Source organism: Ylistrum balloti, unplaced genomic scaffold, assembly GCF_031769215.1.
Source record: "Ylistrum balloti isolate Yb309-2 unplaced genomic scaffold, AGI_CSIRO_Ybal_v1 Utg369830, whole genome shotgun sequence".
Lineage (NCBI taxonomy): Eukaryota > Metazoa > Mollusca > Bivalvia > Pectinida > Pectinidae > Ylistrum > Ylistrum balloti.
This window is the reverse complement of record NW_026781993.1, coordinates 285,234-411,638: the sequence shown is the minus strand read 5'-3', so window position 1 is coordinate 411,638 and position 126,405 is coordinate 285,234. Positions and strand designations below refer to the sequence as shown.

The 126,405-nt window shown below is 37.5% G+C and overlaps 4 protein-coding genes across 4 annotated transcripts; all 4 read right to left on the bottom strand.

Annotated features, from left to right (window-relative positions):
- Positions 1 to 4,766: 4,766 nt before the first annotated feature.
- Positions 4,767 to 5,240, bottom strand: LOC132545185 (nodulation protein O-like). The gene has a single exon (XM_060208862.1). It carries the CDS (start codon positions 5,238 to 5,240, stop codon positions 4,767 to 4,769), a length of 474 nt encoding a protein of 157 aa, XP_060064845.1.
- A 1,024-nt stretch (positions 5,241 to 6,264) lies between these two features.
- LOC132545184 (leucine-rich repeat-containing protein 74A-like) lies at positions 6,265 to 17,728 on the bottom strand. The gene is made up of 12 exons (XM_060208861.1): positions 17,395 to 17,728; positions 15,748 to 15,923; positions 15,485 to 15,592; positions 14,007 to 14,100; positions 11,863 to 11,912; positions 11,277 to 11,358; positions 9,949 to 10,034; positions 9,631 to 9,825; positions 8,857 to 8,952; positions 7,456 to 7,716; positions 6,759 to 6,844; positions 6,265 to 6,475 (listed from the first exon to the last, which is right to left on the bottom strand). The coding sequence occupies exons 1-12, from the start codon at positions 17,726 to 17,728 to the stop codon at positions 6,265 to 6,267; spliced, it is 1,779 nt and encodes a 592-aa protein (XP_060064844.1).
- A 12,253-nt stretch (positions 17,729 to 29,981) lies between these two features.
- Positions 29,982 to 30,665, bottom strand: LOC132545183 (uncharacterized). Its single transcript, XM_060208860.1, has one exon. It carries the CDS (start codon positions 30,663 to 30,665, stop codon positions 29,982 to 29,984), a length of 684 nt encoding a protein of 227 aa, XP_060064843.1.
- A 4,526-nt stretch (positions 30,666 to 35,191) lies between these two features.
- Positions 35,192 to 104,157, bottom strand: LOC132545182 (uncharacterized). Its single transcript, XM_060208859.1, has 4 exons — positions 103,909 to 104,157; positions 41,766 to 41,940; positions 38,697 to 38,756; positions 35,192 to 35,625 (listed from the first exon to the last, which is right to left on the bottom strand). Exons 1-4 carry the CDS (start codon positions 104,155 to 104,157, stop codon positions 35,192 to 35,194), a joined length of 918 nt encoding a protein of 305 aa, XP_060064842.1.
- Between the last annotated feature and the right edge of the window lie 22,248 nt (positions 104,158 to 126,405).

Genomic DNA, 126,405 nt, shown 5'->3' with positions numbered 1-126,405 from the left:
ATGACGACAGGTGTTACCTTGTTCACATTGATTGATATTTATCATCCAAGCAAAAGTTAAGCTAATTTGAGTTTCATGCATTCAATATTCATGAATTACTCAGCTAATTTAAATATTTCGATTGATTTAGGAAGTGTTGGAAGACTCAATGCCGTGTCAGAGAGGGGACATAACTCCCGAAAACTCTCAGAAATGAGAAATGTGGAGCCGAAGTATTTACAGGTTAACATATATAATAACACAAAGGAACATCAGTTAGAGGTGTACGAATACCCAAGTTTTCAGTTAGCTTTAATAAACAATTTAAAACATTATATCATATTCCATTCCTCTATCGATGTTCCGGACGTGATTTATATATCCGGATGTTCTGTACATTTTAGGAACCTTCCTAATGGATTTTCAAAGTATTGTCAACATCAAACTGTCTTTGCTTTCATCAGTTCTAATAAACGAAAATTATTATATCACATTAATTACGTTATAACAGATGGACGACATCCAATCAATCAGCGGTGACACTGTAATTAAAACGGAGAGAGACTAAATTGATTTATCTAGAACTTATATAATTATAATTACAACAACTACACGTTGAAATGCATTAAAATGTTCTTGTAGCCACTATAAGGAATAATCTCGTGTTACCGTATTTTTCCAGTTCATTTTCACACGTGTTGTGATTTGATCTAGTTCTATCTCGTGAGGATCTCGTGAAAAGTCAACGTTTACGGATAACTAACGCTTGGAAAACAAAACCTCATTTTCAAGGGGAGAATATTGATGGTCAGCGAAATACTGGTGGTTTTTTCCCGTTTTTTTTTGTTTTGTTTTTTGTTTGTTTTTGTCTGAATTATCTCCCTTGATAAAGATGGTTATCAAAATTTTAAGTTTACTTGGGATAAAACATGATAACCAAGGATAAGAATGTTATTTGAATGTAGGAAATCAAATAACTTTGCAAAATGAGCAATAAGTAATATTTATAAAATAATAATAAAATATATAAATTCATTTGCATCGTGTTTATAAAAAAAAGCAATATGGACATTTCAAATAAAAGAATGTAAAACAGATTTAACACAGTTTTTTTTGTAATTTTTTATCTGTTCGTTTCTGCTGAATTATGTCTCTTTCCAATATCAATAAAGTCATGAAATTAACAAAGGGCAATAACCCTTCCAATGATTAACGAAACAAAATACTTAGAAAGAAAACATAGTAACGCTATGATAGAAACTGATGAAGGAAACTTACATGAACAAAGCGCTACCATGGAATAAACTTAGAATGGTCAAAGTCTGTGGTGCTACATAACGTTTTGAAAAAAAATCAAATGAAAATTCATAGATTGAAAGAACCACTGTATACAAAATACAATCATCGTTACACAAGGGATAAAACAGCACAACATCATCGAAATTCCAATTTAGAGTGATGGAACAATAGCTACAATAACATATCAGTGAATGAGAAGTAGCATCGCTACCTGTTTTTGTAAGATAGTTGTGATGATATTATGATACTCCTGTCATGAGACAAGCTATACAAAACTGTTGAAATATGAACAAATTATAGAAATATGGAAATTAAACAATGGAAATTCCTAGTACATGAAGAAAAGTTTGATGATTGTAACAAATAATACCTTTAAACAAAGATTTAGATGTTACGTTCAGTAAGGATGAAACATGGTTTATTTACAAACAGTCCATCAATATAAAAGAAACAAATCATACAGTGCACCTTACACAAAGTAGGCCATTTTAAGACTGACATTTCACAAAGTAGGTCATTTTAAGGCTGACATTTCACATAGTGGACCATTTTAAGACTGACATTTCACAAAGTAGGTCATTTTAAGGATGACATCTCACACAGTAGGCCATTTTAAGACTGACATTTCACACAGTGGGCCATTTTAAGACTGACATTTCACAAAGTAGGTCATTTTAAGGCTGACATCTCACACAGTAGGACATTTTAAGGCTGCCATCTCACACAGTAGGTCATTTTAAGGCTGACATTTCACACAGTAGGTCATTTTAAGGCTGACATTTCACAAAGTAGGTCATTTTAAGACTGACATTTCACAAAGTAGGTCATTTTAAGGCTGACATCTCACACAGTGGGACATTTTAAGGCTGACATCTCACACAGTAGGTCATTTCAAGGCTGACATTTCACACAGTAGGTCATTTTAAGGCTGACATTTCATAAAGTAGGTCATTTTAAGGCTGACATCTCACACAGTGGGCCATTTTAAGGCTGACATTTCACAAAGTATGTCATTTTAAGGCTGACATCTCACACAGTAGGCCATTTTAAGGCTGACATTTCACACAGTGGGACATTTTAAGGCTGACATCTCACACAGTAGGACATTTTAAGGCTGATATCTCACACAGTAGGACATTTTAAAGCTGACATCTCACACAGTAGGCCATTTTAAGGCTGACATTTCACAAAGTAGGTTATTTTAAGGCTGACATTTCACAAAGTAGGACATTTTAAGGCTGACATCTCACACAGTAGGACATTTTAAGGCTGACATCTCACACAGTAGGCCATTTTAAGGCTGACATTTCACAAAGTAGGTTATTTTAAGGCTGACATCTCACACAGTAGGCCATTTTAAGGCTGACATTTCACAAAGTATGTCATTTTAAGGATGACATCTCACACAGTAGGCCATTTTAAGACTGACATTTCACACAGTGGGCCATTTTAAGACTGACATTTCACAAAGTAGGTTATTTTAAGGCTGACATCTCACACAGTAGGCCATTTTAAGGCTGACATTTCACAAAGTAGGACATTTTAAGGCTGACATCTCACACAGTAGGACATTTTAAGGCTGACATCTCACACAGTAGGCCATTTTAAGGCTGACATTTCACAAAGTAGGTTATTTTAAGGCTGACATCTCACACAGTAGGCCATTTTAAGGCTGACATTTCACAAAGTATGTCATTTTAAGGATGACATCTCACACAGTAGGCCATTTTAAGACTGACATTTCACACAGTGGGCCATTTTAAGACTGACATTTCACAAAGTAGGTTATTTTAAGGCTGACATCTCACACAGTAGGCCATTTTAAGGCTGACATTTCACAAAGTAGGACATTTTAAGGCTGACATCTCACACAGTAGGACATTTTAAGGCTGACATCTCACACAGTAGGCCATTTTAAGGCTGACATTTCACAAAGTAGGTTATTTTAAGGATGACATCTCACACAGTAGGCCATTTTAAGACTGACATTTCACACAGTGGGCCATTTTAAGACTGACATTTCACAAAGTAGGTCATTTTAAGGCTGACATTTCACACAGTGGGCCATTTTAAGACTGACATTTCACAAAGTAAGTCATTTTAAGGATGACATCTCACACAGTAGGCCATTTTAAGGCTGACATTTCACACAGTATTTTAAGGTCTCACACAGTGGGCCATTTAAGGCTGACATCAAACAGTGGGCCATTTTAAGGCTGACATCTCACACAGTGGGCCATTTTAAGGCTGACGTCTCACGCAGTAGGCCTTTTTAAGGCTGCCATCTCACACAGTGGGCCATTTTAAGGCTGCCATCTCACACAGTGGGTCATTTTAAGGCTGACATCTCACACAGTGGGCCATTGTAAGGCTGCCATCTCACACAGTGGGCCATTTTAAGGCTGACAACTCACACAGTGGGCCATTTTAAGGCTGACATCTCACACAGCAGGCCATTTTCAAGGCTGACATCTCACACAGTAGGCCATTTTAAGGCTGACATCTCACACAGTAGGCCATTTTAAGGCTGACATTTCACAAAGTAGGTCATTTTAAGACTGACATCTCACACAGTGGGCCATTTTAAGCTGACATCTCAAACAGTGGGTCAATTTAAGGCTGCCATCTCACACAGTAGGTCATTTTAAGGCTGACATTCTCACAAAGTAGGCCATTTTAAGGCTGACATCTCACACAGTGGGCCATTTTAAGGCTGACATTTCACGAAGTAGGTCATTTTAAGGCTGACATCTCACACAGTAGGCCATTTTAAGGCTGACATTTCACAAAGTAGGTCATTTTAAGGCTGACATCTCACACAGTGGGCCATTTTAAGGCTGACGTCTCACACAGTGGGCCATTTTAAGGCTGACGTCTCACACAGTGGGCCATTTTAAGGCTGACATCTCACACAGTAGGCCACTATGTCCATACCTAAAATGGATTTACAATGGAATTGATATATCATACAATGTAGGAGGAAATAAATTGTTACATAGTGACTTAGCAATTTACGGTTTTGAAAGATCAAATTATTATTCATCATGAAAGATTGAGATATAGGTCTATTTATATTTCAGTGCTTAATATGGTATAACTTTCCTGGCTTAAATGTCTCGTTTTCTGCTGATGCGAACAATTTTTCTGTTCCATGGTGGTCCTCGAACCCGATAGATGTAGGCTTCAATGCAAAAATAAAGGACAACATTTGATTTTAAAAAGATAAGTAAGTAAACAGTGGAAAATACTATAATAAGACTGCTGTAAAAAGTCTAACCTAAGGCATTCAATACTGTAAATTCTTATTAAAAAAGGGTTAATATTGTTGTAAAAATGTTGTTGATTTATTTTAAACTGTCTGTTCCATCTCTTATTCCACCTCCCGATAAAGACGTGTCTATTCCACCTCCCGATAGAGACGTGTCTATTCCACCTCCCGATAGAGACGAGTCTATTCCATTTCCCGATAGAGACGTGTCTATTCCACCTCAAGATAGAGACGTGTCTATTTCACCTCCCGAGAGAGACGTGTCTTTTCCATCTTCCGATTGTGACATGTCTTTTCCATCTTCCGATTGTGACGTGTCTTTTCCATCTCCCGATAAAGACGTGTCTATTCCATCTCCAGACAGAGTCGTGTCTATTCCATCTCCCGATAGTGACGTGTCTATTCCATCTTCCGATTGTGACGTGTCTTTTCCATCTCCCGATAGTGACATGTCTATTCCGTCTGCCGATAGCGACGTGTCTATTCCATCTTCCGATAGTGACATGTCTATTCCGTCTCCCTTTATAGTCGTGTCTATTTCATCTCCAGATAGAGTCGTGTCTATTCCATCTCCCGATAGTGACGTGTCTATTCCATCTTCCGATTGTGACGTGTCTTTTCCATCTCCCGATAGTGACATGTCTATTCCGTCTGCCGATAGCGACGTGTCTATTCCATCTTCCGATAGTGACATGTCTATATAGTGATGTCATCTCCAGATGTCTATTCCATCTCCCGATAGTGACATGATAGTGACATGTCTATTCCGTCTCCCTTTATAGTCGTGTCTATTTCATCTCCAGATAGAGTCGTGTCTATTCCATCTCCCGATAGTGACGTGTCTATTCCATCTTCCGATCCAGTCGTGTCTATTTCTATTTCATCTCCAGATGTGACGTGTCTTTTCCATCTCCCGTGTCTATTCGTGTCTTTTCCTCCCTTTATCTCCCGATAAAGACGTGTCTATTCCATCTCCCGATAGTGACGTGTCTATTCCATCTTCCGATAGTGACATGTCTATTCCGTCTCCCTTTATAGTCGTGTCTATTCCATCTCCCGATAGTGACATGTCTATTCCGTCTGCCGATAGCGACGTGTCTATTCCATCTTCCGATAGTGACATGTCTATTCCGTCTTCCGATTGTGACGTGTCTATTCCATCTTCCGATAGTGACATGTCTATTCCGTCTTCCGATAGTGACATGTCTATTCCGTCTCCCTTTATAGTCGTGTCTATTCCATCTCCCGATAGTGACATGTCTATTCCGTCTCCCTTTATAGTCGTGTCTATTTCATCTCCAGATAGAGTCGTGTCTATTCCATCTCCCGATATACATACATGAATTGTCAATAAAATGTCTGAATGCTCCGAAGTCAAGCCTGCCGCTGGCTCTAGTTCGCAGCCTACTCAAAGAAATAAGGCAGACTGTTTCAGCAGTCAACCTACAGAGACAACTCCAAGACGCATCATGCCCACATGCTCCAATGGTAAACCCAGGCAACCAAGAAGTCTTGAGAAGCCGCAATATTGAAGGAAAACCATTGATGTCCTGAATCTATTTGAGTAATAGATACCACCGCCATCATTTGAATTTTCTTCGATTTACAATTTGTTGTACATCATATAGAAGTACAAATGTGTTAATTCAGTATATCAGTTAGAGACATAACTAAGACACTTCGCCAAAGAAATCTGTTTTATTATCATAATGGTTTTATCACACTTTCCGCTTTGCTGGAAATTTCTGTTGGACCGGAAGTGCTTGTTCGAGCCTAGGGGATGGTTCTTTATTTGCAGAAGTACTCTTGCCTTTAGCGAGCATGGATCGAATATCGGTTACCATTTCATTGTATCGTTCTTCCGCTATAATATTATTTGTTGTCTTTAGTTGTCGTCGTGTTGCTTCCCGCCTGCTTGCGATTAATTCACTAAAATAATAAGAAATTGAATGGTTACTGATGAAACCATGTATGTAATTTGTTATTATCACAAATAGTAGGAAGGAAAAACTGTAGGTTTCAAATCACTGCTTATGTTTCTTTTGAAAAAAACAAAGCACAAAAGAAAAGGAGAAGAAGGGAAAAAACATGGGAAAAACATGGCAAAATGGGAAAATATTAACATAATTAATATTATATAAAACTCATAAAATCGGAATTGTTTGGGGGGAAGAAATTTGTTCATTTAAAAAAAAATTCGTTTTGAACTTACTGAAGATCAACATTGGTGTTTTTGTCTTTGTCCATTTTCTTAAACAGATGGTCTAGACCATCTTCGGATAGAGTGATGTTCATCATCTACACGAAAAATATGATAGTTTGTTAATGCCATATCTGGTAAGAGTAACAAATTTTTTTTAATGTAACGCCCAGAAAGTATTTGATTCACTTTTCGTTTAGGGTTAAACAACGTCACTGTTGTCGATATACAAACTTAACTTCCCTGATTCTTGTCATAGGAAATTAAAAGACACCGAACTGATGATATGAGGTGATTTGTCTCAAGGCTAAACAGTAGATTTTTGCACCTGTGATTTCTTTGATGGCAAAAAAGGAATCTCCTGTTAGCAATAAAGTCAAAATAATCGGCTCTGTTTGGAACAAGCGTCATTGCAAATTTTCAAAAGATTGGCATCAACTTGGTTGGTTTGCTGGCAACGAATCTTCAGGTCTGAGGTGTTTTATTTCAAAGATGTCCTAAGCCGTGCTATTCATGACGATCATAAATCAAGAAAGTTATCGAGTGATATGACATCGTTATGACCGGTGCACATTTGTTTGTAATATAATATGTATCTACAATTATTGATATTTCAGTGCACAAGTTTGATTAACATGATTTACGGTTTCCGTTAATGTAAATTCTAAAATAGGAAAAAAGATCTCGTGCTATAGAAGTGTGCACTTACAAGAAAACCCTCCCGGAACTCCTCTCGGGAGATTGCATTATTCTGATCTCGGTCAAAGTTCCTGAAAAGGTCAATCAGTCGCAAGTTTTCACGCTTCATATACTCAAACAATACAATGACAGGGTCGTAGTCCTGGTGTTCTATCCGCACCGTAATGGGTGAGAATCTGTGACCCACTGGCTCACGGTGGATGACAATGATATCATGGACAGCCTGTAGATCGCGTTTAGCCTTGCATAGGTTTTCGTCGACAGGTGTGTCCTAAAAAAAAGTATTCCACACAAGTTAGGATGTCATTTTATGGTTTTGAAGAAAACTGTTCATCTCCTTTAAGTTTTTGTATTTTTTTTAAATTTTTGTAATTCATTTATTTTTGACAAGTTTTTACAAATTACATAATACACAATATACAAGAGAAACCACACAAAAACATACACCCACACTCTCACACTTGTGTGCTATGACTTGAATATGTCTTACACATATACATGCATCATCATCATCATCATCATCATCATCTTAATCATCATGCACATGTATCTACTTCTTCCTGCACACAAACTCACTCATCAACATTCACACCCACTTACACTCACATAGCAAACTTACGTATACTTAACAAAATACTCACACACACAAATACAATATCATATCACTTACACTTATCAAAGACATTTTCTCACGTTATACTCATTAGTAAATTAAAACAGCACTAATTTTGTGGAAATTAAATAAACTTAAAATCAGTTTGGTAAAGTCAAGGCCATGTTTCTGAATCAGAAGAATGTCAAGAAGAGATTCAAATCTCTCCAATAGAGTCTGTACCTCTATACTTAGAATTGTAGAAATCTACTTTAATGTGTCCTTATAGAAATCATACACCACAGTTTATCATTTAAACAAATGTATATATAATTTTCAGAAATTCTATCCTTTCACAAACGTTCGCGCGGTCCTGGTTGCGTCACAACAGGTTTGCATTGTAATAAGCAGAACTGAATGAAATATTTGTGTAAATTATAGAATCAACAGAAAATAAACCTAACGAAGTAATAAAATTGTAATTCCAACAGAGAGTTCAGTGAACAGAATGAACAATTGTGTATTGACACAATACATATAACCAATATTCGGCGCTATATATAGACAGTTTGGCTGAGAGTATTCCCACAAACTTCGTCTCCCCAAACTAACCACAGGAGAGATATTTTGATGTTGTTGATAGAGTTATAAGTCATAAAAATGAGTTCTTAAAAGGCACAAAACATCCACAAATCTGCAACTTGGGTGCAATATCCCTTAAAGTACAAATTTTACATTATTAATGTATTAAAATGTTATTACTATATAATGTGTGTGGAAATATCCACTAGTTATTTTCATCAACATAATAAGCCTTACATGAATGTCAATCTTGGTCAAGGATGTAGTTTGGCAGTGTTGCAAGGCTATACATAAAGCCTCGGCACCTTCTGTTGTAATGGGGTTGCCATGCATCTGGAACAAAGGGACAAACTATGAGACATCCAACATGAAACCGAAATTTACAAAACAACCTGAGTCATTGTCCTAACATAAAGAACGAATTCCAGCATACAAGAAATACGCCGGACAACAAATTCGACATTGAGAAAAAAGTCCCAGGTATGTTGTACAGTTTTATGCATATAACAGAGTCTAGGACTGACTTTATTTGGCAATACGCGATTATTTTCCGCATATTGCAAAGCATGTGCACGATCCATCAACTTAGCAAATGATCACGTGACACTTTACATACCTTAAGAGTTGTGCAACACATGTCCTATTGTAAGAGTTATGGGACATATGACCTACCTTAAAAGTTATGAGACACGTGACATACCTTAAGAGTATGAAACACGTGGACACGTGACCCGCCTTAAATGTTTTGACACTGTTAGCTTCCTTTAGAGTTATGGCACACGTGACCAATCTGAAAGGCTTTTAGACACTTGACCCACTTTAGTTGTTACGAGACATTTGACTTTCCTTAAGAGAATGAGATAGCTAACCAACCTTAAGAGTTTGTGACACATGACCTACCTTTAGAGTTTGTGACACGTGACCTACATTTTGAGTTATGGGATATGTGACCTACCTTTAGAGGCACGGGACACGTGACCTACCTTTAGAGTTATGGGACACGTGACCTACCTTTAGAGTTCTTAAGGTGTCATTCTTAACCAGACCTTCGATAAAATACCCGAGAGAATGGAAAGCTATCCGATTGTTGGATATGTCCAGTGATACCAAGGTATGATTGTCTCCCAGATAGGTTCTGAATGCCCGGCATCCATCCTCCCCTAATCCATTCCAGGACAGATCCACATCCAGTAGCTCAACGTTGTTCTATAAATGGTAAATTATATCTGTTAGTTTAGTAATAACATTTGTCTCACCAAGTCTTATGATAATTGTTAATCTTCATAAAAATATTATAAATCGATCTGTTTTCCCCGGATATATACTTACACATATGGCCTTGACTATTGAGGTGGCCCCAGTTCGCCGGAAGTGGTTCCACCCAAGAACCAATCTCTTCAGTGAAACATTCCTGGCTAGATCAAAATAGATTTAATTAGCGAAGATTTTAGATATAATGAGTCATTTTTTTCTCTTCAAATGTCAAACAAATAGAATATAGAATAAAATACATGTATGAAAGATACGAAGATCAAGGCACATGGACTATCCATTTAATAAACCGCAGGGCATTATGTAATTTTTCTAATTACGGAATATTTCAATGGTTACTTTAATCTGTAAAACCTTAAAGGAAGTTGTAACTACGGACTGTGCCATTTTCTTACCGCGGTTCTGAATTACACGTATTCTCTTCCGCTCGTTCATAATGATAGGCATTCTTACATAGTACAAAAAGGAAAAGGAAAATAGAAGGATTAAAGAAACTTAAAGACAAACATAGATTAGTGATACATGAAAAGTTTCAGTCATCTAGACGATTTGCTAGGTACAGTCGGAATCAAATTGTGGCATAGTAGCTGCTGACTATATCGCCGAACAACATACGGAAGACTCGTCGCATGATATCTGCAGCAATTGGAGTAAAAGGTTAAGGACACTGAAACTAAATCTTGTAAAACACAAACCGCCACGTGTAGGGAACGTCAGAACACTATGACAGCGAATCTTCCCGTGTGGCTGCAAAGTCTAATGCTATACCGACAGAGATAATAACACTACTGTTAATTTTGTTAGGAGAGGAATGTCACATTAGTAAGTTAACGTTAAAAGAATCTTGTTTTCAAACACATTCTAAAGTGAGATAACGATATATTTCAACTTTCTGCGGGAATGCAATGACTTGTGAACATTTTTTATCGATGAAACCAAACTGTAAAAAAGGCAAAGTATTTAATATTAGAATATAATATCTGTTGTTTTCTGTTGTTTGTCAGTAGCTAGCTTACTTACAGGCTTGCCCGAGACTTAAGATATATCAATATAACAGCTTTTCCAGTAGCGCCACCCACACCGACGTAGAGATGTAATTTTTTGTCGGTAAAAAGGTTGCCAGAACACTTAAAAAAACTAAAACATTGACAAAAGTATTAAGACCTTTCCTACTTCCGTTTAAAGCGGACCTCTGACCTACATATGTCGGTAATAATCATTCCTAACTTGAGTGTTGAAATTGAACACAAGTGACATGTCGTGTAGCAATGGTCAGACATCGGCATCTGTACCGGAAATTTCTATTATAAAAGCTTATGTACGTACACAACTTAACCAAACGTTCTACTAATGTTTTAATGGTCCGACAGTCGGTGTCCGATTACCTATTGCAGGGGCTAATTTACACGCCGCCAGCTCGTCCAGCTCATTGTGGGAGAGATCCAGGTCAACGATGTAGTCATTTTCCTTAAATGAGAAAAACAGCAGAATTATTATATCCGTCACAATCCTCTGATGGGCGTAAACATTTTTCGGCAAATTGTAATCTCTACGCAGAGTTGTCGTCCTTTACACTAGCCGATCTGTCACAGTCGCAACAAGCAGCTCTTTTCGTAATTCAAGTCTGTGAAAGCTGACACAATTGTATAAGATATATTGGCTTTTCATGATTTCACTCTTGTTGATTTAGTAAGTTTTTAAACTTATTTCGGGGATGTCCATACAAATATCTTTAAGTTCTCTTCTCTGAAAAATATTTTGGAAGAATGTTTGTAAATAGTAATAAATAGTTTATAATACAAGTTCCATTGTTTTGCCGTAAGGACAGAGTATTAGGACAAAATTATTGAATACCCTTATATTTCACAGCATTATATCAAACTTGAAATAGTACAATGATACACTCGTGATGACAACTGAAGAAATAAGACACCGTTGATAAAATTATGTCACCAGAGATGTCAGCCTTACCTCGATCAGCCGAACTAGATCCGAGATGTGTCGATGGTCTAATTTGTTACCTGAAATAGCATCATACATTAAAAGTGTTTGTTCATTTTTGAAATCCTTCAATAACATTTTTTCTTGTATAAATTCCTTCAATAACATTTTTTCTTGTATAAATTCCTTCAATAACATTTTTTCTTGTATAAATTCCTTCAATAACATTTTTTCTTGTATAAATTCCTTCAATAACATTTTTTCTTGTATAAATTCCTTCAATAACATTTTTTCTTGTATAAATTCCTTCAATAACATTTTTTCTTGTATAAATTCCTTCAATAACATTTTTTCTTGTATAAATTCCTTCAATAACATTTTTTCTTGTATAAATTCCTTCAATAACATTTTTTCTTGTATAAATTCCTTCAATCAATAACATTTTTTCTTGTATAAATAAGTATTCTAATTTTCAAACAATAGAAAAAAAGTACAACGCTTGATAAGCAGATCGTTTTAGAATATTTTCTGACAGTAATTTTTGTCATTACAATCGCTTTAACTGACATGACTACCCAGTAAAAACACGTTTTGTAGATGAATAGTTTGTCAGATCACAATTCAACCACCAACTGGATCTCGTGGGACTCAGACCAGTAGATCGACGATGGAAGGGAGATAAATCGAACAACTTAGACAAACTCAAACCTGCCCACATTCTCAACAGATAAAAATGAACCAAAATCTTGTTTCAAGTGGCATCACATATCTTAACATTCGACTTCATTTTGGTTTGAGCTGTTTAATTTTGTAAAACAATTTAAATACGAAAGTGTGATATAACACCTATGATCATTTGACTAGTGAAATTATTCTCAATGGTACAGGTCTCACAACGTGTGTTTTCAGGATGTTATGTTTGTTAATCACGTAGTGTTTTAATGTAATATGTTAGCACGTTGTTTCTAAATATACCCTGTGTGAATGACAAATATACCTACACCCCGTGTGTGTGTTTCTTTGGGGTTTTTTTTCGTAATATGCTCTCTGTGAATGACAAAAATACCTACACCCCGTGTGTGTGTGTTTCTTTGGGTTTTGTTTCTAAATATGCTCTCTGTGAATGACAAAAATACCTACACCCCGTGTGTGTGTGTTTCGTTGGGTTTTGTTTCTAAATATGCCCTGTGTGAATGACAAAAATGCCTACACCCCGCGTGTGTGTTGCGTTGGGTTTTGTTTCTAAATATGCCCTGTGTGAAATGATAAAAAACCTACACCCCGTGTGTGTGTGTTTCTTTGGGTTTTGTTTCTAAATATGCTCTCTGTGAAAGACAAAAATACCTACACCCCGTGTGTTTGTTTCTTTGGGTTTTGTTTCTAAATATGCTCTCTGTGAATGACAAAAATACCTACACCCCGTGTGTGTGTGTGTTTCTTTGGGTTTTGTTTCTAAATATGCTCTCTGTGAATGACAAAAATACCTACATCCCGTGTGTGTGTGTTTCTTTGGGTTTTGTTTCTAAATATGCTCTCTGTGAATGACAAAAATACCTACATCCCGTGTGTGTGTGTTTCTTTGGGTTTTGTTTCTAAATATGCCCTGTGTGAAATGATAAAAAACCTACACCCCGTGTGTGTGTTTCTTTGGGTTTTGTGTGAATGACAAAAATACCTACACCCCGTGTGTGTGTGTGTGTGTGTTTCTTTGGGTTTTGTTTCTAAATATGCTCTCTGTGAATGACAAAAATACCTACATCCCGTGTGTGTGTGTTTCTTTGGGTTTTGTTTCTAAATATGCCCTGTGTGAAATGATAAAAAACCTACACCCCGTGTGTGTGTTTCTTTGGGTTTTGTTTCTAAATATGCTCTCTGTGAATGACAAAAATACCTACATCCCGTGTGTGTGTGTTTCTTTGGGTTTTGTTTCTAAATATGCCCTGTGTGAAATGATAAAAAACCTACACCCCGTGTGTGTGTGATTGTTTTGTTTTGTTACTATATGATGTCGTTGATCTCATATGTATCTACTGTATAAACAGTATTTCTAAATTCTTGATTAATGCTTGTTAGGCAATTTTATAAATTGTGATTTGTAAATTGCAGAATTGAAATTCAAGGTCAACTGAAACAATACAAACTTGATTTTTTTGTCGACTTGACGCGGTACGTACCAGAAAGATTGAGTTTGGTAACTGTTCTGTTTATAAGTAGGGCGCTGATCAGAGCATGTATTCCCGTAGCCTCGAGATTCGTGCTTGTCAAGTTCTAAATAGATAAATGAATGAAGAAATAAATAGATAAACAAATAAATAAATAAATTACTGTAAAGTCTGTTATTTTCAAAGACGTAAATAGCTACCACGAAAACAAACTACATGTAGGCAATTTCAGTTTCGTTTTATGACCTCGGCGAAGAATATGTAGCAAATCAAGTTTTACTATAAACATAATGGACAACATTATTACAAAATGTATATCAACATTTTCCCGAGTGAGATGTACCTACAACATCAGTGGAGGAGGTTGAAAAGATTAGTAACGAAAATGCACATTAGTCAGTGATGAAGACTTTCAAGGTCACTGAAGACTTGAAATGTCATGTGATGAAGATTAACTAGGTCAGTTACAAGGTCAGTGATGAAGACTGAAAATGTCCGTGATTGAGATTTACAGGGTCAGTGATGGATAGTTATAGGGTCAGTGATGGGTACTTATAGGGTCAGTGATGGATACTTATAGGGTCAGTGATGGGTACTTATAGGGTCTGTGATGGATAGTTATAGGGTCAGTGATGGATACTTATAGGGTCAGTGATGGGTACTTATAGGGTCTGTTATGGGTACTTATAGGGTCTGTGATGGATACTTATAGGGTCTGTGATGGATACTTATAGGGTCTGTGATGGATACTTATAGGGTCAGTGATGGGTACTTATAGGGTCAGTGATGGATACTTATAGGATCAGTGATGGATAGTTATAGGGTTAGTGATGGGTACTTATAGGGTCAGTGATGGGTACTTATAGGGTCAGTGATGGGTACTTATAGGGTCAGTGATGGATACTTATAGGGTCAGTGATGGATAGTTATAGGGTCAGTGATGGGTACTTATAGGGTCAGTGATGGGTACTTATAGGGTCAGTGATGGATACTTATAGGGTCAGTGATGGGTACTTATAGGGTCAGTGATGGGTACTTATAGGGTCAGTGATGGGTACTTATAGGGTCAGTGATGGATACTTATAGGGTCAGTGATGGATAGTTATAGGGTCAGTGATGGGTACTTATAGGGTCAGTGATGGGTACTTATAGGGTCAGTGATGGATACTTATAGGGTCAGTGATGGGTACTTATAGGGTCAGTGATGGGTACTTATAGGGTCAGTGATGGGTACTTACAGGGTCAGTGATGGGTACTGATAGGGTCAGTGATGGGTACTTATAGGGTCAGTGATGGATACTTATAGGGTCAGTGATGGGTACTTATAGGGTCAGTGATGGATACTTATAGGGTCAGTGATTCAGGGATGGAGACTTGCAAGGTCCGGTTTGATGGAAACTGACAAGGTCATTAATGGAGACTGACAATTTTCAAGGAGGAGACTTACAAGGTCAATAATGAAAACATGAAAAATTCAGACTGGGACTTACAATATCAGTTATAAAGACGTTTTCGCGAATAGCGTCGGCCAGACTTAGCGACCCTTTCAGTCCAACATCATTTCCGGATACGTCCAGCCGCAGTATGGTAGTGTTGTTCTTGAAAATAAGTGAATGAAAAACAGATGACAGTTACAACAAAACTGTAAGAATAAATAAATACTTATATCGGATTCTCTTCACGAATTAAAACTTGCTTTACAAATCAGCATCTATATGATCAAATCATGTCACACTTCAATCCGGATACTCACCATCAGAAAATGGCTCATTATCCGGATATCGCGTTCCGAGATGTAACTATGAGAAAGGTTCATTGTGGTGCTGTCCATCTGGCGGAGAAAGGCAGAACACGGAACAACACCCAAGGTTCCGCATAGGCACTTGTAATGCTTTTTAGGGTCATAGTCCCAAGATTTCGAACCTTCCTCTGAAACAAAACCTTTTCATTCGGTTTCATTAATATCATGGTTTGTTTTTGTTCTAGCTATTTAGGTAGACAATAAGTTCTGATTCAGTCATGTTTGGAGCATCTTATTCTATGTATTCCTCGGGGAATTTAAGGTAGACCAAAAATAAGTGCCAAGTGACAGTGACAGGAAAGGTACGATACATATAAATTAAGTAAACAAGCGCCAGGTTTAATCCCTGGGAACTAACTTAAATCGTGATGACCATGAAATTTTAGCCCCTCAAAATTAGCATATACAGTAAGGTATATCATCTTGGTACATTTTATTGTAGATTTTGTTCATTGTTCAAGACTGATCATGCTACAATGTAAATTAGAGTTACTTAAAACTTTTGTCGAAACAGATGTACCAAAGCCTGAATACAGTAATTTGTTTTAATTTTCGAGGTTTCAAAATTTCGTGGTTTTACTGCAGAATGATTATTCTTTTTCAAAATGTATTTTTTTGTACGATCTTGTTCCATACCCGGAAATATCAATTACTCTTGTACAGCCGAAAGATAAAATTGCGCACGTGTTTTTTTAATCTATGTTTTTTTTTAACTTTCAGTTAGTTTTGGTAACGCTGTACTTAGTTAGAAATGATAAATATATATGATTTATCAAAAAGTTTCTGGACATTTGAATCATTTCTTTACAGTTTTATCAGTACTACACAATGATATGGATCAATATATATGATTTATCAAAACGTTTCTGGACATTTGAATCATTTCTTTACAGTTTTATCAGTACTACACAATGATATGGATCCTTCTAGAGGACAGGTATATAAACATTATTTCGTGAATTCTGATACTGAGGACTGTAGTGAGGCCATTGTCCTTTGTACAGCAGGAACCTGAGACCTTGTTAAAATCCTGACTTACATAGAGATATTCTGGTCTGTTAAGAAGATGGTTGTAATTAGACCAAATGCTGATCTTATCTCCAAATAACAAGGATCAATTATCAGGTCCCTGTGGCAAATACAATCTATCTATCTTTTTCATATGTCTTCGTCAAAACGCTTTCATTTTTTGTTTGTTTATTTAACACAACACAACCCCAACCCCCTAACCCCCCTCCCAAAAAGAAACAAAACATGAGCCCATATCTATTTTCTATACTGTGTAACCTGCGTCCCGGAGCATGTCTTGTTTGATTAGCTATAAACATAGTGACATCATCAAAGAGAGAGCTATTACAAAGTGACAATAGAATCAACACAGATATTATTGTATCAGTCAAATTAGATGTTGTTTTGGAAACATTGCAAAATTATCCAAGTCATGTGATAGACAGAACAAATTTAATGTCAGAGACAGCTGTTTGAGATTTAATTTACTGTACGGATGAACGCCATAAAATCAGGGGCGAGACATCATTCAGTGTTTTAAAACGCCACCATAGAATTGACAAAGACATGAAAGATAAACAGTTATCTAACCTCCAATGTCTGAATCACTGTCTGAATATTCTTGGTTCCACCAATCTTCCGACAGCATTGATAATCTTTCGGATCTCATGCGATGAGCTGATTTCAACAGACTACTATATTTCCTTAAACCCAATTTTTTGATTACGTCATCATCGTGATAATCGATAGCTGGTGGTGCAGTTTCTGTTCGCTCACGCGCTACCTTCTTCCCCGATTCTCTCTTTATTTCACTGTAAAATGTGCTACAGTTACGTATGTATCTAGGTTTTCCATTACGGATGCCGATCATGTGGGTGCTTTTCCCTATTGCCACACGATTGGCTGTCGGTGAAGTGACTGACATCGTCAAAGTATCTAAAAATAAAACACAGAAAGCAATGCATCTTATACCGTAATGCAATCTCCTCATTTTCAACTTTCGACATCAATTGGTGAAATCGAATTTTATACAAGGATTGTGTATGAGTCAAACGAAAAAGAAGCTGTCTCTTAGCTTTGAATGTTTGATTTTATTTCCATCCTCTATTGTAAGTGTGTTACTTTTGCAATGACCTGGAAGATTAATTAATTGTGGGTTACCTTGATTGTATCAATTGTGACGTCATTAAGTCATTACGTCAATCGGCAATGAGGAAAATGATGCAAAGCCACAAATTATTTTGTTCAATTTTAATAAATTATTGACAATTTTAATCTCTAGTCAATTGTAGATTTGCCAACAAAAACAGCACGGTCGTCAAATATCCTATTTAATGCTGCATTCCTGGGACAGGGACACATTGTCTAAGATGAGAAAATAAAATGCGTGGTTATCAACATTGAATAATGATTATGGTAATTCTATAGATAAAAGTCGGTTTTAATTGTCATACATCTTCAGTCGTCATTATAAATATATATGAAGATTTCTTATATATTTTTGTATCTATAAGAAATTTGATAAGTAACAACGACAAATCTGAATTGTTCTGAACTATTGGCATAGACCTTAGCACGTATTTCAGTAATGAACCAATCTAAAATCTTACCTTTTTAAAATAGATATTCCTCGAGTTTTATTCCATTTGAAATCAATCCATTGTGAATTACAAGTAAACTTTATGTAAGGGACCGTTCAGACAAGTCAGTCTTAAAAGTCACGGTCGACTGACAATGACCACTGTTTATCGCCCTACGGACGCGGTCAGTGGCATGTCTGGACACAAGTCCGTCATAACAATGACCGTAATCCTGTAAGATGAACGTTAAGGATAATACTTCAAAATAGACACGATTTGTCTGGACGACACAATAGTTTTAACATATACGGTGATTTAGATAAGAGTAATTTCCTAATGAACATATCTCATTCCTATCGAATCTATCTCTTCTGTTGATTTTAATTGGTCTAAACTTACATTTCAGTATTTCAAACAAGGTACATCGGGACTTTTACATAGTAATTTAATAACAAAACGATATGATATTTATAAGACGTGAAATATTGGTGAGAATTTTTAAAATGTTAGTATAATAAAGACAAAATATATCAAAATGTATGACATAGAAATCAAATATTTGATTGATTGAATTAGACACATGTATCCATTGCCATATTACTCACCAAAACCACTCATTACCTACAAAATTATCACAATTTTTGTAACATATAGGAGACCCTCGGGACAGTAAATAATCATAAAAATGCGTTTGCTTTACGATATCGATAGTCAGGGAAGATTCGTCTTCTGGCTAGAGTTATCTTTCTTATAGCACCACTGGGCAATGTCGACTCTGGTCATCAGCATCACTGGGCAATGTCGACTCTTGTCTTCAGCACCACTGGGAGATGTCGACTCTTGTCATCAGCATCACTGGGCGATGTCAACTCTTGTCATCAGCATCACTTGGCGATGTCAACAGCACCACTGGGCGATGTCACCTCTTGTCTTCAGCACCACTGGGAGATGTCAACTCTTGTCTACAGCACCACTGGGCGATGTCACCTCTTGTCTTCAGCACCACTGAGCGATGTCACCTCTTGTCTTCAGCACTACTGAGCGATGTCACCTCTTGTCTTCAGCACTACTGAGCGATGTCAACCTCTTGTCTTCAGCACCACTGGGCGATGTCACCTCTTGTCTTCAGCACTACTGAGCGATGTCAACCTCTTGTCTTCAGCACCACTGGGCGATGTTACCTCTTGTCTTCAGCACCACTAGGAGATGTCACCTCTTGTCTTCAGCACTACTGAGCGATGTCAACTCTTGTCTTCAGCACTACTGAGCGATGTCACCTCTTGTCTAAAGCACTACTGAGCGATGTCAACTCTTGTCTTCAGCACCACTGGGCGATGTCACCTCTTGTCTTCAGCACCACTGGGCGATGTTACCTCTTGTCTTCAGCACCACTAGGAGATGTCACCTCTTGTCTTCAGCACTACTGAGCGAGCACTACTGAGCGATGTCAACTCTTGTCTTCAGCACCACTGGGCGATGTCAACTCTTGTCTTCAGCACCACTGGGCGATGTCAACTCTTGTCTTCAGCACCACTGGGCGATGTCACCTCTTGTCTTCAGCACCACTGGGCGATGTCTACTCTTGTCTTCAGCACCACTGGGCGATGTTAACTCTTGTCTTAAGCACCACTGAGCGATGTCACCTCTTGTCTTCAGCACTACTGCGCGATGTCACCTCTTGTCTTCAGCACTACTGCGCGATGTCACCTCTTGTCTTCAGCACTACTGAGCGATGTCACCTCTTGTCTTCAGCACTACTGAGCGATGTCAACCTCTTGTCTTCAGCACCACTGGGCGATGTCACCTCTTGTCTTCAGCACTACTGAGCGATGTCAACCTCTTGTCTTCAGCACCACTGGGCGATGTTACCTCTTGTCTTCAGCACCACTAGGAGATGTCACCTCTTGTCTTCAGCACTACTGAGCGATGTCAACTCTTGTCTTCAGCACTACTGAGCGATGTCACCTCTTGTCTTCAGCACTACTGAGCGATGTCAACTCTTGTCTTCAGCCCCACTGGGCGATGTCACCTCTTGTCTTCAGCACCACTGGGCGATGTTACCTCTTGTCTTCAGCACCACTAGGAGATGTCACCTCTTGTCTTCAGCACTACTGAGCGATGTCAACTCTTGTCTTCAGCACTACTGAGCGATGTCACCTCTTGTCTTCAGCACTACTGAGCGATGTCAACTCTTGTCTTCAGCACCACTGGGCGATGTCAACTCTTGTCTTCAGCACCACTGGGCGATGTTAACTCTTGTCTTCAGCACCACTGAGCGATGTCAACAGCATCACTGGGCGATGTCAACTCTTGTGTTCAGCACCACTGGGCGATGTTAACTCTTGTCTTAAGCACCACTGAGCGATGTCACCTCTTGTCTTCAGCACTACTGCGCGATGTCACCTCTTGTCTTCAGCACTACTGCGCGATGTCACCTCTTGTCTTCAGCACTACTGAGCGATGTCACCTCTTGTCTTCAGCACCACTGGGCGATGTCACCTCTTGTCTTCAGCACCACTGAGCGATGTCAACTCTTTTGTTCAGACAGACTGACATATTTTCGCTCTCTGCACAAGTGATCGTAACCCCTGCAGTCCCGAGGATGACAGACCCACTGCTTTTTTTCTCGAAATTTTAAGCAGGCCATTTGGCTCACTCCATCAAACAAAATTTGATATCGGTGACAAATTAGCCTGTGTTAACCATAGCTAGGGTCTGACTAGAACGACTTGATGAGTCTGTAGTGTAAGCTTAGTTTAAACCTTGTGTAGTTCAAATATGAACGTTTACAGTTATATAATGAGCTAAGTTGTAAATAAACATTGGAAGGATATCAAAAATGTATTACATTTACGGTACAGCTTGAAATAACTTTGTTACGATAAATTCGGCCTCTATGAATAGTCTACTGAAAGGTCAGCGTGACAGGTCGGATTAATTAAAAATAAAATCTCGTATAATTTGTCATCATATTTGCCGATAAATATAAACAACTGAAGGTACATATTTTTCTATTTAAAAAGGAAAATCGATACGGTGTAATGTTGTGTCGATTTATCTGATAACAATGTGTTTTACTACCTTATGACGTCAGTATAATACCGGTGCGTTCGTATCGATTTATAAAATGTGTGATATTGACATGTATTACTTAATATTACGTGATAACACTGTTATAGTTACTGACATCGATAGGATTATATGGTGTATTAAGGGATTAACGCTAAATGTCGGAGTCATTTATAAGGCAATGCTACCACACAAGGTGTATGGTTTTGTTGGTCAGGATATTAAGTGTTTTCCGTGACGAGGTGAAATACATTTAAAAATCACCAAAGAGGCTAAGGAACGTAACGTTAAAATAGTAGATCACAATCTACGTCTTAGTTCTGCTCCCCATACAAGTATGTATATACCCTAGGATTATATACATGTACATCTGTGGAAAGCATTTTTATATCTTACTAGAAAATATAAGTATTGTTTTCTCAAAAAAGGAAAAAAACAGCAACAAACTAACTAACTGACAAACAGACACACCCCCACCTCCTCAAAGTCCTCGGTCCCCAAAAAAGCATAAAGATAAATAGACAACAAAAAATGAAAAAAAAACCCCAAAAAAAACAAAAAATGATAAAGAAACCAGCATGAAGTTCCGTGGATACCCATGAACTCTCTTATGTTTAAAAAAACATTGATTAAAGCATGCAACAGCATACATTTTTGGAAAACCTAATTGATAACTTAATCCTAGACTTGACAAGCTTGGAATCTCTATTGATAATCAGCGACGGATGATCACCTAATGGAGAAAGAAAACTTTCTAACGTCATAAACACGACCTATGACACGAATTCCATTACTTCTTCAATATAAAACCCAAAATAGTTTCCTTTAACAATTTGTGTAAGTGAAATATCCTACCAAACTGCAATATACGACACACAGTATATTGTAGGAGGTTTAACTTACGGCCAAAGGGGAAGTAACTCTTTTGTGATTTAAACATGTTTGGTTTCCTCTTTACAATCTAAGACAAAAGAAGAATTTTAAGTGCAATCTTATTACCAGATACAGTTAGATTGATCGAACATCGAAAGAATTTGATTTATATGTTACCTATAAGCTTTATATAACTCTGTGATACCAGCTGCTGCCACAATGTATGGACTGTGCTCACATCTAAGTGCAGTCCATGTTACTTAAATCAATAGTGTTTATTCAATTTTTAGGATGCTGAAATCATTTAACGATGAGTGTCAGCACTGTTAATGTAAGAAAGGACATGCAAATAAAAAACGGTTTTGGTAACCAAAGGCAATGTTGAGTTTATGAAGGTGACAATGCTTATTTTTTTGTCGTACCTGTTGCTGCAGCAAGTAACTGCAAATTTAGCATTTCTTTGCTATCTTTGGACTTTAAGCTGCCATTAAATGGAATCTGTTCCTTCCATTTTATTTCTAATATGTTAAAACACTTGACAGTTTTGTAGCTATTTATGAAAGAAGCAGATGACTGCCCCATCCTCCTTCCCGCCCCCTTTCCCCCCTCCCCCCTCATCAACCTTCCTCCCCTCCCTCGTCCTCCTGGCTACACCATCATTATAGGTTCCCTGACAATCAATACAGTTAGCATGACATACCCTCATTAAAAACAATGTTTGGCATTTATGGTTTGTTAAAATAAATCCCGAACCTAATCACATGTAGATGAAAAGAACAGCATCTCCATTACCTTTACGTAATAGAGATGGTAATGGACTGATAGAGGTCGGGGTGTATTACAGTGTCCTAGGGCGCAATGACCAGGCCGTGCTCACCACCTGAGAGGGGGCGTTACTACTAGTAAATATGTGTTATCGATCACTGATCGATCATTAAGAGAAATGAAAACCCTGAGGAGAAAGGCTCGATTTTTATGTTTGGCTGTTCGACTTGTACGCATAAACCATTGCAAATTATCTGAAGATGTTTAGGTTTATGTTACAGAAGGGTGTAGTTAGATCCGCTAATCATGGTCAGCAATTCTTACGTAAGAGGTTGTGTCTAGTCAGTCAAATCAATGATAAATGATCCGGACATAATCTTTCGACTTATAGACAGATTTTGTGACCAGTTCTGTCAACTCCGATACTTTATTGATGTCTATCCGTAAATACGGCTTCCACCAGCCATGAAGAGCTGATATATGGAACAGTTATATTACGCATGTCATTAATTATGGCGCCAACAGTGTCACAGAATGTCGTGAACCCAACGAACAGAAGTAGGTCAGCCGAATTCCAAAGAACTTCCGCTCATTCATTGAACTCATTGGAATTTTAGGAGAAACAATTCATACCGGAACAGGAAATAAACATAAAGAATCAATAACAGAACTTCCGGTTTCTCGTAAGATGTCCGAACCCGTAATGTGACCTTGCCTCAAGTTACCGCTCTGAGTACGAGATCACCTATTTTACAGCCAATAACCTTCCGGTATTGATAAACAAACATTCAGTAAAATGACCCGATCGTTCTTTAAAGAGTTTCCGCTCCGGAAGTTTGTCGCCGATGGAACAATCTAAAGGGCGATACAGTAAGGAAATATAAAATAATCATGTCCCGAAACATCCATCGATTTCATTTAAACATATTTTATTCCAAATTAATGTTTGTAAAAAGTATTGGACGCAAGTTTTCACAACTTATCACATACAGTTTCTTCAAAATACGTAGATACAAGCATTTTTGCAATATGAATGATAATTTACAAGGAGAGAGGCAGAGAGAGAGAGAGAGAGAGAGAGAGAGAGAGAGAGAGAGAGAGAGAGAGAGAGAGAGAGAGAGAGAGAGGATGAAGATTTTGCCGTTCAGATGTTATCATCTTTTCTGAATTTCGAATCGCCATATAACAGTAAATCTAAAGCTAAATTCTCAAGGAAATGTTGTAATTGTTTTATTATCATATTTCGGTTCAGAGTGTTTTGGGCGCAGAATCAAAGATAGGGATAAGAAGTCTTCACGTGAGTTTTTGTTTCTACATTCTGCTGTATTACTTTGCTATACTTCATAGAGGTTATAATTAAGAAAGCGATCACGGTTTCTCAAACGGAAAGGAAGCACGTTTAGTTTCGGTGAACCTCACACCATATTAATTATATATTAGTTCTGTCTTACTGACATTTGTTTTAAATTAATCGAGACTAGGAGAGGTCCTATTAGAAATATCCTTGTCATTCTACATTTTTGTAGTTGATGGAAAAATAGAGCATGATTTCTAATGTTTTGAATTCCTCAGGTTATAATTAAAGATAACTTTCTGTGCTTCCTTGTAAGCGGAACCCAGCCATTTCCATTATCATACATACGCCCTGTCCTGGTATATGTAAGTAGCCCTGTAAGCGTTCGAGCAGCCTTTTTTTTATTTTCTCGAGATAGTTCCATCCCTCACACACCTACTCCAACAAGGGTCAAATGTACGTTAAGTCTATCTCTTTTCTAAGGTTGGAGATGGAAATGACAGCGACGCACCGTCGACAAACAGGTGTGTGAATGGGGTGAGAGGAAGTGTCGTTGATGCAAATCAAAATGAAGAGAGCTTAACACTTAATTTTGGGGAAAGCCGAATTAAACCATTTTTACAAAAAAGAGGAAACCATAGAGAAAGGGTGGGAGTGATGAGGATCATGAACGAAGATGTACAGTATCAAGTTATCTAATTCCCTCCCGGCTTGTTTAATGTGAGACCAGTTTTAGCATTTGTAGTGATTTGTAGTGATTTTAAGTGTATCATCAAACGTTTTGTTTTGGTATTTATGGTAATTATAAATGACAGAACTTTGCAGGAAAACATATTGCACACTAGCGTGTCATATATAACGACGATAAACGTCATAACATAATATATTAACATCTACATCTACCTTTCCTACGTATATACATTCCTCATACCGAATATAACTCAAATAAAACTTTTTTTCTCATTATCTACAGTGCAATTCGTCGAGTGTAAGAGCCATTTTGATAGCGTGACGTCGCCATGTCTACGCCAACAACAATAATATCGCAACAAGCATCAACATCCATTTTTCTGACTAGACAATGTGATATTGCCATGCAAATATAGATATTATATAAAATAAGGCCGTTCGGGAAAAAAGATCAACATCGTCCATATAAGGGTACACATAAAGTAATGTTGTGGTCAGGTATTGCTATAATTATGACGGCTAAGAATATACTAGGGTTTCTTGCGTTATGAATGTAACCGAATTGCATTTATATCATCATGAATGTACTTGGTCTAGCCCGATGTTAACATTTTATTTTACCTAAACATTTGTATAGCCCGGTGATAGTATGTTATTCCACATCACATGAATGTTTCTATAGAAAAAGGACTTTACCTTTAAATATCCTTTTTTTATGTTTAGATTACTCAAAGCTGACCCCATAGATAGAAACTAAATAACGACAGGTATGTCGTACTGAAGAAATAATGTACATGTCTTTTCACTCGGAAAATGAAATATATAGATGTTTCCCGTGGGTTGAGCAAAGACAATCTGACAAATTATATCCGGGTTTGATGGTTACGTGGTTTCATTGACATCGACAGTGAATAATGTGTTCTCAAAATCAAATCGCATTTCGTCCGAACGAACGTAATGGTACGAATCATCTGGTGTGCGTGGCTTAATTGAGTATGTAAATCGCTGTCAGATTCGCTCATGTAACAAAGATCACTCAATGTACGGCTGTATTCGGTAAAATTTGTGTTTGTTTGTTAGCAAATCTAAAAAATAACGACCAGGATAGCTAGGAAGCAGATATAGATGATCTTATTTAAAAGTCTTCTTTTAAAAATTGGCAAATATTTAAAAAAAACCCTGTAGTTTTATTAATCCATAAAAAAATATTCGCGATTTGTTTGGTCGTAAATTATCATATACTAAAACATTTTCTCTGAAGTTAAAACTCGTTTAAAAAACGATATACTTTTCTGAACTTTAACATATCATTGTCTAAGATTTACAGCCTTCCAAAGTTGAATCATGAAATGAAATTCGAACAATCGCAATTTCAAGCATATTTTTACAGAGATCGCCATCTTGCGGGAGTTATTTTTAGGTCTAGTTCACGCGAGATCTTGTGATGGCAGCCATTTTCAAAAGTATGATTAAAATGAATGGATATATTTAATTAACGACAACGAGTAGATTTTTTCCCAAGAAAGTCTGTCAAGTGGTTGCGAATGACATAAAATATTGACTGAACGTTAACTAGTCCCTGTGCCCAACGAGAGTTTGAATTGTACAGATTGTGAGTCAAACTAAAGTGACATCCAGGGTCCGGAATTCATTCTTTAAAAAATAAACCCGATGAAAAACAGTAACAAAAGATAAAAATTGGATTAAATTGATATTCTCGTAAATGTCCACTAAAAAGGACAGTTACTCGGATTTAAATCGCCACTACAAGAACATTTTGGTGTTTGTGAAGTGTATAGAACGTGCAGTTTACGAGGACTGCCTATCAACGAAACCTTACACTTTTCTCATATATATATCTGACGCAAATTTCTCGAGAGATAATTATTTTTTTAATGAATTCGATGTACTGTATCAAAAGAATTAAAATATATCATCTTCTTGTACTTAAATACATTATGAAGCTCCAGCTATATATCAAATTACATATTATCGAAATGCGCCGTAAAACTATTTATAACTTATCAATTTGCACTTTAATGTTCGTGAATTCAATATAGATGAAATATAGTGTTATTTGTAATATATAGCTAGAAAGGATTGAAAACATGATAGACGAAGGAGTGTTCTATATGGAATATATAGATACATATATACGCTAATGAAATTCATCATTGATATATACGTGATTGTGAAAACCAGTTTACCACGTAATAAATTGTCTTGTCTTTGTATCTGATAGTGTCTTTTTATCATGCAGTATTTGATTGAACCGTAATAGATTTTGTCTAGTAATGTCTTTGATTGAGTCTTAATGTTCGATAGTGTCATAGTATCTAAAAGGGTCTTATTGTATGGTAATGTCTTACCGACCGATAATGTCTGGTAGTGTCTTACTGTAAGTGATGTCACCCTGATCGATAATGTCTGGTAGTGTCTTACTGTTAGGTGATGTCTCCCTGGTCGATAATGTCTGGTAGTGTCTTACTGTAACGTAATGTCTCCGTTATCGATAACGGCTGGTAGTGTCTTACTGTAAGGGGATGTCTTCCTGATCGATAATGTCTGGTAGTGTCTTACTGTTAGGTGATGTCTCCCTGGTCGATAATGTCTGGTAGTGTCTTACTGTAACGTAATGTCTCCGTTATCGATAACGGCTGGTAGTGTCTTACTGTAAGGGGATGTCTTCCTGATCGATAATGTCTGGTAGTGTCTTACTGTTAGGTGATGTCTCCCTGGTCGATAATGCCTGGTAGTGTCTTACTGTAACGTGATGTCTCCCTTATCGATAACGGCTGGTAGTGTCTTACTGTAAGGTGATGTCTCCCTTATCGATAACGGCTGGTAGTGTCTTACTGTAAGGTGATGTCTCCCTGATCGATAATGTCTGGTAGTGTCTTATTGTTAGGTGATGTCTCCCTTATCGATAACGGCTGGTAGTGTCTTACTGTAAGGGGATGTCTTCCTGATCGATAATGTCTGGTAGTGTCTAACTGTAAGGTGATGTCTCCCTGATCGATAATGTCTGGTAGTGTCTTACTGTAAGTGATGTCTCCCTGATCGATAATGTCTGGTAGTGTCTTACTGTAAGGGGATGTCTCCCTGAGCGATAATGTCTGGTAGTGTCTTACTGTAAGGGATGTCTTCCTGATCGATAATGTCTGGTAGTGTCTTACTGTAAGGTGATGTCTCCCTGATCGATAATGTCTGGTAGTGTCTTACTGTAAGTGATGTCTCCCTGATCGATAATGTCTGGTAGTGTCTTACTGTAAGTGATGTCTCCCTGATCGATAATGTCTGGTAGTGTCTTACTGTAAGGTGATTCTCCCTGATCGATAATGTCTGGTAGTGTCTTACTGTAAGGGTATGTCTCCCTGATCGATAATGTCTGGTAGTGTCTTACTGTAAGTGATGTCTCCCTGATCGATAATGTCTGGTAGTGTCTTACTGTAACGTAATGTCTCCCTTATCGATAACGGCTGGTAGTGTTTTACTGTAAGGGGATGTCTTCCTGATAGATAATGTCTGGTAGTGTCTTACTGTAAGGGGATGTCTTCCTGATTAATAACGGCTGGTAGTGTCTTACTGTAAGGTGATGTCTCCCTTATCGATAATGGCTGGTAGTGTCTTACTGTAAGGGTATGTCTCCCTTATCGATAATGTCTGGTAGTGTCTTACTGTAAGGGATGTCTTCCTGATTAGTAACGGCTGGTAGTGTCTTACTTTAAGGGGATGTCTCCCTGAGCGATAATGTCTGGAAGTGTCTAACTGTAAGGTGATGTCTCCCTTATCGATAATGTCTGGTAGTGTCTTACTGTAAGGGGATGTCTTCCTGATCGATAACGACTGGTAGTGTCTTACTGTAAGGGGATGTCTCCCTGAGCGATAATGTCTGGAAGTGTCTAACTGTAAGGTGATGTCTCCCTTATCGATAATGTCTGGTAGTGTCTTACTGTAAGGGTATGTCTCCCTGATCGATAATGTCTGGTAGTGTTTTACTGTTAGGTGATGTCTCCCTTATCGATAACGGCTGGTAGTGTCTTACTGTAAGGGGATGTCTTCCTGATCGATAATGTCTGGTAGTGTTTTACTGTAAGGGGATGTCTTCCTGATAGATAATGTCTGGTAGAGTCTTACTGTAAGGGGATGTCTTCCTGATTAATAATGTCTGGTAGTGTCTTACTGTTAGGTGATGTCTCCCTGATGGATAATGTCTGGTAGTGTCTTACTGTAAGGAGTCTTCCTGATGGATAATGTCTGGTAGTGTCTTACTGTAAGGTGATGTCATCCTGATCGATAATGTCTGGTAGTGTCTTACTGTAAGGGGATGTCATCCTGATCGATAATGTCTGGTAGTGTCTTACTGTAAGGGGATGTCTTACTGATCGATAACGGCTGGTAGTGTCTTACTGTAAGGTGATGTCATCCTGAGCGATAATGTCTGGTAGTGTCTTACTGTAAGGGGATGTCATCCTGAACGATAATGTCTGGTAGTGTCTTACTGTAAGGGGATGTCTCCCTGAGCGATAATGTCTGGTAGTGTCTTACTGTAAGGGGATGTCATCCTGATCGATAATGTCTGGTAGTGTCTTACTGTAAGGGGATGTCTCCCTGATCGATAATGTCTGGTAGTGTCTTACTGTAAGGAGTCTTCCTGATGGATAATGTCTGGTAGTGTCTTACTGTAAGGGGATATCTTCCTAATCGATAATGTCTGGTAGTGTCTTACTGTAAGGTGATGTCTCCCTGATCGATAATGTCTGGTAGTGTCTTACTGTAAGGTGATGTCTCCCTGATCGATAATGTCTGGTAGTGTCTTACTGTAAGGAGTCTTCCTGATCGATAATGTCTGGTAGTGTCTTACTGTAAGGGGATGTCATCCTGATCGATAATTGCCGGTAGTGTCCTCATAGCAGAGTTTTAAAGATTGATAATTTTATACTGTTACCAATGTTTGCCACCATTTCCTTTGATCCAGCAATGTAAGCCACCATTTCCTCTGATCCATTAATGTTTGCCGTCATTTCCTCAGATCCACCAATGTTTGTCATCAATTCCTCTGATCCACCAATGTTAGCCATCATTTCCTCTGATCCACCAATGCTAGCCATCATTTCCTCTGATCCACCAATGTTAGCCATCATTTCCTCTGATCCATCAATGTTTGTCATCATTTCCTCTGATCCATCAAGGTAAGCCATCATTTCCTCTGATCCATCAATGTATGCCATCATTTCCTCTGATCCATCAATGTTTGTCATCATTTCCTCTGATCCATCAATGTTTGTCATCATTTCCTCTGATCCATCAATATTTGCCATCATTTCCTCTGATCCACCAATGTTAGCCATCATTTCCTCTGATCCACCAACGTTTGTCATCATTTCCTCTGATCCATCAAGGTTAGCCATCATTTCATCTGATCCACCAATGTATGCCATAATTTCGTCTGATCCACCAATGCTAGCCATCATTTCCTCTGATCCATCAATGTTTGCCATCATTTCCTCTGATCCATCAATTTTTGCCATCATTTCCTCTGATCCATCAATGTATGTCATCATTTCCTCTGATCCATCAATGTATGTCATCATTTCCTCTGATCCACAAAAGTATAAGTGACGGAATTTATGCATTGGTGAAGTTTTCGTGTAGGAAATGAAAATACAAAAAACATTCAACTTCATAAAATTTTATTTTTTTTTCTCCATCAAAACCATTAAATGATGTCAAAATATCAGCATTTTTATGAACACGTTGTAATCAATACAAAGGTGGCAGTCAGTGTTTTAGCGTGTGATAAATTTACAAAGTAACAATAGGTCTGGTATAACTATGGTATACAGTAGAACAATCACACATTTCCATATAAGGGAAAATTGGCTGATCCATTGTCAAAACTTTACATACTTATAAAGCGTGCTGCCCTATATAACACGAAAGCTCGGCAAGTTCACATTAGAACTGTGCTGTAATATTACAATAAAATTGTGCTTGTAATCGCCAAAATACAGGTTCTTACTGTAAATTACCAAATAAAAATCAAAACAGTTTGTCATACTAAGAAATTGACTGGTTAGACAGTTAACGATTATCACTGGTCAATGAAAGCAATTAACGAGATCTGCCAGTCAATTAAAGTGACCTACTTGTCAAACATGGCTGTATGAATTAATTAGCGATAGTCGATTGGACTTTGTAGTTATACAGCAGTAATGTTTCGATATGTGGTGTAAGACGGATGATTTTTCAGGGATATGTAGTAAACAGCTTTTTGTTACAGATCTCCGGCTCTTTTTCAGCTTTCAAATATGTTCTGATTTCGGACAAAGCATGAGTACAATAGTTCAGGATGTGGCAGAAGAAAGAAAGAATATATTTTTTAAAATATGACCCCAATCAATGATCCAATAATTCACGACTAATGCTCTGACAGCAAGGGAAATAACTCTGGATTTGATAAGACAATACTACAGTGTAGTACTAAAGGGATCTTAAGGGATAAGTAGCAAATTTATGGATGGTCTGTACCCTTTAAGAACATCAAACTATCTTTCTTGTGGTCATTTCGGACACACTTTTTGAATTGTCACGTGATGATTTTGAAACCGAAATCAGAAGCACAATGTTCGGACCTAGCAACAGTCTCACCAGAAGTTACCCGAGTCCATTTAGTCGCCCAATTTGTTTGCAGTGAATTGCGCAGGTGCAAACTACAAGCAAATACTTTTTTTTTTACAACATTTATGAAAGAAAGGCATCAAACGTAATCTGAACTTGTCCAGAACATCCCTTTGAAGCAATTTTGAAAAAAAAACCACCTTTTAAAGCGCTGATATCAATGGAATACTGTAAAACTTGCTTATAAAGGCCACAAACGACAACACAAAAAGTGTCCTTTATACAGTGGGTTCCTGACTGTATTACACAGGGACCTGAACCAATAGGTCTCTATAGACAGGTATGAGTCATACGCAAATGACTTTGAAAGCAAGTAGATGATTGGACACTAATCACGTTGCAAAAGGTTCAAATATGTCGCCAGGAAAACATGGAATACATTATCACAAAGATATCAAAGTCTGCTTTGTTTCCCCATGGTTTTGTGAGATCTAAGTCATATTTCTTAGAATATACAACTTAAAATCACTGTGACAGAATTCACGAAACTGCAAGTTGCAATGTCTTTGTAGTAAATGCAGAAATAAAATACGTGTCTATTTAATAGTATTTAATAGTAGAGTTTTTCTAGAATTATTCTAGAATTTCCCTGGGTATTCCGGATTCTTTTCAAAGTAAGACCCCTCTCACGATTAACATAAGCTAATTGATGTAATATAAGTTTATATTCCACTCCATTCAAAGAATATATGAATGATTCAAGCCCACGTTGACTTTTCATATTAAGCAATGGATAGAAAAATATACAAGGACACAAAAATGTCAGTAAATGTGATATCAAGTATCGTCAACAGTACGATATACTAAAAGTATGTCAACAAAGGCGGGGTCTCATTTTAGTGGCGACCACACTCAACAACATACGGGAGGCCCGTCCTATAGCATCTAGATTTATTATACAGTCTGGTCCGTGTCTTGCCTTCTTGCGAAATACAAACCAAACGGCCAGGGAGAGTCGAACCACATGCCTCGCATATTAACCAGAGGTTAAAAAGCCAAGCGCTCTACCGACTGGGATATTTGGGTCTCCTTTTAACAGATATAGATATACGTCAGAAATGAAATTAAGTTAACATGGTCACGTGATACTCATTATTCAAAAACGCAATGTGATGCATCTTCGACGTAAATAAGGTGATGATAATCAATGACACGATAGAGAAATTTAAATATATAAGCAAAAATATATATATTCCATGAAAAAAATACACGCTTGACAGATATTTGGAGGTATACACAGAAACTTCCATATTATTATCACTCAAATTGGGGAGGGAAAGGGGGCATACTTGTACCGAGAAACACACACTGAGTAAAATATACAATATTACTGACATTAAGATATTGTTAGGGAACAAGGCAGTCGGGTGATAACTAGCGACATCTTTGCTGTCAATTCGCCTTCCAGTAATAGACAATGTCGACGCAACAAAGTCCTCCAGTACAAATCATTTGCCAATGGCAAAGAAACTGCAGATCTTTGGAAGGTTTCACCGCGATTTCTAAAAGGTTCCCCAGCGGTTATATTCTTTCAGCCGCAAGCAATCTTTTTAGCAGCATATGAATTCAGCAGTGATCATTTCTCAAAAGCAGAATTAATAAGAAATTGATTTCCACTGTACATCTGTTTCAGCCAGATAAATATCATTAAACTTCAGCCTTCTGACGACCTGTATACAGGATCATGAATACAGCGTGGTGTCCAAATTCCTACCGCGCGTTACAGCATCAATTTATCTTTATCATTCAACAAAGTCGTATAAGCCCTTTTCTCTCAAAATGTTTTTATCGTTTCCATTTATCACTATATTCTGAAGCAGCCTCATTAACTAATGTCTCCGTTTTGTCATTCTTCTGCACATGACCTTGGCAGCAAATGCAGGAGTTTTCTTATATCCTTTGCACGTGCTTTGCGCCGACGCAGCTTCGCCTGTTTCCATGCTACGATGAAAGCGTTTGTTCGCGGGGAATGGATTGGTTATGAAACTCATCCATTTTAATGTAGTCTGATTATGTTTGTGATTGATCGCCTGTGTGTTACCAACCAGTGACCGCACAGTGATCGTTCATGGAAGTTTCACTGCTAAGTGAACACCAGTCGGTCACAACCAGTTGGAAGCCAACCATAGTACCGGAAATCAACTGCAGACGACGAAATCAGCCGAAGTGAAAAAACATACTCCTGATTGGCTGATATTGCTTGATAATGAAATCCGAATGCCAAATATGGGTACATGTCAGTTGTACATCTGTATTATCAAGGAATCTGTATCAAAGGGACAAGTATTGGCTGAGACTTCAGCCAATGACTAGTCAAGATATCATGTAAATATAAATAAATAAATAAATAAATAGATAAATAATGAATAATAAATAAAGGGGAGAGAAAGGCCAAGAAGACCTCCAATAGTTAAATATATATGATATTCAATAGATAATAATTTTACAATTTTCATAAAAGATCACGACATCCGAAATATATTAAAGAAAAACGATCTATTCTCACAATGGGATTGACATCGAAAAGGTGTTTCATCTTTGGAAAAAAAAAAAAAAAACAACGAATGAAAACGTCAATTTCATTTGTATAGTTAAGAATGCACATGACTGGGTGTAGACAGTCATTTTGAGATGGGACAAAATGGTGAATTCCCCTGTCAAATCTGATAAAACGATCTAACATCCCTTGTTCCCCAGACAACCTGCAGTATTTGAGTGATACTGGGACGGAAATACGTTTTGACACTTTTTTTTGAAAGCTCACAAGCATAATCTCCAAACGCTGTTTATGATACCTATAAACATCTTTTCAAAACGATACTGATACTTATAAATTTTGTCCCAATGAATGCAGTTTGTTCTGAGACACAGTCAGAAAGTATTTGAATCAAAATTCCTTCTCTTAACGTAAGTCTGAAATACAGTTTCTACATCGGTGTCTAAACACAAAAAACATGCCGTCCATGATAGCACCTGTTCCGGGCCCAGGATATTTACACCCGATCTTTACAACCGTTATTGATATTTTGCTGTATTTATATTGACTTATACTCAAACACATACTCTGGAATGTAGTTGTTATCAACAATAAAATAGAGCGACGGAAAGTTAAAAAGTTACATCCGCGGCTTTCACAGGTTTTATGACCAGTTCTAGACTCGAAGACTCAAACAAAACACCACTGATGTACCATGTTCTTACAAATGCAATCCTCAAAACGTCCGCACAAACCATTCGTACGTGAAACCCAAACGCCTAGTTTAGCATTCGTATTGTCTCCTCGTCAATGGAGTTTCACATGTGTCGTGCCATTATGACGTGTTTAGTCGGGGGCTTACTAAATACAAGTCCCCATGTTCTCAAGCGCCTGTGGCGATGACCAACCAAGGACAAATACCTCCTAAGCTCTAGTCCCGCAGGCAATGAATATCGGAGACTATCCCTTTTCTAAGTCCTTTACTGTCCTCAGACAGGAAAAGCAGCAACAAAGAAACATGGCCAACATGACGACGATGCCGATAACGATGTGACACACGACGAGCTGCCAAAATGTAAAGGTAAACACGGATCGATCACACCAGTTCTTAGGTTCATGTAACGGCGGCTGGAATTTTGGCAGCCATGTTTCAAAAATCCAGTAGTTACCAAATACAAACCATATACTGAGGAATATTGTTAAACCTATATTCGCCATTTTGCTCATTGTCAATAGTTCATTTTCGTCGTGTAAATCCTCGTCATCGTCGTCCTTGAGTCTGCGGATTTGATGACAGAGTGACATCAGTAGCTTGATTGTTCCGAAGCAGCCTCCCACTAAGAGATAGATAGGGATCTTGGGTTCTTTTGGACATTCGTCTAAGTACTTTACTCCTACAAATGAAACAATAAAGCAAGCCTTACTCACAGATTTAAATACCACATGGCAATATAGTTATCTTGGGCTAATATTTGTCTAATTCGTGGGTTACTACAGAAAGCGTGAAAATTCAGTCCCTGAAATAACGACAAGCGTAAAAACTTAAAATGAGTATCTAGATCTACATCTGTCGTGAAAACAATTTGAAGCATATATCTCACAGAAGGTATCACAAATCTGTGACTGCTTGAAATTTGCCTCAATAGGGCATACAACAAATATGTTTACAAATCGGCGAAGTCATCCGCGAAAATCCACGTCCTCCAAATGTCAGGACCCTATATAAGATTTTGCACGACCTGCCTTTTCAGGACTCTACTATAAATAATGTAACGATTTGTTTTTCTTTTGCAAATATTTTGGCTCAAAATCTGTTGTTTCGATTGTCTGTTGATAATAACATTCGCGGCGTTATTTTATTTATATTTTGCAATCGTTACAAAGAGTGTTATATTTAAACACAGAAAAAATGGGCAAGCATTATAATCGGTCAATAGAGTTGTCATTATGTTCTCTCTCTCTTTTCCTCCCTCTCTCCCTCGTCTCTCTCTCTCTCTCTCTCTCTCTCTCTCTCTCTCTCTCTCTCTCTCTCTCTCTCTCTCTCTCCCTCTCTCTCTCTCTCTCTCTCTCTCTCTCTCTCTCTCTCTCTCTCTCTCTCTCTCTCTCTCTCTCTCTCTCTCTCTCTCTCTCTCTCCCATTTTCCTGGTAATGTGCCATGATTTGATTTTCACAAACTCTCTTTCTTTTGCTAATTTGCTGCTTGTAGAGACTGCCTTTGGCGTCAACAGAAACTAACACACGATAATTTCTAATTAATGGGATTCGCAATGAAAAGCTTACAGTCAGTATAAGTCGCCACACAGACATTTCTGTAAGGTACACTGGTCCCTTTCACATGTCTGTCTAATGCTTTGATCCATGCACACTAAACATATCAGGATGTCCGCGGGGAAACCTGCGCTAGATGGACGGATACAAAAAAAACATAGAACACCGGTATTTATGCCTTACTAAATTTGCGCATTATCGCGTATTCGGATAGAACGTTGAGTTTAATTATCGTTTTTCGAACCTAAAATAGACATCTCCAGCTCTAGGCTCTGTAGTTAGTGTCATCAAAGATGAAACATAATGCGTCGAACTGATGATGGTAGACATATTGGAATAATAGTCGTCGGTCTGGTGTGCTTTCTACATACAATGCATACCTGTACAGGTGTCGGATTCGAACCCCGAACATCGACCTCTGTCTTATCAATACTAGTCAACCCAGTTTTATCCTTTTTATTCTTATCCTTGTTTTAACGTTTAGAAGATTCTATTTATCACATAATCAGCATGTTATCCAGTGAATTCGACCATGTAATAATGTTGTATATGTCACTCTTGTAATATACCCTGGGACGTTTTTCATTAGCTTGGACATTCAGTAATTAACTGTCCTGTCAATAATATCGACAATGACGTTACGTCATGAACTGAAAACGGCGCAACAAAATGGCGGTCTCCGTTTGATTTTGTCTTTCACGTTTTTACTGTTGGACTAGTAAAATTGTAACTTTTCCGGGCTATGCGATATGAAGTTATCTTTTTTATTTCTTTTTTTTTTTGATATTATGAAGCTAATCTTGAAGTTTTGATTTTCACACGTTTTTACTCGTTTAATAAAATCTTATAGGAATTGAAAACTTATTTGTTTACGATCCGATATATCCCTTGTTTTATGTGTAGATAACCTTCTAATGAACGTCACCATTACAATGACGTCACTGATCTCATTGTGACTACTATATTTTACACATAACTTTTTTTATCTACCTATGTATCACTATTTTACCTATATAACAGAATTTCATGATAGTAAAAAGCGAGCGAAATATTATCAATCACCAATGTGTGATGCAGACAGATAAATGAAATATGTAACTCTAAAACCTAGTGTTATGTTTCAAGATAATTTTGGATGAGATCTGTCTTTCCACATCACAAAAGGGTGAGAGATTCAAGAGATTCCGTTTGAAACTCTCCTATGGGATTAAAATTACCTTTCCAGTTCACGAGAATTGTTAGCAGTACATAGTTTCTCGGTGTAGCCATGGGGGATATTTTTGTTCATTAGATTTCCCATTATAAAAATTTTAATTAAGACTTAAAAAATAAATCCTTGCTAAAATTGGCCATGTCATGTTGAAATGGACAATGTGGGGTTTCATTTTTTGTCAGAATACTATTTTAGTTTTATGTTGGAGATTACTATTTGGGCAGTCTCGAATTTGTGTCTACGCACCAAAAACTAGCTTTACAGGAAGCAAAATTTTCATAGCGAAAAATATCCAAGTTGGAGTTTGTTGAATTGTAAGTAGTTTGTCATCATGACAGTGTTGATTTTAAGATAGGTCTTCAGAAATAGAATTCTTCTATAAAGTTGTAGTGTTAGGTTGGAATTAGCAGTATTTTTGCATTTTTAGCATTTTTTCAGTTGGTAATAATGGCAATCACATGTCAGAAACCAGAGGAATTTTTTTATTTACAAAAATTTTATCTCTCTACTATTAATGTAATGTAGTTTATAAACATATATACATGCTTTGATGTATTTTTCATAACCAAACTGCTATACCTGTATATCTCAAACATGACCAATACTTTCAGGAAAAATGCAAAAGAAGTGTTTCCTGCAACCATTGGAAGGATGATGTTTTTGTCAGGGGTTTCTGTACTATAACCTGTTTCATCATTTTGATAATGCAATAATATATTGAAGTGTCATTGAAAAGACAAAAAACGAACTGGTGCCAGGAGCGTGATATCAGTAAATAACACGACTACTAAAAACTAAAGTCTTTTACGATAGGAAACAATAATGAGTATTTAAGCAATCGTATAAAGGTGTTTTATGGCTTAGAGACTAGTTGATACATCAGGTCTTTTTAAAGTCAGTGTTCGCGTAAGAGAACCACTATACCATGTTAAGGTTACATATTTGTATTGGGGTTCGGAAGTGTTACGATAACGAGAAACGTACCAATAATCATCATGGTTAGTGGTAAGGCGATGAACAAACCCAACAGCACCGTGACAGGCCCTGAAACAAAATTAAAAGTAATTAGCGGATGACGAGAGGGAAGAGGGGTGACGTAGTTAGTAAGTCAGGTTTAGGAGTAGAAAAATAAACATGATGGCCGAGTTTTGAAAAGATATAGAGAAGACAGGACTAGAAAAGTAAATGGTCGAATAAAGGTTGTGTTAGGATCATGTGTAGAAGGGAGAGGGTTGTTAGGGCCGTGTGCAGTAGGGGAAGCCGGTTAGGATCATGTGTAGAAGGGAGAGGGTTGTTAAGGTCGTGTGCAGGAGGGAAGCCGGTTAGGATCATGTGTAGAAGGGAGAGGGTTGTTAGGACCGTGTGCAGGAGGGAAGCCGGTTAGGATCATGTGTAGAAGGGAGAGTGTTGTTAGGGCCGTGTGCAGGAGGGAAGCCGGTTAGGGTCGTGTGCAGGAGGGAAGCCGGTTAGGGTCGTGTGCAGGAGGGAAGCCGGTTAGGATCATGTGTAGAAGGGAGAGGGTTGTTAGGGCCGTGTGCAGGAGGGAAGCCGGTTAGGATCATGTGTAGAAGGGAGAGGGTTGTTAAGGCCGTGTGCAGAAGGGATAAAGGTTCTGTGTAGAAGGGAGAGAGGACCAAGAAGTTATATTATAGATCTGTTTGTCTTTCAATATTTGTGCGAAAACACAGGATATATATTGGGTGTAAATACTAGATATAGGTATAACATTGTACGTGAATTCATTTTGTTGCGACTCAAAGCATTCCTCCGTTAGCGTCCGTTTCTTTCTAGCTCATTTGGAAACTTAGAAACAGCGAAGTGCTGGTGCTCACACGACTAACACATCACATCGTTAAGGGAGCGGGGCTAATGAATGTGTCTCAGTGCAAGCTTGTGGAACTGTGAAAATATCCAGGGCAATAAAAATCATGTCGTAGTCGCTACCTCCGGCTTGTGTTTATATTCTAAGGAAGTCGGTTTAAGAATGATGTCTCCATGGCCCCGTCTCCGTTAGCACTGAGGCAAACTCATCGTCCGTGACAAAGCTTAATCGACCAAGCAAACGGTTGAGTCACATTTCATGTATTTAGACATTATTAAAGAAGCACTGTCACCTTAGAACAGACAAATCCAATTCTCGCAATCAACTCGTGAATGGAATAATTTTAGAAATTTAAATTCTGGAATTGACGTAACATCCTGGTGTGTTTTGTGCTCAGAATTCTCTGGATAAAACATGCTAGAGAAGTCGTTCTATTTCTCTCACGAAACACTGCTATTATTCCCGACTGTGGAGAACTTCTATCTTGCAGACCATGAACGATCAGAACAACTCTTATGTAGGTGCCAGGAAGTATTAATCCAATCAAAGCACGTTGAAGAATGAGTTTCCGGTTCCTGTCTCCAGGAGATAAATAATAGTCGGAGACAAGCTAGTCGTTATAGATATAGACTTACACGTATAAAAGTTCAGAGAGTTGTTTTATCTCTGTTGACAGACATCAGCTATTTATTACAATAACGTTTATCGGCATGTTTGTTCTTGCCAAGCAACGTTGTTTATCAGATTGATAGTTCTCTTCTTTAATCATTTTTGTCGAAAGTTACCTGTATTCAGCATTAAGGTACACCGTAACAAATCAATATCTTCAGCACAAATTTACTGTATCACCAAGGTAACGAGTTATATATGTATCACCAAGGTAACGAGTTATATATGTATCACCAAGGTAACAAGATATATATGTATCACCGAGGTAACGAGTTATATATGTATCACCAAGGTAACAAGATATATATGTATCACCAAGGTAACGAGTTATATATGTATCACCAAGGTAATGAGTTATATATGTATCACAAAGGTAATGAGTTATATATGTATCACCGAGGTAACGAGTTATATATGTATCACCAAGGTAATGAGTTATATATGTATCACCGAGGTAATGAGTTATATATGTATCACCAAGGTAATGAGTTATATATGTATCACCAAGGTAATGAGTTATATATGTATCACCGAGGTAATGAGTTATATATGTATCACCAAGGTAATGAGTTATATATGTATCACCGAGGTAATGAGTTATATATGTATCACCAAGGTAATGAGTTATATATGTATCACCGAGGTAATGAGTTATATATGTATCACCAAGGTAATGAGTTATATATGTATCACCGAGGTAATGAGTTATATATGTATCACCAAGGTAATGAGTTATATATGTATCACAAAGGTAATGAGTTATATATGTATCACAAAGGTAACGAGTTATATATGTATCGCCATGGTAACGAGTTATATATGTATCACCAAGGCAATGAGTTATATATGTATCACCAAGGTAACGAGTTATATACGTATCACCAAGGCAATGAGTTATATATTTATCACCGAGGTAACGAGTTATATACGTATCACCAAGGCAATGAGTTATATATGTATCACAAAGGTAACAAGATATATATGTATCACCAAGGTAACGAGTTATATATGTATCACAAAGGTAACAAGATATATATCTATCACCAAGGTAATGAGTTATATATGTATCACAAAAGTAATGAGTTATATATGTATCACCAAGGTAATGAGTTAAATATATATCACCAAGGTAATGGGTTATATATGTAACACCAAGGTAACGAACGGGTTACAAATGTATCACAAAGTAAAGGGTTATATATGTATCACCAAGGTAACAAGATATATATGTATCACAAAGGTAATGAGTTATATATGTATCACAAAGGTAATGAGTTATATATGTATCACAAAGGTAACGAGTTAAATATATATCGCCAAGGTAATGAGTTATGTATGTATCACCAAGGTAATGAGTTAAATATATATCACCAAGGTAATGGGTTATATATGTAACACCAAGGTAACGAACGGCTTACAAATGTATCACAAAGTGCTGGGTTATATATGTATAATTCAATCATAAGTTTTTCTTTTCAGGTTCCGTGAAAATAAACTGATAACGGGAAAAATAGTAATAACCATAACATATATATCGATATATTTAAATTCAAATGGCTTACAGCTTCCACTGATGATGACGAAGGCACGATAGACGAAGTCACAGGCTCCAACCGACTCGTGTGAGGCCTCACATATAGTGCTGACGAAAGAGAAAGCGTGGTCTGGTTCAACTGTGTCCTTCCATAGCACCACGCTGCCATAGTACTGCTTGTTTTCGCTTGGAGCCAGACTCGGCTGTAAGAAAGAGACAGAATATTTTATTGTCAATTAATTCATAAACAGAACGGCGATATTTTCTTGTATCTTCTCAGAGCATGACGTTTATTTGACTGTGGATTTATGTCCTTTTAACAGCCATGTTCATTTGAGGACGTGCCTGGTTTGGATGTTGGAGAAGAATTCTACCGACCTAAGACCGGCATTCGGCGATTGCCCCATGTACATGTGTAGGTCTCGAACCCGTGACCCAGACTTGGAGGGCTAGTGATTAAGACATCCAGACGCCTTACCCACTTGGCCACCGCGACTCCATCAGAGCATGATAGCCGATGGTTTCCAATTAATGAATTAGAATATTTACGATGTAATCATCATCAATGTTGATGTAGGTTCATATTTAACAAACCGTGAAATGTGACTTGTGATGGTTCAGTGAACAGTGTGGTATATACCCTATACATTAGACAATTGAATTGTCAAAAAAAAAAAAAAAAACTACACACACACACAAAGGACAATCAAATCATCAGTGTTTCTACAACATAATCATGTGATCTTTTTAATGTTGATCATGCATACAAGTAAATTTGATTTAACAGCAGCTTTGGGTACATTACTTATCAAATAATTAATTAAGCTTCAGCGTACAGCTTTTTCTCTCGATTTTCTAGGACTCGTGTTGATACTAAATGCTTTCGAAGGGGAATACTTAGGAGATCAAAATTGGAAATAAATGTAAAGAAGAAAATAGAGATGGTTATGAATAAATGCCAGGTACATTTGTACATTATATACTGTGTCACTTTTCACATGTATAAAAACGTGACATTCCCGAATGGAATCGACAAATCGATTTAGATAGGTCTTTTTAATACCTGCCAATAAATGTGAGAGAGAATATGACCCCTTTGTATTTATCCATTACATAGAAATAATCCTCGTTAATGGTATTATTATACTGTGTATCATATATCCTGATATCGCCAAGTTATTGATATGAGATTCTGACCGATTCTGATTGGTCCATTTCGTTAGTCACGTGTCTCTCTTATGTTCATATAGATGGCCGCTTAACCTTCAACCAGTCTCTACGTTGAACGATCCGTTGAAATTATCGCGATCGAGTTTGTATACAAATATTCCACCAACAACCTTTGTTTATGCCCTATTAATTTATCCGGGTGTATTACGACCTGTTTGCGGCTCATTACAACAATGTGTTTCTTCATTTTTTAAGTTCTCATTGTTCTTTCATACATCTAAGTTGTCTGTCTACCCTTTAGAATGCCCAGATACCTATATCTATATTTCTGTTGCAGCAACAGAAGAAGATACTCTGTTACTGGTTCTTGTTATAATGTTTTATGACAATTTGATCAAACTGATATTTGTCGAACCTCTTCCTTTAGACACCAAACTTATAATAAAAGAAATGATGAGACTGAAAGTTAGTGTTAATTCGTGTCTATTTTCCTGTAGACCAATGACTCCATAAAAAGCTGTCGAAGGTGTTCACGATACTTTCACTTCCTCGCATTTGAATTTGACGCTGCTTGTGAAATCTCAAGTGTCAAATACTGTTATACTACTATTTTCGTTTTTTGATTATTTCTTATCTGTCGTCAATTGTGAATGTGTTTTCCGTTTTGTATGTGTGTCTGCATTATATGGAGTGTTGTGACGATTGGTGTTAGCTCCAAATGTCCTAAAATAAAAAAAAAATCGTACATAGTTAATACATAAGCATGAAAGTGAACTCGAATTGACTTTTCGAGTTAATTGTCATCTCGTCCATTTTACACCTTGATATATGCATCATGTACGCCCGCTTTTCATACTAGTCACAGAATTTACACCTATAGATACTCAATTGTTTATACCAATATTAACTAGCGCCTACAAATTTGTTATACAACCTGGAGATGTTCCGAAATATTCGATTTACGAGTTTTAGAGTTCATCCTTAATTCATATTATTTTTCATATGTGACATTAGCTGTACCTTATAAACCTTTATCGTAAAAATCTACCAGATTTAACGGTATAAGATATATAAAACTAAATCATAAAAATCATACCATTTAAAGCTATACCATGTAAAATTTAACTAGAATTCCATACTTTTTTAATATCTATTCCATACAGAAATGTACCGAATATGATACGTTACTAAATCTTAAAAAAAAGGGGGGGGGAGGGGGAAGAAATGAAGATAAGAAAGAAAATTATAGAAAAAAAGTAAAGAAAGGCTGGGCCTATATTGTTCGTTCTATATCTGGAGTCTTGTTTCATCTTGGCAAATAACAAAACCGTTTTAGACAGCATCATATATCTTTGTTCCTATCTGCGGAAATTAATTTTGTAAAACTGAATAATACTAAAAGAAACTATAGTTTGAAGAAACGAGAAGACACTAAACAGTCTCTCACTTAATTACACACGTTAACTGGTCTTTAAACGAGCCTGCAAATGGAATCTATGCTTTATGGTCCCCTTAAAGCAAAGATAAAAATGATTATCAAAAGAATTCCGCGAAAAGCAAACTGTATCCTTTTTATTACCTACATTCACTGTTATGAAATTCGACAAAAACTTCAGTCGGAGCGCGATTAGTCTGGCCTATTCGCCAAATATAAAAATAATCATATTTAAAATCTGGTTAATACGTCATGTAGTTCTTCAGATGATCGCGATATAAAGCAATATAACCACGATAAAACTAGATTTCACGTCGCGTTCGAATCCTTCATTAGATAATTAAGGCGACATATTCCTCTTCAGCAGGAAGAGCGTCGCCGTACATGACATAGGCTGGTAGTGTTATATAAAGGTCATTTAAACGGACTCAAAATCCAAGCGAATGATCTGCGTAACCCAATCAAACTGAGAAGGAGATCGACATTCCAATGAGACGTACATGTGTAATACTAGTACTCATCAAAATTGAAATTGTCTCTTGGTTCCACATGAGTGTAAGAAGGGGGGAAAATCCTATTAATTCTCAGTTGTCAACACGGAGAGAAGTGCGTTCAGCTAACAGTAATGTGACTTAATGTTCAATTTAAAGACGTCAAAGTCCCCACAATTTAATCAGGCCCGCTCAAATTGAGGTTGTGCAGCTTCCCTGTAGCTTCTACCGTGGCAAACGATATTACGGGGACCCTGCAGGTAATGATCATTATTGATTGGTAGGCAAAGTCATAACTAAAGTAGATATATCGTAATGGTTGATGGGGACTGTAAAGGGCTTTTTCAGGGGTTGACGATAGGTATATAACTTGAGAAGGTGGGGTGGGGGGGGGGGGGGGGGGGTACATGATAAAGACTTCGTGGCCGGTGAGTGCTTTATCAGAGCCTAACGATGGATGTATGACTTGAGAGGTGTAAGAGTACACTATGAAACTTCGGGGCCGGCGAGTGCTTTATCAGGGCCTAACGAATTATGTATGTCTTGAGAGGTGTAAGAGTACACTATGAAACTTCGGGGCCGGTGAGTGCTTTATCAGGGCCTAACGAATTATGTATGTCTTGAGAGGAGTAAGAGTAGATGATAAATAATAATGAGTTGATAGTGGTTGATGGGGAGTTAAGTGGTCAGTGAATTCTTGATCGAGGCTGAGGATTAGTCGGCCGTACACAATGGTTTTACACGCTGATCTTTACGGGCTACCGTACCTTACATTGAATTTTGACTTACACACTGATCTTTACGGTCTACCGTACTTTACATTGATGTTTGACTTACATGCTGATCTCTACGGGCTACCGTACCTTACATTGATGTTTGACTTACATGCTGATCTCTACGGGCTACCGTACCTCATATTGATGTTTGACTTACAAGCTGATTTTTACAGACTACCGTACCTCACATTGATGTTTGACATACAAGCTGATCTTTACGGACTACCGTGCCTTACATTGATGTTTGACTTACACGCTGATTTTTACGGGCTACCGTTCCTTACATTGATGTTTGACTTACACGCTGATCATTACGGGCTACCATACCTTACATTGATGTTTGACTTACACGCTGAGCTTTACGGGCTACCGTTCCTTACATTGATGTTTGACTTACACGCTGATCTTTACGGGCTACCATACCTTACATTGATATTTGACTTACACGCTGAGCTTTACGGGCTACCGTACCTCATATTGATGTTTGACTTACAAGCTGATTTTTACAGACTACCGTACCTCACATTGATGTTTGACATACAAGCTGATCTTTACGGACTACCGTGCCTTACATTGATGTTTGACTTACACGCTGATTTTTACGGGCTACCGTTCCTTACATTGATGTTTGACTTACACGCTGATCATTACGGGCTACCATACCTTACATTGATGTTTGACTTACACGCTGAGCTTTACGGGCTACCGTTCCTTACATTGATGTTTGACTTACACGCTGATCTTTACGGGCTACCATACCTTACATTGATATTTGACTTACACGCTGAGCTTTACGGGCTACCGTTCCTTACATTGATGTTTGACTTACACGCTGAGCTTTACGGGCTACCGTGCCTTATATTGATGTTTGACTTACACGCTGATCTTTACGGGCTACCATACCTTACATTGATGTTTGACTTACACGTTGAGCTTTACGGGCTACCGTGCCTTACATTGATGTTTGACTTACACGCTGATCTTTACGGGCTACCGTTCCTTACATTGATGTTTGACTTACACGCTGATCTTTACGGGCTACCATTCCCTACATTGATGTTTGACTTACACGCTGATTTTTACGGGCTACCGTTCCTTACATTGATGTTTGACTTACACGCTGAGCTTTACGGGCTACCGTACATTACATTGATGTTTGGCTTACACGCTGATCTTTACGGGCTACCGTACATTACATTGATGTTTGACTTACACGCTGAGCTTTACGGGCTACCGTGCCTTACATTGATGTTTGACTTACACGCTGATTTTTACGGGCTACCGTTCCTTACATTGATGTTTGACTTACACGCTGATCATTACGGGCTACCATACCTTACATTGATGTTTGACTTACACGCTGAGCTTTACGGGCTACCGTTCCTTACATTGATGTTTGACTTACACGCTGATCTTTACGGGCTACCATACCTTACATTGATATTTGACTTACACGCTGAGCTTTACGGGCTACCGTGCCTTACATTGATGTTTGACTTACACGCTGATCTTTACGGGCTACCGTTTCTTACATTGATGTTTGACTTACACGCTGATCTTTACAGGCTACCATATCTTACATTGATGTTTGACTTACACGCTGATCTTTACAGGCTACCATACCTTACATTGATGTTTGATTTACACGATGATCGTGACGGACCTCCATACAACAAACATTCCGTATTATTATGTTACATTGATACATATGTTTATTCCATTATATTAGCGTTGTTGACACCTTGGTCGTGACGGGCTACTATATATATACTGACACATTGGTCGTGACGGGCCACCATAGATATACTGACACCTTGGTCGTGACGGGCCACCATAGATATACTGACACCTTGGTCGTGACACCTTATGTGTTTACCTTGTGTACAATGATGTATTAGCTAACAGTTAAATCACACGATACACTATAGCTAGTTTTTAAAGCTCTTTGTGCATTCCTTCACATGGTTTCGTTAATTAAATTGCACGTGTTAGTCTACTGTGACTTGCACATCTTACTGTAATGGGAACACAGCATCAATAGATTTTAGACTGAATGGCGAGTAAACACATATTACAAGCAACCGTGCTTTGAAAATCTACAGCTGGTATCGTTAACAATTCTACATTTTTTACGTGCAATTATAGCAAAACCATTATTCAAATGAAACTTGTTAGATAGACGTGTGCAGATTTTGTACATTATCTTTAAAATTACACTTAATTAAGAACTTAATAATAATTTTTCAATTTCATTTTTTATTGTACTTTCATCAATTTCTCTCTATAAGTTGACGCACCGTTAACAATTTGGATTTATATACAGCATCGCCAGTTCGATTGAAATTGCATCGACGTAGTGATACCGATAATTTTGAAAAAATAATGATCGTAATAAGACTTCTTTTCTTCTACCGACTACTATATCTTATCAACCTACTACCATACTTACATCAACCTACTACCATATTTACATCAACTTACTACCATATTTACATCAACCTACAATCATATTTACATCAACCTACTACCGTATTTACATCAACCTTCTACCATATTTACATCAACCTACAACCATATTTACATCAACCTACAACCATATTTACATCAACCTACTACCGTATTTACATCAACCTACTACCATATTTACATCAACCTACAACCATATTTACATCAACCTACTACCATATTTACATCAACCTACTACCGTATTTACATCAACCTACAACCATATTTAAACCAACATACAACTATGTTTACGTCAACCTACAACCATATTTTCACCAACATACAGCTATATTTACATCAACCTACATCCATATTTACATCAATCTGCAACAATATTTACATCAACTTGCAATGTTTTCATCAACGTACAACTTTATTCACATCATCATACATATGTCCGTCCACCATGTTATCACTAACTTGAAGTTCCATTACATTAACTTGCATCATATTGTCTGAATCAAGTAACGATTGCACACTAAGTTCCGTTATAATTTTCGAACCGGATATATCATATTTGTGAAATTAAGTGTAAACGTAAACATTGATAACGATGTGCGGAATTGCTTCACCTTTGCAAATCGCAAAGTAAACAACTAAATGTATTTATAAATATAATATGAAAAAGTAACCATTCGAGTTTTCAATTAATTTTAATTTTATTGTACGATCTTGACATCAGAATTCGATGTTAAATCGGCAATGATACATTACATTAGCTCTCGTACTTCGAGTGTATATTCGGAATGTCGATTTTATTCGTAGTTCTGTCAACATTTTATTGACTGTATCACAATTACCGGTTTATGACCCTCAGATGCAAACTGTTAATTAATTATCCATCACAAAACCGTGCTGTTTCTGGTAATCGAGTCTGAATGATCGTCACAGCTCTGCAGTACCAGCACGTAGTGGAAACCAGGCAGACTGTCGTTTCAGTAATGAGAGAGCATTTAATCCACGGTAACACCAAATCGAGCGTAAGCGTGTGGACGACATGGATTCAAGACCTCCTTACACCATGACAGTAGTTGCAGACCGTGTCAAGCTTTGTCGGGATCTAGATACATAAGGCGCTTAAGGCTTGCGATGATTAATTAGCCGTACTGAGGACCAAGGATCTATGTTTTATGAAATCTACTACTAACCAATAGATTGCAATCTATATCATACTCTGCAAAGTGTCATTTCCACTCAAAGTGAATACTTTTGTAGAAGATCAAGGTTGATGTGGTGATGCAGTATTCATGGCCGAATCAAACTAATAGCACATACACGCAAGCACCTATAGATAAATCGTAATGTAATGTAATACTGCGAAAAAAATTCCATTTACGATATTGACGGTACATTTGAAGTATTTTCCACGTGTAATGAAAACATCCCAGACTGAATCCAGTATGTGACATAAATTAGACTTCCTCATGTACGGTATCACTGGATACAGTACTCTAGCTTCCTTAATCACTAACCTTGCTGTTAGGTACTGCTTGCTCAGACTGAAACCATGTTGTCAGCGGCTTGCAAGATAAAACGGAATCTCTTTGAAATACGATCTTTTTTATTATTTATATTATTGTTATCATCACAAAGAAAAGCAACAAAAGAAAGCAAAATGACGTCACTGTTTGGTATGTTGCTTCTAATTCGTTGTGGAGGAAATTCTGAAAAGAAAGAAGACGGTTTATCTATGTCATTCAAAGAAACATTTTTCTAAAGATTTTTTTTTGTTTTTTTTTGTTTTTGTTTTTTTCGTTTCGAACTAATGAGTGTAATCTTTTTATCAACTTCGCATAACGAAGGGTATACGTTTGAAGTTATAAAAAACACAGCTGTTTTCTTACATTCGATAATGAAAAAAGAAATATTCAAACCAACCCTTAAAACGAAGGATACAAATACAAGCACTTGGCATTTAAGCAAAATCAAATACATTGAAACGATGGCACAACTCTGTATACATAGGCTTTGGTAAAATACATGGGGAATGGCGGCATTCACTTACGCGTAGACTCTGTCTTTTCATATTAAATGATTTTTATAGACAGTTATGACACTTTCAGACGATAAGATGGAAAACAACTTAAGAGAAATGACCGTGATTTTGTTAAAGTGACAATCACTTTTACTAAACAGGGAGCGACATCATGAGAGCTTTTCTGAATTAGTCTCGTTACAGCCCCGCATCGGTTCTATTATTAGCCATGAACGTGTATATATACAGAGCAAAGCCTGCCCTTAGGCCAAGTCAGTGTCCCTGATTAGCTCGGTAATGACCACTTTGGAGTGGCGGTAAAACGTCACAGCTTGTCTCGAGTTGTGTTGGTCAGAGGGCTGGACACGTAGTTACACTATGACACTATTAAATGACGTTCTTTCCTTCCAATATACATTGCTGATTAAATTTGACCATCACGTACAGTGGTCATTCTCCTCCTACGAGATGTTGTCAAGTGGTGACCATCATTGATCATGGTAGGTCTCATTTTTGTATAGAACTTGCCTGGTTTATGTCTGTAAGACACCAGTTTACTTTGACAGTAATCCCCCTTTAAAGAACTCTTTACCGCTGTCAGAAGCTCTATAAACAATTTCGGCGTTTTTGGGATAATGACTGCCGTGCAGGAGAAACAAATACGTATGTGCCATTACGAGTGCATACCTTATCATCAATCACTAACCAAAACCTCTGACTCACATCAATGAAGTTATTATCCATGTATAGATTTAGCTAAATAACTTGAACACGAGGGTTTTAAATTTGAAACTTACGACAGATTATATATGAGACAAATTTACAGGTATTAATCTTTGAAAAAAAATAACTGTTCCAGTATTCGTGGGAGGTTTGCACAGGTGTGGAAATGTCACAGCTCTCCTTATACATAATCATAATTTTCTCTTGCAGATTTCTGATTGATGGTATCTGATAACCATTCCATCCATTTGCCTGAGACAAATTGTAGAGCGCAATCCTTTGTCTACTAAACATGTTTCCGTCACTGAAAAGGATATACGCGTTGATGTCTAATGAGAATGTTTTGTTAAAAAATCCAGTGTTCTATGAAAAGTGAATGCACCCCACAAGTATACTTGAACGGACGGACAACAAACAGACAAGATAAACACTAGATAAATGAAGGGAAATATCTGGCATTTGTACGACGCTGTATATTGTACTACAAAGAGCTAATCCATTAACCGACGTAATAAGAGGAAGTATCATGATCATATTAGGAATAGATCTGCATCTATATTGGTTTATGTCACGTGCCAACGCGGGCTATATGTGTTTATATTTGGAACGTATAGTTATTAAATACGCTAAAGAGGAAAGATGATCCACTAAAAGAATCTTATATGGTGCACGTTTTGTATTGATGAGTCTAAGATGATGCTGTATTAATTGTGTGTCTCCAAATGACGGAAATTAGTTCTATATTGCGATTTCAAAACGAGGGATAATTTGTCACATTTCCATTTTGATAAATCGACTTCATGATAAAGTGAAAAAAAGACACTCGAGATCCATCAGCAACATTACAGTCATTAATCAACAGAATAGCTATGATCAAGACGATTGGTTGGTTACGTTTTCCGGGTTTGACGTCAGCATTACAGTCATTGACATTTGAATACGTTTTCCATGGATGGTGGATCTTTTGGAAGACTTTTCATCACACTGAAATGCCATAACTTGGACACGGTAGGTTGACACCCATGAGGCCTACGTATAGTGACAAAAGACTGACTTGTCATTGTGTTTAGCGACAAGTAGAGAATACGAAGCACTGTTTTCATATATTTGGTGTATCTGGGATGGGAGATAGAACTGAGTCTTTCTCACTAGAGAGAAAGCCGCTCAGGCATTTTTTCTCGTTAAATGATCTGAATTACCACAACCTTGAATGACCTTGACTGTTAATAGGACGTAAAGCAACAATAAACTAGACCAATATATGGCCAAAAGTGAGGTAGATTCAAGAGAGACACCATGAATAACAAATATTTAGAAAACAGAGAGAGAAAAAACAAACATTGTGATTGGTCGTGCGGTATACACAGAAACTTTGTTAAATATTACAAGCACGGTGATTGGTCAGCAATTTTTGAGGACTGATTGATAAGCTGTGAGACTTAAATTTAAGGGCTTGACTCTTGTCCGACATATTGCATTATTTTCCAACATAATCCACTTCAGTATCTATATAATTTTATCAGCGATGTTTAAGGGCCTCAATGCCACTTTTAAAGAAGCCCTTTTCTTGACAGTTCAGGAAATCCCCTTCACTGCATGTGTGACGTCATCATCTGACCAAAAGTTGGTACCGGAAATTACCTTTTTCAAATTTTGGAATAGAGGAAAGTTCTGATGGAGTGAGATCTGCTCAATCAAAGCCACAATCGTTAATGACAGCGATGAAAGTAACAGACTTGTGAACAGAGGAGGCATTGTCCTGGTGGAACAACAGATATTTAACTTAGTTTTTTACGGCGCTTGAGTTTAATATTTTCTCTTAAGAGCCTCAGAAGTGATGCATATTATGTACTATTGATTGTCTGTCTCTTTAGCAGATAGTCAGAATACTATCAGCATCCCAGAAAACCTTGTCCATAACCTTTCCAGCTGATGGAACAGTGTCTTCTTGGGCGGGTGTGAACAAATGTGCTTCCATTGTGTAGACTGTTTTTTGGCCTCTGGGTTGAATTGATAGACCTACGTTTCATCTATAGGTTTCATCAACAGTCAGAAGTCTTGGTACCCAACGGGCTGACAGCTTTCTTATTGCAACATCTTCCGTAAGAATGGAATGTACTCTTTCCTGTGAAATTCAAGCTGTGCTGAGAGAAGGTTCATAATGATTGGTCGGCGGTCTGCATGGAAACGTCGATAATTGTTACAAAAAACATCATTATAATTTCAAATGCATCAGCTTCGGGTTATCGTAAAGAACAAATCTAAAGGACCCAGGAAATTATAAAAAAGAACAAATGAAACCACATAATTTTTGTAAATATTGTATGGTTACGTTCTAGTGAAAAAATAATGTCGAGTGTTCAAAAAAAGACAGAGAGAAATGAAACATAAGACACATCGTTGCTATAGTGACGAGAACAAATACAATGCTTTGGATACCAAAGATACATAAACTTGATGTCGTCATGACGGTTATTTTTATGTGCGTCATAAACTTATCATTTCATTTTATTTCTGATGTACGTCATTACCTACCATTTCATTAAAATGACATCTCCGAGAAAAAAATCGTCACCCGAGTTCTGCCTGGAGTAATCATCGTGTTCGGAAACTGAGATATTGACATGCCTTGTAACTATAATCCTCAATGATCTCAGGTCGATAACCGTTATTAGTGCTAAAGCTTGTAAGAACGAACTACTTGTTCGGTCTTCTGGAGATCACGTTGGGCCATGATTAGAAAAACGGACTGATGAGCACGAGAAAAACATTGTTATATACTAAAGTACATGTATAGCTTGATTTTAAGATAGAAAATAAAATGATTAAGATATTTAGCAAGAATAAATGTATGTTATATAAATTTCAGATGTATGTTTAGTCTGAGGGCGTCTCGCAGAGAAACGTACTATTCAAGTACACACGCTGACTGCTTCTGTTTTCTCCCCTACCACTTCAGTATCTCACTGCAAGTATTTCATGGTTTTAGTTACCTTATCTTGTGAGAAAAAGCTTAACCTTTATAGTGGAAGTATCTTATTCTGAAATGTGGCGGAACTAGTACGAATTAAGTGTTTCTACCAAATTTGTTCAGAAGCAATATCTTCAGATCTAGGATTAGAAATTATCTGAACATGTTGGGTTTAAGTCCCATCAAGCGGTGTACAATAATGTGAAGGTTTTCAAGACTTACTTCAATTGTTTAAAGTCCTGTCAACAGCTTTGGTCATTCAAAGACGGCCTACTTGTCTTTCCGGGTGAGTACATGAGTGTAAACATCCTTGGAATAGTGCGGGACTTTATAGTGCTATCACACTGTATAGTCGGCCATCCAACGTGATCACATTATTCTGACAAGGGACTCACACTGCTACAATGCGGAAGGTTGATGAGGAAGTTTTAATTGCCATTTAAAAAGACTCTGGTATGTTTTGGCTAGGGGGCTATCCCAAAGCTTTCCTCACACGAGCAAACGCTTGGCAAAATGCCACTATTACGGCAGTTTGAAGGGAGACAGTAGGGCAAAATAGTTGTTTAGGAAGAGGAGATAACATCAGATCCCAAAATGTGTCGCTTCTTTAAATCAGGCAATCAATGCAGCAGGTCTTACCTATTAAATGTAGTGATGTTCTTGATTGTCGCTTTGTAACTATTTGAACTTCGTGGTTAATATCAAATGTCCTTGATAGTTCATGGTCTCCATTTTAAAAATTGCAGTAATTGTATTTCTTTATGTTAATAACAATAATAAAAATACGACATACATCAACAGAATTCAAACTCAAATTCGCTGAAACTAATGTAAAATATGAACAAAAGATTTACATGGAGATTCCTGAAATGTACAAAGAGAACAAGACCAGACGTTCCAGACGAGTAAATGTTTTCTGATGTATTGACAACACCTATCGATTAACACAAGATAATCTTGGTGAAACCATACCAGCCTACCCTTAATCATGGCAATCAAGAGTTGATATTTCTTAGACTTCGGCGTCATTATGTCTTTTTTGTTCACGGTTTTAAAAAATTCGTTTGATTTCAAAACCTGTGGTTATCACGCTCTTGTGTTATTCAGTGTATTCGTGTCTATTCAGATTTGATGATGTTCCGACCTCGTTCTGATGAGATTGTCATACACCATATCTCAGCATTTTATCTACGTGGTAAATCGCCTGACAACATTTCTTACAGAATGACGAGTTAAGACATCATTACAATTATCCGCTCTTTGAATTTTGCCAATCCAGAGAGCGATATTGACAGGCTTCGTAGGAAATGTGTTATCGATCCCCCGGTCAAGTCCCTTACGTAGCAGCAGCCGTAGTATAGAAACTGGGGTCATTTTGTGGCGTTTCATTAGGTCTATAATAATATTTTCCATAAGTCTTGATCTTAAGTAAGTCAAACGTCAATGATTGAAAGGAAGAAAAGTTTTCCCAAAATAATCGGAACAACGAACATTCAATTATATCTTCTATAAATATATCAATAAAGAAGAATTTTCAAATCTTTGAAAAAAATATCAGTTTTCATTATTTCTTTTTAGCGTAATTGTTCTTCTGATATGGTGGAAGTGTGACATAATTTGAAAAGACAAAACAGTCACAACAGCTAGTCATATTCATAGGTCTTCGTAGAAGTTCAATATTGCAAAGACTGTATTTATTTCAGAAAACATTTTTCGACCTGTCTTTTGTTTTCTTGACATGATTCACCCAAAACTAAAATAAGATGATTTGCCAATGAGTTTCAACCATAACGAGATAGCACATCTCCAACTGTTTTTCTCATTACGTTCGACCGAGTTTGATTCTGACTTATACTTTTCAACAATTAAGGTCTTAGAATTACTGACTAGTCCTGGGAGGACGAAACATATGCACAATGCCGTTTAATTCCGGTATCTAATTCTAAACTTGTATTAAAATATGTCCATTTGTGTGTCATTTGTACGGTGAAATTTCTAGAATACCTCAGGGGAAAAACCAGTTATTCCCGAATCGCTCCCATTGTTTGAGAAAAACGTTACAACTTTATTATAACTTGTCTGTTCATTTCTGAATGACCCAAAATTGATGTACAAAATAACGCTATTCTGATGAAAAATTTGCCTCTCTATTGCATCTGGCGCTGATAAACATTAAGAACTGTCTGGGTTTTTTTTTTTGCAAACTAGCGACATATAAAGAATTAAGAGACATGAAGGTTTTCCGCTGTTGACCGGAAGGACAGTCGCCTATTGCAAATAAACGTGAATTCCCATGTATGATAAAATATCATGTAACATCCACTCCAGGGCAATGTCATAAATTAACAACTCTCACACTAGTATTGTTGACCTTTCGTTAACATGATAAGTTTACGAAATATCCGGAAAGAAGATGATATATTCGCGATGAAAATACAATAAGAGTGAGTGCAATATTTAAAATGCCAAACCATCTACGGGCTGACGTCATCAGTCGCAGATAGCTGTAATAATATACAATACTGTCATGTATTCTGACAAACGAGAAAATATCACTGAAACAAACTAATTAAAAAACATTGCCTTTGCTAGATAAAATCGGTGGTTCGATTCTCCTATCGGACGTGAAACAGTATGGAGATCACTTGTCCGATGACGTCGATTTTCTACAAGGCACACCCGGTCTTCTCGTACGTAGAGAACTCACACATGCTACAATTGTTGTAAATAGATAAAGTTTATTTGAACTAAAATGAATAATCGTTAGACAAGAAACAAACGCCAAACATGATATATGAAAGTCTCAGCTGATTAAAGAAATCGAAGATTTAATACGAACAAAAAATACACGGACACCGTATAATTCAAAGAAGACGCGTAACTATGAAGATATTTCTGTATCAACAGTGGGAAAAACCATATATGGGCCTTTTGTATCACGATTCAACAGCTTTATGGCATTGCAATGCAGCACTGCGAATATCATCCAACTATCTTTCCCTTTTATGGCGACATCCGTCAAGTCAACCTCGGGGGTTATGTTCCTCAGTAGTGTCACCAGAAACCACTAGGAATACCAATTAGAGAGAGAAAAACGTTCCGCGATTTTTATGGAGCCATTTTTTTTAAAAATGATTTGCCCACGGTCCTCATCAGTTTGTATTAAAATATGGAAATGATGGTAATCGGAACAAGATAGTGAAAATCGAATTTAATTTTTAATGCAACCGATCTTTTTTCCTGTTCGTTGTTTTTGTTTTTGTTTTTATTTGTATTTTGATACGCTGATGATTTTTTGGTATTTTGTCAATTCCCCGGCAACATTTTTTCGGTTTTACCACCCCGTGGACAGCAAGGGTAATTTTAAGGAGCATTCTCCTTTTATTAGGCGTCGATTACCTTCTGAACAACACACGGGAGGCCCGCCATTACCATCCAGACCAATTAAGTAAAGTGTCTTGGCCAAGGACATTGCCACGACAGCGCAAACCGGTGCCATTGATAAAGCTGAATTCGTGCTTAACGGTGATGCCACCTAAAGCGGTTGTGACTCTGATGAAATTCAATTCATTTGTGGAAATGTCAAAGAGGTAACGATTTCAACACCCCCCCCCCTCCGAAAAAAAACCTAGAAAAAAAGGATAATCGATTATTATCATAGGTATATAATATCTCCCTGGAAGCACATTGCATACCATATACTAATTAGCATGTCCCTATTGTATATATGATAAAACTGACAAGGTATCCTTTTTTGCTTGGTTTCCATAAAGACAGCCTATGATTAAAGATATTTTGCAACCAGATTGCGAACGAAGTTTCGGATTACACAAGACCATTTCCACCGAGAAAGCTGTTTTTCACTTCACAAAGCCGACAGCATTAATATCAGTCAAATCATGTTATGAAAAATCAAATCTGCCGTCCCAGATTGTCAAGACCATCCCAAAGCTGTCAAGGCGACGTGTTTTTTCAACATGTTCAGGATATTAATTAATTATGCATCGTTACTTGCCCTTCGGAACACTAGCGACTGTCTTGGGTTTTGATATGAAAATCACCGATGCAAACGAAAAGTCACCTCAATCAGAAAATCAATTATCACTTTCAATACATTATGAAGTTAAGATTTGGTCTGAATGCTCTAATGTTATCTTGAAATGGATAATGTATTGCTGCTAAAAGGAAGCCAGGAACATGACTTCAAAGCTGTGTTAAACATCAATAACGGATTTATCCAGAGCTCCGTTACAAAGGATTTCTCAACTTTCATTTACGCAGTGTCAGTAAGTAGCTCTAAAACACGATATAAAAACTCACAATCTATGAGATGCCTTTCTAATGCCTGTTGTGTTCCTGAGACACATTATAAATCCAGTTGTAGGCCTATTACTGTAAAGGGGTGTTATTTTCCAGAAATTCTTCTATTTTTGAAAATTTCGAGGACGGATTGAGATCGTGAATAAATAGCATGACAACGCAAAAATCTATAATCGGGTTTAACTATCTCATGGAATTTACCTTTACTAATTGGCAGGTTACGAGCAACTGTTTAGATATCTATTAACGGGAAATAACATCGGTCAAATAAAAAATCACATGATATTTTTTTCACAGCTCTGACGAAAGAACATCAAAATAGAAGACCCGAGGTGTGTGGTTCGATCCTTGTTCAAGGTAGTCAGTATTTTTCTCTAAGCTGTTACTTCGTTACATTATCATATGCTGTCATGGTTGTGTCTTTTTGCCAGAAAGTTTATCTCGTTGTTTCGAACAACATATGGCGGACCTCCAGCATGTCGTTCAGCTAGGTGAACACCAGCTGCTACAAGGATATCATGACATCAAAATTATACTGGCTTTTAATGAGGTTTTGGGTGAAATGAGCAAACAATGGAACGTTGATATGGCAGTCAATACCACAGCCCAAATCATGTTAAAACCACATCCGAAGACGCTGGAGACACATTCATGTTTCCTCGCGATGGTTAAGAAAAGTAAAAACTGTAGAATTACGGGTATTAAATAATATGTCTAAACAAAATGAAAACGAAAATAATCACCAACCCGAAATGTTCAAATCAATGAAATGTTGACTTCTGTTTTGTTTTGTTTTTATTTTTTGTTTTTGTTTTTGTCTTTTCATGTGACCTTTATCGTGACCTTTGGCCTACATTTGAAATATTTAACATTGGCTATAACTACTGAACTAAAATGGTCAAATCATTACCACAATGAAGACATAAGTGTTTCACAATGTGTGATGTAATTAACACATGCCTTACACAGTACAAATTTAATGTCCCACTTTATTACGTTGCGGCCAGGGGCCTAGTGTTTTCATAAACACATCTTGTGTTCCCATGACATTTTTTCACAACAGCCTTAATGGATCTCTTATTGAAACCTGTCAGATAATCTGCAGATCCATTCATGTTACATACATTGCTTGAGTATCTGTTGAATATGATTTACTGACAACATGTTCAGAATTCCGTTTCTATGATAGCCCTCTGACGGAACTTCTCAGTACACAACAATATGTAAATGATTTTAATCAAATTTTATCTGTTTAAATTTCATTTCTTTCGCTCTAAGAAATTGTTGCAAATTCCCAGAATCGATATTTCACGACCCGAATTACTTCATTATTTAAAAGGACAATCTAGAAGTGTTTTTATAACATTTGTCGATAAAAAACGTGAACACAAACATACGGTATAATGGGATAGAGTTTGATGATTGATGGAAGACGCGTGTTGTGCTGTGACGTACCTACGCAGAGGTACTCTAGAGGATAATCAAATATTGAATATATGTCAAAGGAATTCGTCAAGGTGATAAAATAACACGTTTCAAATTTTACACGTAAAAGGTCTTAGAACAAAGACAATGATCCATTCCTTAACATGATAAGGATTTAAAACCTGTGTTTTCCTTGTGGGATCCGAAATGGCCAACACAAAACGATACAATATGCTTCTTAATGACTTAACCGTGTTTTGCAGAAAATGTCAAATAGAGTTTTAAAATGTTAATACGTTTTAATTTAATGTAAGACAAAATAAACTCGGATGTACATTTACACCATGTTTATTTATTTATTTTCTTAATCTCAAGTCTTATCTTTGGGATGCAATACAACGCAGAAAGGCCTTGTTTTTTTTCTCATTCTCTGTCTATTTCTGTCTCACATGCCTGTAAGAAAATTCGGACGTCTATTCCCTCGCTTCATTTTAAAAAAATCTCATAATACTACCACGTTATTCCTCCCCTCTTTCTGTTTCAGGCTTAGATGTGGCGAAAAGGGCAAGGTTTCCAAATCTCGCACGAATAGTTTTTGAGCTAATTTGGCAAATCTGGGCAGACACAAAATAAATCAGTCAGTCCCTTACCTCAGTTTTAGATGTACAGTATGTCTTTACGGAAACAGCCGAGTAGTGACGAATGTACTTGAGTTAGGATGGTAACTAAAACGTTATTTTAACGGACAGTATTTGTACTATCTCCTCTATATTTCGAAATGTTGTTTTTGGCGTTGATGATCATGAACTGAATATTTCCTATTAAAATTCACCAGATCGATACTTGCCATGAAACTTTATGGCGGTAATAGAAAAAAAAAGCAATGAGGAAAAACCAATCAGTTATATTCCGGTTTTAATCTTTCTTTTTCTATAATATGTTGTCACGTGACTGTAGTTGTTCTAGATTCATTTCCAACTTTTCCTTTGCTAATCTGCTTACCCTTCTAAGGCAGTAGGGGGTAACTGAAGCCCCGAAAAGTCAGTATGACATATCCTTTCTCGGAACTCTCTCGGATCTGAGTGGGAGACAGATACTCCAGTAAACGGATCCTTCTCCTGTTTCGATGCCCTGGGCACCAATCGCGATCAATTATAGACTGAATACGATTGATAATACCTTCCATTCCGGTATTTTCGCCTTCAGAATGAATCCATAAGATTTACTGAACACTTTTTTTCTCGATATTTTGATGAAGTAAACAGGTTCAAAATCCGACGATAGTCTGTGTGCTTCAATAGCATCTCATTTGATGCCTTGTAGATGTGTTATATGTAAGATACCATTTTCTATATGTGGAACAATTAATATCCATACTGTTTTAACAGGTATCGTATAAGCCATACACATTAATATTCATTACTATTCGCCAATGTATTACATTTACATCATTTACATATTGCTATAATACTGCATTTTAACTAACCTTCATCACATAAACAGAATATTGCTTTTAAATCATCCTTTCCCTCCGATAATACATTTTCACTAATCAGCCATTATCCTGATACAACATTGTAATTAAAAAGTCATTATCATAATACAACATTGTAATCAAAAAGTCATTATCATAATACAACATTGTAATTAAAAAGCCATTAGCATGATACAACATTGTAATTAAAAAGTCATTATCATAATACAACATTGTAATTAAAAAGTCATTATAATGATACAACATTGTAATTAAAAAGTCATTATAATGATACAACATTGTAATTAAAAAGCCATTATAATGATACAACATTGTAATTAAAAAGTCATTATCATAATACAACATTGTAATTAAAAAGTCATTATCATAATACAACATTGTAATTAAAAAGCCATTATCATGATACAACATTGTAATTAAAAAGCCTTTATTCTAATATAATTTTGTAATTAAAAAGCCATTATCATGACACAACATTGTAATTAAAAAGCCATTATCATGATACAATATTGTAATTAAAAAGCCATTATCATGATACAACATTGTAATTAAAAAGCCATTAGCATGATACAAGATTGTACGTAAATGGCCATTATTCTAATACAATTTTTTAATTAAAGGGACTAAAATAGATAGATTTCGTTATCTTTTATGTGTTTGATTTTGGCAAGCACTGTCATACCTAAAATTAGTCTTTTCACAAAATTATAACACTCTCTGAGAGAAACTGATAAATATTATCATCTTCATACTTACGCTAGTCGACACTACTGTTGTGTCTACCACCCATCGTGGCCTTTCGGAGCCTCGTTTTAACCCGCCATCTTGATATGATTTCTTACTATGTATAATCATGTAATTAGCAAAACCATAATTTGCCAGCCATATTTCAAATCTTACTTTGTTGTAGCAGAGCGAAATAAATAAATTTGAATTAATTTGAATAAAACATTTCATGCGTAAAGACACTGTTTACACTCTCAGGACGATAATGATATGAATTAGTGTTGGGTCGCTCCAACTTTATTTTATTATTTTGACCTTGTTAATAAAATGGTTATGCAAACTTTAAAATAACATAATTAACAAAAAGTGCTCATTTTCGAACAGATATTTAAATGTTGTAATGTTTTATATCAGCTATGAAATGAATATCTAACCATTAAGTCCCTTTAATAGACCATTATTATAATACAATATTGGGATGAAACTTTAATAAAGAATTACAATTCCATTAACTGATACAAGAAATAAACATTCGTGTACAACATCTTCAAGCGAAAATTGAAGCAAGCTGAATTATAGACGAAAGGTTCGAAAACATTCCGATCAAGTACATCTAGTTCTGGTAAAGAAGATTTTGTAGCCTTTTCCAACGTACTTCAACAGTGATACTACATTTGTACATGACGCTATGGCTTTGCGTGATTATAAGGCTAAAGAGAAAGCCTTATAAGGGCATTTCCAATACCACCGTCTTGTCACGCTTGTAATGATGATACTGTTGTAGAGTCTGACCGAATACTTGTAATAGGTTAGACACGTCTGTCGTTAAGACAGCGCTACGGTAAATAAAGTATCTTAATCTACTCTACAAAATATCAGCATTTGCACATTCTTTCAATTAAAACGACAACAAAAATTGCAATTTCAGGAATCTTGAGCCTTACTGAGAAAATTCTAAGACTTTAAGGTTTCCTCTGCTCGGTGAAAACCTATAACAGCAACTATTAAGTCGGATGGGAAATTCAGGATCGTAAAAAATAATAAGTTATATTCGCAGCATTTTATGCTTCCCTATTGTTCACACGAAGAAGACTTCTGATATGTTCTCCTTATGTGAAAGTCCCGAACGAAACTAGAAACAAGTGCATATAATTAAATTCTATGCCGAAATCAAATTTTTTACCAATATATCTATATATTATGAGATATGAAGTCCAGTTTGGTATGTAAGTACACAGTTAACAATACGTTATTTTATTATTTTTATGTGTATATTTGTTTATTGGTATGAGGATTCATTCCTTAGAGAATTTAACTACAGTTAAGCTCGTTCATCTGAATGCCAGTATGAATTGCTGATCAGATTGTAGAGATATAGTATAATGTTCATGATTATGCTATTGTGCCCATACCATTGTTTACTTAAATGTCTATTATCAAAATAACACAATCCTTCGGCCTTCTAGGAGGGGACCTGTGGGAACCGAGAAGAAACTTAGAACGACCAAGAGGATAATAAGAGGGGACCAAGAGGGGACCAAAAGGGATCCTATACTAAGGATATATTGCAAAGAGCAAAACAGATCTTCTGTGCCCATTGGAACTCTTGAGATCTTGATATTTTCTTCCCCCACCCCTGCATGTTGCCTCTCTTGATACCCGTCTTCATATGACCTTGAGTAAAAAAAGCACGTGACCTTCGTTGCCGTATGGTTAATACCATCAACGTATGACCCTAGCTATGTGAGGCCCCTGCAACAACCGAAACTGTCATTGACCGTCCTTATATAAACAGGTAAAATCTTTGTCCAATACTATGTTACTTCGGCTGTAGCCAAGATGTAAACAACTCGGCCATACTCACACAAGTAGCATCTGTTATACGGAAATTATAGAAAGCTTCTGACGTGAAAATGACAAATATTTGTCGAGTTTAGTGATTCTGAGAGAAAATATAAACAGATTAAAGATAATTTTATGTTAATGTTTCTTTTTTTGTGTGTTAAACATTGATTTTTTTCATGCTTTTCTGAAGACCCTTCGTCCACTGACTCGATTGAGACGTATAATATGGAAATATGTAACGTTGTCTAACTATTATTTTCTAGCAAACATTACACAAAGACGTGGGTATCTTCGTTGAATTAGTTGCATGACACAGCGAATTCGATCTGTAACATCTCCGTGAGGGGTAAGGGATGTACAAGGAAGCCGATTTTGACAAATGTCTATAAAAAAACCTTATTTTTTTCTGTATTATTGTTATGTTTGTTTCTTCTTCTTCTTCTTCTTCTTCTTCTTCTTCTTCTTCTTCTTCTTCTTCTTCTTCTTCTTCTTCTTCTTCTTCTTCTTCTTCTTCTTCTTCTTCTTCTTCTTCTTCTTCTTCTTCTTCTTCTTCTCTCCTCTCCTCTTCTTCTTCTTCTTCTTCTTCTTCTTCTTCTTCTTCTTCTTTCTTCTTCTTCTTCTTCTTCTTTACCTGCTTCTTCTTCTTCTTCTTCTTCTTCTTCTTCTTCTTCCTTCTTCTTCTTCTTCTTCTTCTTTTAAATGCTTACTGATTTTTCGTTTTTGAGGGTCTTGTCGTGATAGCAGATTTTAGAATAGAAAAAAAATCAGAATGAGAGATGACTGTAGGAAATATAATTTCTAGTTAGCACTCATTGATAACTGTGTTCTGCGTTTCTGATAACAAATCGCATCACAGTCACTTAATCAATATACTGAAAACGGTTTTTTAAAAATTTACCATAGTTCATGTGATCGTGTGCATCAGCATCAATCATGGAAAAGGATGTTACATGCCAGGAACTACCAGCGTTCAACCACGCACATTGAATGCTTAGGTAAGCGCCATATCTTTAACCTAAGCTTTGTCAATCATTTGAAACGCAAACGTAAAAACTCTAACCGTGATGAAATCAAAATTTGATTTTCAGGATATAGCATCGCAGAATGCTCAAACCATTCAAATTTACTTCACCATGTAAATATATTTATGTATAATTACATGTAGTGTGTGTGTTATCACATTCAGATTAGGTGATTCAGCCGTGGGCCGCGGGGCGGAAAGGTGTGGGAGGTGGGGTTAGGGTTGACAGTGTTATTTCTCTGCCGTAAATTGTGTACAGACGACATGTAGTTTGTGTGATTGCTTATGTCATTGAATAACATATGAGAAGCCAGTCATACGCCATCTAAAACAATTAGGATAAAGTGTCTGGCCCAAGGACGCAGGAAGGTCAGCACAGACTAGTCCGTTTCTCAGCTTACTAAGAGACACAAACAGCCGCGGGTAGGGAGCGTCGAACCGCGGACCTCAGTTCTTCACCCGAGATAACGTAAGCTAGCCGACTGAGTTATTGCGGTCCCGTGTACAGATATGTACAATATAAGTGGAATATCATTGTGTGAAAATATTTTAATACATTTGGTCAAATATTGAAGTATAGTGCTACATTACATTTATAAGTAAGGCGTGTTGTACATTTATACACTGTAGTATGTAACGTTGTTAGCTATCGAAAAAACGTTGTAGTAAATTATTGTTACAATGTAAGTTACAGTAATACAATGTAAGTAACATTAATACAATGTAAGTCACTGTAATACAATGTAAGTTATTGTAATACAATGTAAGTTATTGTAATACAATGTAAGTTATTGTAATACAATGTAAGTAACAGTAATACAATGTAAGTTATTGTAATACAATGTAAGTTATTGTAATACAATGTAAGTTATTGTAATACTATGTAAGTTATTGTAATACAATGTAAGTCACTGTAATACAATGTAAGTTATTGTAATACAATGTAAGTTATTGTAATACAATGTAAGTAACTGTAATACAATGTAAGTTATTGTAATACAATGTAAGTTATTGTAATACAATGTAAGTTATTGTAATACAATGTAAGTTATTGTAATACAATGTAAGTAACAGTAATACAATGTAAGTTATTGTAATACAATGTAAGTTATTGTAATACAATGTAAGTAACAGTAATACAATGTAAGTTATTTGAATACAATGTAAGTTACTGTAATACAACGTAAGTTATTTGAATACAATGTAAGTTATTGTAATACAACGTAAATTAATGTAATACAATGAAGTTTATTGTATTATACAATGTAAGTTACTGTAATACAATGTAAGTTATTGTTATACAACGTAAGTAAGTTATTGTAATACAATGTAATTTATTGTAATACAATGTAAGTTATTATAATACAATGTAATTTATTATAATAAAATGTAAGTTATTACAATACAACGTAAATTACTGTAATATAATGTAGTTTATTGTATTATACAATGTAAGTTATTTGAATACAATGTAAGTTATTGTAATACAACGTAAACTACTGTAATACAATGTTGTTTATTGTATTATACAATGTAAATTATTGTAATACAATGTAGTTTATTGTATTATACAATGTAAGTTATTTGAATACAATGTAAGTTATTTGAATAACGTAAACTTCTGTAATACAATGTTGTTTATTGTATTATACAATGTAAGTTATCGTAATACAGTGTAAGTTATCGTAATACAGTGTTAGTTATTGTAATACTATATAAGTTGTTGTAATACAATGTAAGTCACTGTAACACAATGTAAGTTATTGTAATACAACGTAAATTACTGTAATACAATGTAGTTTATTGTATTATACAATGCAAATTACTGTAATACAATGTAGTTTATTGTATTATACAATGTAAATTACTGTAATACAAAGAAAGTTATTGTAATACAACGTAAATTACTGTAATACAATGTAAGTCACTGTAATACAATGTAAGTTATTGTAATACAATGTAAGTTATTGTAATACAATGTAAGTTATTGTAATACAACGTAAATTACTGTAATACAATGTAGTTTATTGTATTATACAATGTAAATTACTGTAATACAATGTAGTTTATTGTATTATACAATGTAAATTACTGTAATACAATGTAAGTTATTGTAATACAACGTAAATTACTGTAATACAATGTAGTTTATTGTATTATACAATATAAATTACTGTAATACAATGTAGTTTATTGTATTATACAATGTAAATTACTGTAATACAATGTGAGTTATTGTTATACAACGTCAGTAAGTTATTGTAATACAATGTATGTTATTATAATACAATGTAATTTATTGTAATACAATGTAAGTTATTATAATACAATGTAAGTTACTGTAATACAATGTAAGTTACTGTAATACAATGTAAGTTACTGTAATACAAAGAAAGTTATTGGAGTGCAATTTAACCTCTTCGAATACAACGTAAATCATCGGAATAAAATGTAAACGATAGAAGTACAATGAACTATATCAGGATACAATGAAAGCGATCGGAGTTGAACGTTAACTGTCGGAATGATATCTATATGATAACAAAGTTATCGGAATATGATGAAAGTTACGAAGAAAGTCTACAATGGAATATACTGTCAATATGTATATTCTCGGAACACAGTGAACATTTTAACAATACTTTTCAATATAAGAATGAATACACTTTACTACAAGTTATCATTTTCCACTCCCTCAAATTCGTCTCTAAAGCGTCCGTCTCGGTCCACAGTAACCGGCGAAGATGACGAATTAGTCTAGATACATAAAATACGGAATACATACATGTCATAAAGAATGTCTTCTCGTCCGTCCTCGTGTCTACCATGTGTATTACTGCCTTATCAATAATGGTGTGTCATCCGATAGAGGTCCTATTTAATGAGTACGTTGATCGACCCACTATATATATATATATATATACATGGTCCGTCATGCGTTTTCCTTTCAACATCGAAGCTGTCATTAGCTTTAAGCTCAAATGAGCTTTCAAGGAGGGAGCCGTATTTTACTGGAGTGTTAATTAGCGACGGATGTCCGACTGTTTCCCGGACCACACTTTTTTTTTCAGTCCGCGGTATTCAAGTCCGACACTAATGAGGATGGCGCGAACAACACCGGGCATATATTGTTCGCGTTTCCTCCTTCCAGTCACGTGACCTTCCCCATCCTCGGCTTTGTCCTGGCCTATTTCTGCTCAACACCCTCTTTCAATCCAGTCTGTCTTCCTTGTTTCCAAAGTCACAATCGCGCTTACCTTTTTATTCAGGAGATCTTATTGTCCGAAGCTCCGAATATCCGAAAACCTAATTGTCACAGAGTCTAGATTTCCGATTGTCTGAAGGTCTGATTTCAGCTATTATCTTCAAGTTAAAACAAAGGACTATTTTAGACGATGATCTTGTTGCATTTCATCCTAGTACACTGACACTGACAACATTTAAAGGTTGATGTAAGTAGTCTTCAAACAGAGAAACCTTCTGAATACCAGACTGCCATTTTTCTAAATCGGATCTTTCCTTAAGTCTCGTCTACTTGTAATCTTGTATCATTGCACAAGTTTTCATCCATCGCTTTATCGATCCGTTCTATTATTGACCTTATCTATTGGTCAATATCACCAAAATGTTTCAATAAATACCCCTGTTCACTTCTTAAACATGTCGTGTTTCATTTCAATATTTTTCAGAATATCTTTAAATCGGGATAGAATTCGCATTTTTTTCACAACTTTGTCTTTCATCTTTTTTCATATAATTCTCCGAAGTTGACATAGCTCTAGGTGGAAGCTGCCATTGCGGAGTTACCCATCAATCATACCGACTAATCAAATGAAACGAAACAAAGAGAGACAGCAGTCTATGCTCTTGGCCTTCAACCAATAGAACTGCGTTTCTCACACAGTATCAAATTATTGAAATTCTTAAAATACCGAGTTTTTCAGTATCTGTTATCATTAATTGTACCTTGCATGACGTGTTTTCTACGTTAGACGTGTCATACGTACCTTCTATTCGTGGTATTTGTCATTCTTTATGGCAGACCATGCAAAATGTAATCTATTGCCTGACGGACCGAAAACTGCAATTCTATTTATTCAATAGGGTTCAAATCTTGTGAAATGACATACTTTATCTGAAAAGTCCTTTGAAATAAAAATTAATTACACGTAGAAAGAAATGAAACTATGGATTATTTGTCTGCTTTGTCTATGTCAAAACAAAACTGATCATTTGAATCAATTTATACTCCAATATCTACATTCTTTGAAAAATATGTCTTCAAAATTGGTGTTGTTTTTTTTTTTTGTCAAAACATTTTAAAAACTCCTTTATATTTTGATATTCTAATTAGAAAAATTGGACAAAAATGACAAAACATAAATCAAAATAATACAATAAAAAAGTGTATAAATGTTGAGTGTGCCATATAAATGTCCTAGTTTTATATACTGAGTTCATTCCTGATTATTACTGCAAATGTTCAAGCGTCAATAAAATGAGGGGAATGGTTTCTATTCTATAATAATTCTAAATAAATGTGTCTAGATTTTCAGAAAGAGTTGACCTTGTTGTTCAGCGATATATCAGAAGTGTTAATCTGTGTTACAGTAATGTTAATAGGTTGATATCGTAATCCATTTCTATAGTATACATATTAAATATAAAGTAGATATAGGATATTTAATAGTGTCTTCAGTAATAACAAATATATTTCACTAATGTGGCTAATATTTTTGGTATCTTTCACGAGTGCGAAGTGTTATTACTGAAGACACTATTAAATATTCTGTTTATTACATTTTCATGTTTTAAACCAACACAATGGCAAATTTACGATAACTATAGCATGGGTAAGTTGATCATGCTTTTTCCAGACACTACTCACCCATTATACAACGATGTTGTGCGCGGAAAAAAATAGTTCATTTTATGAAAAATCAGTAAAATAAATAAATAAATCATAATGAATGTTTATTTGTGTTGGGACATGGATTTTGTAATTTATTGATGTCACTTAAACACATTAAAATGGTTTAAACGTTAACTGAAAAAATTAAAAAAACATGTTTGATAAATTCTTCCGCGCATGAAAAAGTATGGCGCCATCCTAGTCGCTGTCGCTATCAATGACACGGAATTGGAGTAGATTTGTATCGGGCTCTCTGATTGGTCAATCCTCAAAGTGAAAAATATCACTTTTATCAGTCTGAGATATCCCTATATTTCACTGCTGAAATGTAATAAAATATATATATGTATTTGCCTGTCATGTGCAGTGCTTTCTTTGTAGAATGACATTTTGTTACAAGCATTGACCTTGTCGGGGTGACGGATAAAATCTGAAATCGGAGACCATGCACCCTTAATGTGAGGCGCGATTATATTATTATCAACACGTGTCGATACTACTGTTATCAAACCCGTAACAACGTAAGCTTTTACATAGATAAAACATTTGTTATGATTCTGTTGGGCGGTTTCCTGTCCCTGTTACAAATGAACGCTTGTAACTATACATAACCTCCGGTTCCCGGCTGTAGAATCCCTAGATACAATTAAAACTTAGAAATACATCTCAAGTTAGAAGACATCTTGCCGCGAACGTAATGTACCGTAATGACATTACCAATAGCGTTTCACTGCCACAAATTATCCGAAACATGCAGTCAGGCAATTTTAAAGGATTCTGTCTTGTACGGCTGTCTTTATATGCTGCTCAGATCTTTTCATGAGAGTGTTCGTGGAACAACGAACTCAGCATGTCCATTAGGCCGAACAACCCCCGGTAAAATATCGTGTTTCTTACAAAGCGAACTCGCCATGAATAAGTAGGAACACTAGAACACCTTTCTATGAACAGAGACGATTAGCACCGTAAGGGATTATCAGTTCTTATAAAACAACAGAGCGCCAAGTCCTCGATGGTGTCGATATATATCACTGTAATTTTTAACGGCGAAAATGAGAAGGGAGGGGGCATCAGGACCTCATCACATTATAGAAAAGCTCTTTTCCTAATCAATCTCAATGGAACGGCGTTTATTTTGGATAAAAAGACGATGTAATTAAGTTCTCGTCAATCATGAAAAGATTTTTCAAAACCTCGTTTATTATCTCAATCTTTTGAGGTTTTCATAAGAAATTGTGTTGATCATGTGGCGTTCGTACTTTGCCTTTCCCGTAGAACTTAAGCTATCACAAACAAATACCGGACTTTAAGACTAGTGATTTGCAAATAAATATGCCATCGTATTTCTGTAGAAAAGAAAGCAATGACAAATGCGAATTTTTTATTTCACCAGAATAAATAATTAGTCTTAAGAGTTCAAACCTACACTCGGCTAGAGAGACTTTCTCATTCCATGAGGCTCTAAACTACATGGTATCATGATTACCTTTTTTTTTTTGCTCTGATTTCTAGCAGAGGTCTTGAAATTAATGACCCTGTTTCATATGCGCTATAGTAAAGACCGGGAGAATATTGGTTTTTATCACATAATCAGTCTGTAATCCAATGGATTCGTTCATGTAATATTCTTGCATGTCACTAGTGTTATATACCCTGGAGCGATTTTCATTGGCTGTATCACTCAGAAATCGTTTGCAAACTGAAAATGGCGCAAAAAATGGCTGCCTCCGTATAATTTTGTCATTCACATTTTGACTGTTGAACCTGTTAAAAATGCAACTTTTCTTAATAACGTGATAAAAGCATCTATAGCTTCTATCTGTTTCGTAAAACATTTTTTAGATTTTTAGAAAGAAATATGTTCGACCGGTGGTCAGGACGTCTTCGAATGTGGTAATATACAGTTCAGCCAACAGCTCTGTTTCGGCAACACACGTCGAGCTTTAATATTTTTTTTTTTAAATTCGGAACAGAAAGAAAGAAGTGCCTCGCCGCTTTTGTCAATCCTTATCTAAGCCAAAATTCAGCTTACATTTTAAGACAATGACCATGTATTCTCTACATTATACAGCTGTTTTTTTTAATGTACTTTTGTGAGGAATCTCTTAAACGTATATTTGTATGTAGACACGCAAATATGAATATACATTGGCTGAAAATACCTGTTGGATTTGTAGTCATTTGGCACATAATCCAATGGAACATATCCCATGTGCTACTTCTAGCCTCGTTTTCGCATAACAACTTGTGTGGATTTCAGCGGCTGACGAACTTCCTTAATCAAGACTTATCCATATCGATTTACGGATCAAATAACGTCTCACTATGTGATAGAAATCTTTGTAAGCATTTTGGAGACATTCACTTTAGTTGAAAACATAAAAAATATTGCTTTAAAATGGAAATATCGTCCTTGTTTAATTTCTAGACAATCTGCTTAAAACATTGTCCTTGTGTAATTTCTAGACAATCTACTTTGAAATATTGCTCTCGTGTAATTTCTAGAAATATTGTCCTCCTTCCTAGACAATCTGTTACAATATAAAAGTGCATCGTTATCTGCATGAAGTGCATCATTTACTTTTTATAAACCCGCAATATAACTCCGGATGCGTGATGTTGAAAATAAAGTGTTTGGACCATGCTTGTAGCAGTACACCGACGGTTGGCTTTGCTAATTGTTTTTCATACAAAGGAGAATTTCTGTCTGAAAGTAACAGCCAATCAATGAAGCAAAGCCAGAACATTCAATCAACTTCGAGCTAGACGGTATAGTTCATTTATATACGAAAACATGTCTATGAATACATCCCTTGAACTCACACAGAGCAGTTGTCTGTAAGCTTCCACGAATAACGTTGACAGGTTCAATGAAATCTGAATATCAAGAATTTCTTAGAAAACCATACAAGTAACATCTCAGTCATGTCTAATGATATTTCATTGTCGGTAAATGTGTATCGATATTCACACACATTAGTATATGTACGCATGCAAAAACATGAGCGCCGTACTTTGTTCACTGTCAGTGTCTCGTGCAAAATAACCTCTTCATAAAGCTTTGCAAATAGATTGATGGAATATTTAACATGTATTCATTTTCATCTTCAATAAACATGAATCATATTTGGTAATTACATATGCAGTCAACTGAACTTTAAAACGTAATAATAAATCTTCGAAATATGCTTTAATAAAACAAAAAACGTCAGCCCAAAGTAATGACTGGATGTTAAAGGCTTGTCAAGTCATATCCTGCAGGTGTGACGTCACCGAGTCGTTGATAATTAAAACAGACGATGCTACTTTGACCTGTTGTATATAAGGTCTGTGAATTAATGGACTCATCAACTAAACATGATCTCGATGAATTGAAAGTCGCCGCTAAATTATCGTTGATAATGGTAGAGGGCGTTAGGTGCAATACCGCTTTCACGGCTGTGAGGGAGGGACAATTTCCAAGTGATCAACACGGCCATCGCCGCGCCTTCTAATCATAGACTGTGTTATAAAATCAGCGTACTTTGTTTCAGGGATTAAGTCTGCAATCCAACCCTTCCCCAAAACATTCATTCTACGCTGCCGATCACGTTACCATCACGTGTCTGATAGACATCTTGTCCATGTACCAGGATGGTGCCATGTTTATTTGAAAGAGTAAGTTATATGGTTGAATATTAGATAAAAACATGTATTAAAAAAGTCTGTGTGTGGAAATGTCATGCGGGCTCGTACGGCAGTCCGGCCAACAAAGACAAATAAGGTCATACAGCGTCACACAGTATGGTCATAACTACCAGTCGATACAGCAAGGTAATACAAGATCACATGTCAAGGTCGAACGATAGATTTAATTGTCCATTAAGACACTAGGGAAAAATATAGACAAGGCGACAAAATAGTTTTAATGGTCTGTCGTGAATGTAGGGTCACATATGGTCAAGCTGTTGTTTTAATGGGCGAAAAATGTGGTTTATCTTATTGTATCACATCGTCACATGTAAGTCTTGCCAGCCACATGTCTTGCCAGTCAAGGTAACGACGTCACAAGGAAATTTGAGTCATTACCATTACCATCAGAAGAAAGGTAATGTCAAGTTTGACAAGTTTACATTTTTAACCCGCAACAAATAATCTGCAAGTTTAATTAGAAATCGGAAATAGCAAATACGTTAAGTTAATCAAGTGACGCAAGCACTCGCATAAAACAGCCGTATTTTACACTATCTAGATTACAACCATGTTTCTTTATATCGAACTCCAGGCGCTGCCGTCTGGAGCGGTGAACGAAGACGTAAACCGTTCTAATTTATGAAGTCTTCTAAGTAGTTATTGGGTGTGTCCTGGTCATAAAGGGCACTGGCGATGAAACTATAACGTTATTTCTCGTGAAAAAAGCATTAGATAATGTCTTTTAAAAGTGATCGATGTATTACACAATGTCCAGTTAGCACTATTTCGATCTGTTAACACCCCGGGGACTTTAGATATCTAGAGCTACTTTTTTAAATCAAGAATCTCATTGGTCATTTGTGAGCTCAATTCCGCCATGAGACACATATTCATTACTAGTGTTCATGAAGACTGTGTGCATTAAATTGGCTGTATTTAATTAAATTAGCAGCATAAAACGACTGAGGAGTTAAGTTTGTTATTAGACCAAAACAGTTTGAGCCTCAAAGCTTAACGATGTCCAGAAACGATAACGCGGGCAATGAATGGTTTCCTGGCTTGGCTGACGCCGGCAAGAACTATAGGCATACAGTACTTTGATGAATGGTAAGGCGAATTTGTCTTATCTTTTTATTTTTTTTTCTCCCAAAAATCACCGAACACACTCTTTATCATCGCCAGTTCTATTTTCATCCCCAAATGCGATATTTTGTTATTCTGTAACATGTTTCACCTTTCTGATACTTAGTGGCAAATTATGTGTTACGTAAATGTATTGCTATTTCAACTTACGGTTTGCTTTCATCACGCATTCCACGATATATATAACAACTTTTGTGTTTGTCAGTAAATGCAGAGTGTATAGCTGTTTTTATTTGCTTCTGTATTTTTTCCAGGCTCGGATTGTTGGTTTGTCACGGCTTGGTTGTTAACTTGTTATATATGTCTGCGTGTAAATTAGCTCTACAGAGCTAATAGTTTTTTTTTTTTATCTTTACTTAAAAGATTGTCAAAAAAAACCATAAAAGACAAAACAAAACAAAACATGTATATCGAAATACGCAACGAATGCTACTACAAAAAATCAAAAACAAAGAAAAACACAGAGCAGAACTTAATCTAGAGGAGAAGAGTAGTTTCACAGTATCATCAACCTTAACTTATGACAATAAACGTGTAAATATATACTATAATATAATTCATATTCGGTGTTTGCCAACTGCTATCCTAGAACAAAGGGTCTTTAATAAATAACTACCATGTAACCCAGTATAACGACAAAACCTCAGACAATTTCGGATACATCATCAATGCGACCAATGAGCTGGGATCGAAGTACACATTTATACGTATTGTACGTCTGTGTAATAAATAAACTTTTTGTGTTATGCTATAAAAATGAAATGTGTAAATGTGTAATTGGAAGAATATATTACTTTTCTGTCAGAAGTTTAAGATGAAATAATGTTATTTCAATATATTCTGATACACATAATAGTAAACAGCAGGGTTTGTGATTACGGTACAATCTCCACTCTCTACGTCTGCTTAGCATTACAGGTAAATAACAGTCTTGTGACCAGGTGAAGACCACTGACACACACTTGTGTCCAGGTGTGTCAAGGTGTTCACCCAGGTATATTTCCGTCATGAAAGGGACGTCAGCACCAGCTGAAATTAACATGTGTCTTCCAATGAACATGTTGGGCAGATATCGAAAAGTTGTTCGTTTCAGCTGTGTTGCCAGGGGTAATTGTGAAGTGATGAGTCTCATATTGAAGGGTTCGTAACTTGTTGTGAAATGACAGACCTACGTTTCACCTATAGTCACAAACCTCTGCAGAAAGTCAGTAAGATCTGCCTCTAAAACGTTCAGATTAGCACGCGACAAAGCTGTTCTGGTGTGTATCTGATCAACTGCCAGAAGTCTTGGTACCCAATGGGCTGACAACTTTCTTATTGCAAGAATGGAATGTACTTTTTCCTGTAAAATTCAAGCTGTACACGTTCGCCTAGTGTGAATCTGCCTTTTCACTGTTACATTTATAGGGGCATCACTTCCTAGTGTTGTTACCACATCAGTATGGATACCTTCAGGTGTCAGACCTTTCTTATGCAAAGATTGATTCACTGCTCTCTCTGCGATTTTGTCCATCTTGTAAAAGTCACTTGCCGTGTTTACTTTAGAGTGCTACCTCTACGACATACAATGACCAAATGACACCAGTCTTGGGGTGCACTGCCTTATATTAGACAGTCAAGCTGAAAAAGGACATCCCTGCTTGACTTCTTTAATGTAAGGCTTATCAATCAGTCTTCGTAGGCATATTCCATACCATATAATATGAGACTCCCACTGTCGCTACCGTCTGGCGGAATTGACGTCACAGATGTTGGGTGCCGAAGATTTCCGAAAACTTCCGGAGAAAGCCAAATTGCGGACAGGTAATCAATCTCGCCTGTATTGTTGTCGATAACCTTCAACTATCACACGTTTAAAATATTCATTATGTCAAGGGTTACGAAAGCTCTCATTACTACTATACTCCTAAGCAATTTTGTTGGGGTACAGTATCAACAATTAATTAAAGTTTAAAATACATTATAAGAATGACTATTATGATACGATGAATAACTTTGATAAATTAGATTTGTAATAATGAAGTTAATTTTTGAACTTATAAGACTAACAAAGACGCTGCTAAAGGTCAAACCAAGTGATTAGAAAGTTTACATACTTTTATGAGCAGTCAACAGCAGAATATACCAATTAACATTTTATTTCTTAAAAAGGTGATACAGTTCAAAAAACGTTTTTATATCAATTATTTGGTAATTTCAATATACCTACATATACAACTAAAATTGGATCGGAATTAAAAATGGTATAGACCTATCACATATTAAATCAATATCAGTTCACATTGACATTTAAAAAGTTTTGCAAAATAACAGTCTGACATGACACTTCACCCTAATGAACTCGCTTACATTCTTATTTAGTTTTACAGAGGAGAATGAAGGAAGTTGATGTAGATTTTGAGACGAGTTGACTTTGCTTTCTTATATAAATGACAGATTAGACAGGAGTGACATGTAAGATCGTAGATTCATTACACAACATAGATACTATTGTAAGAACATACAGCGTTGTCTGCATCTCATTATGATCTGTTCATCAGAGACACATCTCAGATCCATCATCACGTTACCATAGAAACATTACCTTCTGGGACCTGTTGCAGTCACATGTAAAGGTCCTCAATGTCACGAGACTGAGAAACGTCAGAAGGTACACGTTTCAAGTAACGAGATCAATGTGTCTCAATCTTAATTACATTACAGAAATGTACTAGTGTTTGTCTAATCCCGCTTTTATCCACTGGGGATCACGTGATTAGCAAGTGCTGCCATCTATCGCAACTGCTGCCATCCATCGGCTGACGTAAGAAATTGTTTCCCCTACTGTTTAGCAATAAAAATAATGATATTTGTTTTTGTAATTATTGAAGTTGTACAAGCTTACTCCAGGCACGTGTCGTGTTAATCCAGGCACGTGTCGTGTTAATCCAGGCACGTGTCGTGATGCTGATGTTGGATACAGCAGAGTTCGCCATTGCACCAAAAACATTAGATTTAAAAATATCTTCGTTTATTGTGAACTTTTACCAATTGCGATGTCATTATTATTGACCCCTATAACGATAAACTGGCAGTTTCTGATGATAAATTTGTTTGTTATTTACGTCCTCACAAAGTCCGGATATAGCTGTGCTTCATTTATTCTAGCAAAACTTTATGTGCTTCATGATGCTGAGACAACACGGCTTCTTATCAAGTTGCCTGCACTGTTTCGATTTTCGCCAATCAAAAAGAGAAACAGGAAATATTTTCATAAAAATATCTTGCACATTGAATGATAAAGATGCAAAAAATGACTGGTATAGATTGAGTTGCTATGAAACTGATATGGTGCATAATCACCAGATTCGACCTAAATGTGTCCTTCAATGAAATGAAATTAACAAAAGGGAGAGGAGGGGAATTTTCATTTCGGCAGTTTTGGATACTTGGTTTCAAGGAGTTATTTCTAAATGCCAATTATCAAAAAACGTCAGGAATATATGCCATCTTTTATTTTTTACAAATCGTCAAAACGGTAACCTTAAGCAATATGCACTAAAACATGGTCGTTTTTTGACTTCTTATGCAGTTGTGGCATACACATTTGTACCAACATTTTGGCAGCCGAATTTAATCCACTGTGTTAAGATAAAACATAAATCTAATCCCAATTTTTTTCACAAGGGTACACTGTTACCGAAAAACTGAAAAAAACAAAGATGAAAAAGATGTTACTATGATTGTACAAAAGACACTCAAGTGGATAGCACAACTGAAAAATTTAGATAAAATACAATAGAGCTAAACACTGGGTGAAATTGCATCATACATCTGCTTTGTTCTTCTAGGACTCATCAGTGATGCAAATGGGCCTAATTGTTAAACCTAGGAGGCGACTGTGGAAAATACAAAGCTTATGCTTCCCGTTTTCAACTTACAATTGAAATATTTTAGCGTCTATAATGCAGAAATGTTAATCGTATTTTCAATTCCATTTGTCATCAACATCAAGACAATAAAATAGTCTGAAATCAAAAAACAAATGTCATGGGGTTCGATCATAGCGATTGACACCTCCAGAAATTCCGGCTTTCCCCACCACCAAAACTTGGCACGTCCTTAAATGACTGCTATTATGACGTAAAACATCTTTAAACTGAAACACGTGTTGTGCACGAGTTTCCAATTAAGAAATGTGAATGAGAGTTGGTCTTTACCTTGTTTAATAATGAAATAGTGAAGCAGTGATGGTAAAATGTTGTTTTATATTTCGTCTCAAGTGGTTACAGTTTTTTACTTCCTTGATGTTTTATCAGTTTGTCAAAAATGTGCATGGCATAACCATAGCATCTATAAAACTGAAATTTATTTGACCTGAAATGAAAAACGAAGATACTGACTAATTTCCTTTTTTCTCAAAATGTGATTTGACATTCCATTCTATGACACATTTTGCTGTTTTCACTCGTCACGCACGTCAAGTCTTAAAATTAGAAATAAATTATTTTCGACGTCTCTTCTGTTGTTTAGCATCTCAAAAAGAATATGATGTTACAAGATATCATTTTACTGCTTTTTAGTCGAGCTATTTCGTATGCGTATATTATATTGTAATCATGATGTCTATTGACTTCGTGAAGTCGCTAACTGCTATCAGTGGAATAACATTTTATGAGCCTTGTATTGAACGGGATACAAATTTAATGAATGTGCAAGTAATAGTTTAATTAATCTGGCTTTGTTAGATTATGTACTGTTTTTTTGGGTTTTTTTTCGTTTATGAAAAATAAAAAATAAAAAAAGAACTTTCCGAATTGCCAGGTCGAGGGGTTCCAAATGATAGGGAAAAAGAAGACTGGGTTAATTGCCTTCCTCTTGACCAAAACGCACTGATTGGTCAATTTAGTCAACGAATTGTTTGCTACATTTAAGTTTAGTAATTCCCTCTTGTGTACAATGGAACAGTTGTCAGTTAAGCGTCGACAAATATTAGAGGGTAAACGCCATGGTAAAAATATCGACAAATATTAGAGTGTAAACGCCATAGTGAAAATATCGACAAATATTAGAGGGTAAACGCCATAGTAAAAATATCGACAAATATTAGAGGGTAAACGCCATAGTAAAAATATCGACAAATATTAGAGGGTAAACGCCATAGTGAAAATATCGACAAATATTAGAGGGTAAACGCCATAGTGAAAATATCGACAAATATTAGAGGGTAAACGCCATAGTTAATATATCGACAAATATTAGAGGGTAAACGCCATAGTAAAAATATCGACAAATATTAGAGGGTAAACGCCATAGTTAATATATCGACAAATATTAGAGGGTAAACGCCATAGTTAATATATCGACAAATATTAGAGGGTAAACGCCATAGTTAATATATCGACAAATATTAGAGGGTAAACGCCATAGTTAATATATCGACAAATATTAGAGGGTAAACGCCATAGTTAATATATCGACAAATATTAGAGGGTTAAGCCATAGTGAAAATATCGACAAATATTAGAGGGTAAAGCCATAGTAAAAATTATATTTAAAAATCAGTTTGCATTTCAGAAGTGAAGTGAAGAGAACAGCTACGGCAGGCAATCAAGTTACAAGGCAAAGTTGATTTCAAGGAAAATTCCCATGCTGGGAGGCGGAGGGTGATGGGTGGTCCTGATGCCAACCTATTTAATCCGCAGCTTCAATCATTTTGGGAAAAAATCACCAGTCTGACTTGATTGTGTGTAAGACGGACATATCGTACAGAAAACGAGTTGTTTGTAGCAGGGTTTTATGGGACCACTGTGTTATCAATTACACACCTGGGACAATGTCTGACAAGAACATGTCATTCGTTTCATCTTCAAGGGTGCTTAGCAATAATGGTGCTGTATTCGTGTGTTATCTTCGATCCAAGCCTGTATCACCGAACATCAGCTCTATCGTCTTAATAGTATCTACATATAATTACTTATATACATACATTAAAATGAAGTGAGATATAAAATGATCTCCAAATTCATATAATTATGAGGTTAGCGCACGTCCCCATATAGATATTGATATGTCTTTCAATCTCTTTTGATTTTAATCCTTCGCCATTTTGGGTTTAAAATTTAGGCCCTAATCGTCATTAACGAGTCCTAGAAATAGCTGCATAGTGTAGTTTAATTCATTTTCTGGCATGCACCCAACACCTCCAGAGAGGCGTTAACATATGTGATATCCAACAACCCATGGGTTCCATGAAGCCATATTCAGTGTGTAATTCAAACTGTTGTATGTTCAAATGAAATTTAATTTTACTGAATATAAAACGGAAATATTTCCATTTGGGAAAATCCCTGTAAATGGCGTGGCGCCATTGACTTAACAATTTCGCAATGTCATGACTGTCTTAAGATTTTCGTGTGACACTCTTGTTTGTTCGTTACTCAAATTAAGTAGAGCATGGGTGGGTGCGGGGGTGGGGTGGTGGTTAAAACATCTTCTTTTTTAAAATATGGATGAAGCATGTTATATAGTTTATAAAGTTGAATCTTCTAGACATATTTTATGCAATGCATTATTACCAAGTCTGCATGTCGACCTATGATAATTTTACATAGCACCATAAAACGGCAAAACAGTAAATGCATTGTTGCATCGTGGTAAAATGGTACATGTTTAATCCAAAATGGTGTACAAATTAAATTGTCTGACATTTCATGCTGTACGACGGCTTGCAGGTGATTTTAGTACAACATAACAATGATCCACAGTCTAAAAATAGCAATTAACATGCACGCGTTCATTTACAGGTACGACGTGTATCCGAGAAAATCACAGTAAAATGTGCCAGAACAAGAGAGTTTCGTCCGCGTAAATTAATTACTAATGATTGCATGCTAAAGTAATATTGTGTACTACACGTACTTTTCGTGTTAATCAGACTTGTCAATACTACAAACACACAAAAAATACTTTAAATGTCTGCAGACAAATCAAATCAATGTAGACCAGACACTCTCCTAAGACAAAGGTGGCTCTCACACAATTGTCTACATCCACGAATCTCTGCTCGTTAGTACACAATTATTTTGTGTCTAGAATCATTATAATAGCGAAGACATTTTTGAAAGGAAATTGCATTCTAAGAACGAAAAACTAGGTCTCAGTTGTGACCGATTATTAGAGAGTTTAAAGAAAATGATTGAATGATGGGCCTTGTGCACTGGCCTATCTAGATTTTATCATTTCTGTCGATGACTACGGATTTTCTCTGTCGCCTCATAGACTTCAATATTTAGGCCCTTGGTATCACTGACGAGTCATTGAAGGACGAAACAGCTGTATGATGTAGTTTAATTCATCGTTCGTGTCTGCTATGCATGTACCTAAATTAAAATTTTTATCAAAATGAGCTAATCGCTTATGTCTTTTGTAAATGTTTTAAAATAATTCAAAGATATCTAGAGTACGGCGTCCGAACTTCACACTCAGATACTTCTTCAAAAGGACTAGAGTCTAAAATAATATCGATATGCAGAAAAAACAAAATGTTTTTCTTAGTATTTACGGTAATTTTTTTCCCATTTTTTCGTACAAATTTTCACAACATAACACTATTACGATGAATTATACCAACTTGGCTACCATTCAGTATCCAGGATAGTCGCATCACATATCTAATTTATCCCTGTATCTTTAATTTCTTCATTTTTTATCTCTTTAATTGATCTTTGTGTATCATTATGTACCGGCTAGCTTGAACAATAACCAATATATGTCGCTGTTGTTTTAACGATATCACTTCTTAAAACCCTCGACAACATTCCCAATTTAAAAAAAAGAAGTAATATGTCTCTTTTTTGCTTCATTCAATTTAAACTGCTGTTTCATCCAGTTATCATTTTCCCTAATTTTGGTATTTATGTTGGGAATTTCTATATGGTACAAACGGAACGAAGAGTAACGCTATTGGTTTGTTTGTTTATTTTTCTTCTGCGAAGTTTACGAGAGTACAAACAATGATATCACACACACTATGTGTGTGCAAAAGATAATTGCATTAAAACGGCTCTCACGTTTGGAAATTGATGACCTTAGTGTACATGGTGACTGTAACATACGAAGGAGCGGGCGCTCAACCTTCCGAATCATCTGTCTTCTTCTTGAGTGTTTTAAAAAGTCTCCATGTCATGTAAATCGTTTATTCATATTTCGTCTGGGTTTTCCAGTAAAAATGACCAGTTTGTTTACGGTATTTTATTGATTTTGAGTTTGAACTATGATTCTGATGACATGCTAATATTTTTTTTCTTGATTTAATTTCCATGAACAATGGTCTGGATTGATGAATAAGGTAGAGTATATTTGAAAAACGTGTGGCGTTTCCAGTCTAGCCACCGATATTGATGTTGATATATTGTATTGTTTTTTAAACAACATTCTAAAGATCTGAGATAAGTAGAATGGTGCGTGTATAATATGTAAATCTTTGTGCATGGACGACCGCGGGAGTACCACGTCTATGTCTAAGAGATCGAGTTCTGACCTTCTGTCAAACCCCGACGCAAAAATGCGTCAGGACAATTGGTCATATCGGACACCTGGATTACGTTAAGTTGGTGAATTACGTGAGAGTGTACAAAGGAATGTCGTCTGCTAATGGTCTAAGATCCATTTGGAAATATCAGTAACTACTCATGGGAAATGAAAAATGTCTTGCCTTGATTTATGTTAAAAAAAAAAAAAAAATGGACAATACCGTGACCAGTACTTCATGCACAAGGTTAGTTCATCAAGGTTGAAAATTTCCTTTTTTCATTCGGGCAAATTTACACTACAAGGATGCATTAACGTCCTATTGTATTCTTTCATGCTTATATTCTAATTTAGCCGTGTGTGCTTGTATATAAGTACACGGTTAATAAAATACATAAGCTTGGCTTACTGGACACTTGGTCAATAATGAATGTTGTTGTTTTATCATGCTGTTCTAAAAGGGCTGATTGGTAAGTTGTGAGCCTTGTATTGGAGAAGTTAAACAGGGATGTCTTTGTCAGCTCTACTCTTCCCTTACTATTTAAGACTGGTGTCATTTGGTTAGTTAAAGACGAACAGGTAGCACTCTACAATAACAAGACAAGTGACTTTTACAAAATGGACAAACTTGTTGAAAGAGCAGAGAATCAATATTTGCATGAGAAAGGTCTAGCACCTAAGGATATCCATACTGATATGGTAGCCACACTAGGGAATGATGCCTATTCATATGCTAAAGTGAAAAGGTAGGTGGCGGAATTTAAGCATGACAGGCAGCCTTGGGGATGACGCCCGACCTGGAATGCCTGTCATTGTTGCAACGCCAGAAATGGTCAATAAAGTCCATGATATTGTTATGGCTGACAGGTGAATTACAGAGATATGTATAGCCAGTACAGTTGGGGGCTTATTACAGGAAAGAGTACATTGCATTCTTTCTGCAATGAGTCTGTTGGGTACCCAGACAGTTGATCAGAAGCACACCAGGCGGACTTTGTCGCGTGCTAATCTGAACCATTTAGAAGCAGATCCTGATTACTTTCTGCAGAGGTTTGTGACAATGGATGAAACACGAGTCTATCATTTCAACCCACTCGACGAACAACATTCTAAACAATGGCAGCACCCTGGTTATGAGAAAGTCTGCCATTGTCATGATTGTCATTAACGACTATTGCTTTGCATTAATTCAGCATCCGCTTTATTCGCCTGATCTCGCTCGATCAGACTTTCATCGATTTCCAGAATTGAAAAAGGCCATTTCAGGTACCCTCTTTCGGTCAGATGATGACGTTATACATGCAGTGAAGGACGTTCTGAAGTCAAGAAAGTGGCTTTTTTAAAAGTGGCATTGAGGCCCTTAAACATTGGTGATAAAGTATATAGATACTTATTATTCAGTCCTTTGGTATAACTATACTGAATAGAACGCAGAAATAAGGAAATATTTTCTCTGTATTTATTTTTTTTCAGAACAAATATTAAAAACATTGTTATGATTATCAATAGTTTGATAGCAATGTGTTGGACAAGGTGAAAAAGCTAGATACGACTTCAGAATCTGTTTCAAGATTATAAAGAATTGAATTGAATTGGATGTTGTAACACAATGCGAATTTCTACTCCACGACCTTGTAAATGTGACGTCATTGTGTTATACAATATAGTTATCCTTTCATTGTACAGCCCGTTTACACAACAAACAGTAATTTCCGTTCTTTGTACAGCCCGTTTACACAACAAACAGTAATTTCCTTTCTTTGTACAGACCGTTTACACAACAAAAAGTAATTTCCTTTCTTTGTACAGCCCTTAAACACAACAAACAGTATTTTCCTTTCTTTGTACAGACCGTAAACACAACAAACAGTAATTTCCTTTCTTTGTACAGGCCTTAAACACAACAAACAGTAATTTCCTTTCTTTGTACAGGCTGTAAGCACAACAAACAGTAATTTCCTTTCTTTGTACAGACCGTTAACACAACAAACAGTAATTTCCTTTCTTTGTACAGGCTGTAAACACAACAAACAGTAATTTCCTTTCTTTGTACAGGCTGTAAGCACAACAAACAGTAATTTCCTTTCTTTGTACAGACCGTTAACACAACAAACAGTAATTTTCTTTCTTTGTACAGACCGTTTACACAACAAACAGTAATTTCCTTTCTTTGTACAAGCTGTAAACACAACAAACAGTAATTTCCTTTCTTTGTACAGGCTGTAAACACAACAACCAGTAATTTCCGTTCTTTGAACAACTTATGGATACAACAAACAGATATCTTTACATCCCATTAACACAACAAACAGGTAAAAGCTTCCCGTTGTGCTGTTGGAGAGACTACGAACAATCGTGACTAAAATTCAAATTCGATTTGACAAACTTAGACAATTTTCCCGAAAGGTTTCCGTCTGATTTTTGCCGCCTAACGGAAATGTGGTTAATGAAAAATACGGTCTCGTTGTCGGGAAATAAAAGTTTTCCATCATTTACATAAAAAAAGTCTCATATAAGATGCATATTGAAGAAAATAAAATGCGCAAAAATTCAAATGATTTTTCTTCTTTTTCCATGCATCACAAGTGACAGAGTAAATATAACATATTTTGTTACAGCTAACATGGGACCTCTATTTCGTATGGTTTCAGTTTATACTGTAACAGTGCAAGATTAAATATCACTGGCTTCATTTGATAACAATACTGACCAGAATTAGAATATCAAAAATATTGGAAATGAAATTGGATATAAAAAGATTCAACATATAGCCGTGGTAGTATTTACCTTACAGTCATGCTTATTCAATTGATTTTGAATCGACCTTTTTCAGAATTTTGTATCTAAGGAACAATACATAACACAGCTAGAATTAGTTTGAATTTACTGAAGACGTGACCAAACAATGTATCGATTCGGATCACATCAAAACAGTCCATTACGTGTAAAAATAATTCAACCTTCGCTGGTAGTTTGACACATACAGTGAAATCTAGAGGTTGTAAATTCTGCCGGATGAAATTTAATTGCTATTGTATTGTCGTAACTTCGAATGTTACGTCTAAATTATGACATCAATCTTAGAAAACACCCATTTCATAGTTTCTTAAATTATTCAATGTCCATGGTCATTAAATAGATTGAATTATTGGGGTTGTGTGGATCATCTTCCATCATGTTTATTTTAATTTTAGATCAATATATATAAACCTGAATTAACATTTGACGTTTTTGCACTTTTAGACTCTGTCATGTAACTGAAGAGTCCCGGAAGAACGAAACTATAGTATAACGTAATTACATTCAAAAGTTGACATTTACAGTTTCCAGCTGAATTCATATTTAAAGACAGGAATATGCCCTTGATTTGTCCTTGATATATCATTTAAACATTTATTGGTTTTCCACGATTCAATTTAAAACAACGATGAAAATACCAACATGTCAACAGAGTCATAATTCAAAGACAAATTCAATAAAAAAAGGACAAACTATGAACAAGCATTGAATCACCAGAAGAAGCACAAGGAGACTAAGACCAGGTACTCTGAAAGGGTAAGCACATTCTGCTTCATCGACGATACTTGCAATATCAATTTTTGTCGATCCAAGCATGTAATGTCACGTTCCCAAATAAGAACAATGTAAATATTAACAGAACGTGTACGAGCTTCAAACATGTCAAACCTCATATCGTCTATGGGGAATATTTCCAAATGAAATGACTATGTGGATCAATCCACATCCCGAACACATCATTTTCAATTAAATCAAGAATCGTTAAGTTCCGAAAAAATATAATTATAGACCTGTCACCACCGCGGAAGTTCGTTAGTTGTCTCACCTATACATACAATCGCTACCAACACACGGATTTTAAGAAAAGATTGAAGTAAAATTAGGCCTTAACATATACTGATTTGCCGTTTCACAGCGATCAAATCAATATTTAAATTGCAGCGTATAAGATCTTATCAGAATTTTTACATTTTTTTCGAACAGTTTGGAACCGTATCATTAAGTAAACCTAACCTACACTGTACTTATACATCGGCTGAGTTTATGTTGTACCGTGGCGTCCTTTGTCTGTCGTTCGTCGTCCGTAGTTCATCAACGATTTCTTTAATACACTACAAGTCATGAACAACTGAACATATTTTGACCAAATTTGGTTTGTAGCATCCTTGGGGGAATTATGTCTACTTAAGTAAAGGGAACTCAATATATATAAACGTTGGGTCTCGACCCCTATGGGCCAGAATGGCAGGCCAAATAGAAGATATAGTGATATTTTAAATCCTTCTTTTTTCTATAGGAATGCTAGTATTTTATCCCAATATGGTCTGAAGCATGCTAAGATAAAGGGGAGTCAATACCGAATGAACGAGTCCTTGAAATACTTGTTCTGTAGGAATGGTGGGATTTTGTCTAATTTCGGTCTGAAGAATTTTCTGGTGAAGGGTTTCACCCAATGGACAAGAGGAGCGAAACAAGCTGTAAAAATCGAGAAAGTTCTTTAAACTTTTTCTTCTTCTATAGAAATGTTAACCTTCTATCCCAGTTGGATATGAAGATTGAACAGTAATGATTTTGTATAAACGTTGGGTCAGAGGGGGTGAGGCCCGATCAGGGAAAAGAACAAATTATTTAAGCAATTTCAGCCACACAAAGACATGTGAACGATACAGGCTCTATGAGCCTCTTGTTTTTCATTGAACTTGAAAGCATTTTGAATATGAAGACATTTAACAATAAGTACAAGTTATCAATGGAAGAAGTACATTGTAACAAGAAAAAATAATAGGATTGGATTGTCATTGAAAAAACGCAATGGTGCATTTTAAAGACTAGACAGAATTTTCTAAAAATTCTACTTTGAAACATTTTTAGAGTTTATGTATTGCCCCCGCGAGAAACATAGAAGACATAATGATGTGACGCCGCTACGCTAGTCTCGCTTCGGTGCCTGGTGTCATGGCAACAGATAAAGAGGAATATACTCAAGGCCACGATGTAATCTATAATTTAGTATACACACGTTGTTCGCTCGTCCAGTACTTTAAAGCAATCAGTTATTGCACAATAGCGCGCCTGTGTTGGTTGTTGTTTTTTTCTATTCTATTGTTTTATTGTCCTTTTTGCGCGGAAACGTCAGATGCATTATCAGTACATCACGTGATATTTGTTGTATTTCTGGCACTTCATAAATTTAAAAAAAGTCAAATGTTCATAAAATTTAATCTCCAACAGCGTTTTCCGTCAAAATAAAGTGTAATGTTATCGATTAATTGTTTTTTCTGACATTTTTGTTAAAAAAATAAAATGTGATGAATTAGTTTGTTGAAAAGATTACAAAAGAGATTTCGCGATTTTGAAATCCGGAGTTGTATTTTGTCGAAAAAGAAGGAAAAATCTGGCGACTCCGGATTTCTAGGTCACATTGCTCAGTAGATTTTATTTTAGAATTCGGTACAAAGTCATGAATTTGACCTTTTATAGCCTCGGTCTGATACCGAATAGAATAATTAATTTTTGCACTTTGCAATTTTGTTTTTGCAATTTCCACGTGCATTAAGTCTGCTGACTACACAATCTGGAGATTATTTCTGGTTTCCGTATTCGATCTGCTCCTTCAACTCTGCTTCCCTTTCCTTAACGCCGTGGTAATCCATTGTCAAATAATTGAGGAAAATGTCACTTTTGCTAATCGGATCTGAGTGACATTTGTCTTTTACAAAAGAAAGAATCGTTGATTTTTTTCAGAAATAAAAATAACTAAACCATCGTCATTGCTTAAAAATTGATATTAAAAGTAATTTGGGACCGATATAGCGTCTTTACGTTTGTGAAATTGATAATTATACCATGAAGTTAACGAGATTAACTACGGTCTGAAAGTTACAGATGATCCCGGATTAGTGATAATTCCTGAGTAGTGATAATTCCGTCAGTCTGTTGTGATCACATCTGACAAATGCATCGTCTATTGTTAAAGCTGTTTGAAGCAGTATGTATCAAAAGGAACTATTCACTTCTGTCTTCAGTGCAACTATATTTGAACTCGACCCCAACATCCAGGCCTATTGATTACCTGAGGTCGTGTCACTATCCTCACCTATGTGTGCTTAAGAGGCAACCAATGTGGGAATCACGTGAAGATTTGAGACTATAATTTGTGTCGTCAAAAACAACTACAATTAATCTGTTGCACTCATGACAACATTTGGAATCTATTTTTTTTTTTATTTTTCTCCTTAGCACACTCTTTTTCCCAAAGTCGTTTGTTTATGTTTATCGCCTCAGAACAGCCAGGTTCATTTTAAAACGAGATCTCCATAATGTTGTTGGTTAATTCGAGTAAAATGGGCACTGGTCCGTTCCCCAGCACACTGAACACAAACATCACATGTCTGGAACATCGAACCACACACCTTGGATCTTAACCCGAGGTTACATATGTGGTACGCAACATTGGGAGGTCAGCACTTTATACAACTTAGCTATAGCAGTCTCGTCATATGCTCTCGAGTTGTCAAATAATTCATTAATGCTATTTTTGTACCGGACTGGTTGTTACAAGAAAATAAGGTCACTATGGAAAGATAATCTTCTGTTTCACTGACGTCACTAGTCGCGTAAATCTATATGAAACATAGTGAGTAATGAAACGTCCTCAAAATTAAAACCAGGGTAATAACAACAGAATAACTGATATACTTATTAGCGCTGAACATGTTTTACTTTATATCACGCAAGGAAATGAAGTATTCCCTAACAAGATCAAAATGACAACCTTCAAACCTTCCTATATATCTTCATTAACCGAAATAGCGCCGAAAACCTTTTAGCTGTCAGCTGTCGACATCTATCACAGAAATATTGATATTAAGACAAAATTTAGAACATCAAATTAACGGCGATACAAAGTTACAGAAAGACAAGTGTGTGTGTGTATGTCAAATGTAAAATTAAATTGGTTCTTTACATAGTACTGGACATCAATTCAATCTAGGTTTTTGTCGGAAGTTTGATAGAAAGATAAAAGAAAATTACAGACGATTTAAATTATTGCATGTGGTTTGCTGTCACGAGCTGCCTAATATAAAGGTTTATGTAAAATATGTATCAATGACAATAGCCTTGCTGCCAGTATACGAGACAAAACGACATCCACAATTAATGATGTTGGTAATCAGCTTCGTTTCAAACAAAACTCATTTGGTGACTGACGTTTCTTTCGGTTTTCTTACTGCAAGCATCTGAAATTTTGAAATAAGAGTTTGCTTTTTTCTTCATTGGCTGGTTATTTAGATGTGTCTGTTTTCTACTTTCGACAAATATTGCGCTTCCAGCTGATGAGTGGGGGCATCGATGGAAGGTTGTTATGGCCCCATGTAGCGATGTAAATTGTGGTGTGTTTGATTAGCGTGGTTATCTCATTATTATAATTGTGATAATGGGCTGTTTCAAGGTGAAGTTTTGTCTCCGTTGTTGTTTTTGTTGTGTATAAATTACTTTTTGATTAACAACTGCCCGTGGATATAGAGTCACTTTTTAAAAAAAATGTTTGCAGATTTCATGGCAGTTGTTTTGAAACCTCGCCTCAGGTGCTCAAAGCTTGGTCTGGGTTCATTGGTGTCACCGAAAAAATGATTTCCCAAGTTGAATTAAGAATATCAAAACTGCCTGCATAAACCAATAAAGATATCATCATTTTGTTTGTTCATATACACAGGTCAATCTTAACGAAGCTTTGACAAACTGGAGCGAAGGTTTGGGAGGTCAGTTAAATTCGTAAGAATGCATCCTATGATTAAAAGAAGAAACAAATTTACGTTGAGAATATACATGTTACATAGATATAGACTGACGGATGGGGAAGTTTTATATCCTCATTTTTACGAGATAATTGAATCTCATCGATCAGGATTTAGAACTTGAAGACAGTGTTTACGAATTTTCGGGAACATCTTTTTAAGTCAACAGTGAAATTGCTAAGACGTAATGGTACTTTACGCTAAACGTTAGATGGTGTTTTCCGGCTTACAAAAGAATCTATCTCTTCAATTTTTTACTTGTTCAAATCGGAGTTTAAAGTTTTCATGAAATATTTGATAATAAATCATACAGGGGGCAAAGATAACCTTTAACAGTTAGACCCATGGTCGTCTATCATTAGTAGGTTTAAATGTTGGTTTTCCTAAGATATCATTAAAAATTAAAATCCTTGTAGAAATATAAATGGTTTTTGTGCAATATACATTTATATCTTTTTACAAAAGATATGAATAATAGATTCCTACAAAGAGAGTGAAATCTGTTGAGGATTGATATCACATGACCATTATCATGATTGGTAAATTTCCTTTTAAGTCAGAGTGATTGATTGGTTGTATATGGTTCAATAAAAAAGTGACGAAGGAATATCTTATCAATTTTCCAGTTCTAAAATGTATTTTGACGGTAAGCGAACGATTAAACGTACAGAATGATGAATGCACGTGCTTCACACTGCTTTCAACAATATTAGATTAAGAAGAATAACTGATAAGTGTCAATGTCCAAAGTGACCACGTGATATCGGTATTCATCAATTATGTACGAGATCATCGCGGAATCATCGGAATAACATACGAGGATATCACACCAAGTGAATCTCTCGGGTCCGGAAAAATAACCCAAAACGAGGTTGATGGGAGAATAAAGGCGGAAAGTTCTTGATAAGATGAATTTATCTGATGAGGTCATATCAACTAATAAGGGTTCAGCTAATGTCATAGGTCACAGAGTACAAGGTCAATAGATATTCCTTGGAGTGGCTAGATTCTTTGGAACGGGTCATGAGAATATAGGGCTCACAATGACACTACCTTGATAACTTGGCACTGACACAAAGTGTTTCGTCGTAAGAATTGTATCTGCTGTTTCTATTGAAGTAAACTAATTGAGATCTTGATCTGTTTTGTTATTTCGTTTCTCTTGAAACAAACTTACCTTAGGTATCTGATTGAGTGTTCGCTCAAGTGAGGAAAGCAAGGAGTTCTATTCCCCAAGCCATGACATGCAAAAGCCATCAATTGCACTTCGTGTTTCTGGCTTTTTGCTCAAATTTTAACGGGATGCAGGAGACAGGTTAAGATGATGATGATGATGATGATGATGATGATGATGGTGATGATGGTTTCACGTCTCCATGACTATTCCCGTTGCCGGGCGACGTGAGGAGGTGCTCCCCTTTTAGATCAGGGGAAATTCAGAAGTCCTTGTCCAACAGTTTATAACTATGATAATATGGCCGAATGAAGTTATGGATAATTTGGGCGGCGTTAAACGCCTAATCTTATTATCGATAACCTCAGGAGGATCATTTACGTGCGAGATTGAACAGCCCTCATACGGGCCAACGTTTACAGTCCCGTCCGCCGGGCTATTGTTAACTCTGGTTACTTTGGTGCTGGTGCCTTAACTAACTTTCATCTTTTTGTTGTCCCATCTTGTGAACCTTCCAGTCATACGGGTGGAGCTATCTCAGTTTACAAATGTCTACTGCGATCCGAGATTCCATTCCTTTAGCAAATGTCTATTCAATGAACCGACTTTTAATAAGTATGTGTGTGATTTGTGCAAATGCGCTGATTTGGATAGGTTATGGGAGTTTTCGGATTGGTTGAAATAGAAAATGATATAAGAGGCTGAGATTTACCAAGGAGATGTTTGAATTTTGGGCAGAGTGAGAGCCACTACGAGGTGAGGTTGGTTTGGTTATGATTTAAGGGTTAGTGTTTAGAAGGAGCAAGACAGGTAAGCCCATTGTCAGTTTTTATTTGACCATGTAACCATATCCAGGTTATGATATTCCAGTGTGAATATCCTATCCCTTCAACAATTCGCCCTCTTTACATTGCGCTCACTTACACATATATTCACCTACTCGTCACAGGAACAATATGTCTATTGACAATATTTTACCAACTCGTATCAGTGATAATACAACGTATTTCCCCAACTCGTCCCTGAAACTGCACCATGATTCACCAATTCATCTAAAGACCAACACCATAATTCACTAACTCGTCACAGGAAAGAATTTAACTGCACCATCAGGAACAATATCTGTGATCAATTAACAGATATTTATACGTAGTGTACCATATTTTTTCTTTCAGAACCTGATTAATGTGTCACTGGAAAAAGTCATCAAACGATGTCAGTGTAGAACTTCGAGTCCAGAAACGCATTTTAAAAGGCATGATCTTTAAAATTTCGTTATTAGGAACGGGTCGTAAATAATATGTATTTATACAAGGCCCGGACGCATTGATATCATATCAAATTACTCATCGTCTTTATGAGGATTGCTCCACCAAATTTAGGCCTGGATCTGATCTAGGTGATTTATAGAAGTAAAGAACGGACGCGGTCAAGTTTTCCGTGGGGAATATTTTAAACCATCAACTGATGAGCATAGTTGCGAGATTTCACTTGACGTCATGAAGCGAATTTTAATCCCTTGATAACATATTAAGATCTGGACATTCTCTAGCCCGACCCAAACTCAAGTTTTGATGTGTTGGTATGAATGTCTAATGAAACGAGAAAACATTGTTTCATGTCCTCTTTAATGAAGACGTCAATTTTCTATTTTTAGAAGCTTGATTTCAATGAAAGATTAACTGCGGTCGATAAGTGACCGGGAGGTGGTGAAAGTGATACAATGGCTATTAGATATGAAACTAATCACGTGACTGCATGTGTTTTATTTCATCTTGTTTTTATTCAGTATTTTTTGGATATTAACATATTAACATCAGAATTAATAAACGTATGAATTTATTCTAAGTCACAAAATGATTACGTCATTGCAAGCAAATTTTTTAGAAATCCTTACAAATAACTTTTTAATTAATTCTAATATTCGATACATTGCCATTTGACGTAATTATAAAAAAATCGTGATTTCATGTCACTTTTTATTGGTAAGGATATAGAGGCTAATAGTCTGCGTCCATTATATATCTTAATAATATCTTATTAAATCTTACAATACAGAAAAATATGCTGTTCTACAAAATGCATTTGAAGTTAGATTGTTTTTTGTTTCTTTATTCGACGAGACAATATCAGTGAATCATTTTGAAGTACTTCACCCTATTTGTGGTCAAACAAAAAATAAATAGATGAAATAAAAACTCATAGAAACAGGATAATGAAATCTGGCTCAAAGTAAGAATGTTCATCTCGAAGTTAAAGGCAATCGTGGAATTCGGTGAAAGTTCATTGTCTTATCCATGAAAACAAAACACACGATACGGTGGTGTTCATAGTGTAGCCAAGGAAAACACACGATACGGTGGTGTTCATAGTGTAGCCAAGGAAAACACACGATACGGTGGTGTTCATAGTGTAGCCAAGGAAAACACACGATACGGTGGTGTTCGTAGTGTAGCCAAGGAAAACACACGATACGGTGGTGTTCGTAGTGTAGCCAAGGAAAACACACGATACGGTGGTGTTCATAGTGTAGCCAAGGAAAACACACGATACGGTGGTGTTCGTAGTGTAGCCAAGGAAAACACACGATACGGTGGTGTTCGTAGTGTAGCCAAGGAAAACACACGATACGGTGGTGTTCATAGTGTAGCCAAGGAAAACACACGATACGGTGGTGTTCGTAGTGTAGCCAAGGAAAACACACGATACGGTGGTGTTCATAGTGTAGCCAAGGAAAACACACGATACGGTGGTGTTCGTAGTGTAGCCAAGGAAAACACACGATACGGTGGTGTTCGTAGTGTAGCCAAGGAAAACACACGATACGGTGGTGTTCGTAGTGTAGCCAAGGAAAACACACGATACGGTGGTGTTCGTAGTGTAGCCAAGGAAAACACACGATACGGTGGTGTTCGTAGTGTAGCCAAGGAAAACACACGATACGGTGGTGTTCGTAGTGTAGCCAAGGAAAACACACGATACGGTGGTGTTCGTAGTGTAGCCAAGGAAAGTAGGTGTGTCAATTCCCTGTACATGGATATACACACAAGTTATGGAGCAGGTGTGTCGATTCCCTGTGCACAGATATAAACACAAGTTATGGAGCAGGTGTGTCAATTCCCTGTACATGAACATAAACACAAGTTATGGAGCAGATGTGTCAATTTCATGTACATGAACATAAACACAAGTTATGGAGCAGGTGTGTCAATTCCCTACACGTGGATATACACACAAGTTATGGAGCAGGTGTGTCAATTCCCTGTACATGGATATACACACAAGTTATGGAGCAGGTGTGTCAATTCCCTGTACATGGATATACACACAAGTTATGGAGCAGGTGTGTCAATTCCCTGTACATGGATATACACACAAGTTATGGAGCAGGTGTGTCAATTCCCTGTACATGAACATAAACACAAGTTATGGAGCAGGTGTGTCAATTCCCTGTACATGAACATAAACACAAGTTATGGAGCAGGTGTGTCAATTCCCTGTACATGGATATACACACAAGTTATGGAGCAGGTGTGTCAATTCCCTGTACATGAACATAAACACAAGTTATAGAGCAGGTGTGTCAATTCCCTGTACATGGATATACACACAAGTTATGGAGCAGGTGTGTCAATTCCCTGTACATGAACATAAACACAAGTTATGGAGCAGATGTGTCAATTTCATGTACATGAACATAAACACAAGTTATGGAGCAGGTGTGTCAATTCCCTGTACGTGGATATACACACAAGTTATGGAGCAGGTGTGTCGATATCCTGTGCATGAACATAAACACACGTTATGGGAGCAGGTGCATTGATTACGTTATGTGTTGTGACGTAGAGAAAATCAAATTGATATTGTAGTCAAATGAAAAGAAACTGTCATCCATTTGATCCCGTTTATAAATACTGATACAGCAGTGATATTCTTCCAATCGTGATAAAGAAGATTAGTTTGAAATGGCGATCCTCATGAAAAGAGTAATTTCCAAATAAGCATTAATATATGTTAAAACGTTTACCACAGCATGACGTAGTCATAATTTCAACAGTCGACGGAGAACTCAATTTTGTGATTTAATTGTATGTGATAATGACTTATAAAATGTTCCATGGGACTTTTAAAATCCACTTATCGACAGAGTGATGTGCTTGCATACTACATTCAGCGAGTAATTAAGCTGCATGCAACACAACGTCAGAACAAATCAACACATGTGTAAACCCGCTGACTGTCGTAATTTTTAAATTTAACGTATAGGCACTTGTAGCTGTTGACGTATGAACTCTCTTATCAATGGAATATCGTCTTTTCCTCTGTAAATAGCAGAGGTGTTAAACATTTTCCCTTCCTTCCCATTGATTTTTCCAATGGCTAAAATTGTCCCTCAAAGTATTGTCAAGGCCGAAGAATTACCAACACGTGATCAAAACCGCAATTTTATTTGAAGACAGACAAATTGAGAGTTAGGTATGAAACTGTACTAAAAGACTCATTAAAAGTGCAGGGATAAAAAGACCACGCGTTCTGGAAGGGTAAGCGTTTCCTGTTCCATACACTTTGTAAACCTAAGACAATCCAAGTCATCATGTTCTGAAGAGGGAAACCGAGACATAATCAAGCTCTATACTGATACGAACTAAATGCATTGTGATTATTGTCCACTTTTTATCCCGAAAGTGACATCGATTGTCTGAATAAGTCTTACCATTTATTTAAAAGAAGTAAGTAAAATGGTTCAGTTAAACGACAATTTAAGATAAAAACCCCTGTTTTTATAAACAGCTGAAGTAATATGAAGATATAAATTCGTCGAACGAACTAACCGCTACCCTTTGGTACATGCGCACGTTGGAAACTACACGTTTAATAGCACAACAAAACATTTTGGCATCATATTTCCTCACTTGCTTACTTGGTCTCAAGAACGCTTTGAAAACTACCTATTTAATGGCATAATAACAAAACATTTTTGATATCATATTTCCCGTTTTTAACATCAAATTTTCATGCACTGGAATTTTTTTTTTTTAATAAAACCAGCATCAACATTGGCATGTGTTAATATCAAGGCGGTCAATTGCCCGCGCTAATTTCAGAAACAGAAAGAATATGCTTAGATGAAACGAAAATTAAATATTCAGTAACCGTTTGAACTTGGCATGGTCGCAGTGAGTAGTCGGAGGTATACGCCCACGTGACAAGATAACGTAAAGTACGTGACACGATAACAGGGTACTTTCCCATACGGTGCTGTATCGCGGAAGGAGGGGCCTGGGGCACGGCTTGAGATTTAAATGTTGTATAAAGGTTCTTTACACTTACTCAACGTCTGGCATTTACCGTTTTGGAAACATTTACAGAATATTTGTTTCTGCAGTCTAAGTAAAACACATTTTATATGATACTAATAGTAAATTGATGTACTTAATACTCAAGTTGAAATAAAGGTCTGGTGAAAATAAAATCTGATGGCAACTTGGTGTGAACAAGCAAGTAGAACTTGTCATGTCAGTCACAATTTTGAATTACATTTAGTGAAATGAACATTTTACAAAAAAAACCCAGAAAAAACCAGAACAATTCAAATATTAGATTTGAAAAACAAATTAGCAAACTTTGAAAAATCCCTGTATCCCCTTTATAATTCCTCAACTGTCCGTTGGATAAATAATCAAAGTGAATAAGAAACGAGCAAACTGGTGTATATACAATATTGATAGAATGTCCAGGCAGTACTCTCTGTAAGTGTGGCGAGATCGATATAAGTAAGTGATTATATACATACATGCTAGGTTAAAAAAACACAACACACAAAACAAAAACACTAGGAAAAACGTGTTATGGGTAATTTGTTAAATTAAACTTAACCACGCGCATCATGTTCTGACATAGCCCTCACCTTTAAAAAAAGAATGTCATTCCCGGAATCAATTCCTGACATTTTACTTACATAGCGCTCTTAATGAATTTGCTTGTCATAGTGCAATGGACTAGCCCTGTCGTGTAAAGAATAAGTACTTCTGACTGTGAACACTGAACAGGTTTTTAAAACGTAATTTTGAGAGTCGGTCTAGGGGAAGTAGGTATCAGGGAGAGTCGGTCTAGGGGGAGTAGGTATCAGGGAGAGTCAGTCAAGGGGGAGTAGGTCTTAGGGAGAGTCAGTCAAGGGGGAGCAGGTCTTAGGGAGAGTCAGTCAAGGGGAGCAGGTCTCACGGCGAGTCGGTCTATGGGGAGAAGGTATCAGGGAGAGTCGGTCTAGGGGGAGTAAATTGTATGGAGAGTCGGTCTAGGGGAAGTAGGTCTCAGGGAGAGTCTGTCGAGGGGGATTAGGTCTCAGGGGGATTCGGTCTAGGAGGAATAGGTCCTGAAGAGAGTCCGTCTAGGGGGAGTAGGTCTCAGGGAGAGTCAGTCCAGGGGAGGAGGTCGCATGGAGAGTCGGTCTAGGGGGAGAAGGTCTAAGGGAGAGTCGGTCTTGGGGGAGAAGGTCTAAGGGAGAGTCAGTCAATGGGAGCAGGTCTCACGGCGAGTCGGTCTTTGGGGAGTAGGTATCAGGGAGAGTCGGTCTAGGGGGAGTAGGTTCTGGAGAGAGTCGGTCTTGTGGATGTAGGTTCTGGAGAGAGTCGGTCTTCGGGGTGTAGGTTCTGGAGAGAGTCGGTCTAGGGGGAGTAGGCTCTGGAGAGAGTCAGTCTAGGGCGAATAGGCTCTGGTAAGAGTCGGTGTAGGGGGAGAAGGTTCTGGAGAGAGTCGGTCTTGTGGATGTAGGTTCTGGAGAGAGTAGGGGGAGTAGGCTCTGGAGAGAGTCAGTCTAGGGCGAATAGGCTCTGGTAAGAGTCGGTGTAGGGGGAGAAGGTTCTGGAGAGAGTCGGTCTTGTGGATGTAGGTTCTGGAGAGAGTCGGTCTTGGGGGTGTAGGTTCTGGAGAGAGTCGGTCTAGGGGGAGTAGGCTCTGGAAAGAGTCGGTCTAGGGCGAATAGGCTCTGGTAAGAGTCGGTCTAGGGGGAGAAGGTTCTGGAGAGGCTCTGGAGAGAGTTGGTCTAGGGGGAGTAGGCTCTGGAGAGAGTCGGTCTTGGGGGTGTAGGTTCTGGAGAGAGTCGGTCTAGGGGGAGTAGGCTCTGGAGAGAGTCGGTGTAGGGGGAGAAGGTTCTGGAGAGGCTCTGGAGAGAGTCGGTCTAGGGGGAGTAGGCTTTAAAGAGAGTCGGTCTAGGGGGAGACGGTCTCAGGGAGAGTCTGTCTAGGTGCAATGGTTCTGGAGACAGTCGGTCTAGGGGGAGTAGTTCTCAGCGAGAGTCGGTTTAGGGGGACTGAGTCGTATGGAGAGTCAGTCTAGGGGCAGAAGGTTCTGGAGAGAGTCAGTCTAGGGGGAGTAGGACTCAGGGAGAGTCGGTCTAGGGGGAATAGGTTCTGGAGAAAGTCGGTCTAGGGGGAGTAGGTTCTGGAGAGGCTCTAGAAAGAGTCGGTTTTGGGGGAGTAGGCTCTGTCCAGTCGGTCTAGGGGGAGTAGGTTCTGGAGAGAGTCGGTCTATGGGGAGTAGGCCCTGAAGAGAGTCGGTCTTGGGGGAGACGGTCTCAGGGAGAGTCTGTCTAGGGGAAATAGGTCTCAGGGAGAGTCGGTCTAGGGGGAGTAATTCGTAGGGAGAGTCGGTCTAGGGGGAATAGGTCCTGAAGAGAGTCGGTCTAGGGGGAGGATGTCGCACGGAGAGTCGGTCTAGGGGGAGTAGGTCTCAGGGAGAGTCAGTCTAGGGGTAGTAAGCTCTGGAGAGAGTCAGTCTAGAGGGAATAGGCTTTGGTAAGAGTCCGTCTAGGGGGAGTAGGTTCTGGAGAGAGTATGTCTAGGGGGAGTAGGCCCTGGAGAGAGTCGGTCTAGGGGGAGTAGGCCTTGGAGAGAGTCGGTCTAGGGGGAGAAGGTCTAAGGGAGAGTCGGTCAAGGGGAGCAGGTCTCATGGCGAGTCGGTCTATGGGGAGTAGGTTCTGGAGAGAGTCGGTCTTGGGGGTGTAGGTTCTGAAGAGAGTCGGTCTAGGGGGAGTAGGTTCTGGAGAGAGTAGGTCTAGGGGGAGTAGGCCCTAGAGAGAGTCGGTCTAGGGGGAGTAGGCCCTGGAGAGAGTCGGTCTTGGGGGAGACGGTCTCAGGGACAGTCAGTCAAGGGGGAGTAGGTCTCAGGGAGAGTCGGTCTAGGGGGAGTAGGCCCTGGAGAGGGTCGGTCTTGGGGGAGACGGTCTCAGGGACAGTCTGTCTAGGGGGAGTAGGTCTCAGGGAAAGTCTGTCGATGGGGATTAGGTCTCAGGGAAAGTCGGTCTAGGAGGAATAGGTCCTGAAGAGAGTCGGTCTAGGGGGACTAGGTCGCATGGAGAGTCGGTCTAGGTGGAGAAGGTCTAAGGGAGAGTCGGTCTAGAGGAGCAGGTCTCACTGAGAGTCGGTCTAGAGGCAGTAGGTTCTGGAGACAGTCGGTCTAGGGGGAGTAGGTCTCAGGGAGAGTCGGTCTAGGGGGAGTAGGTCTTATGTAGATGTAATGATTAGGAGAGCTTATTCGTTCTCTTTAAATCAATATGAGATTAAAATATAATTGTATTTTCAACTGATTAGAATATTGAAGTTATAAAATTAGGTCTTTCAAAAAAAAAACCATTAAAGTCAAAACAGGGCCAAAGTGTAGTAATATATGACGGTTAGTAAAAGACTGATGAATTTCATCTCCAATTTTCTTCATTTTACATAGATAACTAATATTTTTTCTCTCTACAAATATCATAAAAAATAATTATCGTGCAACACGAAGGCTAAAAATTTTGTAAATCATGCCTGCAGCCTGGATACACGTGCTGTCACGTGACATGTATTGGCGATGTTGACGTGACCTATGTAATAGGATTTGGATCCAAATTTCCGTGCAAAGCCTTTACAATAAACACTCGTAAGGATTAGTCTACATAAACACAAGACATAAACTGTTTATCGATTTCCCGATGTGACCTGTATCTCTGTAAATCGAACATGTCCTCATGACATGTAGTTGTGTACACTTTTGGCCTATGTTCATGCATATCATATCAATGCATATTCCCTACGTATGATTATTTGATTTTAGTCTCCCTGCATCCAGAGTGCATTACTGTTGAACTGAACGTGTGTTTTTCACGAATTTGGCAGAATATTAAAAGAATTTTTTCACAAGTGTTATTTTGCGTGTTTGCATTGAAATTAGCGTTTGCACAATTGGCTACGGTCACGTGATGATCAGTGCCCACGGGAGACAACACCGAATGGAAAGAGCTGATGGTAAGTAATTGAAGAAAATGAGAATATCTACAGCCACAGAAAGAACAACAGACTAATTTGGGTTTCTTCAGTCTCTCTCTCTCTCTCTCTCTCTCTCTCTCTCTCTCTCTCTCTCTCTCTCTCTCTCTCTCTCTCTCTCTCTCTCTCTCTCTCTCTCTCTCTCTCTCTCTCTCTCTCTCTCTCTCTCTCTTTATTGAAGATAAGTTAGTAAAATTGAAGCGGATAAAAGAAAATAATAAATTTTGTCTATTACACGTTTATTTTACCATAGTTTGTTCTGGTTGAATGCATTGAATAGAAAAAATCCCCTTGATTGGCCAATAATAAGCGCCGTCATTACAATTTGAAGGGAAGCGTTGATGTGCTGTATGCGTTTCAAATATCGCAAGAATCTTACTTGACCTTTCCTTGGTTTTGGATACATCTGAGAACATTTTTTTCACTTTTTATTTTAACCGATTTCAAAAAAAAATACTGAAGACGTGACATGTTCTCGGATTAGCACTTGTCCAAACAGAGAGTGTGGATTACACACTGTAGGTCGCGACATGCGTATGCCTAGTCTCCGACTATTTCCGGAATACCCTGCTTCCGAATGATCATAGCTCATTTGCCTTACAGGTTCAATTAAGAAGCGTACAAACTGAACGGAATTGACGTATTTCATGGAAAATATTCCGTTGCATCATATTGTACTTCAAAAAGACACCCAATGCGGTTTCTTACACAATCTATGCATTCCTTTTTTCTCTCCTTTACGCTTTCCTCCGTGTTTACCTTTGTGCGTTCATATGTTTATTTTCGTATTTACCTCCTCTTTCCACCGTGTTTTCTTCTTTATTCCCCACGTGCTCCCTATTATCAACACCATAATGTCGGGGTTGTCATGTAAACATCTACATTATCACACTTTTCTTATACCTTGAGTTTTCGGACCAAACATTTGTCGATGTTTTTGAATCTCTACCACTTTACCAGGAAACAAATATGCACTGTAGGAGACAACGTTCATCTTTTAACGTTACACAATGTGTTATCTTTTGATTTTCGTGCCAAAAATAGATAAACAATAAACAAAAATAATCAATAAACAAACGAACAAATACTGTATGAAAGAGCGGAGGAGTAAACGAACGATCGATCGATCGAGCGAGGGAGCGAGCGAGCGAGCGAACGAACGAACAAGCAAACGAGCAAACGAAACACAGATAATCATCATCTCCTTAATTGTGCTTGTATAAACACAGTATCCGATGTTAAAATTACCATTTATCTGTTATCTCTCAGCTGTTCTGATATTTAGATATAATACGTAATTTATATTTATTATTTCAAGTAGAGCGGGTATGCAGATCGATACATGATATGAAAGAAATGATCTGTGATTATCATTGCCATGGAAACCGTTGTATATCATCTCTTTCCCAAGGTTTGTAACCACTGGATATTGGATTTCCATGTCTGTTACCTGGAACTCCCACTTAGCCGTCGATTCTATCCAATATGCAACAGTTCCATCCTTATAACGCGACATTCCGATAATACCATTCGTGTTTCCGAACTAATACGCTCATTTTTACTCGAAAAATGTACATGTAACATCTATCATAACGCAGCACGTGTTTACGTAACACTCCATGACAATCACGACACATGTTGAGGTACACTCTATGACAACCCAGACGCGTGGTTACGTAACACTATGACAACCACGACACGTGTTAACGTAACACTCCATGACAACCACGACATATGTTTACTTAACACTCCATGATATCCCCGATACGTGTTAACGTAACGCTTCATGACAACCCCGACATCTGTATACGTAACACTCCATGTTAACCCCACTACGTGTTTACGTAACGCTTCATGACAACCCCGACACGTGTTAACGTAACACTCCATGAGAACCCCGACACGTTTTAACGTAACACTCCATGAGAACCCCAACATCTGTATACGTAACACTCCATGAGAACCCCGACATCTGTATACGTAACACTCCATGACAACCCCGACATCTATATATCTAACACTCCATGGGAACCCTGACATCTGTATACGTAACACTCCATGAGAACCCCGACACGGTGTATACGTAACACTCCATGAGAACCCCGACATCTGTATACGTAACACTCCATGAGAACCCCGACACGTGTTAACGTAACACTCTATGAGAACCCCGACATCTATGAGAACCCCGACATCTGTATAGGTAACATTCTTTCACATCCATGATGTCAAGACTCACGCATGTGGTTATATTTCTTCAAAATCCAGACACGTGCGTGTTTTATTTCATTTCGGAACTGTATATGAATAGAACAAATGAATTCCTATGTGTACTGTTTTTACCTGGCCATTTTAAACCAGTTCACGTGTTTTTAAGATTGTTGCTCGATAGCCCTTGACACCAACGCTATTACCGACGATGGCCCTTACATGTGAAGCACGCTCTGATAATCATGAGCGACACTTGTGAAATAGTCGGCACCACCAGGCCAAATGTCATAACAGGACCATTGTCAACATCTGTAATTTTAACAATTGATAAGCCATGCTACCATTTATATGTTTCTTTGCTCTAAAACGACTGCGACAAAATCTTGCGTTAACCCACAGCATGGCATCTTTAGTTCTAGTATGTACGTGCGTAATTTAACCGTCGGAAAGATGACAGTTATTTATATAATGTGTGAGGCGACAGTGTCGTACAGTGCAGGTGCGACGTCAGTTTAAATAAAGTTATAAAATTGATTGAAAAATAAATCACTCACCTGTCGTAAAGAGAGGTTATCCGGAGTAATACAATTCTTGCCCTCAGAACTAAAACTGAAGGACACACTTTTACATGGCGAAGGTTGAGGGGTGAGGTAAGTCCGGGTTCCGGGAGGAAAGTTCAGGTTAGGGGAGTGACATTGGGCCCCTTGTTGAAGAACCGTAGGGGCCGAACCCCTCCTTGTCGATCCTTTACTGCTCGACCTTCGACGGTTTTTCCGTACTACTGTCCCCGTCCGGGTAAGCATATCCGCTGCTTCCGGACAAAAGACACGTTGAAAAAACAAGCACACACTTCTGGTGACACAGAATAGGTTCCACTCTGTTCAGCATTGAACGAGTGTCATGTTTCTGCTGATGTTGTTTATTTGTTTATACTGACCATTGAAGTAAACATGATTCGATTTTCCTCCTGACTCCAACAAGAGACGGCACACACATATTTGAAAAAAAAATGTAATTAATCAGCATCAACATTTTATAATGGAGCCACTTGGTAAAATCAAAGAAAATTCTCAGAACCTTCTGTCAGGGCACTGGTCGCAGAGATACCTCAGCATACCACATAGTGCTGACACGCGGGACCGTTCTCAACGATCAATTGCCGTGTGTGGAGTATTGGCGACGCGCTTGTCACTTCAGAGACAGCGGCGTCAAGGTGGGCGAAGCGGCTATCGGAAGTTATTTTACCAGAGTATCAGAGTCACTTAACCAGGGCGGGTGTATTACTATCACTTCAGTGTGACGGATATATCGTTGTCACAACACCGCGATATGTATGTCATAGTCACTACTCCGTGACACGTATGTCATAGTCACCACACCGTGACATATATGTCAAAGTCACTACACCGTGACGTTTATATCACAATCACTACACCATGACGGTATATCATTGTCACCACACCATGACGGTATATAATTGTCATCACACCGTGATATGTATGTCATAGTCACTACTCCATGACACGTATGTAACAGTCACCGCACCGTGACATATATGTCAAAGTCACTACACCGTGAGGGAATATCATTGTCATCACACCATGAGGTAATATCATTGTCACCACACCGTGAGATAGTATCATTGTCATCACACCGTGAGATAATATCATTGTCATCACACCGTGAGATAATATCATTGTCATCACACCGTGAGGTAATATCATTGTCACCACACCATGAGGTAATATCATTGTCATCACACCGTGAGATAATATCATTGTCACCACACCATGAGGTAATATCATTGTCACCACACCGTGAAATAGTATCATTGTCATCACACCGTGAGGTAATATCATTGTCACCACACCGTGAGGTAATATCATTGTCACCACACCGTGAAGTAATATCATTGTCACCACACCGTGAGGTAATATCATTGTCACCACACCGTGAGGTAATATCATTGTCACCACACCGTGAGGTAATATCATTGTCACCACACCGTGAGGTAATATCATTGTCACCACACCGTGAAGTAATATCATTGTCATCACACCGTGAAGTAATATCATTGTCACCACACCGTGAGGTAATATCATTGTCACCACACCGTGAAATAGTATCATTGTCACCACACCGTGAAATAGTATCATTGTCATCACACCGTGAGGTAATATCATTGTCACCACACCGTGAGGTAATATCATTGTCACCACACCATGAGGTAATATCATTGTCATCACACCGTGAGGTAATATCATTGTCACCACACCATGAGGTAATATCATTGTCACCACACCATGAGGTAATATCATTGTCACCACACCATGAGGTAATATCATTGTCACCACACCATGAGGTAATATCATTGTCACCACACCGTGAGGTAATATCATTGTCACCACACCATGAGGTAATATCATTGTCACCACACCATGAGGTAATATCATTGTCATCACACCGTGAGGTAATATCATTGTCACCACACCATGAGGTAATATCATTGTCACCACACCATGAAGTAATATCATTGTCATCACACCGTGAGATAATATCATTGTCACCACACCGTGAAGTAATATCATTGTCACCACACCGTGAGGTGAAATCATTGTCACCACACCGTGAGGTAATATCATTGTCACCACACCGTGAGGTAATATCATTGTCACCACACCATGAGGTAATATCATTGTCACCACACCGTGAAGTAATATCATTGTCATCACACCGTGAAGTAATATCATTGTCACCACACCGTGAGGTAATATCATTGTCACCACACCGTGAAATAGTATCATTGTCACCACACCGTGAAATAGTATCATTGTCATCACACCGTGAGGTAATATCATTGTCACCACACCGTGAGGTAATATCATTGTCACCACACCGTGAGGTAATATCATTGTCACCACACCATGAGGTAATATCATTGTCACCACACCGTGAAATAGTATCATTGTCATCACACCGTGAGGTAATATCATTGTCACCACACCGTGCGATAATATCATTGTCATCACACCGTGAGGTGATATCATTGTCATCACACCGTGCGATAATATCATTGTCACCACACCGTGAGGTGATATCATTGTCATAACACCGTGAGATCATATCATTGTCATCACACCGTGAGATAATATCATTGTCATCACACCGTGAGATAATATCATTGTCACCACACCGTGAAGTAATATCACAATCACCACACCGTGAGGGAATATCACAATCACCACACCGTGAGGGAACATCACAATCACCACACCGTGATGGAATATCATTGTCATCACACCGTGAGGAAGTATCACAATCACCACACTGTGACAGATAGATCACTGTCACCACGCCACGACAGCATAATCTTTTATACAATCCGATATATCACCTGTATTACTCGGTATATCACCTATACTACCTGGTATATCACGTGTACTACTCGGTATATCACCTGTACTACTGGGTATATCACCTGTATATCACCTGTACTACTATATCACATGTTTATCACATGTACTACTCGGTATATCACATGTACTACCCGGTATATCACATGTACTACTCGGTATATCACCTATACTACCTGGTATATCACGTGTACTACTCGGTATATCACCTGTACTACTAGGTTTATCACCTGTACTACTCGGTATATCACCTTTACTACTCGGTATATCACCTGTACTACTGGGTATATCACCTGTACTACTGGGTATATCACCTGTAGTATATCACCTGTACTACTGGGTATATCACCTGTACTACTCGTACTACCCAGTATATCACCTGTACTACTCAGTATATCACCTGTACTACTGGGTATATCACCTTTACTACTAGGTATATCACCTGGTATATCACCTATACTACTCGGTATATCACCTGTACTACTCGGTATATCACCTGTACTACTTGGTATATCACCTGGTATATCACCTGTACTACTCGGTATATCACCTGTACTACTGGGTATATCACCTGTACTACTGGGTATATCACATGTACTACTGGGTATATCACCTTTACTACTGGGTATATCACCTGGTATATCACCTATACTACTCGGTATATCACCTGTACTACCCGGTATATCACCTGTAATACTAGGTTTATCACCTGCACTACTGGGTATATCACATGTACTACTGGGTATATCACCTTTACTACTAGGTATATCACCTGGTATATCACCTATACTACTCGGTATATCACCTATACTACTCGGTATATCACCTGTACTACTCGGTATATCACCTTTACTACTAGGTATATCACCTGGTATATCACCTATACTACTCGGTATATCACCTGTACTACTCGGTATATCACCTGTACTACTGGGTATATCACCTGTACTACTAGGTTTATTACCTGTACTACTCGGTATATCACCTTTACTACCCAATATATCACCTGTACTACTAGGTATATCATCTTTACTACCCAGTATATCACCTGTACTACTCGGTATATCACCTATACTACCCGGTATATCACCTGTACTACCCGGTATATCACCTGTACTACTCGGTATATCACCTATACTACCCGGTATATCACCTGTACTAACCGGTATATTACCTGTACTACCCAGTATATCACATGTACTACCCGGTATATCACCTGTACTACTATGTATATCACCTGTACTAATCGGTATATTACCTGTACTTCCCAGTATATCACATGTACTAACCGGTATATTACCTGTACTACCCAGTATATCACCTGTACTACTCAGTATATCACCTGTACTACTGGGTATATCACCTTTACTACTAGGTATATCACCTGGTATATCACCTTTACTACTCGGTATATCACCTGTACTACTGGGTATATCACCTGTACTACTGGGTATATCACCTGTAGTACTAGGTTTATCACCTGTACTACTCGGTATATCACCAGTACTAACCGGTATATTACATGTACTACCCAGAATATCACCTGTAGTACCCAGTATATCACCTGAGCTACTATGTATATCACCGGTACTACTAGGTTTATCACCTGTACTAACCGGTATATCACCTATACTAACCGTTATATCAGCTGTACTACCCGGTATATCACCTGTACTACTCGGTACATCACCTGTACTACTGGGTATATCACCTATACTAACCGGTATATCACCTGTACTACCAGGTATATCACCTGTACTACTCGGTATATCACCTATACTACCCGGTATATCACCTGTACTACTGGGTATATCACCTGTACTACCCGGTATATCACCTATACTAACCGGTATATCACCTGTACTACCAGGTATATCACCTGTACTACTCGGTATATCACCTGTACTACCCGGTATATCACCTGTACTACTCGGTATATCACCTATACTACCTGGTATATCACATGTACTACTCGGTATATCACCTGTACTACTGGGTATATCACCTCTACTACTCGGTATCTCACCTGTACTACTCGGTATATCACCTGTACTACTCAGTATATCACCTGTACTACCCAGTATATCACCTTTAATACTAGGTATATCACCTGGTATATCACCTGTACTACTCGGTATATCACCTGAACTACTATGTATATCACCGGTACTATCCAGTATATTACCTGTACTACTCGGTATATCACCTGTACTGCTCGGTATATCACCTGTACTACTGGGTATATCACCTGTAATACTCGGTATATCAACTGTACTACAAGGTTTATCACCTGTACTAACCGGTATATCACCTCTACTACCAGATATATATCACCTGTACTACCTGGTATATCACCTGTACTACTGGGTATATCACCTGTATTTCCCGGTATATCACCTATACTAACCGGTATATCACCTCTACTACCAGATATATATCAACTGTACTACTCGGTATATCACCTGTACTACTCGGTATATCACCTGTACTACCAGGTATATCACCGGTACTACTCGGTATATCACCTGTACTACTCGACATATCACCTGTACTACCAGGTATATCACCGGTACTACTCGGTATATCACCTGTACTACCCGGTATATCACCTGTACTACTCTGTATATCACCTGTACTACCCGGTATATCACATGTACTACTCGGTATATCACCTGTACTACCCGGTATATCACATGTACTACTCGGTATATCACCTGTACTACTGGGTATATCACCTGGTATATCACCTGTACTACTCGGTATATCACCTGTACTACTGGGTATATCACCTGTACTACTGGGTATATCACATGTACTACTGGGTATATCACCTTTACTACTAGGTATATCACCTGGTATATCACCTATACTACTCGGTATATCACCTGTACTACTCGGTATATCACCTGTACTACTGGGTATATCACCTGGTATATCACCTGTACTACTCGGTATATCACCTGTACTACTGGGTATATCACCTGTACTACTGGGTATATCACATGTACTACTGGGTATATCACCTTTACTGCTAGGTATATCACCTGGTATATCACCTATAGTACTCGGTATATCACCTATACTACTCGGTATATCACCTGTACTACTCGGTATATCACATTTACTACTAGGTATATCACCTGGTATATCACCTATACTACTATATCACCTGTATATCACCTGTACTACTGGGTATATCACCTGTACTACTAGGTTTATCACCTGTACTACTCGGTATATCACCTTTACTACCCAATATATCACCTGTACTAACCGGTATATCACCTGTACTACTAGGTATATCATCTTTACTACCCAGTATATCACCTGTACTACTGGTTATATCACCTATACTAACCGGTATATCACATGTACTACTAGGTATATCATCTTTACTACCCAGTATATCACCTGTACTACTCGGTATATCACCTATACTACCCGGTATATCACCTGTACTACTCGGTATATTACCTGTACTACCCAGTATATCACCTGTACTAACCGGTATATTACCTGTACTACCCAGTATATCACATGTACTACCCGGTATATCACCTGTACTACCTCACCTGTACTAATCGGTATATTACCTGTACTTCCCAGTATATCACATGTACTAACCGGTATATTACCTGTACTACCCAGTATATCACCTGTACTACTAGGTATATCACCTGTACTACTCGGTATATTGCCTGTACTACCCAGTATATCACCTGTACTACCAGGTATATCACCGGTACTACTCGGTATATCACCTGTACTACTGGGTATATCACCTGTACTAACCGGTATATCACCTATACTAACCGGTATATCACCTCTACTACCAGATATATATCACCTGTACTACCTGGTATATCACCTGTACTACTGGGTATATCACCTGTATTTGCCGGTATATCACCTATACTAACCGGAATATCACCTGTACTACCAGGTATATCACCGGTACTACTCGGTATATCACCTGTACTACTCGGTATATCACCTGTACTACTGGGTATATCACCTTTACTACTAGGTATATCACCTATACTACTCGGTATATCACATGTACTACCCGGTATATCACCTGTACTACTCGGTATATCAACTTTTCTACCTAATATATCACCTGTACTACCCGGTATATCGCCTGTACTACCAAGTATATCACCTGTACTACCCAGTATATCACCTGAACTACTATGTATATCACCGGTACTATCCAGTATATTTACCTGTACTACTCGGTATATCACCTGTACTACTGGGTATATCACCTGTACTACTCGGTATATCACCTGTACTACTGGGTATATCACCTTTACTACTAGGTATATCACCTATACTACTCGGTATATCACATGTACTACCCGGTATATCACCTGTACTACTCGGTATATCAACTTTTCTACCTAATATATCACCTGTACTACCCGGTATATCGCCTGTACTACCAAGTATATCACCTGTACTACCCAGTATATCACCTGAACTACTATGTATATCACCGGTACTATCCAGTATATTTACCTGTACTACTCGGTATATCACCTGTACTACTCGGTATATCACCTGTACTACTCGGTATATCACCTGTACTACTCGGTATATCACCTTTACTACTAGGTATATCACCTGGTATATCACCTATACTACTCGGTATATCACCTGTACTACTCGGTATATCACCTGTACTACTGGGTATATCACCTGGTATATCACCTGTACTACTCGGTATATCACCTGTACTACTCGGTATATCACCTGTACTACTGGGTATATCACCTTTACTACTAGGTATATCACCTATACTACTCGGTATATCACCTGTACTACTCGGTATATCACCTGTACTACTGGGTATATCACCTGGTATATCACCTGTACTACTCGGTATATCACCTGTACTACTGGGTATATCACCTGTACTACTGGGTATATCACATGTACTACTGGGTATATCACCTTTACTACTGGGTATATCACCTGGTATATCACCTATACTACTCGGTATATCACCTGTACTACCCGGTATATCACCTGTAATACTAGGTTTATCACCTGTACTACTGGGTATATCACATGTACTACTGGGTATATCACCTTTACTACTAGGTATATCACCTGGTATATCACCTATACTACTCGGTATATCACCTTTACTACTAGGTATATCACCTGGTATATTACCTATACTACTCGGTATATCACCTGTACTACTCGGTATATCACCTGTACTACTGGGTATATCACCTGTACTACTAGGTTTATCACCTGTACTACTCGGTATATCACCTTTACTACCCAATATATCACCTGTACTAACCGGTATATCACCTATACTAACCGGTATATCACCTGTACTACTAGGTATATCATCTTTACTACCCAGTATATCACCTGTACTACTCGGTATATCACCTATACTACCCGGTATATCACCTGTACTACCCGGTATATCACCTGTACTACTCGGTATATCACCTATACTACCCAGTATATCACATGTACTACCCGGTATATCACCTGTACTACTATGTATATCACCTGTACTAATCGGTATATTACCTGTACTTCCCAGTATATCACATGTACTAACCGGTATATTACCTGTACTACCCAGTATATCACCTGTACTACTAGGTATATCACCTGTACTACTCGGTATATTGCCTGTACTATCCAGTATATCACCTGTACTACTAGGTATATCACATGTACTAACCGGTATATTACCTGTACTACCCAGTATATCACCGGTACTACCCGGTATATCACCTGTACTACTCTTTATATCACCTCTACTAGCGGTATATCACCTGTACTACTAGGTATATCACCTGTACTACTCGGTATATCACCTGTACTACCCGGTATATTTTTTCATTTCAGAATATTTTATTGTACGGATCGTATGTACAAAAGGAATTGGGCAACAGGCAAAGCCTATATTAGCCCTCTCCTTAAAAAATATAACAGTAATTACATGCACATTACATATGAATATAGCTTGAACATAATCTTCTTGTATTATTACATAACTTAGATAGAAGATTATTTGTACTATTGAGTGAACTTCAATGGACAAGAAACATTCTAATGATCAGAATTAATGTAATACTAAGCTAATTTAGAGTTCAGAAAAATCTTCTGGTGTCTCTGATGTATTTCTGAACCGCCTCCATAATATAAATATTCATGTTTATAACTTGAGGCTGAAAACCATAAATTAACGTTTGAATATTGAGTGGAATGGAATCGTTTATTGCTGACAAAGAGTTGAGTAAAGTTAGTCTTTGATTAGAATATAGAGGACAGTGCAAGAAAAAATGTTCACGATCTTCTAATGGAGCACCACATGTACAAGCAGGGCTATCACTAAGGTATGAATTGAATAAATCAGAGTTCAGATTACTTGCAAAATTTCTTAACTGACATAATATTATGTTAAATTTCCTATCACCTTGATATTTAAAAACATTAGAACATAATGGATAGGCATCCGTATCTGATGAGTTTAAACATTCCCTTTTTAATGCTGCAAGTGATGTCATTGTGGGTAACAGACAGGCTGGCTCATTCCATTCTGACATAAGTCTTGGAAAAAAGCTAGAACTATATAGATTCGTTCTTGGTAAAGGACAATCAAATAACCTGTTATGTCTAAAGTTGTAATTGACAACATTGTTAAAAAAGGGAACTAGCAAGTCAGATACATGAGATGGACATATGCTGTTAAAAATTTTAAAAAATACAATATTTTGATGTAAGTGTCTTCTCATCCTAAGTTTAACAAAGCCAGTCTCTTTATATAGAGTGTCATGGCTAGTGCCTCGCCTTAGTCCAGATATAATTCGCAATGCTTCAAGTTGGACTGACTCTAAGACGTCACACTCTCTCTGGGAACAGTTGGCCCATACGATATCGGCATATTCGAGGATTGGACGAATAAATGAGATGTAAATTTTCTCAAGGGATTTTCTATCAATCTTAAATTTTAACATTCTAAGAATATTAAGTCTTGAACAAGCCTTTTCATAGATAAAGTCTATATGAGATGACCAGTTGGCATTGCCATTGAATACAAGACCAAGATGTTTATGATTAGTGACATTATTGATTACTTCATTGTTAAAAATAAGATCAGGATGCAACGTCTCAGAGTCAGCCCTTCTTGAAAAAAGAAGAGAAACTGTTTTATCCGGATTGAATAATATACCCCATTTTTTAGCCCAAGTGGAAATTTTGCGTAGATCTTCATTGAGTATGTCAGCAGCCTCCTGTCTGTTACCCTCTATCAGTGTATATAAGGATGTGTCATCAGCAAAAAGCTTAACATTAGATGATAAATTATCTCCTATATCATTTATATATAACAAAAACAAATATGGCCCTAAAACTGACCCCTGAGGTACCCCCGCCTTTAACGATTTCCAGTTAGATTTGAATCCATTTAAGACCACTCTCTGTCTCCTATCCATTAAGTACGAAGAGAACCAGTTCAATATATTACCACAAAACCCATATTGTTTTAATTTGAATAATAAGCCATCATGCCAAACCCTGTCAAAAGCTTTGCTTATATCGCAAAATATCATTCTGGCTTCTTTACCTTTATCCAAATGCTTTACAATAGCATCGTATATTGTTAATAATTGATAGACAGTTGAATCTTTAGGGAGAAATCCTGATTGATTCTTAGAAATAATTTTATATTTTGAAAGATAATTAAACATATATTTAAAAACAATTTTTTCAAGAAGTTTACTAAAAATAGGAGTAACAGAGATTGGTCTATAATTGGATGGATTACTTTTTGAACCCTTGCACTTGTACACGGGTGTTACATGAGCATTTTTCCATACAGAAGGAAGGGTACCAGTGGAGATGGACTTGTTAAAGATAAGAAATAAAGGTCTAATTAAAGCTTGAGATACACCTTTAATAAATGTGGGAGGAATGGAGTCAGGACCTTGAGGTTTGTTAGTATTGAGTGTGTGAAGTTGGTCAATAATGTATTGTTCTGTGATGTCAAAGGTCGAGAAGCTATGCTCAGGACGGTTAAAGTCGGTAGGTAAATCGTCAGCAGTCTTTTCAGTTTCTGATATTGATACAAAATAATTATTAAAAGATTCTGCTTTATCGGTGGGGTGCATTTTTAGTATACCATTGATAACCAAAGGGGAGTCAGTTTCACATTTGTTTTTAAAGTTCATTACAGATTTTGCAACACGCCACCATTTTCCCGGTATATCACCTGTACTACTAGGTATATCACCTCTACTACTCGGTATATCACATGTACTACCCGGTATATCACCTGTACTACTCGGTACATCAGCTGTACTACTCGGTATATTGCCTGTACTACTCTGTATATCACCTCTACTACCCGGTATATCACCTGTACTACCCGGTATATCACCTCTACTACCCGGTATATCACCTCTACTACCCGGTATATCACCTGTACTACTCGGTATATCACCTCTACTACCCGGTATATCACCTGTACTACTAGGTATATCACCTGTACTATTCGGATATCACCTCTACAGCTTCCGGTACAGCTGTTTTTTTCCTTATATTAAATGTAATGCCCCGGTATGTCACCTGTACTACTCAGTGCATTACATATCACGGTTTTGCGATTGTATCAAATTGATTGCACCTTTCGTTTGATTTTCTCCCAAGCTTTAACAAAAACCGTTTGAATTGTCATGTAAACTACTATATCACCTACTAGTATTATTGAATCGATGTCTACTGTGCTTTAGAAGTTTAGAAAAAAATATTAATAATAATGATAATAATAAAAAAAAATGACAGCTTTTGCAAAATTAGATAACAAAGCTCTTCCATGGATCAGTCCAAAAGACGTTATATGAGGTTGATACAGCTGGAAATCTCCAGCATGTACTTTTCGCCCTGATTGGTTAAGTATTTAAGGATTTGTCTTTGAGCGCGATCGATCGTGATCTCCGTCTGGTTGGCTGTGCCAGGTCAGTGTCAGTGGGTTCATCCAACACTAATTAGTAGCATATCTTAGACAACTTACAAAAGTCGACATTCCTACACAAACAACATGTATTATTTTCGTGTTCATTTTGCTAGGCGTTGATAAAAGTGCGGGCTATGGATTATAGTGTAAATGATGGGTTGGATGAACATGATTAAAGCTTGCACTTTACATAATGGTTGCAAAAATACGGAGCTTTAATTAAAGAGGGGGAGTGACGATTTTCTTACTATGGCGAGAAAAGGATGTGTGATAAAGGGTTAATGTGGTGTAAAATGATGATTGTACTTGTAGTGAGGATTTGTGGACGGGTGGTTTTAGTAAAGAGAGTGGCTTAGTGGTTGTAGTTGTTATGGTGATAAGTTGAGTGGTAGTTGTATTTGCGATGGTGATGAGTGGAGTGGTGTTGTGATGGTGATGAGTGTAGTGGTGTTGTGATGGGTGATGAGTGGAGTGATGGTTGTAGTTGTGATGAGTGAGGAGTGGAGTGGTGGTTGTAGTTGTTATGGTGATGAGTTGAGTGGTGGTTGTAGTTGCGATGGTGATGAGTGGAGTGATGTTGTGATGGTGATGAGTGGAGTGATGATTGTAGTTGTGTTGAGTGAGGAGTGGAGTGGTGATTGTAGTTGTGATGGGTGATGAGTTGAGTGGTGGTTGTAGTTGTGATGGGTGATGAGTTGAGTGGTGGCTGTAGTTGTGATGGGTGATGAGTGGAGTTGTGGTTGTAGTTGTGATGGGTGATGAATGGAGTGGTGGTTGTAGTTGTGACGAGTGAGAAGTGGAGTGGTGGTTGAAGTTGTTATGGTGATGAGTTGAGTGGTGGTTGTAGTTGCGATTGTGATGAGTGGAGTGGTGTTGTGATGGTGATGAGTGTAGTGGTGTTGTGATGGGTGATGAGTGGAGTGATGGTTGTAGTTGTGATGAGTAAAGAGTGGAGTGATGGTTGTAGTTGTGATGAGTGAGGAGTGGAGTGGTGGTTGTAGTTGTGATGAGTGAGGAGTGGAGTGGTGGTTGTAGTTGTGATGAGTTGAGTGGTGGTTGTAGTTGTGTTGAGTGAGGAGTGGAGTGGTGGTTGTAGTTGTGATGGTGATGAGTTGAGTGGTGGTTGTAGTTGCGATGGTGATGAGTGGAGTGGTGTTGTGATGGTGATGAGTGTAGTGGTGTTGTGATGGTGATGAGTGGAGTGGTGGTTGTAGTTGCGATGGTGATGAGTGGAGTGGTGGTTGTAGTTGCGATGGTGATGAGTGGAGTGGTGGTTGTAGTTGCGATGGTGATGAGTGGAGTGGTGGTTGTAGTTGCGATGGTGATGAGTGGAGTGGTGGTTGTAGTTGCGATGGTGATGAGTGGAGTGGTGGTTGTAGTTGTGATGGTGATGAGTGGAGTGGTGGTTGTAGTTGCGATGGTGATGAGTGGAGTGGTGGTTGTAGTTGCGATGGTGATGAGTGGAGTAGTGGTTGTAGTTGTGATGGTGATGAGTGGAGTGGTGGTTGTAGTTGCGATGGTGATGAGTGGAGTGGTGGTTGTAGTTGCGATGGTGATGAGTGGAGTGGTGGTTGTAGTTGCGATGGTGATGAGTGGAGTGGTGATTGTAGTTGTAATGGTGATGAGTGGATTGGTGGTTGTAGTTGCGATGGTGATGAGTGGAGTGGTGGTTGTAGTTGTGATGGGTGATGAGTTGAGTGGTGTTGTGATGGTGATGAATGTAGTGGTGTTGTGATGGGTGATGAGTGGAGTGGTGGTTGTAGTTGTGATGGGTGATGAGTGGAGTGGTGGTTGTAGTTGCGATGGTTATGAGTTGAGTGGTGGTTGTAGTTGCGATGTTGTCACTTGTGATGAGTGGTAGTTGCGATGTTGTCACTTGTGATGAGTGGTAGTTGCGATGTTGTCACTTGTGGTGAGTGGTAGTTGCGATGTTGTCACTTGTGATGAGTGGTTGTTGCGATGTTGTCACTTGTAATGAGTGGTAGTTGCGATGTTGTCAGTTGTGATGAGTGGTAGTTGCGATGTTGTCACTTGTGATGAGTGGTAGTTGCGATGTTGTCACTTGTGATGAGTGGTAGTTGCGATGTTGTCACTTGTGATGAGTGGTAGTTGCGATGTTGTCACTTGTGATGAGTGGTAGTTGCGATGTTGTCACTTGTGATGAGTGGTAGTTGCGATGTTGTCACTTGTGATGAGTGGTAGTTGCGATGTTGTCACTTGTGATGAGTGGTAGTTGCGATGTTGTCACTTGTGATGAGTGGTAGTTGCGATGTTGTCACTTGTGATGAGTGGTAGTTGCGATGTTGTCACTTGTGATGAGTGGTAGTTGCGATGTTGTCACTGGTGATGAGTGGTAGTTGCGATGTTGTCACTTGTGATGAGTGGTAGTTGCGATGTTGTCACTGGTGATGAGTGGTAGTTGCGATGTTGTCACTTGTGATGAGTGGTAGTTGCGATGTTGTCACTTGTGATGAGTGGTAGTTGCGATGTTGTCACCTGTGATGGGTGGTAGTTGTGATGTTGTCACTTGTGATGAGTGGTAGTTGCGATGTTGTGTGAAGTGGTTGTTGTATTTACATTGAGGATGGGTTCGTAGTTGATTGTGGTAACTAAGTGTAGATGAAATGCCCTGAAATATTGAGAAAGATCAGGTGATGTTTTCCCCGTTCTTGTCTGATTTATAGAAGTATTTTGAAGTTGAAATGGCTTTGACACCACTAGACATGTTGTTTATTACATACCCTATGATTAGTCTAAATGCCGACTCTGAAACTTGCGTTCATGTAATTATAACACTTTATGTCAAAGCAGCTTACAGTTATGATATACAATACTATTTCAGTACACTTTCAGTGTGTAGTCACAAGCAAGTTTAGGCACAAACTTTGTCTAATGCTACATGAACGAGTGGAAAAAAAACAGGAACAGGTGAATTGATGAAGTTAAATTTTAACGTTCCAACAGCGATAAAAACGTAAAACTTGAATATCTAATATTACGTTACGTAGAGATACAGAAATGGCGACAGATGACCTTCATGTAAATAAAGATGACCTCTGTAACTTTGCGTCTTTGTTTAATAAGCACGTAAACATGTAACATCGGTCAGCCTTTCTGTAAGAACACTAAACGTAACAACCCCCTCCTACCCAATGTGTTGATAACAGAGATTTTCCTGATGTGTTAATTTCGGACCAAATTTGGTCTGGATGGTAGCCATATATCGATCTGATCATTACTCCGTATACATTGATACGCCATTTCCCTGTCACCGTCTACATTTGACGATATTCGTACCATCTTCCAGACAGGTTATTAGTGTAAGTATTATTTCATTACCGCTGTGTATGGGTCTTTTAAAGAGATGTTCTAACGCCCCAATACCTAATATTGCTCTATCATCATAGCTGCAGCTGAGCTTAAGGTATTTCCAGAAACCACGATCAGATTGAGTTACGCCATGTTATAGTGGTCTTGGTTTATTACGTCACATTAAGACCAAATAATGGCGTAGTGGTATAACTACAGCTGTCCATAGCTTTACGACGAACTTACAATACTGATTAATAACGTTTAACTTCTCGTCCACATCATTGACGAAACACCATCACTGAACTAGTCCATTAACGAAATATTGACTTTCATTTTTTCAAACAAAATGTACTAAACACTACTACAGCTGTCCAAGGTTACATCATATAAATACTCCTACCGCTGTTCATGGTTACATCAAACACAAACTACTACAGCTGTCCATGATAACATCAAACACAAACTACTACAGCTGTCCATGATAACATCAAACAAACACTATAACAGCTGTCCAAGGTTACATCAAACAAACACTACTACAGCTGTCCATGGTTACATCAAACAAACTCTATAACAGCTGCCAATGGTTGCATCAAACAAACACTATAACAGCTGTCCAAGGTTACATCATATAAACACTACTACAGCTGTCCAAGGTTACATCAAACAAACACTGTCCATGGTTACATCAAACAAACACTATAACAGCTGTCCAAGGTTACATCATATAAACACTACTACAGCTGTCAAAGGTTACATCAAACAAACACTACAACAGCTGTCCAAGGTTGCATCAAACAAACACTACTACAGCTGTCCATGGTTACATCAAACAAAAACTATAACAGCTGTCCAAGGTTACGTCATATAAACACTATAACAGCTGTCCAAGGTTACATCACACAAACACTACTACAGCTGTCCAAGGTTACATCTTATAAACACTACTACAGCTGTCCATGGTTACATCATATAAACACTACTACAGCTGTCCATGGTTGCATCAAACAAACACTACTACAGCTGTCCAAGGTTACATCACACAAACACTATAACATCTGTCCAAGGTTACATCACACAAACACTACTACAGCTGTCCAAGGTTACATCACACAAACACTACTACAGCCGTCCAAGGTTACATCAAACAAACACTACTACAGCTGTTCATGGTTACATCAAACAAACACTAATACAGCTGTCCAAGGTTACAACATATAAACACTACTACAGCTGTCCATGGTTACATCATATAAACACTACTACAGCTGTTCATTGTTACATCAAACACACACTACTACAGCTGTTCAAGGTTACATCATATAAACACTACTACTGCTGTTCATGGTTACATCAAACAAACACTACTACAGCTGTCCAAGGTTACATCACACAAACACTACTACAGCTGTCCAAGGTTACATCACACAAACACTACTACAGCTGTCCAAGGTTACATCATATAAATACTCCTACAGCTGTTCATGGTTCCATCAAACACAAACTACTACAGCTGTCCATGATAACATCAAACAAACACTATAACAACTGTCCAAGGTTACATCATATAAACACTACTACAGCTGTCCATGGTTACATCAAACAAACACTACCACAGCTGTTCATGGTTACATCATATAAACACTACTACAGCTGTTCAAGGTTACATCAAACAAACACTACCACAGCTGTTCATGGTCACATCATATAAACACTACTACAGCTGTCCATGGTTACATCAAACTAACACTACTACAGCTGTTCAAGGTTACATCACACAAACACTACTACAGCTATTCATGGTTACATCAAACACTACTACAGCTGTCCAAGGTTACATCACACAAACACTACTACAGCTGTCCAATGTTACATCACACAAACACTATAACATCTGTTCATGGTCACATCATATAAACACTACTACAGCTGTCCAAGGTTACATCTTATAAACACTACTACAGCTGTCCATGGTTACATCAAACTAACACTACTACAGCTGTTCAAGGTTACATCACACAAACACTACTACAGCTATTCATGGTTACATCAAACACTACTACAGCTGTCCAAGGTTACATCACACAAACACTACTACAGCTGTCCAATGTTACATCACACAAACACTATAACATCTGTCCAAGGTTACATCACACAAACACTACTACAGCTGTCCAAGGTTACATCACACAAACACTACTACAGCCGTCCAAGGTTACATCAAACAAACACTACTACAGCTGTTCATGGTTACATCAAACAAACACTAATACAGCTGTCCAAGGTTACAACATATAAACACTACTACAGCTGTCCATGGTTACATCATATAAACACTACTACAGCTGTTCATTGTTACATCAAACACACACTACTACAGCTGTTCAAGGTTACATCATATAAACACTACTACTGCTGTTCATGGTTACATCAAACAAACACTACTACAGCTGTCCAAGGTTACATCACACAAACACTACTACAGCTGTCCAAGGTTACATCACACAAACACTACTACAGCTGTCCAAGGTTACATCATATAAATACTCCTACAGCTGTTCATGGTTCCATCAAACACAAACTACTACAGCTGTCCATGATAACATCAAACACAAACTACTACAGCTGTCCATGATAACATCAAACAAACACTATAACAGCTGTCCAAGGTTACATCATATAAACACTACTACAGCTGTCCATGGTTACATCAAACAAACACTACCACAGCTGTTCATGGTTACATCATATAAACACTACTACAGCTGTTCAAGGTTACATCAAACAAACACTACCACAGCTGTTCATGGTCACATCATATAAACACTACTACAGCTGTCCATGGTTACATCAAACTAACACTACTACAGCTGTTCAAGGTTACATCACACAAACACTACTACAGCTATTCATGGTTACATCAAACACTACTACAGCTGTCCAAGGTTACATCACACAAACACTACTACAGCTGTCCAATGTTACATCACACAAACACTATAACATCTGTTCATGGTCACATCATATAAACACTACTACAGCTGTCCAAGGTTACATCTTATAAACACTACTACAGCTGTCCATGGTTACATCAAACTAACACTACTACAGCTGTTCAAGGTTACATCACACAAACACTACTACAGCTATTCATGGTTACATCAAACACTACTACAGCTGTCCAAGGTTACATCACACAAACACTACTACAGCTGTCCAATGTTACATCACACAAACACTACTACAGCTGTCCAAGGTTACATCACACAAACACTACTACAGCTGTCCAAGGTTACATCAAACAAACACTACTACAGCTGTCCAAGGTTACATCAAACACACACTACTACAGCTGTCCAAGGTTACATCATATAAACACTACTACAGCTGTCCAAGGTTACATCAAACAAACACTGCTACAGCTGTCCAAGGTTACATCAAACACACACTACTACAGCTGTCCAAGGTTACATCATATAAACACTACTACAGCTGTCCAAGGTTACATCACACAAACACTACTACAGCTGTCCAAGGTTACATCACACAAACACTACTACAGCTGTCCATGGTTACATCACACAAACACTACTACAGCTGTCCACGGTTACATCACACAAACACTACTACAGCTGTCCAAGGTTACATCACACAAACACTACTACAGCTGTCCAAGGTTACATCAAACAAACACTGCTACAGCTGTCCAAGGTTACATCAAACACACACTACTACAGCTGTCCAAGGTTACATCATATAAACACTACTACAGCTGTCCAAGGTTACATCACACAAACACTACTACAGCTGTCCAAGGTTACATCACACAAACACTACAACAGCCGTCCAAGGTTACATCACACAAACACTACTACAGCTGTCCAAGGTTACATCATATAAACACTACTACAGCTGTCCAAGGTTACATCACACAAACACTATTACAGCTGTCCAAGGTTACATCACACAAACACTACAACAGCTGTCCAAGGTTACATCACACAAACACTACTACAGCTGTCCAAGGTTACATCATATAAACACTACTACAGCTGTCCAAGGTTACATCACACAAACACTACTACAGCTGTCCAAGGTTACATCACATAAACACTACTACAGCTGTCCAAGGTTACATCACATAAACACTACTACAGCTGTCCAAGGTTACATCACACAAACACTACTACAGCTGTCCAAGGTTACACCACACAAACACTATAACAGCTGTCCAAGGTTACATCACATAAACACTACTACAGCTGTCCAAGGTTACATCACATAAACACTACTACAGCTGTCCAAGGTTACATCACATAAACACTACTACAGCTGTCCAAGGTTACATAAACACTACTACAGCTGTCCAAGGTTACATCACACAAACACTACTACAGCCGTCCAAGGTTACATCACACAAACACTACTACAGCTGTCCAAGGTTACATCACACAAACACTACTACAGCTGTCCAAGGTTACATCACATAAACACTACTACAGCTGTCCATGGTTACATCACACAAACACTACTACAGCTGTCCAATGTTACATCACACAAACACTACTACAGCTGTCCAAGGTTACATCACACAAACACTACTACAGCTGTCCAAGGTTACATCAAACAAACACTACTACAGCTGTCCAAGGTTACATCACACAAACACTACTACAGCTGTAATCGTTAAATTCAATGAAAAATTGAAAAACAAGTCTAATTAAGCAGAGTTCTCGTAACAAGATCCATTATGTTTCTCCATTTTTTTCTTAAAATGGATCAGAATATTCAGTAGTGGACTCCTCACCTTTGAATCAGACCATCAAACGGAATTCCAATGTACTGCATCATTTGTGGGTATTGGTAGAGAATAAATCATTACGGAATGACTGGAGACACGAAGAGAGGTAACTCTTGCTGTTGGTTTTCACAGATATGGTAGATCACTCTGTCATACCTGCACCTTGGCAACCCAAACAACCAGTTGATTCATTGGAAAGGGTATGTCATTGATTAATGACAAAAGCGTTAACAGCACGAAAGTTAAACACTTAACATTATTAAAAATATCTGATGAAAACGTCCCGGATGAAATAATTTACAGATCAGTATTAAAGAATATACTAATAGTCAGGTTTTCTTGTATTATTGACTAACTGGTCCAAATCTACTAGTAATAATATATACTATCAACCTAGATAGTACATTTTAAGTTTGTAAGATGATTACAAGCTAAACTACATCAATATGTAAATACGATATAATAAAACCCTTCTGTTTTCATTGAAAATGAACAACAGCTTTGGTAACAAATAACGTAATGTCACCATTGGTTAATTCACATTGTCTCTCTTATCTTATACTTCGAACGTTTTCATTTTCCGGTCGTTAAAATTTTCGCGGACTTAAATCAACCTTTAAACATAATGTATTTTTTCAAGAATTTAAGAGAAGGCTATATATTTCTAGATCTTATTATAAAGATATGTACTTTCGCGATTTTAAAACAACATCAGAGATTTGAATAAAGAAAATCGCGAATATAAGAATTTTTGCAGTAACCTTTTACTTATCAAGACGGATACATATAAATAGACGAAAGCGATAAGGTAATGTCTTATAGGTTATGGTTTTACTTACTATAGGTATACTCCTACAAATATACATCTCAGGTACGATATATTACAAGTCTAATTATACACAGCACATAGCTGTAATATTACCCAGAAACAATTATCTAAAACAGCTTTGGCAAGGAGAGGTCTTCAGGGCTAGAATAACTATTACACTGGTGATATAGTCCCCCTGTATCAGACACTGGTGATATAGTCCCCTGTATCAGACACTGGTGATATAGTCTCCTGTATCAGACACTGGTGATATAGTCCCCCTGTTATAGACACTGGTGATATAGTCCCCCTGTATCAGACACTGGTGATATAGTCCCCCTGTATCAGACACTGGTGATATAGTCCCCCTGTATCAGACACTGGTGATATAGTCCCCCTGTATCAGACACTGGTGATATAGTCCCCTGTATCAGACACTGGTGACATAGTCCCTCTGTATCAGACACTGGTGATATAGTCCCCCTGTATCAGACACTGGTGATATAGTCCCCCTGTATCAGACACTGGTGATATAGTCCCCCTGTATCAGACACTGGTGATATAGTCCCCCTGTATCAGACACTGGTGATATAGTCCCCCTGTTATAGACACTGGTGATATAGTCCCCTGTATCAGACACTGGTGATATAGTCCCCCTGTATCAGACACTGGTGATATAGTCCCCTGTATCAGACACTGGTGATATAGTCCCCCTGTATCAGACACTGGTGATATAGTCCCCCTGTATCAGACACTGGTGATATAGTCCCCTGTATCAGACACTGGTGATATAGTACCCTGTATCAGACACTGGTGATATAGTCCCCTGTATCAGACACTGGTGATATAGTCCCCCTGTATCAGACACTGGTGATATAGTCCCCCTGTATCAGACACTGGTGATATAGTCCCCCTGTATCAGACACTGGTGATATAGTCCCCTGTATCAGACACTGGTGATATAGTCCCCTGTATCAGACACTGGTGATATAGTCCCCTGTATCAGACACTGGTGATATAGTCCCCCTGTATCAGACACTGGTGATATAGTCCCCTGTATCAGACACTGGTGATATAGTCCCTCTGTATCAGACACTGGTGATATAGTCCCCCTGTATCAGACACTGGTGATATAGTCCCCTGTATCAGACACTGGTGATATAGTCCCCCTGTATCAGACACTGGTGATATAGTCCCCCTGTATCAGACACTGGTGATATAGTCCCCCTGTATCAGACACTGGTGATATAGTCCCCCTGTATCAGACACTGGTGATATAGTCCCCTGTATCAGACACTGGTGATATAGTCCCCTGTATCAGACACTAGTGATATAGTCCCCCTGTATCAGACACTGGTGATATAGTCCCCTGTATCAGACACTGGTGATATAGTCCCCCTGTATCAGACACTGGTGATATAGGCCCCCTATTATTCTTCTCGTGATCAGTTACTGTTGATAACATATATGAGATCCGATTGAATATCTATGATATATTTTGTAAAACCTCCCGTCATATTTGAAATTCCAAATGTTTTGATATCTGATAAAACTGAATGACGTGGTCAGTTGTCATGTGATTTATTTGATAGATAGGTATATTTTAAGCATTACGTGTCGTCATAAAAAATACCCGGATGAAGAATATTTTTTGGAATAGCACTATAACGTGTATTCCAGGAGAATACTCATATATCATGAAATGCACGTGCCCTCGGACCCACC

Excerpts from the sequence above, each read along its gene's own strand:
- LOC132545185 (XM_060208862.1), bottom strand. The coding sequence starts at position 5,240 with ATGTCACTATCGGAAGATGGAATAGACACGTCGCTATCGGCAGACGGA.
- LOC132545184 (XM_060208861.1), bottom strand. The coding sequence starts at position 17,728 with ATGTCAGTCACTTCACCGACAGCCAATCGTGTGGCAATAGGGAAAAGC. Across the intron at positions 15,924-17,394 it reads CAGTGATTCAGACATTGGAG|AGGAAGGTTCGAAATCTTGG; the intron begins GTTAGATAACTG and ends GTTTTGTTTCAG. Across the intron at positions 7,717-8,856 it reads TGACCAAGATTGACATTCAT|GACACACCTGTCGACGAAAA; the intron begins GTAAGGCTTATT and ends ACTTTTTTTTAG.
- LOC132545183 (XM_060208860.1), bottom strand. The coding sequence starts at position 30,665 with ATGACATACATTGATGGATCAGAGGAAATGATGACATACATTGATGGA.
- LOC132545182 (XM_060208859.1), bottom strand. The coding sequence starts at position 104,157 with ATGCTTACCCGGACGGGGACAGTAGTACGGAAAAACCGTCGAAGGTCG. Across the intron at positions 41,941-103,908 it reads ATAACCTCTCTTTACGACAG|CCGAGTCTGGCTCCAAGCGA; the intron begins GTGAGTGATTTA and ends TCTTTCTTACAG. Across the intron at positions 35,626-38,696 it reads ACTAACCATGATGATTATTG|GAGTAAAGTACTTAGACGAA; the intron begins GTACGTTTCTCG and ends TTTCATTTGTAG.